This window comes from Hirundo rustica, chromosome W (genome assembly GCF_015227805.2).
Source record: "Hirundo rustica isolate bHirRus1 chromosome W, bHirRus1.pri.v3, whole genome shotgun sequence".
Classification (NCBI taxonomy): Eukaryota; Metazoa; Chordata; class Aves; order Passeriformes; family Hirundinidae; genus Hirundo; species Hirundo rustica.
The window spans coordinates 30,274,951-30,418,660 of NC_053487.1; the positions used below are offsets into that span (position 1 = coordinate 30,274,951).

The window sequence follows — 143,710 nt, forward strand, 5'->3', positions numbered from 1 at the left end:
ACTTCTTCCATCAGCACAGCTTTGCATTTTCTTTAGTTCCTGCAGCCTCGGTGCTTGCATGTGGCCTTTTGCAAGCCCAAGTGAATTTAACCCTTTACTAGCAACATGGAACTTTTAAAGCACAACTCTTCCTTGAGAGAAAGAAGAAAGAAAACAAAGAATACTAGAACAGACACTGCATGAAGTCAGTTAGATGAGAAGTGAAAGACCTAATAATATTGGAATAGGATTGAAGAAGTGGATATTTTTAACTAGACTTCTCTAAGGTAAATTATGGAGAAATGGACTGTTCTTTGCAGCATCATAGTATTGTTGAGTAGAATGCTAATTCTAATCAAAATTAAGGACTGATGTAATTGAGATTTATTTGGGAACTTTGAAACCCCCGCTCCTGGGTTAAAAGGAGGTCTCAGCCTTTGAGACAAAGATGATTTTAGACTAGAAGAAGTATTCGTAAATAGTACCCCAGATACACTGAGAAGCTTTGCTGATAGAACATCACAGTCTGCAAAAACTCCGTGCGGCAGCAGACGTGTGACATTGAGAGCACTGGACTATTTTGTCTTGTGGCAAATGTCTTCATAAAAGATCTTAAAGAGACTCTTCTCCTAAAAGTAATGAGTAGTTATGCCTAAATAGTGAAACTGACTGAAAATCACAAGTTGTGTCTTTCTATGTTGTTCAATAAGAAAGTTAATAGTTTGTAAGAGGAAAGAAGCGTGTTTTAAAGTATCATTCTGTTTTAGTTTTAATTTTCTTTTTCTCAACTTTTTTTTTCTCGTTCTTTTAATATATGCTAATAAAACTATTTTTGTTCATTTTTAAGCTTAAGCCTGCTTTGTTTTTTTCTCCTAATCTCTCCCTCCCACAAAACAAAATTAATATTAGAACCCCTACAGCCTATAGGGATGAACTTAACTTTGGTTGCACAATTATTGAAACATCATTGTCACTAGATGAACACAAAAAGAATGACACTCACGCAGTCAGGTTGTCAGAGAAAAAAAAGCGCGTTTATTTCTCGACCTCGATTTATATAGATTCTGGACAATGACCAGGGATTGGAGAACAAGGTTACCACCTCTCCGACCCCACTGGTCAAACTAGAAGTCCATCAATTGTTCCTCCTTCAGAAGGGAATCCAAAAACAATCACTTTGTTTATGTTACAATCGTGAGAAATGCCACTACAAAAATGCAAAACATCAGAAGGCTGAAAAGATTAGGGCAGCATCTCACCCTTTTTCCACTAAAGAAAAAGAAAACTAAAAAGAAAAATGAACAATGTTCAGTATCTGCTTGTGGAGGGAGCATCGGAGTGATCACTTGTGTCATCTGCATCTGTCATCACTCGATGGTTCATCCACTTGATGACTTTCATTTTGGTCACGGTCTCCAGCTTGCCTATCGGCCGGATTTTCCCTTTGCAGTCGCAGGTCAGGACAAACACACTTTGCAGGTTCCCAGCGTACACCAATATCTGTGGATGCACATGCATACCCACGCCCTGAAGCCATAAGGTCATAGGAACCTTCCCACTGTTTGGTGACTAAATTCCGCACCTGAACCTTTGCTCGAGGCCGATGCGTCTTGTCCAAAGCCTGCAAAGAGAGATGATGGTACAAAATGACAGGATTAATGGAATTCTGTGGCACCGTAAGGTGATTGATGGTATACAAAGCTTTTGCCAACTGACTCTGCGGGGTTTCTCCCTGCATTCCCCGTTTTTGTTTTTGAAGAACCCACTTTAGAGAACCATGAGCGCATTCTACGATAGCTTGACCAGTCAAAGAATGAGAGATACCAAACTTGTGTGACACGCCCCACAACTGCAGGAACTGCTGCACCTTCTGTGAGGCGTAAGCAGGACCATTGTCAGTCTTCACAGCAGAAGGAATGCCTAGAACGGCAAAGGCCTGCCTCCAGTGGGCAATGACATCACAGGTCTTTTCTCCAGTGTGAGCAGAAGCTCACATCGCAGAGGAGAACATGTCCACTGTGACATGCACATACTTGAGCCAGCCAAACTCGGCAACTTGGGTGACATCAGTCTGCCAAATCTCCAAGGCCCTAAGACCTCTGGGGTTTACCCCTGCCAGCAAAGGCTCAGCAAGTGCGTGACAGTCATTACACGACTCGACAATGTCACGGGCCTCAGTTGACGCCAACTGAAACTGCTTCTGCAAGGTATGTGTGTTCTGATGGAAAAACTCATGCTATGCCTTGGCCTGCACGAGTGTGTCAGGCTGAGGTGCTACCCACACTGGGTTAGCCAACTTGTCAGCCCTCACATTACCTTCCACTACAAATCCTGGCAAATTGGTATGACTCCTTACATGCAGAATGCAGTATGGATGAACTCTGGCCTGAATAGCACACCACATGGTCTTGAGCAAATGAAACAAAGCAGCATTGCTGACTTCCTTCAAAACTGAATGACCCAATCGCTGTGCCATGTCAGCCACATAGGCGGAATCCGTGACCAAATTGAAAGGTTCCTGGGAAAATTTTTGAAATGCCATGACAGCAGCCCTCAATTCAACTAATTGGGCTGACTTATCCTCATGACCTTCCAGAACCTGCCACTCAGATCCATCCCTCCAAGTAACAATGGCCTTCCCTGTCCTTCCCAAACCATCAGTAGAGACGGTGGGTCTTTGCACAGGCACCTGACTAGTTTTGGGCCGCAAGGAAATTTCTGTAAATTTTGCCACTTGTAATAGCTTGTGGCTGGGCAGATGATAAGTGAACTGCCCAGAAAACTTTTCCAGAGCACTTTGCAGATAAATACTGTTTGCAAAGCTCCAGTCAAAGTCCTCCCGCTGTACTGGGAGTATGATCTTTGTGGGATCCACACCCATTAATTGCAAACACTGTTGCTGGTATTTGATTATCAAATGAGCAATCAGCTCAAACAATGCGGTTGCTGTCTTCTGCGGCTGATGGGGCAGGAAGACCCATTCCAAGACGTGCAAGGAATCAGACCATTTGTCACTCCATTGGACAATGATGCCTGTGGGATGCAAATCTAGAGTGGTGATGAAAACAGTGACATCAATGGAGGGGTCAATGGAATAAACTCGGCTAGCAGAAACAGCTCGCTGAACCTCCTCCAGCACCTGACGTGCCTCAGGGGTCAATGTGCGAGGCGACTACAAATCAGAATCTCCCTTTAACAAATCAAAGGAGACAGTTGTGCCGTGGTCAGTCCCAGATATGGATGCAACCAATTGATAACACCCACCAATTTCTGGGCATCATTCAGTGTCTTCACCGAATGCACAAATTGTGCCTCTTGGTGTTGGACCGTTCATTCCAAAATTTTGACCCCCAAATATTTCCAAGGAGGTTGTTGCTGAACCTTTTCTGGAGCCACCTGCAGCCCATGAGAATGCAAAGCATTGATCACCTGAGGCTGTACCCTCAGCAATTATCTTGGGTAGACGCAGCCACCAATATGTCATCCATGTAGTGATAAAAATGAGCATCAGGAAACTGATTGCGATCTCCAGACAAGGCTCTGGCCACATACCATTGGCATATGGCTGGCGAGTTGCCACAACCCTGGGGTAAAACCCTCCATTGATATCGCTGTGTGGGCTCAGCATTGTTGATAGCTGGCACTGAGAAGGCAAATTTCGGTCTGTCATTGGGATGCAAAGGAATTGTAAAGAAGCAATCCTTCAGATCCACAATGAGGTCTGGCCAATCTGCGGGAAGCATGGTGGGCGACGGCATACCAGCCTGCAATGTCCCCATGCTTTCCAGCACAGCACTGACCTTCTGGAGGTCTTGTAACAACCTCCATTTCCCAGATTTCTTTTTGATGCAGAAGACAGGAGTGTTCCAGGGACTGGTAGAAGGCTCCAGATGACCCTGGTCCAACTGCTCCTGAACCAAGTCACGAAGGGCGACTAGTTTGTCTTGAGGGAGGGGCCACTGGTTCTCCCAGACTGGTTTGTCCACCAGCCACCGTATAGGAGACGCAGGACACTCTGCGCCCTTCATCGCAGTGGCCCCCATCAAAAATCTGTCCCAATGCACACCCCCCACGCAGCCAGAACATCCCTCCCCCAGAGATTGGTACGAATTTCAGTTGTGACATGAGGCCAAACCATGGCTGTCTATCCCTCTGGGTTCGTGATCATCACAGGCTGCTGGCTCACGTAGCATTGCCCCATTCCTGCCAACCCTGTGACAGATGTCTGCATCAGATCCAAGGGCCACTCCGGGGGCCAAACGGCAAGGGAAAGAATCATTATGTCTGTGCCGGTGTCAAGGAGCCCGCAGAGGCGGATCTCTGGCGGTGTCACACCAGGGATGGACAGGGTACACACCTTCTCAGGATGGTCTTTGGTCAGGACAGCGGTCCGAAGCTGCCATCTCTGCTCTGAGAACAGAAGACTTAAAAGTCACAAGTTGAGCAAGTCTGGTCCCTTCGGGGATAGTGACAGGAGGGGTGGGTGTGGAAACCATGGCATAAATTTGTCCCATGAAGTCTGCATCAATGAGTTCCAGATGCACAATGATACCCTGAGAGGTGGCACTAGATCTCCCCATGAGGAAAGCACTCATGCTCTCACCCACAGGACCAAAGGCATCCAGGGGAACTTTGTGCACTTCGCAAGAGTCTAAGACGACCGTTGCTGCTGTGCAGACATCAAGACCTGCTGAGCCGCAGGTGCTGGCTGTAAGATGGCCAAGCAGACCTCCATCGGCTCTGGGGCTTGGAGACAAGCTTGTGTCTGAGCGCGTCTCTCCTTCGCGCTCCTCTTCCCGTTTCCCCAGCTCGACGAAAGCTGACCATTAGCATGAACTGTCACCTTACAGACATTCGTGGTATGATTCGGCCTTCCACAAAAAAACAAGGGAGTTGTCACCCTCTGTACTTTCTTTCCCTGTTTCTTGCTGGCCTGAGCATTCCCCTACTTTTGCTGCCCACCCTGCGGCCCTGTCCAGGCCAGTCACAGAGCAGTAGCCATGGCAGCCACCTTAGAACCTGTGGTGCCTTCCTTTGCACAGGCCTCTACCATTTGCGATACAGAAGGATCACCTAGAAGGGCCTCAATGATCCTCCTACAATCGGCATTACAGTTACTTCTCACAAGGTGTTTGAGCAAAAGCGGCCTCGCAGTCAGATCCTCCACCTGCCTCTCCACAGAGGCAGTCAGCCTCTCTGCAAATCACAGAAAGGGTTCCTCAGCCCCCTGGAAAACAGTCACAAAGGACTCGGTCAGAGCAGCCATTTCTACGGTTTGAGCCACCACTGTCATGACCATTTTTTGGCACTGGTTGAGCACAGGAGGGTCAAGGGGCAACCTGCCTTTGAAGATCAGCAAAATTGCCCGTACCCAGCAGCTCATCAGTTCCAGTCACACGCCTGAGATCCTGCTGACCCAACGTAGTATTCTGCGCTACGACTCTGCCTGCCAACTGAGTCCATTTGGATTCAAAGATGTCATATTCAACAGACTGAAAAAGAACACGAGCCAGACACTGGATATCATAGGGTGGCAGTACATCAGCATTAAAAACTCAAAGCACCTGCATGACTTCAGCAGACCCCAGCCCATATTTTCCAACCTTATCCTGGAGATCCATCAAGGCTTTCCAGGATAAAGCTTGATGGGTGCTATGAGTAAGCACCCCGAATCACAGGGAACGCCTGGTAACCTCCTGGGAAGGCGGCCGCACCTGCTAAGTCCTCTCCTGTGGACTCCACAGGAACAGGGGCAGATGCCTGACTGGGAGGCACCTCAACACCACCCGATATCACGGTCTCTGCAGCACCAGCAGGGCTAGAAAATCCATCTCCACCCTCCAGGGGGGTGATGTGCCGAGTCATAATCACCCATCTCCTCGATTTTGGCTTTCACATGCCCCCAAAATTGCATATGATCTCTCAGATGTACAGTCACCTGACACGGGGGTAAAATCCACAAACCATCTGAAGAAGACCCACCAGCCCAGGACCCTCTGCCCCAGGGAGGTACAGGCCTCATGACGGCAGTGTCTCCACCTGCGCCAAAGGTGAACACTGCAGGGCCTGCACTTGCCGCAGCCCTGGCGTTCGTGGGAGGCGACAGCGGCCAGGCCAGACCAGCCGCGGGTCCAGGCAGGGCATGCGAACCCGACGCGGGACGGAGCGGGGCCAGCCCAGGGCTCCCCTCCCCCAGCGCGGGGAGGGAACGGGACGCAAGGAGGGGCGTAGCCTGAGAAGCCACGGCACTGCCCCGCACCGCCACCAAAGGCTTGTCCAGTGGCGGAGGGGTGGCGTAGGCGGTGCGGGAGGGGAAGAAACCGCGTGGGGAGAAGGACGCAGCACAGGGCCGCTCGAGCCCAGGCCAGCCCCTGCGCCATGAGCAGCTCCACCCGCCACGCCCGGTGGGGGCGGTGCAGGGAGGGAAGCAGCCAGCACCGCCCCCAGCAGAGTCCCACCGGTGACACGGAAACCCATGCGGGCTGGGATGGACGCCCCGCCCATTGGGACCGAGTCTGACAAAAAATCAATCAGATTCCCACCCTCCGGGGCTTCTGCCGCCCCAAGGGGGTATTTCCTGGCAGTGCCACAATGCGGACAGTGAGTCATCACAGAATTAGACTCCAGCAGAGGCGCGGGTGGGGCCAGCGACTCCCCACCTCCCCCCCACCCCAGCGCCAGGAAGGCTCAGAGGGAGGGCGGCTCCCCCCCCACTCTTCCGCCTCCTGGGCGCCGGGAGGGGGGGAGTTGGCACAGTCGGCTCCACAGGACCCCCAGAAACCTGCAGGTCCCCGCCCATCTGCCGGTCAGCTAGGACCAACTGGCTGGGGGCCCCATCCACCCCTGGGGAACCGAACCCGTGACCCGGGATGGAAACGTCCCCCAGCGCAGCGACCTAGGGGGGAAGGGAGGGCTCCGCCACGCACTCAAACCTGAAATCTGCCTCAGCTTCCGAGAGAGGGTGTTCCTCCCCCTCAGCCTCACCATCCAAGCTGGAGGGGTCCCCCGCCGAACTGCAACTAGAAGATCCATAGCTTGCTAACACCATGTCACACCGTTTCCAGAATATCACCAACTCCACCACGTCTGCATCGTAGCCTGCAGACAAAATCTGGAACAAATGATCACCCAACTGGCTCCAAGTCTCCTTAGAGAATGCTTTCTCAGCACTAGGAAAGAAACCTTGGTCCTTTCCATAAAAATACAACTGCTGAAAATCGTCCCCTGAAACGGAAGCCTGCTTCCTCTCCAGGAAGTTTAGCCAAAGGTCCAAGACCAATATATCGTCTGCGGAGGACGCAAGAACTATCATCTTTACAAAGGCTACACGGGGGCTCACCTCGGGGGGGGGGGGGGGAGGGCGCTTACCGCACCTACCACGATCCACAGACTGCAGTTCCACATCGGGGTCATCAGATGTCGCTAGATGAGCACGAAAAGAACAAAAGAACGGCACTCACGCAGTCAGGTTGTCAAAGCAAAAAAAGCGCATTTATTTCCCGACCTCGATTTATATAGATTCTGGACAATGACCAGGGATTAGAGAATGAGGTTGCCACCTCACCGACCCCACTGGTCAAACTAGAAGTCCATCAATTGTCCCGCCTCCAGAGAGGAATGCAAAAACAATCACTTTGTTTATATTACAATCTGTGAGAAATTCCACTACAAAAATGCAAAACATCAAAAGGCTGAAAAGATTAGGGCAACATATCATGAATTAAAAGAATTCTTAAAGAAATTAAAGATGAAGGAAAGAGAACTTTGATTACAATGCATCATGACATAGAGACCATACGGAGAGTATTTAAAAGGTTAGAAGGCCCATCCCATCATTGGTGGGATGTGCTTTTTGGGTGGTCTCCAACTGCAACTGGTGTGCTCAATACCTTGGTTCATCCGATTATTGTTTTGCTTATTTAAGGTGGTATAAGTTTGTTTTTGTCTGTTATAATACTGTCTTGAATTATGTAACCAAAAATAAATGTGTATTCTATTTTATCTGTTGAGAGCTTATCTCTTGTGACTCCAGGGGGGAAGGAGGAGGATGCCTTCTGATAATGGCCCAGACATTAAAACCAGGTGGAGCAGTGTTTCTTATCTCTTTCACCACCCCTCCATCCTCCAGGGGGACATCTTCTGATAATGGGCCATTAGGACCCACCTATGACATGACACATTCCATCATCCCATTGTGAGATGCTCCACCCAGTGGGGGAGGAGCCAACTGTTCCTAGCTAGATAAAAACTGGGACTGGAGACCACTAAGTATTCGGTTTTTCCACTGGACCCCTGGAGGAAGACTGGACCCATGTCATCACCACTGGACTTTCTACAGGACCATCTCTACTCCACAGAACCACATCTGTTACTCCAGGAGGATTTATTTGGACTGCTTCCAACACCCTGAGCAACAGGGTGCCAGGTCGTTTCCCTGACTGTCAGGGTTTTTCCGGGATTTTTGTTTGCTTGCTTGCTTTTTTTTTTGTGCTACTACATTTGTATTTTCCTTTATTAATATTCCTAGTAAAGAACTGTTACTCCTATTCCCATATCTTTGCCTGAAAGCCCTGAATTGCAAAACTATAATAATTTGGAGGGAAGGGGGTTTACATTCTCCATTCCAAGTGTGATAGATATTTTGTGATTAATTTGTGTTCTAAATGTTATAAACTATAAACTGTATTACAAGCAGAGGGTGTCCACCAAGATGTGAAAACCCTCCTGTTTGCCAAGACTGATTTGCAATTGTAGAGACTCCAGAAAACAGCAGGGCAAAGCCCAGATTAGCAACCAAAAGAAGTGGCCAAGCTGGAGATGTCCCATCCATCAAGGAAGAACCACCTGCCTCCTCCGGTGATTAACACATGATACCAATCTAGAAGAGGAGGACTCAGAAATGTCACCATCAGCATCCGAATACCAATTTCTCCAAACCCCATTCAGGCGTCCAACTCTGCCGGGAAGAAGCATTCAGGACCAAGTGGCCAGAGAAAGAAAACACATGAATATGTACTTCAAATACAAACTAACAATAAAACTGCCTCAGGTGAGAAAATCCCTATAAAACCTGACCACTGGATCTAGGCAATCATGAATAGGGGAAGACTGGTTCATTTGTGACCAGACTGGTTCATTTGTGACCGTCTCTACGTTCACCCAACTTCGATAATCCGGGATTGAAGTTGTTTCTTTTATTGTGGCTATTTCAGACTGTTATTATTTTTAAAATGGCAAAATAAAATTACTTTATATTAAATTGGCTGCTGATTTGTCCATAACACAAGGGAGGCTCTAGCTTTCCTTGGCAGACAACTGTCTTTCAAAACCAAGACACTTGGTCACTCCCCTGGCTCTCACAAGGCTGGAGGCTGTTAGACCTAGATCCATGGATTCCAGGTGAGTCAGGGAATCGAAGAACAGCATGGCAGCACATGGAGGGTGTTGCTGTGGTGGTCCAGCAAGCGCATGGACAGGTCTGTGCCATTGGGGACTGTAGCAATGTATCTGAACAACTTAGACCATTCTGTGTACCAGCCAAAACATTTGTAGATAACAAATCACCTGCAGTCTTGTTTTCAGAGCTCTCAAGAATTCATCAAGGCTACTGAGACAACAACAGGACTAAAAATAAGAACCAAGAGCCTGAGAAACTGCCTACAAAAAATGCAAAACCTAGATAGAGGACACACAACGTGATGATGGATGCTTGGCCAATTAGGTGTCCTGAAGGATGTGTGCCTGCCTCGTGAACAAGTGGCTTAGCCAATCGAGAGACACCTGTACACATGGACAGTAGTGCTAGAATCTATAACTGGAGTTTAATGTAAACAATAAACGGCTTCTGCTGAAATCATATTGATTCTGCTATTCAGTTGCCCATATGTTTCCCCTGCTGGAGACAGACTCCCGGGTCATGTCCTGGAGACAGTTCCTAGCCAGGCTGAGGCTGTGCAGGGAGCCCAGGCTGTGGAAGAAGGAAAATGGGAACAGCTCCAGGCGGTTATTGCTGAGATCCAGGTCAGCCATGTGTGTCAGAGCAGCCACGGGACGCACAGTCCTGTTGAACCTCTGCATCTTCTTGTGGAGCAGGATGAACTCCCTGGGATGAGGTGAGCCTGGGAGTAGGGAAGCAATGAGGTTGTTGGAGAGGTTTAAGTGTGTGAGATTATGGGCTCTGGGGAGCTCTGGAAAAGAGAGGAGTCTGTTATGGCTCAAGTCAAACACTTGGAGCAGGTAGGGCTCCACTCCCTCCTCCTCGGAGAACAGCTCCAGGGCGTTGTGGCTGAGGTTTAAAACTCACAGCTGTGTGAGGCTGAAGCCAGAGATACAGTGGAGGGAATTCAAAGCCAAGTTCAGCACCTCCAGCTCTTCCAGAGGCTCAAAAGCTCCCTCTTGGATCGCCATGATGTAGTTGTTGCTGAGGTTGAGCTGGCGCAACCGCGGCGAGTTTTGGAAGGGCCCTGCCAGCAGCTTGGTCATTGTGTTCCTGGAGAGATCCAGCACCCTCAGGCTGGTGAGGCTGCTGATGTGCCAGCTGGCCATGTGGCTCTCCAGGTTATTCACAGACAGGTCCAGGACCTCTATATTCCTGAGCAGATGGAAAGCTTCACCATTAACCAAGTAATTCCGGTCTAGGTGGTTCGATCCCAGGAGGAGTGAGCGCAGCCGAGGCAGCTAAGACAGGGCAGCTGTCCTAGGTTACAATGTAAAATGTGCCCAAAGTATGTATTCTATCACCATCTACATGAAATGTTGTTGTGCACCACTGTTTCCTGTGCCCCCTCCCTCCAGACTATCTTCTGTTAATGGCCCATCAATACCGTCCTGCATGACTCATAGATAACTCTCCCCAGGAGCTATCTCTGTTTAATAGGCAATCAAGGACCCATTGCAAAACTGATAAAATGATATCAGTCCATTGTGAGATGCTCCGCCCAGGGGGAGGAGCCAAGCATTCCCACCTAGATATAATCGGGGCCTTGGGACAGCACAGGCAGCCTTACCCACTGGATTCCCAGAGGACAAGAGCTACCAGACCTTTCTGCAAGAACACTGCTTCAACAAGACCACTTCATCTGGACTGCCACCACCACGGTTTCAGGTTGTATTCTGACTCTGTCAGTGATCTTTTGTACCATTGCATGTGTTTTATTTTATTTTACTTTTTTTTTTCCCTCTCCTATTAAATTGTTTTTTCTGACTTGGAGTCTCTCGCTGGTTTTGCCTTCAAGCCAGCACAGCAGCGGCTGACACGGATTCCAGCTGGTTGAAGCACACATCCAGGTACTCCAGCTGCCCAAATCCTGGTATGTTGCTGCCTGACAGGTTTTGGATGAAGTTGTTGGAGAGTTCAAGGTACTTGATTCCTTGGCCAAGCTCCTTGGGAAATTTCCACAGGCCAACTCCTTTGCAAGACACCTTTGTGGGGCTCTGTGGAGAGACAGGAGAGGTGTGAATGAGGGGGGCTACAAACCACAGCTCCAGGCAAGCCAGCTGCTGTCCAAGATGGGCATGAGAAGTAGGAATGAGCACTGCTCCCTCTTCCCAAGCCCAGCTGGTCCAGAGCATCCTTGTTCAGGCAGAGGAAGGCCTCTGTGTAGGGTCCACCTTTCCCCTCGCTCTGGTTTCCTCTGGAGTTGGGAACCTAGATGGGGAGCAGCTGATTTCTTTCTGGGGCGACAGAAACCTGCTGTTTTGCATCCAGGCTCCCAACTGCTTCATTGGAAACCCTGCACTCCATCCTCTGAGCACCTCAGGCAAGGCAGGAATGTGAGAGCAGCTGGATGCCAGGGACCACCTCACAGGAGACCAGCTCCAAGGCAGGAAAAGAGGAAAAGCTGGGAAAGTTAGAGATGGAGGCTAGAGGGAGGTGAGAGCCATAGGGAGGAGATCCAGAGGGATGCTGGCAGCCCCAGCCATGCTGCTGGAGCAATCCCAGCCCAGGTGCTCCTTGAAAACAGCCTTACTTGTTGGCACAGCGGGGAGCTGGGCCTCATCTCTGGGCTAGCCTGGGCTCTGAGCACGGACGGGAGTAGCCAGAGCAGGAAACATCCCCATGCAGCCCAGAGCATGTTGGGCTGTGGGCACTCCCAGCCCTGTCCCGCTCCTGCGGTGTCGCTGGCGGGCTGGGCAGGACCCAGGCTCTGTATAAATAGGCTTCAGGATGGGATGGGGGAAGGAGATAAGGCATGTGGGTGTTCGTAGCTACGGAAGTGGGAAAAGAAAGACATCAGCTCGCAGAGGGGGAAAAACGGCACGAAGCCACAGGGAAGGGAAGCGGCAGGATGGGGAGGAGGGAGCTCAGGTGACCGGCTGGACCCACTGTGACATCAGATGCCAGCAGGCAGGGGTGGCACGTAGGAGAGCTGAGAGGGTTTGGGGGAGTTTCCCTGTGCCAGGGACAGGATGCGCCAGGTCCCGGGACACCAGGGGCAGCTGGCGAGGGTTCTGCAGCCATCCTGAGCCAGGGACAGCTCCTGGCTGTGGGATAACCTGACTGTCACACCCAGGCAGTGGCATTCCCTCCCCATCCCAGCACAGCCCAGCTGAGGGGACTCTGCCCCTCTCGGGAAACAACAGCTTCCCAGGGCTCACTGCCCCATCCCAGCGGGATGTGCAGAGCTGGAATCCCTCTCCTCCTCCTCTCCCTCTCCAGGGGTCTGCGGCGTGCAAGCTCTGGGCTCCTCGCCGTCACACCCCGTGTCCCCACCTGGGCTGCCAGGTCACCTCCTCACCCAGGGCAGGAACTAGAAGGGAGCTGTCCCTGTGGTAGCTCCAGGTGGGATCTGTGCACCCGGAGCTGTGCCCCACCCACAGGGACTTTTGTGGTGGCATCTCTGTGTCCTTGTGCCACCTAGTGCTGGCACACTCCTTGAGGACACGCCCCACATGCTTCACCGGGCACTCTCCAAAATGCACAGTTTTGGGGTTTTTGGCTCAGTGTGGCCAATTCCATGTGAAGGAGCAACTCAGGCTGCTGAGGGACTGTCCAAGGATGTGAAGTTTCAGCCGTGGAACTCATGCTCTAATCCTGGAGGTGTCTGGCAGGAAAAAAATAATATATAGACATAAAATACATAAATAAATAAATGTAATTATTTATATATCTATATACACACAGTTACACATCTGAGTTACCCCTCACCCTCTGATAGCTGGCGTGGTAGGGCACACTTTGTCACCTCATGTGACTCAGCCTTGAGCTGGCCTGGTGTCCCCAGCATCCAGGGCAGGCAGGACGGTGGTGACAGGCCAGGGACAGCGTTTTGGGCTGATGCCCCATGGTGCCAGGGCTGGGCGGGACTGGAGGCAACTGTGAGCACACAGCACATCTGTGCAGATGTGAGCTCCTGCCAGGGAAACACTGCCCTCTGGATGACCCCCTGGCCCTCCCAAAAGCAGAACCAGCCCCAGCACATCTGGCACTGCCATGCCCAGGGAAGCCTGGCCTGTCCCCCTGCACCTCGACTGCTGGGCATGGGTCTGCATGGTGACACAGCCCCTGTCAGCCGCCGAAAAGTCCCTGATTTGGATCAGGGACTTCCACAGAGAATCCCTGGGCATTTGCATCCCAAGGCTGTGAACTCCTTTCATGGGAGCAGTGGCTGTGGATCAGACCCAGCAAACACTGAGAGGCTTTTCTTGGATCATGATAAAGACAGAATGAACCACATGGCCTGAACAGGGAGAGATCTGCTCTGAAACCAGCTATCTTGTGCTTCTTGGCCTTCCTGCCCTCCATGCTGGCTCTAGGGCTCCAGCAGGATCAGTTGGAGAGATTTCCTGTTCCTCCCAAGGCTTTTGTGGGAGAAGTCTCCAAAGGATGTGAGGAATGAGCAGCAGGACTGAGGTGTGAAGGAAGTGGAGACAGAACCACCTGCCCAGGTCACATCCATACTGTGGATGATGGGCTCCAGCCTGGGTGTTTGGGAGCAGGATACCTGGTTATCCATCGGATCTGCCCTTCCTTCTGTGCATTCCCAGGGCATTGGGAAGGTGACTCCTGAGCAACTCTGATTCCAACGAGGGGATGGTGCCTCTCCCATCCCTGAAGGATGGAGCTGTCCCCTTGCAAAGCACAGCCAACACTCTGCTGTGGCCGTACAGACCTTCTGTGGAGTCCTGTTTTGAGGAGGCTGAAATTTGATCTCCCCCCTTGACCTAAACCCTAAGACTCCTCCCCTAGAACACCCGATAAAGCCCACGACCCTGCCCCTTCTTGGGCTCTTTGTTTTCACCTCTCTTTGTCTTCACCCTCTCCCCAGCCCAGGGTAGGGGGGAATAAATGGATTCTTGAGCTTATCAACAAAGATTTGTCTCATCTGTTTCCCTGCCGGTGGTTGTAACCTCCTTGGACGCAATGGTTACTGTTGCCAAACGACACAACAACCTTCCATGGGAGCTCCTGGTGTGGCTGGGGACAGACATCCCATCTGGAACACTGAGACCAGGAAAAAGCTGTATTTGCCAAGGCCACCTGCAGCCAGCTCCAATTCCATGTCTCCAACTCACACTTTGGCTAGTATGAGCACCAGAAAAAGCCTGTTAATACATTCCATGAAGGAATTGCTCCCTCCTGCCCTCCTCCAACATCCCGAGCACACACCAGAGGGGACAACACTCCAGCCTTTTACAGAGCAAAGGGATTCTCCCTCTGCCTCCCCCTGCCTGCAGCCATGGAGCACATCCCAGATCCTGCCAGCGGGGGACAAGGAATGCAAACTCCATCCCCGGCTCTCCCAACCCCGTTATTTATGGCTGCCCCCAGCCTTGCTGCTCAGGCCTGTTCTAAAGCAATCCTGTCAATGATTTGCTTCATGTTCTCACTGTACAGTTGTCCCACTTCATTCGTGTCACAGGAACATGTCCCTCTAAATCCATTTGAAAGGAAAGAAAACCACAAAGCCCAGTGAAGAGCCCCCAAGGCTCCTGCCTGTCCCACATGTCAAAGCTGAAGGGAGGAGAAGCCACTAAAAAGCAAGAGCAGCCCATTTGTCACACAGTTGTCTCCCAAAGTGCATGGCTCCTGCGAATACAGACTGCGGCCAACACTGCCGCCCCGAGGAATTTTTGTTTCCCAATAACTGCAACACTTGGCAGGGGACATCACCCACCAGGGATGGAGCCAAGAATGCTCCAGGCAGGGCAGGCCTTCTGTGGCCACAGCACAGCACTGGGACACGCCCCTCCCACACCCTGCAGGTGACCATGAGCCACCTCTGCATGGAGCCAGCACCAAGATCATGGAATCACAGGACTGGGCTGGCAGGGATCTTTTGGATCAAACAGTTCCACCCCCTGCCATGGGCATGGACACCTTCCACTAGTCTAGGTTGCTCCAAGCCCCGTCCAACCTGGCCTTGGACACTTCCAGGGATCCAGGGGCAGCCACAGCTTCTCTGGGCAGCCTGTGCCAGGGCCTCCCTCCCCCTCACAGGGAAGGATTCCTTCCCAATATCCTATCTAACCCTGCCCTCTGGGAGTAGGGAACCAATTCCCCTTGTCCTGTCACTCCAGGCCCTTGCCCCAAGTCCCTCTCTAGCCCCTCTCTAGCTCTCCTGCAGCCCCTTTAGGCACGGAGGTCCCCAAACCTTCCCTACTCCAGGCTGAAGATGTCGCTTCGGGATTTGTCCTGTTTCTACACAGGCTGCAACTTCACTCCCCTCTTGAAAGCAAACAGGCTCTGGAAAGAAATACAGAGAAACAAAACCCCAACCAAGCCGAGCAAGTGTGAGCCAAGGGCTGAGACAACAGAGCAATTTGTGCCTGTGCCTCAGCTCCAGAGCATCTTATGGCTTTAGGTCTCCCCAGCTGAGGGGAGGTAACAGGACAGAGTTGCTCAAGAAGCCAAAAGAAACAATAGTGTCCCAGCTCCTCTATTAGTCACCAGAAATGGAGTTATGACTAGACTCAGCAGGGCTCAGAGAAAAGTGGTGACTTCATGCTGGACCAGATTTTAAAATCCCATTTTTTTCTTTGCAAAAGTCTCCATCACCACTTATTTTAAGTAGGAGGGTGCCAAAAGGAAAGGGGTGGGGGGAGGAAGGCTAAAAACCACATCTAAAAGCAGGACAGTTGCTATTACAACAGAAAAAAAAAATCCTGTTTGAATATTTTATTCTTAAACATAACAAACTTCCTCCGAGTGTTGTCACAAGTACTTGTGGCTGCTGTACGTGGCTCAGTGAAGCCTGTAGAAATGTGTTCTGGTTTGCAAAATATTAATTAAAAAGAACAAAACAACCCCCTCCCAAAACAAAACCAAAACAAAACCAAAACAAAACCAAAACAAAACCAAAATACCCCCAACCCAACTCAACTTGCTGTAACAGCAGCAGTACTTGAAGGCAGCCCCCGCTGGAGCAAGGTTACCTCTGGGGTAAGAGCAGGAGCTGAAAGGAGCAGAGTCCTGGACCTGGGAATCGGCATTTTCTTTGGGATTTGGTGGTTTCTGGAATGTGGAGGCAGTTTCCTATCTGCTAAGCCTGCTCTAGTTATTCTTCTTCCTCTCGCACTTTCTACTTTTGCTTCCAAGCTCTAGGTTGAGGCACTTTTCCTCCTCCTGAGGATGAATGTAAACACCACTGTCCCTGTCTTACCCACCTCCCCTCTTCCCCCGGCCCTTCCAGCTTTCCAGCTCCCCTTGGGAAGGCAGGAAGCCAGAATCCCCTTCTTGGCTGTCATTAGTATGCACAAGCAGGAGCCTTGGCTGGGATTTTGAGACAGGAGTCTGTGCCTCCCACTCCTGCCTGGGATGCTCTTGCCAGTGCAACATCTGAGCAGAGCCCCCAGCTCTCCCACCAAGCCTCGTGTGAAGCTCACAGAGCATCAGTGCAGTAATACTTGAAATACTGAGACAAGGCACACCCAACAGTCTTTCCTCCTCACAACGCTCTCCTCACCAGCTTTTTGGTTTGATCCAAGTCTCCCTGCGAGTCACAGAGGACAATTGTGCTTCCTGCATTCACATATAGGAATAAATAGCTCTGGATCAGTTTCCTTTATGGCCGGATTACAGAACCCCTGAAATACTGATACGCTTTATGAACAGCAGCACTGTGCAGTTCCGTGGGTGTCCTTGGCCATGCCAAGTTCCTCTCTAGGATGCGGGTGCATCTCCCAGGCGGATGGCCCCAAAGAAAGTCGTGTGCTTGCTCATGTTGATGGAGATGTCAGCGTGGACCATCTTCACGGCGATCTTCTGCCTGGCCTTGAGCAGGCACACCCCGGCTGTGTAGCAGGTGTTGAAGTTGGTCTTGCCAGTCTCGATACTCCGAGTGCATTGCAGAAAGGGCTTATCGTCCACTACCACCTCGTAGCTGGCAAAGTCGGTGAAGTTGATGTAGTAGACCTGATGTGAGGCGGGGAGAAGAGAGGGTTGTCAGGGAAAGGGGGCTCGGGGTGTGGGGAGCAAGCGCAGTGTCCCGGGGGTGTGCGCAGCCCCTGCTGGCCCCAACACCTGCACTCACAGGTGACTTGCGAGGCAGGGAGAGCCCCAAACCAACCAGGAACCTCTTTTATTCTGCTTCAGACTGACCCAAGCATGCAAAAACCCCAGAATCCATGTGCTTAAGGCTGAGCTACCATCCTGCTTATTCCAGGGAAGTGACACACCTGCACAGAGCCATGCAGGACCCCCTGTATGCTACAACTTCTCATCCCACACACAGACACACACATTTGACTGACGGCCTCTTGCACTTACCTGGCCTGTCCTGCTTCCTGCTGCCAGGAGCCTCCTTTAGTGGTGACATCAGAACTGCTCTAAGGTGGACTGGGAGCTGCCTCCTGGGTAACTGGACTCAGTGCTTACACAGGCATGAGCTATTACAATGAAAAGGCTCTCCCAACCTCCACAGCTTGGAAGGAAATCACCTCACAGCATTTCTACTGATTGAACTCCCTGATTTCCAAGGCCCTGTGACTCTACTTGTCCTCACTTAACCCTCTCCCACACTCTGATTCCAAAGAACTGCAGGAGGAAGACCTGTCCAAGGAGCAGTCAGTCTCAGGGAGCTGCTTCTTCCTGAGAAAGGAAATCCAGCCTTTTTGGAGGCAGGAGCTGCCTGAACACTGAATCCATTTTTTTTTTTTCTTGATGGACCACAAATGATGAGGCTTCAGTGACCTAATATTGTGGCCAGCAATCAGCATCAAGCACTTGGGAAACAATTATACTTTGGCCCATATGGAGTTATATTTTCTGTCCCCATCCAAACTGGACATGTGTCACCAATTCCATGGAAGAGCACCTGACATCTGTGGGCCACTTCATCCCAGAGCCAGTGCTGGGGTGGAGCTACATGGAGCAGGGGGAGGCAAACGGAGTCACCTGGGCTGGAATCTGGCCAAACCACCTGGGCTGGGAGTCCTATGCTTCCAGAGTGACACAGCTCCAAAATAACCACAAATGACCAGTGTTTGTCTTTTAAAGCACTGAGCTCAGCGTCCTGCCTGCAGGGAGGTTTGGAAGGGTGGGGGAATGACTGCATGGATAACTGGAGGGATAGGCCCGGGATTAGTGGGTGTGGGGTGTGCTTTCAGTGACTAATCCCTGGTGGGTGGTGTCCTGGTGGTGACAGGGGTGTGACACTCCTCCCCACACCCATCCTGAGCCGAAGCGGTTACAACTCCACGCAAGTTGTTCGCATTTGGTTGTTGTCTGGAGCCCTCTCGTGGTTCATGCAAGGCTTCCACCGGAACACAAGAATAGGAGGAGTTAGCCTAGGACCGTACTCACTTCTACCTGACTATAGATGAAGTATGTGCCGTCCACCAGTACCTCCAGCTCCCCATTGCGGGCATGCAGTTTAAACATCTTCGGGTTCAGAGTGATGCGAGACCAGTCATTGAGGACTCCACCTGAAAGATCTCAGTATGAGAAGACAGCGGTCACTCAGTACCTGTCAGGAGGAAAAGCGCAGGAGCAACACAAACACAGTCACAGCATGACAGAGAGCAGGGAATTTGGAGGGGGAATCCCAGGATTACACGCTAGGGAGTGGGAGCAGGGACTCCTCTCTAGCTCTGAGGACACCATGGCTTGTGGGGTCGCCTGTCCCTCCAACCCTCTGTGTTCTCAACCTCAAAACCCAGCACAGGGCCTGTTGTGCTCTGCTCATCCCAGGGCTGGACACGGACCTGCCTCCTCCTGACCCTGCAGCTGAGTTTGTTTGATCCCTATTCCCTATTGTGTCCATGGAAACTGTCATCCTGGAACCATCATGGAATGGTTTGGGTGGGAAGGGACCTTAAAACTCATCCTTTTCCACCCCCTGCCATGGGCAGGGACACCTTCCCCTATCCCAGGTTGCTCCAAGCCCTGTCCAACCTGGCCTTGGATACTTCCAGGGATCCAGAGGCAGCCACAGCTTCTTTGAGCACCCTGTGCCAGGGCCTCTCCACCCTCACAGGGAAGAATTTCTTCCCAATCTCCCATCTAAATTTACCCTCTTTCAGCCTAAAGCCATTCCTTTTTGTCCTGTCGCTCCAGGCCCTTGTCCAAAATCCCTTTCCAGCTCTCTTGGAGTCCCTTTAGGCACTGGAAGGGGCTCCCTGGAGCTTTCTCTTCTCCAGTCAAACAGAAGCCAGCTTTGGGTCACACAATTGATTTTAATTCTGATGTTCCTTGACTTCACCATTCCTGACTTTGTAATTGGGATAATTTTAACAAAATCTTTGCCTTTACAACTCCTAAGGTTTTTAAAAGCCAGAATAACAACAAAGTAGGAAATTGCATCATGTCACAACACAGTAACCCCTAACTGGGGTCCCTCAACACAGTCAGGGATTTATGGATCCACCACCCAGTCCTCTGGCACTGGGATTACTGGGATAACCTAGGGACAGACTTTGCTGTAAGCCCCAAACTGAGCCAATTTCTGTAGGTACCTCAGTTTATCAAATCCCACTCTTTTCCTCCTAGTCTCCATCTGCCTCTCCTCTCCCTGCTCCCAGTTGGAGTTTGCCAGGCTGGCAGCTGGACAGCATTCCTGGCTCCCAGTTCTGGATTGTTCCCGAGCAGCAGGGAAGGATGCTCACAGGGCATTCCTGCTCTTAGAGAGCAGTGTTCCCTCTGGAAACCCTCAGCATTCCCAGTAATGAAGGGATAATTGCTTTCTGAACATAAGCAAACAGCATCTTTTCCCTCACATTGTTCCTGGGAATGGGTGGTTTCTTTTTAATTTTGGGGAGCTGCGAGCACAAGTCCCTATCCATGAGAAATTCCAGCTGCCACTGCTCACAGGGAAAGCTGCCTTCCCACAGCAGCAGTGGCCAGCCCTCCCCGTCCCACGTGTGAGGCAGGAATTAGTGGACAGGGATCCTGCAGCCCCTTCCTGCTGCCCCCACCCTCAGGAGCCACGTCCCTCCCAGTCTGGGATTGGGGTAAGGATGGATGGATGTGGTCCCTGGGGAGCTGCACGTGGGGACTCAGAGGGGACAAGCCAGCTCCTCTCCAGCACAACCAGAGCAAGAAGGCAGGAGGTGATGAATGAGCCCCAGCTGTTGGCAAGGAGAGCAGGAACTTGAAGAGAATTTGGATGGGGATCTGGGAAGGAGGAGAGCAAGGAGCTGCCTGTGGATGGGAAGTGGCTTGGCAGGATCTGGGATTAAAGGCTGTTGGTGGGGGCAGAGATGCTCAGGGGATCCCAGGAAGAGCTGGTGGCTGGACACCTCTTTGTCCTCTCACCACTGGGTCTTCCCTGCCTTAAATTCCTGGGAAATTGGAGGAAAATGGGAAAATGGGAAAGAGACAGGACAAGGATCCACTGAGGGCTTAAAATAGAATGGGAGGAAAAAAGGCCTGGTCATGGAGGGGCTGGGGAGGCACAGGATGTACCTGGAGGTCAGGGAGAAGGGAGATTTAGTGGGACAGAACATACCAGGATGTATAGAACAGGGATAATCTGGGAGATAAACAGGAGCTCAGGGGAAATGGGGGTGGAGACTCCACACAGGACTCTTCTTGGGGGGTCTGGGCAGGGGTATTGGAGGGCAGGGATGATCTTGGAGCTGTGTCATGGGATGGACTGGGATCCAGGAACTCTATGGGTGCAGGAGGGGCTCTTCCTAGTACCCAAAATTATCAAGAGATTCTTACCATTCTTCACTTGGATTGCTGAGCCTTGGCCTTGGAGATGGACCACAGCTGGCTGCAAGGGAGAGCACAGGGATTGAGGATTAACAGGAAGCACTGCGCCAGTCCATAAAAATACCCCCCAAATCTGGGTTTTTCCATGGAAAGATCAACCCACCTGGATGTCTCTGGAGCTGGCCTTGTCTGTGGCACCTGCAAAAGGCAATTCCACATCATTGAAAAGGAAGGTTGAATGAAAAATCCCATTTAAAAACCTTCTTTTATCCCAAAATAACCCTTAAACCCCCTTATAAATAACTTTTTTTACCCCAAAATAACCCTGAAGCCCCATATAAATCACTTTTCTTATTCCATAATAACCATTAAACCTCTGTTTTAACAGGAGGAGGGATATGGGGTGCAGGTAATATTTAAATATATAAACCAGAAATATTAAATATTAAAAAATATTTTTAAAAAAAGGAAGAAAAATACTCATCCTACATTTCCCTAGTTTATTCCTGGCATTTCTGTCCAACCATCAAAATTCTTCGTTATTCAACAGGTTTCCACTAGAAGGAAAAATTGCACAACCCATTCCCTGATCCACAGTGGGAATAAAACCTCTTGGCTGCCAAGATGCTAAGCTTCCCTCTGCAGGTCATTCATTGTATCTCCCTTCTCTGGGAGCCAAATCCTAATAAAGGGGGTGTGCTGGTTTAGCACGGTTTTTTCAAGAAAGTTATAGCAAAAACCAATTAGTGACTTGCTTTGAAGTTGACAGCTCAATTGATCAGTTAGAAAGATGACACATCTCTGGGAACACACAGGTTAAAAATCAGAGAATCTCAGGAATTGCTTTCTTTGCTGTCCAGCCTGCCAATGGGTAACAGCCTGCTCCGTGCAGCGGGTGAGGCTGGGCCAGGCCCCCGCTGCTCCGCCATGCTAGTGGGGCCGGGCCTGGTCTGGACCCCCGGGCCCCATCAGCTGCTGGTGAGGGAAGGGGAGGCTGCAGCTACTAACATCTAGCTGACTTTAAGGCCTACCCCACTGCCAGCCAGGCCAAGGGAGATGTCCCCCGGGCCGCCTGGAGCAGCTCCGAGCCCAGGCTGGGCTGGGCCCACCCCATGAGACTGAGGGGTGGGGGGAGGCATCCACCAGCCACAGGAGAGATCCTGGCTCCAGCCCTGGCACAGCCTGAGTCTACCACCTTTGGCCATCTCCTGGGGAAGAACCAGCATGCCCTCTGCAGACCTGGGAAAATGTTAACTCTTTCCTTACACAGATGAAACTTACAAAGCACTAACCCTTCTCTGAGTGAGAGAAAAGTCCGAGTGGGAGACATGTAAAGAGACAGTATGAAGATACCAGGATCGGTGAAAGGGAAGTTACATCCTAAGTGATGAAGAGATGGAGAAGATGCCTTGGTATTTGGGCTGAAAGTCTTTTGTGAGCCGTGGTAACAGACTGTCATATGCTAGAATATTCCTTTAAACCATGGAACAAATATGCATTTTGGGGGGATGATGAGAGTATTTAAATTGTAGATAAGCAAAGGCATTTGTGATGGACTAAATAAATATTGAAATAGCTGTGATTTAATGGAGAATTTTGAACAGAGGAAGATAAAGAGAAAGATAGAAGCCCTCTGCCCCCAGGGAAAAAGACCTGTTTCTTGAGATGAAGATGATTTTCGAGATAGTGAAGAAACACCCTTTGCTTTCGGAGCCGTTCTTTAAAATTAATACCCCATGAGTATGCATGAGTCCATGGCCCATACATAGCTGCGGGAAAGGCTGCGTGATATGGGAGGTTCACAACTGCAGATTTCCTCTGGGTAGCTGCTTTTGTGAGAGTTAAAAGCCACAAGCAGACTGTTCTTTCTTGTGGAAAGTTGCCATAACAGACCAAAAGAGACTTCTTTCTCTAAATGGACTGATGAAAGACTATTTTATAAGTGGTACTGACCTAGAGTTCCGAGTTTTGTCTTTATATGTTGTCTGTGAGAAAGAAAAGAAGCTGTTGGGGGAGAGGGAAATGTTTTGAAAGTATTTTTCTGATTCTTATTAATTTTTTTCCCTCTATTGTAATTGTGTTAATGAATCTGTTTTTATACCTTTCAAGTTTGTGCCTGCTTTGCTTTTCTCCTAATCCTATCTTACAGCAGAGAGTAAATGATTCTAGTTGACACTCAAACCACTACACTAATTTTAGGAAATAGAAATTGGCGAACATGAAACCACTACAGGAGGAGATGCCTGTGGCAGCACAGCACAGAGTTAAGGTCTTCTGCTGCTCCTGGCCATTTAGAGCCATGGAATCCCAGAAATTCAGCATGGTTTGGGTTAGAAGGGACCTTAAAACCCATTGAGTTCCACCCCTGCCATGGGCAGGGATACCTTCCATAGGTTGCTCCAAGCTCTGTCCCTCACGGCCCAGGACACCCAAGTCCCGCTCCAGGCCGTTCTGCCATTGCATCCGGACATTCCCGTGACATCTCCAGCATTCCCACCTGTCCAGCTCCGAGCAGAGGGCATGGATGGATCCTCACCTGAGGGGCCCTGCACTCCAGGTGGTCCCTGAGGGCCCGGTGGGCCAGGGGGGCCAGGCGGTCCCATGACGGTTGTGCCTGGAATCCCGGGGATGCCAGGAATGCCGGGGGGACCCTGTGGCCCGGGAGGACCTGGTGGCCCTTGGGGACCATTGGGCCCTGGAGGACCAGCCTTTTTACCTGGAAAACACAAGGACAGGCATTACCTGGGGCTGTGGGGTGGGCTTGGAGCTGCAGTAAATGGAAGGTTGGGGATGGATCACTCCTGGCTGCAGGCAGGGATGAGGAGGAACCTCAGGACAGCTGAGGTGGGTGTTCTACGGCTCCACACCATGAGGACAATGCTGCCAACAGAGCAGGACCAGGTCACCACCCTGCAGGCTCCTTCCTGTTGGGAATTACATTAAACAAGGCACGGGGACTCTCCGGGGCCTCTCAAGGGATGGAGGCTCAGGGGGTCTCTTCCCACAGCTCCAGTCACCCTGCTCTTGGTATGGGGTCAGTCCTCAAGTCCCATGCCCTGGGGCTGGTCACACCCCTACAGAGCCAGGATGATCTCTGGATACAGTCAGGATGCTCCCACAAGATGTTCCAACACACCCAGCCAAGGCTGGGGTGTTCTGGTCCAGATGAACCACTCCACAGTTACTCAGTTTGCTGGGTTTCGATGGAAAACAGGGATAATCTTTCCTACCTGTTGTACATTAGGATTGAGAGATGATCCCCATGGCTTGGTCTCCTCCAGAGGGCAGTTCAGAGCTGAGCTCCAGCTCTTCCCCAGAATTGCTGGAGGAGCCCCTGTGCTGCTTGTGCCTCAAAATAATTCAATATTTTGGATTTTGAATGAAGGGAGGGGCTCGGGAAGGACTAACCCCATCCAGGAGATGGAAACACTGGCGAATTGTTACAATCACAGAATCCCAGACTGGTTTGGGTTGGAAAGGACCTTAAAGCCCATTCAGTCCCATGGGCAGGGACACCTTCCACTAGCCCAGGTTGCTCCAAGCCCTGTTCAACCTGGCCTTGGACACTTTCCAGGGATGGGGCAGCCAGTTTCCAATTTCCCTGGACAACCTGTCCCAGTATTTTACCAGCCTCATGGTAAAAACCTTCTTCCCTACCATGATCCTCAAACACCTCACACATCCCAAGGAAGAGAAATTGCATAACCACATCAGGAATGACTCCTAAATACACAGAGTGGGATGAAACAAGCTCTGCAGGGAAAGCCTGGTCCCTAGTCTCCTGATTTTCCACGTTCCTGAAAAAATGTTATTTTGATGTAGTTTTTAAAATGCCACTTTGAAACATCTTTTCTGCTGAAGAACATAAATGGATAAACGGAGCAAAATTGCTTCAATTGCTGCCACAAGGTCCCCAGTAGGACAGAATTAAACTTGTATTTAGATGACAGCAGCAGTTGGGATATGAAATTATAGTTCTTGGAATAGTTTCTGAGTACATTTATGTACTTGCTCCTCTACTAATATCCATCTTTGTAATGGACAGAAGCGTAAGGAAAAATCCATCTGTTTTAGCACAGGAGTGGGAATCTCTGGATGGCTACTAGCCAGGAGAAAAGGCACAAGGGCATCAGGGTGAGACAACTGTGGGCATAATTTAAATGTGCAGAAAATGAAGCTAAAGTAAGCAGGGGTGAGTAAAGCCACACTTGTGTTCTACAAAAAGTGGGAAAAGGCTTCAGGGGACAAATCTCCACAGCAATATTTCTCTCCAAATCAGGAGCCATGACTTCCAACCTGAGCTGGCCCCAATCCAGCCTTCCTCTAATCCAGTACTTCTCCTCCTCGGGATGATGCCATGCTTTGGAAATGATCACTTTGAACCACACCAGTTTTCCCTAAACCACTTTCACTGACATCCCCTCAATCCAGGCCATCCCAAGAGAGGACTGCAGACAGGGAGTTGGGAATGCTGCTGCTGTCACCCCAGGCTTCTCTTCCCAAGAGAGATGCACATCACAGCTGGTTTAACTTATCTGCCTCCGAAATCTGCTCTGCTGCTCAGGGAGCTGCTGCTTGAGCAGTGACACAGTCGCTCATCCCAGTGACACATTTCCGTGCCTTTCCCTCCTTCAAGGCATTTCAAACACTTCTCTGCATTAACAAACTTCACAAGACAAAAGATATTCCATTTATTATCTGTTAGCTCCCTTATCAGGTCTCCAAGGGGGGGGTCCCAGCACCCAAATCCCAGCCTGCCAAGTCTCCCATGTCTGTACCCACGGGCTCCGAAACTTGGAGCAGGCAGAAGCAGGGAGTTCTCCATAATCCTCACTCATCAAACAATGAACTGGAACTCTAAAAATAATTAAATGTGACAATACCATAAAATTAAGCTACTTTATACAGCTGTATGCAATCCAGCTCCACGAGATGCCCCTGCCCCTCTGGAATTGCTCTGGAGGCTGCAGCCATCAGTTGTTATTTGTTGGGCTGATTGAACGCGGGTTGAACTTTGTTAGGACAAACTTCTCCAACATAAAATTTTACGCTGCTTCTCAGAGTAAATACAAATGAAGTTGCTAAGTGTGGCCTGTTCCCACCTTCCAGCTGTGGCTCTGGAGTTTGCATCCAAGGATTAAAGTCATTTGATGTGCTACTACAGTAGTACAGACATGGAAATCTCGACTGCTCGGATCCTTGGACTCGCTCAAACTCCTGGAAGTAAATGTGGGACCCTAAGTGTGGGACCCTGTGTTCCCAGCAGTCCTACAGAAAAAAGGATGGCATCAGGAACCCCCCAAACAGGGCTGCCTGAATAACCCAAATCCCAACAATTCACTGCAAAATGCTTGAGGCACATCACCAAATCCACAGAACCCTGAGGGCTGAGCAACACTCAGAAGGGGCTCATAAAATGATAATCTGGAGGTTAACTCAAGGAAAAAGTGGGATGCAAAGTGTGTACACGCTGAGTTTGGTGGGTCTGAAGGAGAATCCAAGCTGCAGGTTGGCAGGATGGGGATGAAAACCAAGGCTGGCAAACAGCAACAGCTCCTGGTATTTGGTACTGACTCAACTCAACTTTTCATTTGGAGAATCTTCAGGATTACTTCTGTACAACATAATTAACTTCTTTCAGTGTTTAAGGAAGTTTTAAAGGGTGCTTGTGGGTGTTATTCCTGCCTTTCCTGGAGAGGGAAGCTGCCATTGGTTTCTCCTTGATGTTGGCCAAAGAGAATTCACAAAGCACAGAAAGGAAAATTCAGTTAAAACTCACTTACCCTTTTTCTTGGTTTTCACTGAGCTTGGATCTACAAAGGAAAAAAAAAAAAAAAAAAGAAAATTAGTGAAATTCAGGGATCATTTCATCAGAGAAAATCGCCATTGCTATTTTATTTTCCAAGTGGACAATGGATGTATTTGTGGCCCATGCAGCAGCCCAGGAATGGTCTCAGCTGAGAGCAGTAACCCAAATTTCAGAGCATCACAGAGTGGTTGGGATTGGAAGGGACCTTTAAAAATCATCTGGCCCAACCCCCTGCTGACTCCTTGCAAGCCAAGTTGTTTATAAACAAGAATAAAACACTAAAAACCCACAAAAGCAAAGAATTATTCTGAACTGGCTGTTTGAAACAATGGGAACCCAAACCTCCTGAGCACAGAGAGAAAATATTTACAGTGAAGCTGAGAAATGACAGGACTTTGTGAGCAGAGGCTGAAGTGTGAAACATGTTCCACTGCTTCCCCAAGAATTCATCACAGATGGGAATGAACTGCAAAAATCCCCAAATAGTCCCTCACTATTCATCAGGGAAATCCCTCTAAAACCTGGGGTTTAGCACAGCAATGACTGAAATCACCTTTAACTGAGATAAAATTATAACCAACTGAAGGTAATGAGGTTGCTTTGAGTCTGAGGGGATGGGGAAAGGTAAATTCCCAACAGAAGAGCCTTTTTCCTATGGCTAGTTAGGAAAAAGACAGGAAAAGGACCAGAGAAATTACCCATCAACCTTACTGATGCCTTTCCAACAGGAATATTGGTTTTCCTACATTGTGCTGTTGAGTCATGGGAAAATTATGGTATTATCTATAAAAGACATTATCTCTAAATGGTGGTATCTATAATTTTAGGGAGAAATTTCTTCCTGTGAGGGCCTTGCACAGGTTGCCCAGGGAAGCTGTGGCTGCCCCAACCCTTGAAGTGTCCAAGGCCTGGCTGGACAGGGCTTGGAGCAACCTGGAATAGTGGAAGGTATCCCTGTCCATGGGGATGAATGGGCTTTAAGGTCCCTCCAACTCAACCCATTTTATGATTCTATTATCTAAATTATAATTTCTGCTAATTTATTATTTTTAATAATATTTTCATACTATTTTTTTTGTAATATTCACAGGTTGGACAACACATGGATTCCTAACAATGCCATCCCAGTATCCCACTAGGAAGCCACACCAGACTGCAAAACATTTTAGGCTGGGCAACCAGGCTCCTGATTCTGCACTTCTGAGCCCCACCAGTCCTCACTGTAGCCACCAGCCACTGAACAACATTAGAAGAGGAAAAAAAAACAATTAAAGATCTCAGCCCATTCCAACCCAGTGAGACACGAGCGGCTGTGACTCGACAGCCCTCAGAGTCACGAGAGTTTATTTCATGTTCCATAGATCCCACCATTAGCACCAGAACCAGAGTGAAAGTACAAATAGCTGTGGCCAGCCAGACACATTTGGGTTGGCTGGATCCAATTAGCTTCAAAGATGACTGGGAGGAATGAGAACCACATGGAATGTCAATGTTCGCAGTCTATATTACAACACATGCATCTGTTCCAGGCACGGCAGAGAAAGATGTTATGGATCTGCAAGTGGAGCTTTCAACAGACACAAAAGTATTCCTGACATGAGGGGAAAAAACCCCAGGATTATTAAGCTTGGGAGCTTCTGAGTCTCCCTGGTGTTTGCATCTGTTTGCCTCCCGAGAGCAAGAAGGGATCGTTTAATTGGAGCACCGAGCTGAAGCTTCTGATACAGCAGAATTTCCCTCGGTTCTGCTCAAAATGGGAAGTTCATGAGCTACTGCTCCATTTAGGCTAAAATGGTAATAAATCACTGAGCTTAAGCTGAGGGCCACCAAAATTTCAGATCAATATTCCTCTCAGGTGCTGAGGTGTTGAGGCATAAGGCTTGAAAACTTGGCTTGATGTCCCAACATCAATGTGCAGAGAAGAAAAATGGTAATTAAAAAAATCCTTTCTGCCAGGGTTTTCAGAGGCCACAACCCAATATTTAAACATTAAACTTGTTAAAATATTTTAAAATACTTTTCAAAATATTTAAATTTGTTAAATGCAGTGGTTGAACACACAGATAATATCATTATAATATAATGGATGCTGCATCTCTGGAAGTGTCCAAAGCCAGGTTGGATGGGGGTTGGAGCAACCTGGGATAGGGGAAGGTATCCCTGTCAGTGTCAGAGGTATGAGATGAACTTTAAGATCCTTCCCACCCAAACGAGTCTGAGATTCCATTATTTATCTGACCCACTGGTTACCTCTTAATTGACAGTTAAATACCTATGTCTTGGTTTGAAAAGACAGGTATCTGCTAGGGAGAGGAGGGGCCTCTCTAGGAATGGGGAATTCCAATCCCTTCCCTCCAAGTTATTATAATTTAGAAGATTAAAAAGTCTTTTCAGTCAGAGCTATGAGGAAAGGAATAACAGTCCTTTACTAGTAAATATAACAGGACAAACAAACAACAACAACTACAGCAATAACAATAATAATAAACAGAACCAAGAATCCCGAGGGGCTTTGTCTCACAAGCCCCAGGCGGTCTGATCTCTTGGGACCCTGAGAACACCAAGCCGAAACGGTGGAAACTCGGGGCTGATGGCTGTAAACAGTGGGTTGTCCCGGCAGGCAGGGGGGTGTCCCGGCAGGCAAAGTGAGCAGTGCTGAAGAAGCCGCGACGGCTGGACGAGGCTGACCCAGCTCCAGCAGAACAGGCGAGGAGCTCCGAATTCCTGGGCGCTCCAGCAGATGATAGAATTCCCAGGACTGGACCCTCTGTTAACAGTGGACCCTCACGCAGCCAGCAGTCACCCGCCCGTCCTCTCCGAAACTGAGAGCAGAAGAAAACACCCTCAGCTCCCGGAGCCCCCGAGCCTTTCCCTCCCCCCCAAACTAAGTGATCTACTTCTTTTGTGTGGGTCAAGTACTCTTTAAGCATCAGTATTTAGTCTCTTAGCAACTTATGGGGGGGCAAAATTCTATAGGAAAACTTAACCCCCAATATTACCCACCCCAATTTTTTTCCCCATACCAACATATGATATTGAATTTAAACCTTTAAATAATTTACATATATACATGCAAATATGGATACAGACACAGTCAGTGTTCACCGAAAAACAAGGTCCCCTTGAGGTATGCATCGGGTCTCTCCATCCTTTTGCATCACCCACCATGTGCAGCCAGGTCCCTGAGCAAAAACAACCCCACAAGTGGGATTGTCTTTGCTGGAGGCAGAATTAATCCAAACAGTTTTTCCCAGCATTCCTCTCATGTGTACCACTGGAACCTTATCTCCATCTCTTGTTCTCAGGGGCTCATATTGGGTGGGGCCTGCCCGGTTGGTGGAACCTCGAGTGTTCACTAGCCAGGTGGCCTTTGCTAAATTAATCTCCCAGTTCTTGAAAGTCCCCCCACCCAGTGCCTTCAAGGTGGTTTTAAGCAGGCCATTTGTCCTAGGGTGACTGTGTATCCCCCAATCGTCTATTGGGTGCAGGGGGGAGGGGAAGCGCTGTTTGTTTTTCCCCAGGAAAACTCTGCTCCTCGGAGTGACCTTGAAGCGGGGGAGTTGGAACACTGCAAGACGAAAGAAGCTCTGTTGTTTTTTTTCCCCGGCAGTTAGTTAGTTAGTTTAGTGCTAGCGTAGTTAGACGCTGTAGAATAGCTGAAGCTTTTTTGCTTTTTTTTTTTTTTTTCCTCTTTTTTTTTTTCCCTTCCTTTTTTTCTTTTTTGCCCTCTCCTCGGAACTGTTCCAACCTCTCCAGACTAAGGACCTGGGGGAAGCAGCGGGGGCTGTCGCGGTGCTGTTCCTCGCGCTGATGAGCGCGGCCACGGGCTAGCTCAGTCTCGTGCACCGCGGCAACGTATGAGGTCGGGGTGGCAAGCTGGGCGAGCCACCTCCTCCCTGTGGGGTCTTGGTTCCCCTCTCAGCGACGGCCAGCAGATGGCAAATGCAACCCACGGCAGCCAATCAAAAGGCGAACTCCTCTGGGCTCAGTTAAACAGGATTTTATTCAGGGGGAGAGGCAGCACGGGGCTCAGCACTCTCTGACCCACCGCCCAGAAGAGACCCCGGGGGCAGGCGTGCACGAGCTTTTAAAGTGGGGTGGAAACAGGGGTGGCGACAACCGGTCAGCCAGTCACAGGGATCGGGGGGGTTAACCGGGGGTGTGAACCATGGAACTGGGGACCAACCACAAAATGAGGGGAGGGGGTCTCCCGGGCCCCAGCCTATCACTCGGCACTCTTCCCGGAGTTTTCTAGAAGCCAGGGAAGGGTCTCCGAGTGGCAGGCAGGCGACCACGAGGAGGGGGGGGGGGATTGACAGCGACAGGTGCAGGGAAGGAATGAATGACAGAAAACGTCGGGTTTTACAATAGACAAAACAACCGATGCAGAAGGGAAAACCAATGCAGAACACAGGGGTATACAGTGAACTAAACCATTATAAAATAACTTAAAAATCTTACAAAAATAACTTAATAACTGTGATAAACGCCGATCACTTGTTTTAAAATTTTAAAAGTTTAATAATAAATAAGATGGTTATAAAAATAGAATTAGAGTAAAAAAATGGAACAATTTTAGAGTTAGGACAATACAAGACAATAAAAACAAAGTTACAGACGTCTGGGTGCCTCTCCCGAGCTACAAGCTCTGGAAGAAGGACCCCCGTTAACAAAAAATTATCTCTTAAAAGCAATAGCCTGTTGAATATTCATACAATTTATACATAATGCATAAATTCCATTCTAACTAAGAATTGTCTCTGGTTAGTATCACTTTTTTCCTTTAATCTCTATGGCGTCCACCAGGCTGAGAGAAGCAGGAGGAGCTGGTCTCTTCTGATAAGAAAGTAGTAAATGCTTTCTTCTTTGAAAGATTTATATTTTCCTGTGGTTGGTACATAAAAACTACATTTTAACTACAAAACTACATTTACCATACTATTAAAATATTAATACCACATTAACAATTAGCACAACATAACACATATAGTAAATATCTTGTGTAGAGCCATATAATATGCACTTTTCACAATCCTCCCTCTTTCTTTTTATAATTAATTTGGCTCAAGCAATATTCATTGTTTTTTAGCTTTCATTATTCGCTCATTTTTTTCACAAATCAATCTCGCTTCTTTGAAGGGGTCTTCTATATTATTTTGTTCTTTTCACAATAACTTAATAAAAACAATTCTCACACCACCACAGGGGGCCTCCACAGGGGACCCACCCCACCAAGACCAGCCCTGCACATCTCCTTTTCTCCCAGCGCCAGTGGAGACAGAGCGGCGGAGCACAGTGACTATCTTATAGAGGAGACTTTCTTTAAGTTTGTTATCCCTCCGTAAGCGGCACAAAGCTCTTGTCATCGGGTATTGTGCTGGGAGTGCTTTGCCTGTTTAATAAACAGGTTTTTTCCACTTCTCTCGGAGGAAGTCTTTTCCCGAACCGGTTGGGGGAGGGGAGGGGGGCCCCGTGGGAGGGTTTCTCCCAAAATCTGCCTGAAACCACAACACCATTGCACCGTTCAACTTTCCCAGCTGTTGGCACATGATAAGGAATATGGTACACCCACTCAATGCCATGTTCTCTAGCCCAGGTGTTTATAAGGCTGTTCTTGAAATGAGTCCCATTGTCAGACTCAATCCTCTCAGGGGTACCATGTTTCCACAGGATTTGCTTTTCAAGGCCCAGGATGGTGTTCCGGGCAGTAGCATGAGGCACAGGGTAGGTCTCCAACCATCCAGTGGTGGCTTCCACCATGGTCAGCACATAGCGCTTGCCTTGGCGGGTTTGGGGAAGGGTGATGTAGTCAATCTGCCAGGCTTCCCTATACATGGACTATCGCCCGCCATACCATAGGGGCTTCACCCACTTGGCCTGCTGGATTGCAGCGCATGTCTCACAGTCATGGATAACCTGAGAAATACTGTCCATGGTTAGATCCACCCCTCGGTCTCGTGCTCACTTATAGGTGGCATCTCTGCCCTGATGACCTGAGGCATCATGGGCCCATCGAGCTAGGAACAACTCTCCCTTGTGTTGCCAATCTAAGTCTATCTTTGACACCTCTATCTTTGCAGCTTGATCTACCTGCTCATTGTTTTGGTGCTCCTCATTAGCCCAACTCTTGGGGACATGGGCATCTACATGGCAGACTTTTACAGGTAGCTTCTCTACCCGAGTGGCAATGTCCTTCCACTCATCTGCAGCCCAGATTGGCTTTCCCCTACGCTGCCAGTTGGCCTTTTTCCACCTGTCCAGCCAACCCCACAGAGCATTGGCTACCATCCACGAATCAGTGTAGAGGTAGAGCTTTGGCCACTTCTCTCTCTCAGCAATGTCCAGGGCCAGTTGAACAGCTTTGAGTTCAGCAAGTTGGCTTGACCCACCTTCTCCTTCAGTGGCTTGTGCAACCTGTTGTGTGGGGCTCCATACAGCTGCTTTCCACTTCCGGTTAATCCCTACGATGCGACAGGAACCGTCAGTGAAAAGAGCATAGCATGTTTCTTCTGCTGGCAGTTGGTTGTATGGTGGAGCTTCTTCAGCACGTCACTTGTTCCTGCTCCTCTTCATCCATGAGACCAAAGTTTTCACCTTCCAGCCAGTTTGTAATTATCTCCAAAATCCCAGGGCAATTTGGGTTTCCAATATGGGCGCACTGTGTAATGAGGGCAATCCATTTGCTCCATGTGGCATCAGTGGCATGATGGGTGGAGGGAACCTTTCCTTTAAACATCCACCCCAGCACTGGTAGTCAGGGTGACAGCAGGAGTTGTGCTTCTGTGCCAATCACCTCTGAGGCAGCTTGAACTCCTTCATAGGCGGCCAAGATTTCCTCCTCTGTTGGAGTGTAGTTGGCTTCGGACCCTCTGTAGCTTCAGCTCCAGAATCCCAGTGGTCGTCCCCGAGTCTCCCCAGGCACCTTCTGCCAAGGCTCCAGGACAGGCCATTGTTCCCGGCTGCTGAGTAAAGCATGTTCTTCACATCTGGTCCCGTCCTCACTGGGCCAAGGGCTACTGCATGAGCGATCTCTTGCTTGATCAGGGCAAAGGCTTGTTGCTGTTCAGGGCCCCAGTGGAAATCGTTCTTCTTGCGGGTGACCAGGTAGAGAGGGCTCACAATCTGGCTGTACTCAGGAATGTGCATCCTCCAGAAACCTATGGCGTCTAGAAAAGCTTGTGTCTCCTTTTTGCTGGTTGGTGGGGACATTGCAGTGATCTTATTGATGACCTCAGTGGGAATCTGCCGCCGTCCATCTTGCCACTTTACTCCCAGGAACTGGATCTCTCGGGCAGGTCCCTTGACCTTGCTCTGCTTGATGGCAAAACCGGCTTTCAGGAGAATTTGGATGATCTCTTCTTTCTCAAACACTTCCATTGCTGTGTTCCCCCACACAATGATGTCATCAATGTAGTGTAGGTGCTCTGGAGCCTCACCCTTTTCCAGTGCAGCCTGGATCAGTCCATGGCAGATGGTGGGGCTGTGTTTCCACCCTTGGGGCAGTCGGTTCCAGGTGTACTGCACGCCCCTCCAGGTGAAAGCAAACTGAGGCCTGCATTCTGCAGCCAGAGGAATGGAGAAAAATGCATTAGCAATGTCAATTGTGGCGTACCACTTTGCTGCCTTGGACTCCAGCTCGTACTGGAGTTCCAGCATGTCCGGCACAGCAGCGCTCAATGGTGGAGTCACTTCGTTCAAGGCACGGTAGTCTACAGTCAATCTCCATTCTCCGTCAGACTTGCGCACAGGCCAGATGGGGCTGTTGAAGGGTGAGTGGGTTTTGCTGACCACCCCTTGGCTCTCCAGCTCACGGATCATCTTGTGGATGGGGATCACGGCATCTCGATTTGTCCGATACTGTCGGTGGTGCACTGTCGAGGTGGCAACTGGAACTCGTTGCTCTTCCACCTTTAGAAGTCCTACTGCAGATGGGTTCTCCGACAGTCCAGGTAAGCTATTAAATTACTTAATGCCCTCTACCTCCACAGCAGCTATTCCAAAAGCCCACCTGAGTCCCTTGGGGTCTTTCGAATAGCCATTCCGGAGAAAGTCTATGCCTAAAATACACGGGGCCCCTGAGCCAGTCACAATTGGATGTTTCTGCCACTCCTTCCCAGTCAGGCTCACCTTGGCTTCCAATAGTCAATTCCTGTGATCCCCCTGTCACCCCGGCAATGGAAATAGGTTCTGCCCCCACATGTTCCCATGGCAACAGGGTACACTGCAAACCAGTATCAACCAAAGCTTCATATTCCTGTGGCTCTGATGTGCCAGGCCATCGGATCCACACAGTCCAAAAGACTCGGTTTTCCCGTGCCTCTCCCTGGCTAGAGGCAGGGCCCCTCTAGCACTGGTCATTATTCCCCTCCTGGCCACACATGGTAGAGGTTCCTTCATAGGGATCTGACATATCATCCTCACTTCTATAATACCTGGCAGCTTGGTCATGGGATGCTGAGGCTACTTTCATCTTAGTGGGACACCCTCGGTTAATGTTTCTCTCCTTGAGCTCATGCACCCGTGCTGCCAGGGCAGAAGTGGGTTTCCCATCCCACCTTCCCATGTCTTCCCCATGGTCACGCAGAAAGAACCACAGGTCAGCTCGTGGGGTGTACCTTCTCTCTCTAGCTGGGGGCCGTTGAGCTCTGACTCTGGGGCCTGTAACTCGCACCGGTGCCACATGGGAACTGTTCCTCCTCATCTCCTCCCTCATCTCCCTCATCTCCTCTCTGAGTTCCGTAACCACGGCAGAAACCTGAGTCAGCATTAGGCCACTGATCATTGTCACCCTGGTTTTTCTGAGGTTTTTAAAGCCTTCTGACTGTTCTTAAGATGGAGTCAGTCTCTTTACCTTCTGTACAATATTAGGAGCAGTTTTTTACTTTTCTCACACATGTAACATAAACAAATCCTTTGTTTTTCATTCTCTGTCCTTTGCATATTTCTAACATGAAAACAATTGTAACTGACAGTTAGTCTGGCCATTCGGCTGGGAGGTGATAACTCCAGAAGCCAATCCACAACCAGACCCACAAATGTATAAAAAGTAAGAAATAAACAGGCAGAGGGGCTCTTGGCCTTGGTTCAGCCTTAGGCTCTCGCTGAGGAACATCTCTGTCCTGCAAATCTCTTGTCTCCGTGTGGTTGCTTTGCGTGTTGCGATCACAGATCATACTCTCGTAATTTCTGAGCTTGTTGGCTACAGAACCCACTGTCTCTTGGTTTTATCGGCATTAATGGTTGCAATGAATGTGGCATATTGAGATGGTCCTAGAGTTGCCAGATTCCACAGCATTTGCCCTGTGCACCTGACTTTATCGGGGTCATTATGCTGTCCACCCCTCCCAAAGAGTACCTCCAATACTGCCACTTCTCTCAGCTGTTGGATCCCCTCCTCAAGGGTCTTCCAGCACATTCTATGATGGTGCTCCTGATATTCTGTCTCTGTGGACAAACCTCTCCCGTACACTCATTAAAAACCGCTCCCAGAGGGAAAGGGGCCCTGGCTCCCTTACAAATACCTGATTCACACCTGAGTCCTGGGTCAAGGGTCCCAAATTCCTTGCCTCACCACTTTCTAGTTGCACGCCTGTACCTATAAGGTCCCAGACCTGAAGTAACCAGGCTGTATAAGCCTCATGTCCCCGTCGTGCAAGATCTTTCTGCAGATTACATAGACTTTCATACGACAGGGACTCCGTGATGATCTCAACCTCCGGCTCCCCTGCGGGTTGTGAGGGCCTTCCTTTCTTATCCTTGTTGCCTGGGTGCTCTGATTTCACCTTATACTTCTTTGTTTCCACAGGGGCAACTGCTGCTGGCTGTGGCTGCTCCTGTGGTTCAGCTGGAACCTGGACGGCTGTAACGTCTGTGGGTTCCACTGCTGCACCATCAGACTCTCCTTTGTCGGGACAGGGGGAGGGTTTCCCACCAGCTGGGGCTAATGAGGCTAATTTCCCCCGGTGTCATTTCTTCACAGTAGGTACCGTTGTTAAAGTAACTCCAGAAACACACTGTTAGTGTATGATAGCCCTGAATCCATGTGCCTGCCTTCCAGAGGAAATTAAAAATCCACGATTTCCTCACTTCGTTAACCCATATAGCAAAATGGATGACAGCCACAGTAGCCTTAGTTACAGGGCCCATGTTTAGGTAAGGGCCTGCAAATGGGAGAAATATGGTCACCACCACATGCCACCCGAACCACGTTAAGCCAGACCACATGATATCCAGTACACAACAATGCAGGCACTTAAGAACTGTTATTCCTTTTTCTCTCAATGCCCTCGTGCCCCACTATTGGGCACCAAATTCTGTCTTGGTTTGAAAAGACAGGTATCTGCTAGAGAGAGGTGGGGCCTCTCTAGGAATTGGGGAATTCCAATCCTTTCCCTCTAAGTTATTATAATTTAGAAGATTAAAAAGGCTTTTTAGTCAGAGCTATGGGGAAAGGAATAACAGTCCTTTACTAGTAAATATAACAGAACAAAACAAACAACAGCAATAATAATAATAATAAACAGAACCAAGAACCCCGAGGGGCTTTGTCTCACAAGCCCCAGGCAGTCTGATCTCTTGGGACCCCAAGAGCACCAAGCTGAAATGGTGGAAACTCCCGGGCTGATGGCTGTAAACAGTGGGTTGTCCCGGCAGGCAGGGGGGTGTCCCGGCAGGCAAAGTGAGCAGTGCTGAAGAAGCCGCGACGGCTGGACGAGGCTGACCCAGCTCCAGCAGAACAGGCGAGGAGCTCCGAATTCCTGGGCGCTCCAGCAGATGATAGAATTCCCAGGACTGGACCCTCTGTTAACAGTGGACCCTCACGCAGCCAGCAGTCACCCGCCCGTCCTCTCCGAAACTGAGAGCAGAAGAAAACACCCTCAGCTCCCGGAGCCCCCGAGCCTTTCCCTCCCCCCCAAACTAAGTGATCTACTTCTTTTGTGTGGGTCAAGTACTCTTTAAGCATCAGTATTTAGTCTCTTAGCAACTTATGGGGGGGCAAAATTCTATAGGAAAACTTAACCCCCAACAACCTACAAGTTATGCAAACCTAAGTCTTTCTTATACTCTCTCCCACACTACCAATCCCACCTCCCCATCCCATTCCTCCCATGAAGAAGCTACAGGACTCAAAGCCTGTTACCCAACCCACATTTATTTACTGTAGTTTCATGCAGGCCTTAATTTCAAGAATGGCCTAAGATAAAACACTTTTTTTCCACTCCAAGATGTGGATCATAGATGTATCCACTGTGTTCCTCTACTGTACAGGAGTATAAAAAACCAAATTACAGGATATCTGCTGCTCCAGAGTCTACAGACCTGCCACCTTCATGGAGAAGGAAACTCGTTTGACTTGAAGAACTTCTGACTGATCAACATCTCCTATACCTGATGTCAGGGCTTTGCCATGCTGAAGTTGAGGATTTATTCCAGTCTCAATGGGATCTAAGAGCAACCCAACCTCTCAGCTGTTCCTTGGCACCTATTTTCCCTTCTTTATAAGTGTGCACCTTTATGAGTACACCTTTCTGCTCCTCATGAATCCCTTTCCATATCCATCAGGAATGTCCTAGAGATCCAGGTGGTCCCAGCTGCCAGGATTGAATGTGACAGCCACCCAAGCACAGTTATTCTTCCCGACTTCTGTCCTTCTTCCCGCTAATCCCATCTCTCCCTTTCCACATGCTGTCTGTTCTCTTTTGAGGTCAAACCAGGCCCAGACCTCGGGAAGTCCATCCCCTTCTACTTTCCCCATCTTTCAACTGGAATTAAATATGTTTAAACTCTGATCCCTCCTTGAAGGAGTTGTCAGCTCTGTTCACTCCCTTGTTTAGGGGGAGGAAAGTTGGCCAGGACTGTTAATACAGAAAAGGATTGGGAGAGCAGGACAGGATAGATGGCTTTGAAGGATAATAAGCATGGAATGAGATTCAGTCATACAAAATATACAGTCCTATAAAATATATATACATGGGAAATAATGAAGTTTTCTGGTGGATGCTGAGGGACACCTGCATGTGGTTAGCTGATGCTGCTCAGCCAGGCAAGGCAGAAACACAACCCTAAAATGGAAATAACTCTGAAAAACATGAGGTAATCCTGGGAACAATGAAGTCAATCCTGATCATCTGATACACAAAGATTAATTGAAATGAGAAGAATTCCACAGAAAGGCTTCTGGGAAGGGCAAGAAGTGGGCAAGTGAGCTCACCTTGGTGGCCACCAGCACAGGGAAAGGGGTGAGATCACCCCTGGGAAAGGCTAAAGAAGGAGAAGACCTGGAGGGCTTCAAGAACAGTGCTGGCACATCCAAATTGCTCCCCAAGACCATTGAGTTGGGAATGAGAAAGCTTCCAAGGAGAAGCACAGGTCTGGAGGGGATCTTCTGGCTCAGAGTGAGCCCTCCTGTGTCACAGGTCATGGCTGGAAAGTCTCTCTAAAGTCTACCTGTCCCTTTGGAATGTTACTTTTGGGATTATTTTTGCCTAACTACCAAAGCCATTGCTACTGAAGCTGCTGCTGAAAATATTGTAGCTACCTGATCTACTCCTATCACTGATATTCCCTTTCCCTGGATTTCCTGTAGGAAAAGACCATGACTGCTGCAGTAACTTGGGCCAGTTGAATTTCTCATCACAAGATGGGATTCCCCCAGGAAAGATGGGAGCAGGAATGCTGCACTCTGGGCTCTGGACACCCTGGCTGTGAGCAGCACTCCAGAGCTAGACCCCTCCAAAAGCTGATTTTCCACAACTGCTGGGAAAATATAAGGGGAGGACATCAGAAAAGGATGGAATGTCAAGCCTGCAGGAAGGGTAAACTTAGAGAGAAGGGCACAAGCAGGAAAGACATCTCTATATGATGACAAAACATCTCAACCCAAACAGACCCACCACAAGTGGAAGGCTCCAAACCATTCCAAGTCCCTTCTAGCAGAAGCACTTTGTGTTCAGATGCAAACATCTCACTTGAAGCTGAAGAAAACACTTGCAAGAGACGAGCTTTTGGTGTGCAAACCCCCAGCTGTGGCCCAGCCAGCAGCAGAAGACATCTCCCTATGCTTCAGGGAGCAGGTTCCAGCCCCAGTTCCTGCAGCCCTACCATCTGCTGGATCAATTCCAAGGCCTTCAGAAAAATCTCAGATGGTGATGCAACTCAAGGATATTACATTGACATGTTTGTTCTTAGCAAGATTAATAGAGTTGACTTTGCCCCCCCCCCCTCTTTCTGCATGCTACACACTGCTATGATTTACTATAAATACAGAAATATCCAAAACTTCTTTAGGACATCTGTTGATATAAATAGGATATTAAAAAAAAAAAAAAAAACAAACCTGCCTTCCCTTATTAGCTGTGTGTAGATTAACAAGAAATAGTTTAAATTCCTGCTGAACATTTCCAACTGTTTTTATGGATGGGAACAGATCTTTGTAATTACGCTGATTTTATATCAAACCTATACAAGGTTGACCATTATAGGAATCAGCCAAACAAAGGATACACCTAACATGCTGAACATGCTGGAATTCCCAGTTGCCAAGAGCAGGAAAAAGCCATGGAATGCCACAACCATGTTTTAGCAGTATCATTTGATTCAGGACATGACACCAAGTGATGTCTTTAAGGTGGTCATCCAGTTTGGGAAACGTACATGGCAGCAGCCACCAGTTTTGGATATCCATCCATCCTTCCATCCATCCATCTATCCATCCATCCATCCTTTGGAGACTATGCCAACCTGTTTTCAGCATTCATTGGGAATTATTGATCCTTCTCCTATTTCTTAGCACTGAGTTACTATGAAACATCCTCAATCTTCTTCCCTAAGTGTGACATTGGTTTGGGGACATTTAAGACCAGATAATTCAACTAAGGTACCTCCATGTTTCCATCTCCCCTCCACCCTGGGAGATGAGAGGATGGAGGTACTGAGAAATTATCCTCATCCCAGGTTACAGATTAGAGACAAAATCCTGGTAATTAAAGAGAGGTCAGCATCAGCCAAACACACCACATCATTTTGCACTCTTTCATAAAATAAACATTAAATCATTAAGTCACAGAATCATGGAGTGGTTTGAGTTGGAAGGGACCTTAATGCTCATGCAGTCCTACCCCCTGGCATGGGCAGGGACTCCTCCCACTAGCCCAAGTTGCTCCAAGCCCTGTTCAACCTGGCCTTGGACACTTCCAGGGATCCAGGGGCAGCCACAGTTTCACTGAGAAATCCATTCCAGCCCCTCACTAAACCTCACTGAGAAGAATTCCTTCCCAATATCCAACCTAAATTGCCCCTCTTAGTTTGCACCCATTTCTCCTTCTCCTGTCACTACAGTTTCTGATGAGGAGTTCCCTCTAGCTTCCTTGTAGGTTCTTTCAAACACTGGAAGTGGAGGAGTCCCCAGCCCTGAAGATGTCCAAGGAAGGACTGGATGAGGCACTCAGTGCTCTGGGTTGGTGACAAGGTGGGGATCAGTCACAGCTTGGACTGGATGATCTTGGAGGGTTTTTCCAACCTCAAGGGCTCTGGGGTAAGTCTTACTCATCAACCAAGCCCTCTATCCCTATTTGTCCAATACCAAAGGTGGAAAGAGCAGCTTGGGTGTTCCTTGAGATTCTAGGTGATGATGAACCTCCTGCCATCTGGGATGTCAGTTTTCCCAATGAACAAGAAACCTCCAGAACTTGGCAGTTGCCTTTCCAGCACAGGTGCAGTGACATTCACTTCATTCCCATGGGCAGAAGAAATGTAAAGCTTTTCAAATATTTTTAAGTGTAGATTTATTAATGCCAGATTCCAGTAGATTGGGGGAAGAGGGATGTTAGTTCCCAACACATGCCTAATCTAGAACACGTGGTTTCGGAGGAGGTTTGGAACCAATATGTTTTCCACATTTTCAGGAAATTTGGTCTATCCAGATAAAAGCTTCTTGGACCCTACTGAACTATCAGTCAGTGATACAAACACTAAAACAAGAGGAATATTTTCCCTTTTCCCTGAAAAAGAAAGTGCTTATATACCAACTCCAGAGAGAAAGCAATGGGTCTGCTGAAGAGCAGCTTTGGGATTATTACTCCAGAATATTTAGATAATATGACAAATGATAAATTTAGGAAAACATCCCAGAAGCAAATCACATCCTGTGCTACTCCAGAATTCTGGCACATCTTCCCAGAGTGGCTTTTTGATGAGGAAGGGGGATCTTCTGCTGAGAGTGGAGGAAAACTACTGCCCACACATACAGGAACCCAAGCCAGGGGTGTGAACTAGAACTAATTTCAACACATCTGAATACAGAGAGAATATGTTTTGTAAAGAAATGGGAAGGGAATTCATGACACAAAGAAGGGGAAGGATGAAACAGCACTGTGGGATGTGTGAGCCCATAGGACAGAGCCCAGGGCATTCCAGCTTTCCTCAGCCACCACTTTTTCTTCTCTCCCTGTTTTTGTTTCAACCTTGTTTTAAAACTCCTTAAAATTCATGTGTGAACACAGCTACCCTTAATGGTCTTTGCCTGGTTACACCTTAAATCAAGATGCTCCACAACAGCACCCCACAAACCAGCGTTCCTTCCCTGTCCTTCATCCAGTGGGATCTTGGTCCCGTGCCATTCCCAGAGTCACCAGAGGGCCATCCCAGCCTGCTCCACCTGCACAACACAAGCCCTGAATTTCAGGAATCTTTGCTTTGTGTTGCCCTGACTCATTGTGGAGTGAGAGGCTGCTGAGTCCCCAGAAATGGCTTGGGGACAGTGACACTCATGACCCCCCCAACCCTGTGCTGGACTGCCCCAGCCCAAAGCCAGTCTCCTCCAGCCTGGGAGATCAAGGACAGTTTGCAACTCATTTTGGACTCTTCTGAGGCACTCCCTTGGCTCCATCCAATTTTTGAAGCAATTCTTCATCCCTTTGATGGACTTTTCATGTATCTCCAGGGGAAGTGTCCTGCACTGAGGTTACTCCTGGGGCTGCTTGGCCACAGGATGTGAGAAGAGCTCGTGCCCCAGCACCAAGGGTTGGGAATCATCTCTCATGTGGTGGCTTAGGGATGAGAGTGACCTTTGCTGCCTCCCTGCTCCTCTCCTCACATTCCACCAAAGGACAAACCTCCATCCATGTGTCATCCAGATGGGCAGATGCTGCTCCCAGAGCTCCATGGATCAATAGCCTGCTCCGTCCCCATTCCTCTGATTCCAAACACCAGTCCCCAGCTCAAGCTCATTGAGCTGAAAACAAATGGAGAGAAGTCACAGCTCATCCCTGGAATCCCTGGAGAGACACGAGATGCCAGAGAGCCACAATCTCTCTTCTCAAACAGCTTCAGACTACATAAGATCTCATCAGGAACAGGGTTTTTTTTTGCTGTTGAGAATTTTTTTTTTCTCCTGCCAGTACTCAGAGATTTTGCTTGGCTTGACAAAACCCAGGACTCCTTGGGAAATCATTTGGTGAAGCTCCTAAAAACAGTTAAATTCAAATTTACAGATAATGCTAATAGTGGCAGTAGGTTGTGATGTAGTTTATCCTGACCTTTAATCATATTCAAGGGAAAAAAAAATCTGATTACTGCAGATGATCAGAACCAAAGTGTAAACAGGAGATAGACCTAGAGGAACAACCACTCATCAACCTGATTTTTGTTCCAGGTAAAGGTGCTGGGGGGAGCAACCCCCCAGCTGGAAAAGACAAAAGGAGAAGGTTGAATTAGTTGTGCTCATGCATTCCACAGGTTTTTCCACCTTCAAAAGGATAATGGGACTCAAAGGGCACCAGGTGCTGTCTGAAGGGAGGTGCTGGAGCAGGTAGAGCCCCACCAGCCCTGTGTATCTCCTTCCTAAGGGCTTTTTGGCATGAGGAAAAATACAGCTGCAGGATTGTAGGAGAAGCAGGATGGAACAGCACCTGTCCTTTAGAGGTCTGTCACCTCTGCTGTTGTCACCTCTGTCACAGTGCTGGTCCTGTTCAGGAGGAGAGGCTGGATCCAGTCACCTCCTGGGGTTCTCCCCACCCTACAGCCTCGACTCTGCTCTCCAAGAGCCAGAGCTCTGCTGAAAATCCCTCCTCACTTCCTTGAGCAAGGCAGATGTGTCCCTGCTCACTGCAATGGGGATTTCCAAGGCTTTACAGGACACAAGGAACAACCAAGGTGATTTATCTCCTCCATCCCATCCAGATCCACTGTAGGATCAATGGCAAGGCACCAGGACAGGCTGCTGGTACCAGAAGGCTCTAAAAAAACAGCTCCAGTCTGAGTAGGTCCAAGAACACCACAGAACAAATGTGGTCATGAGCAAAGACAAAATCCTGCTCCAAATTAACTCCAGAGCCACTGTTGCTGGAAAAATTCTCTTGCACTGCCTTCTCAGGAACACAAAAAGCCAATCAAACAGAAATCACCCTCTTCAGCTCTGCTCCCCCATCACCAGTCCCAGTCAAGTTCCTGGGGTTCCTTGTTTCCCTTCAGGCATTTCGGTTGGATTCCAAGCACAGAGCTGACAAACAACATTCCCAGTTCTAATTCGAGTATCCCAAGGCTTTTTTTGGCTGCTGGCTGGAGTCACCAGGCTGATTTTCTATCCACCACTGCATCCTCTTGCTTCCCTTATCAATCCCACATATTTAAATCTAACAATTTGAAGCATAGCATTACAGCTGTGGTTTTATTTTGTTTGTTTTATTTGGTTGTTGCTTAACACAAAACACTGACATTTTCAGTCACATCCCACTAAGATAAGCAACAAACATGTCATGAATTCCAGCAGAAATGATTCCCAAGTGGGGCAGCAGCAAAGTTTGAAGTGGGAGTACGAGAGGCTCTTCTGAATTGTTTGCTGGATGTTTGAAATGAGCTCTTCCTGTGGCTATCCATAAGGAATTGAGGGCAGGTGGGAGGAAACCTCTCTGACTGTCTCATCCCTGCAGAACTTGATGTGTTTTTCCTCCTCCCATCCATAATCCTGCCTAATTGGATGGAAAACCTCCATGGCATTGAGCAGCTGCCTGAGAACTGATGGATTAATAACACGGAAAAACGCAAGGTCTATATCCAAGGATCTACCTGTGTGCATCCACACGTACTTACAGCTGGATGAATCTAAAAACAGGGGAAAAGGAGGAAAAAAAAGGGGAAGAAGGGGGAAAAAGAAGGAAACCCAAGAGAGACCCCATTGCTCATGTGAGGATTGGATGAATTTGATAAGGGGGAAAAAGAAAGGAAAAAAGTGGGGAAAAAGGAAACCCAGGAGAGACTCCACCACTCTTGGGAAGATCAAGTGAAGTCCCTGCAACAGCTGGGACACAGGGAATGCTGCCTGGCTCAGCCAACTCGTGCATTTATCCACTGAAAGCAGTTAAGGCACTTCCCCAAATCCTGATGGAATTTGTGGGATCAGATATGACTCCAACAATGTCTCCATACATCACGGCCAACAAGGCCCTCATGAAAACATTCAACCCCAGCCGCATTCACAGCTTTTTCCCCAAGGAATTCCTCACTGGAGCTCTGTAGCTCTGGGCTGGTGCAGCTGTTCTGTGATAGCTGAGAGGGTTCCAGTGAGTGCCCAGAGAGGGCACAGTGAGGACAATCACAACTGCCACCACCAGTGCAGCAGCTCCTGGTTTGGCTCTTCACAGAATCCCAGAATAGTTGGAAGGAACCTCTGGAGATCATCCAGTCCTAGGCAGGGTTACCCTTTGGAGCAGGTGACACAGGAACATGTCCATGTGGGTTTGAGATGTCTCCAGAGTGGGAGATTCGACACCCTTCCTGGGAAGCTGCTCCAGGGCTCTGCCCCCTCCATGGAAAGAAGTTCTTCCTCGTGTTGAGGTGGGACTCCTTCTGTTGTAGTTTATGGGCATTGCCCCTTGTTCTGGAGCCTGGCACCATCTTCTGACACCCTTTGAAGATATTTGTATGGATTATGAGATCCCCTCAGCCCTGCCATGACCCCCCAGACCAAAAAACAAGCTTATTCATCCCAAAAACTGCAGGGAGGATCCCTGTGGTGGCAGGGGCAGGACCTGAAGGGGTCTCAGGTGGGGAAGGTGGATCTGATCCAGTTCCACAACAACTCCTCCACTTGGAGCGACCAGACAGGCCTGGAGCATGTGCTGAGCCTGCAGAACCTCCCTGGCTGAGGGTTTATTCACCAAAATCAAAGCTCAGCTGCAAATCTGCCAGCAGGGAGACAATGGAGCCTCTCATGCTGCGGGAAGGGAGCAGCAGCTTCCAGAAGAGCCTGGCATTTCCAGCACTCAGTGCAGCTCAGCTGCACTCACAGCTCAGCTGCAGCCACATTCCTGCCCCTCTGGAACATCTGTTCTCTAATAAGTGTTGGCCTTGTTTTGTAACACAAGGAACTCTGTGATATTCCTGAAGCTCAGTGTTTGACCCGGGGCATTCTGAAAAGCCTCAGGTCGCAGGAGTGGCATTCAGACGGAATCACCAATCACTTCCAATAATGTCGCTCGCTGCTTAAAGTGCAGCTGGAAAAGGAGCTGAGCTCTGGTCAAGTTTGAGCACAGGCTCCCGGGAGCTCAGAATCCACCCACAAGTGCAGTCAGGGCAAGTGTCTGAAAATGTATCATGGGTTGGCACAGTTTTCTTTTCTGGTTATAGAGAAATGTGAAATGTTTTTCCCTGCCATGACTGTGGAGTGGGTTTGGGGGGGAGGACAGGGACCTAACAAAAAGCTAGCCAAGATATTGGCAGCTAGGTTGACTAATAAGGAATATCAATGCGACTTTGGAAAGGACATTTAAAACTAATCTGCAGCAGATCGGGTGCTCTCTCGTTTTAGAATCAGCCATGAAGTAACATTGTAGGCGGCGGGCTGGCCCGGGTTGGGACCTGCTGCCCCTCTAGGCAGCCAGGCCGGGCCCACATGGGCCTCTGGGGGCCGTTGTCCACACAGGGAGGGCCTGGGCCGGCTGAGCCCCTTTCCCCTGCTTGCTGGCAGGGAAGAAAAGCGGCTGCAGTTCAGCAGTGCTGGCCATGTGCTCGGACCGCGGCAGAAAGGGCCAAAACATGGCCCAGCTTAATTGCCGCTGGCAGCAGAGAAAGAAAGCCTGCAGCTCCATAACAACTTTAAGCTAAGCTGCCCTGGATAAGACTGAGGGGTAGAAAAAAGGACATTTACCAGCTTCTTCTATCAGCACAGCTTTGCAGTTTCTTCAGCCTCATGCAGCCTGGGGCCTGCATGTGGCTCTTGCAGGCCCAGGCAGATTTAACCCTTTACTAGCAACACAGAACTTTTAAAGCACAATTCTTCCTTGAGAGAAAGAAGAAAGAAAAACAGAAGGTACATGGAACAGACACTGCATGAAGTCAGTTAGATGAGAAGTGAAAGAACTAATAATATTGGAATAGGATTGAAGAAGTAGACATTTTTAACCGGACTTCTCTAAGGTAAACTATGGAAAAATGGACTGTCCTTTGTAGCATCTTAGTGTTAGTAGGGAGAATGCTAATTCTAATCAAAATTGAGGACTAATGTAATTGAGATTTAATTGAGAACTTTAAAGCCCCCGCTCCTGGGTTAAAAGGAGGTCTCAGCCTTTGAGATAAAGATGATTTTAGACTAGAAGAAGTATTCGTAAATAATACCCCAGATACACTGAGAAGCTCTGCTGATAGAACATCACAGTCTGCGAAAACTCCGAGCGGCAGCAGATGTGTGACATTGAGAGCACTGGACTATTTTGTCTTGTGGCAAACGTCTTCATGAAAAGACCTTAGAGAGACTCTTCTCCTAAAGTAATGAGTGATTATGTCTAAATAGTGAAACTGACTGAAAATCACAAGTTGTGTCTTTCTATGTTGTTTAATCAGAAAGTTAATAGTTTGTAAGAAGAGAAAAGAGTGTTTTAAAGTGTCATTCTGTTTTAATTTAAGTTTTCTTTTTCTCAACTTGTTTTTCATTCTTTTAGTGTGTGTTAATAAAACTATTTTTGTTCATTTGTAAGCTTAGGCCTGCTTTGTTTTTTCTCCTAATCTCTCCCTCCCACAGAAAAAGAATAAATACTAAAACCCTTACAAAGTGCCACTGAGGTAACAATGACCAGAGAATTCCTTCTCATCCTCAGCAACTCCAAATCTCCCAGTGGCCACCCCATGGCCTCATCCCAACCAGGGAAGGACAAACTACCCCAGAGCAGCTCCAGGGATGGACCAGATCAGCAGCACCTCATCACAGCTTTGTAAACTTCCAAATAATGAAGCCAAGTTCCTTCTGAAACAATCCAGATCCCAACTGGAAGGGCTGCTGAAGAAGCCAGGGGGCAAAGGCAGGTTGTGGATGAGTCAGGACACACTAACCATCATTCCACTGTGATCCCTGTGAGATGGGACAATTCCTCATCCTGGACACCACACAACTGGGCTTGGGCCTCTCCCAGATTTTCCTATTTAACATCCAGCTGGGACAGAAACATAGCAGAGCTCAGTGAGGAATTCTGGACTTCAGCTGTTAGAGAATCATGAAATCATAAACTGCTTTGGTTGAAAGGGACCTTGGAGCTCTTCCCATTCCACCCCCTGCCACGCGCAGGGACAACTTCCACTATCCCAGGTTGTTCCAAGCTCTGTCCACCCTGGCCTTGGACACTTCCAGGAACATCCACAGTTTCTTTGCGCAACCAGCGGCAGGGCTGGAACAGAGCCGGAACCAGCACCTAAACACCACTCTGTTTTTTTAGGGACAAGACCTTAAACAGATACCTGTTATCATAAGCCTGGGAATAACATGGAGATAGAGATATGTAAATAAGCAGAAGCATTAATTTTATCACAGTAATAACAAATACTGACAGCAACATCCCAGGAAAGGGATGAGTTTATCCCCAAAGATTAAAACATCATATTATTCCAAATTTCTTCCATTTAGGGGGAAATCACAGAGAAATTCTGGGGGAAATCTGTAAGAACAAGTACTTTGTGGTGAGTCTTTCCTTCTAGGAGCATCTCCCATGCACCTGGATACAAGAGATGTCCAGTATTTACTGCATGCTCATCACCATGGTTTCGGAGCACAATAAGGCTTTATCACCTTGCATCCATCGGTGTTTCTGGAAATGCCAGGGCTTTGGGAATTGCATAGGGCCAACACAAAGGCACCCATTGTTCTGGAGGCAATGGGACAAACCTGCCCTTTTCACAGAAGAAGCCAGCAGGAAAAGTTGCTATTGTGAGCTGGATATTAAAAAAAACATGGAAAAAGAGTCCTATTGCATCATCAGTGCTGACAGGTCGGGAAAGGGGGATGGCTAGGACAGAGCACCTGTGGGACTAGGGGCTGCCCAGGGGGAGCCAGGCATCCCCAGCCAGGCTGGCATCAGCTACCTGCTAAACCATCCCAAAAACATCCGAAATCCATCCTAAACCCACCCTAAGAGCCAGGCTGGCATCAACTACCTGCTAAACTATCCAAACCCCATCCTAAATCCACCTTAAAAGTCAGGCTCTGGCACCAGCTACCTGCTAAACCATCCAGAAAATATCCAAATTCCACCCTAAACCCACTGTAAAGCCATCCTAAAATTACCCTAAAACCACTCTAAAAGCCAGGCTTCTGGCATCAGCTACCTGCTAAACCATCCAAAACCCACCCTTAAACCACTGTAAGACCATTCTAAACCTATTCAAAACCCACTCTAAAATCATCTTAAAACCACACTGAAATCACCCTAAAACCACCAAGCAATCCTAAGAGGGTGAAACTGGACCCACGTAGCTGGAGCACCACTTCCAAAGCTCCAGGTAGGAGCAGAGATGAGGAAGAGCTTTAAATCCCCCAGAATTTCATTTTCCTTTCAACCCAAAGCCATTTGCAGCACCGGAGTTCTCCTCCAGGACTTTCCTTGGCAGGAAGAACTGCCAAAGTAGTAGGAACCAAATTGTTGTCAGCTTAAGGCCAGACATCTGCTCAGTCTCTTCCCAGCTTCCATGCTCCCAATCAAAGCCTGGAGAACAATCTCTGATGTTTCTCACCAAGCTCAATATGAAAAAAATCTAGGAAGGAAAAAAAAAACCCAAAAACCAAACCAACAGCCCCAAACCTAAAATGCAAAAAACCCAGAAACCAGGAAAGCAGCCCGGCAGGGATCTAACTGGGAACAGAGATAAAAGTAGGAGAAAAAGAAACTATTTTATATGTTCAAAACAATGTTTTTTAAAGAGTACTACTGACATCTGCTTTGTAAATGCTCTGTCATTATTTATAACCTCCAGAGCATGGAATTGTCTCTGGAGTTACAACCACACTACTCCCAGATTTTGGCTTTGTTAGCAAAGAGCCAGCAGCATTTTTACTGGCACTCTGGGAATAGAGATCTAACATTTCATACCCAGTTTATTTAAAAGTGGACTAATTTAATATCCTTGATGGTTCCTTTTAGCACAACTGTTGCTAATTAGCAGCTCCAGAATGATTTGTTCATCTGTGAGCAGCGGTGGTTCCATGGCAGCATAAATACACCAGGGCAAAAGGGAAGGAGGAGGAAAGGAGAAAATAGGGAATAGGCATTGGAGGGGGGCAGGTTTTAGAGAATTAAAGGAAATGAAGCGACAGATGAAGATGGGAACACTGAGGAGAAAAGAGGCAGGAAAAATAGAGTGGAAAGGGATAATCCTGGGCCTTGAGAAGCTGGAAAAACTGGTGGCAGTTTTTAAAGCTGTGCAAAAGTTGGGTCTGGTAGCATGGACTGGAAAGTGGCTTCAAGATGATGATCCCAGGACTGGGACAGGCACCAGCCCCCAGTGAACCCGTGGGATGCCCCAGGGCTGGAGGGATGCAGGGACAAGGAGAGGGACCTTGGCCAGGACACAACCTCGGCTACTTTAAGTGGCCCCAGGGCACTGTGGCTGCAGGGCCAAGGCCTGCAACCCAAAATTAAGCAAACCCAACCATAAAACATGTCAGGGGTCAGAGGGCTGAAACCAGAGTCCTCCAAGGAGGAGCCCCTGAAATTCCAGAGTCCTGCTGGGGACTGACAGGATCCAACTGATGGCTTTTCACACAATTTTCCCTGGATTTTTTAACAAAGAGGCACCAAAGCAGCTTTGTTGCTCCCATGTCCCATCCCTGTGGCTCTGTGCTCTGGGCACAGCCAGGGCCATCACCCTCCCCTGGCTGCACAGAACCAGCTCTGCCATGTCCCAAAATCACCTCTTTCATAGCAAAAGGCTTGAAAGCAAATCCTCCAAAAAGAAAAAACTTTGGGGAAAGGAACCATGTTCTCCCTGATGTTTATAAATCATCAAAGCCAGCCCGTTGTTGATACCAGGATGAGCAGGACTGGAAGAGCCGGGAAGGATCAGAGCAGCCTCCCTCCAGCCCCAGCCTCCACACTCGTATCACTTTGGTCTCTCCCTGCATGTGTAAAAGCACTTGAAAGTTCATAAAATTAATTCCAGACAAATATTACCGAGGCCTCAAGTGGAAAGCACATTTCCCTCCTTCTGGAAATTTATAGTTCAGCCACTTTTATCTTTGTGAGGCTCTTTGGAGATCAAAGATTTGATCAACTTTTCCTCTGTGAAACTCCTGAAGAAAATGGTGTTATCAGGACAATGACATGATTTTATTTATTAGTTTAATGATTCATTGTCCTGCTCTGACAGCAAGGTTCCTTCACAAAGGTCTAAAACAAACAGCCTGAGTTCACCAAGGCTGTGGCTCTGTTTGTTTCTTGATTTTATGGTTGTTACAAGGTCAAGCCCTGCCCTGACGGCTCCCACTTGTTAAATGCAGTTCTAAAACCACCACAGCCAAACACAAGGCAACCACTTGCCAAAGCCAGAGGGACACAACCTGTCACTCTGTCAGCTTTTCCCATCTCCACCTGTGGGGTCAAAGTCCCTAATTTTCAAAAAGACACAGGTAAAAATCACAGAATCAGTGAGGTTGGAAAAGGCCTGTGACCACAGAGTCCAACCTGTGACTGATCCCCACCAGAGCACTGAGTGCCATACCTGCGTGTTCCTTGGACACCTCCAGGGATGGGCACTCCAAACCTTCCTGGGCAGCCCCTTCCAATGCCTGACCACCCTTTCCATTAAGAAATTCCTCCTGATGCTCAACATGGCCCTCCCCTACCACAGCTTGACACCATTCCCTCTTGTCCTGCCCTTGTTCCCTGGGAGCAGAGCCTGACACCCTCCAGCTGCCCTCTCCTGTCAGGAAGTTGTGCAGAGCCAGAAGGTCCCTCCTGAGCCTCCTTTTCTCCAGGCTGAGCCCCCTTCCCAGCTTCCTCAGCTGCTCCTGGTGCTCCAGACGCTTCCCCAGCTCCATTCCCCTCCCCAGACTGGATAAGTGGTGGAAGTGCTCTGCATTTCTGGAGTGACTCAACTCTGAGCATCCAGGGAACATCAGGGAAATCCGGGAAAGGAATGCCAGTCATGAAAGGACAACACTGGGCACAAGGTTGATGGGCAAAACCCTCATTAGACACCAACCTTCAGCCTCTCTATCTCTCCTCAGCAGCTCTCTGCACATCTGGCAAGGCAGAGGCAGCCTGAGGGATGAAGTTAATCCCTCCCAACATCTGCCAGCAGCGCTCCATCAACACCACTTGCCTCCAGTGGGAACTTGCTACCACACAAGCAACTGGTGAAGACACTGGGATAGATTCCAAGGAGACTGGGAAAAGAACTGGGATGCTACCTGAGCCATCTGAGCACCAGAGCAACACCAGCTCCAAAATTGATGGCCCACACTGGGCTGGAATCACTCAGGGAGTCTACCAAATGCATCAGACTTGTCAGCATTCTGGGCAAGAGGAATCCAGGGAGTTTCACCAAGCTCTTTCTTGGGGCAGAGTCACAGGGAAATGCTTCTCCACTGTGAAACTGCAAAGGTTTCAGGGGAGATGGGAAACTCACAGAACTGGACTGGAAAATTAACAATGATAACGAAGTTAGGACTCAGGCTTAACCAGGCACAGAACCACGACTCCATCAGTTCTGTCCCTGCTTTCCCTGGCATCCAGTCCTTTCTCCTCTCCTATAAAAGGGGATCTGTGCTTTCCTGCAGTAGGGAAGCACAGAAACTCTTCCAGGAGTTCATGCTCCTGTCTTTGTGTCATGACAATCATGGAAAGCCAGGACTGGAAATCAAATTCCTCACAAAGAAATCAGGTACCTTTCTGCTCTTTTAATCCAAGCTTTGTACAACTTTGCCTTCCATTCACACAGGCTTTGACCTCACCTCAGACTTGACAGCAACTCAAAAGTCCCTTAGAGCAGTCACCAGTTTGGGATGCAGATGTTCCCAGCTGTTTGTTGGATTGTGAAAAGCTCCTTGATGATTTTAAGCAAAGCCAGGTGTGCAGGACAACAAATAAAGACAAGCAAGTACAAATTAAAGCCTTAAACGAGCACAGTTTGAGGAGTCAAGGATGGAATTCCTAAGCAGCATTAATTCACACAAGACCTACAGTTGCAGAAATCAGAACTCCTGGAATTCCTCATCTGAGAGGGAACCAAAATCAGGGAGAAACTGAGCAGGACTCACTGTCAGGCCCTTCGCTGCCTTTACTCCTTTTATTCCGATGGATGCGTCTCCCTTCTTCTCCAACGTGCAGCTTCTCCTCAGGGTGAAAGAAGTTCAGCAAGGCCAGCTGTAAGAAGAGGGACAAATTTAAGCATCTTTGCAAGGCTGGTTGAGCCAAGCTGAGAGATTGGAGCCTAAATGCCAAATCCTTTCCATCAGGGATGAGTGGGAGAGACGAGGAGGATGCCAGATAGCTGCTCACGGATCTCAGCTCATCCCAAGGAGATATGTCCCCTTGGAAGCAGTCTAGGACTTGGGAAAATTGCACCTGAGGGGTTTTGGCATGGAGAATCCTTCCCCCAGGGTTGGGGGACTGCAGGCCAGGGCTGCAGGGAGATCTATGGCTGGAAATAATCAAACACCTCAAAGGTCGATGCGATAATTCCCAATTTTTCTCTGCAAAGCTTGCTCAATCCTGGAGTTCTTTCTCCAGCATTACTCACTGCCAGTAAGCTTTTTCTCTCTCAAGCTCTTCTCTGAAAGCCTCATTAGCTACTGAGATTCAAAGGTCTTCAGGGACCTTTAAATCCAACCCCATATACCACATAAATTATCACTTTAAACCTACAGCAACATTTGTAACACGAGATTTGCCAAGAGGCAAGAATTTTATGTAACGACCTCTTATTCAGGAAAAAATTGCTGCTGCCTTAAAAACTGTTTAACAGATCAACATCCCGACCCAGAAATTGGAATTTGGGGTTAGAAACCAGAATCCCAGCAACTCCCGGGTGTGGCAGCTCATCACCAGCAGCATTTTCCTGTTATTTCCACTTCATAAGAAAGAGAAGTCAAAGATCAACCAGGAACCCAACACCTTCTGTGTGTTACTGCATCCAACAGCCAGGGCTGCAGTGACCAGGATGGGGTTTTCTTGCTGAAGAAACCAGATCATGGTTATTTAAGCTGTAAATAGAGAGCAAAACAAAAACACAGCACAAGACAAGAACCAGGAGACTTCAAAAAGCAGCCCCAAAGGTTATCGAGCTCACCATTGTTCTGAGAACAAAACCTGGGGCATCAAAAGCATCTTTGAAAGAGCAGAGAAGAACAAACACCTCCCCTGAATTGCCGGGCTCGTTAAGCTCCAGCCCATAAAAGTCCCAATCAAGAGCAATAATTGCAAAAGGCCCTTGGCTTTTCACAAGCCCCAGAGCGCTCACCTCCCCTCTCCCTCACATTCCCAAGGTATTTTCCAAAGAACAGCTCCCCTCCCAACCTCAGCATCCCAGTCCTTCACTCAGATTTTAAATCTGCATTTTGCTTTACTCCAACAAGCTCTGGTGCAGTCTCACAAATGGAAATGTTTAGAAACCCTTTAGTTTCCAAAGAACCCCCAAAGCGTTTCTCAAATTCCCAAACTGTTGCTATTTCCTTCTGTCCCTGTGCAGGCAGGTCTGCAAAATTCCTGGGTGTTTGTCATTGCAATGATGTTGTGGCTGAAAGGACCCTGAAACGCTGTGGGGTGACCTGGGATCAGCTAAGTCTCACTACTGGGCTTTTAAACGTCCCTAGAAAGCAAAGATGAGTAAAACTTACCTGCCTGAGGAAGGCCAGTTACAGGGTTAGATGGACAACTGAAGGCTCTTGTTTACAACAAGGAGTAAAGGGCGAGAACAATTCCCAAAGCACCACATTCCCAAAGCTCCCACACCCCACTGCACTGCCCCAGATGTGGAACACTGGAGCAGGATGCTCCTGCAGGCACCCACCAGCACCTTTCCTGACACACCAGAGCAGGGTGAGGGATGAGATTGTGATATATATTTTGAGATAAATTCGTGTTTTAAGTGTGTTATACGTTATAACCTATAAACTGTATTACAGGCAGAGGTTTCCAAAAACTGTGGGTACATTTCTGGCTGCCGAAACTAATTTGCAATTGTAGAGATTCCAGACAATTGCAGGGCTGAAGTCCAAATTAACAACCAAAAGGAATGGCCAAACAGGAGATGTCCTATTGTCCTGGTTTGGGGACAAATTTGGGAGAAAACCCCTGTATAGGATCCCTCTGGGAAGCAAACCCAAGTGGCCCCTCCCTCCAACCAGTCCGGTAAAAAACCTCTTTGGAGAAAAGTGGAAAAAACTATTTTACTAAACAAATGAAGTACATACAAGTATAAAGAATGAATAATATGAAACAATAAAACCTCTCGTTCTGGAGTGAGATGGCAAATTGAGAAAGTTCTTGCCATGGGTGTAATTCGGCTCTCTCTCTCAGTGCCTCTCCTCAGTCCCAGTCCCTCCGGCGCTGCTGGAAAATGCCGAGGTCCAGGCCCCGGTGGGCCGCAGGTGCAGCCCCCAGTGCTCCCCTGGGTTTTCAGTCCAGAGCAGGTTTAAACAGTTCCAAGAAAAAGGAAAAAAAACAGTCCAGGGAACTTCTCTGCCCTAGCTAGCTGAAACTAACTAAAAGCAAAAAAAAATCTCTGTCCTGCAGTCTCTCCAAGCCTCCGCCGAACACCCCGTCCGCAGAAGAATGTGGAGGAGTCAGGCAGTTTTCTCAAAACAAACTCTGCACTTCTCCTTGGTCTTAGAACCAGTCTTAAAGGCACAGGACTCAATATACAGCACAAACAAAACAGACGATTGGGGATACAAGCATCATAAAGTCACCCTAGGACACCCATCCATCAAGGGAGGGTCCACTGCCTTCTCCAGTGATTAACACATGATACCAATCTAGAAGTGGAAAACCCTGAGATGTCGCTATCAGCATCCCAATGCCGATTTCTCGGAATGGAACCCCATTCAAGTGCTTGATTCTGCCAGGAAGAAGCATTCGGAGCCAAGCGGCCAGAGAAAGAAAATACATGAATATGCGTGGCAGATACGAACTAACAATAAAACTGCCTCAGGGAAGAAAAAACTGTATAAAACCTGCTCACTGAATCTAAGGGATCCTGAACAAGGAAGACTGGTTCAGTTGTGGCCGTCTCTGCGTTCACCTGACTTCAATAACCCGGGATCGAGGTTGTCTCTTTTATTGTGGTGGCTTCAGATTGTTATTTTTAAAATGGCAAAATAACGTTACTTTATATTAAATTGGCTATTGATTGTCCATAACAAGACCAAAGATGGGGAGAGGAAGAATGGCCAGCAGAGAGAATTATAGAATATTATGGTCCTGCAATCTGGGCAAATGATAGAAGTTGGGGTTACAGAACTCCTATCTATCTATTAAGTAGACTAATAAGACTCCAAGCTGTAGTAGCGATTGTTTCGAATCATACCTCAGATGTCCTAGAGCTGCTGGCCAGACAACACTCCCAGATAAGGGCTTTTGTATATCAAAATCAAATAGCTTTAGATTACTTGTTGGCAGAGGAGGGGGGAGTTTGTGGTAAGTTCAATGAATCTGAATGCTGTATAGAAATAGATGACTATGGGGAGACCATTAGGGGCCTAGCAGCTGAAGTTAAAAAGGTAGCCCATGTACCTGTGCAGAAATGGAATTCTATCCTCCAGGCCTCTTGGTGGGACCAGTTGTTTGGACAAGGAGCCTAGTAGAAAAAAGTAGCATTCTTTATATTTTGTTACATTACAGGAATAATATTTCTGCCTTGCTTGATACCTTGTCTCATTCGACTGATTCACTCTGTGGTACAAGGCATGCAGATTGCAGCCCTGCCCACAGATCCCGAACTTGCTGTTGGAAAAACTGGCCAGATCCCTAAGGTAACCAGGATAATGAAATCGGAGGGAAGGAAAGAGACTAATAAAGCGGCAGAAGCTTTAGAAAAATTTGAGGAAAAAATAAAGGAGGAAAATGTTGTCTACCAGAAATACTGTGAGATATCACAAGAAGAATGGGATGACTATAGCAAATTTGAGGATAACTTATCACCACTCTGAGGTATAAAAAGTTCTGTTAGTAATGTAATAGAATATAAAAAAAATAGAAGAGTTTGTTAAGAATATTGAAAGAAACACGAATTTAATGTTTATGAAAAGAGGTGGGGGACTGTGATATATGTTTTGAGATAAATTCATGTTTTATATGTTATAACCTATAAACTGTATTAGAAGCAGAAGGTTTCCACAAAACTGTGGAAACTTTCTGCTTGCCAAGACTAATTTGCAAGTTTAGAGATTCCAGACAATGGCAGGGCTGAAGCCCAAATTAACAACCAAAAGGAATGGCCAAACAGGAGATGTCCCATCCATCAAGGGAGGGTCCACTGCCTTCTCTGGTGATTAGCACGATACCAGTCTAGAAGTGGAAGACTCAGAGATGTCACTATCAGCATCCCTATGATTTCTCGGAACCCCATTCAAGCGCTCAATTCTGCCAGGAAGAAGCATTCCGGGAGAAGCATTCGGAGCCAAGTGGAGCCAAGAGGCAAGAGAAAGAAAATACATGAATATGCGTGGCAGATAGGAACTAACAATAAAACTGCCTCAGGGAAGAAAAACTGTATAAAACCTGCCCACTGAGTCTAGGTGAATGTGAACGGGGGAAGACTGGTTCAGTTGTGACCGTCTCTACGTTTACCCAATTTCAATAACTCGGGATCGAGGTTGTCTCTTTTATTGTGGTTGTTTCAGATTTTTATTTTTAAAATGGCAAAATAAAATTACTTTATATTAAATTGGCTATTGATTGTCCATAACACAGCCATCCAAGCTCCCGAAGGCCAAGTCCCTCTCCAGGGACTCAAGGGCTCTGTTGTTCAAGGGCTGCAGCTGCCGGAGGTTGGGGGATGCTCAGCCATGAAGGACCCATCTGTGTCCATCTGGGAATCGTGGCCAGCACCACTCAGATGCTTTTTCCATTCACCACCTCTGAGATATCAGTAATATATTGGGAAGAAATTCCCTCCTGTGAGGCCCTGGCACAGCGTGCCCAGAGAAGCTGTGGCTGCCACTGGATCCCTGGAAGTGTCCAAGGCAAGGCTGGATGGGGCTTGGAGCAACCTGGAATTGTGGAAGGTGTCCCTGCCCACAGGCAAGAGGTGGAACAAAATCATCTTTAAGGCTCCTTCCTTCCTCTGCATCAACCCTGGGCTCATGGGGCACCCCAACTGTGCCACCTTCTGGGGAATTCTAAAAGGAACTCTTACCTAGTCCATGATTTCACTGAAACTCCTCATCCTCAAAGTCACGGAGAGCTGATTCTCTCAGCCTGTGCATTGTTAGAGCCAGAGAATTTTTCAGGAGTCAAGCACATACAGCTTCTTTTTTGGGAGCAGGTATTTTCGCTGCACAGTCTAAACAATCCCCATTTCCCTCTTCCTCCAACCTAAAGCCCTCAAATCACCTTTAATTTTAGAAACACCGTGGGTTTCATGAAGAGAATCACTATAGGATGCAAAAAGGTCAAAAAGCCAACACAGGAAAAATCCCAGGGGATGGCATTCCTCAAAATAACCTGGGAAACAATAGCACAGCCACAGCTCCGTGGAGGGAATCAGGTCTGCCTCAGTTTCTCTGGGCAAAATAAAGCAAAACAAAGGCACACAGAGCTGGTTTTCCCTGCAAAACCTGCCTGGGAACATTGGACAAAGCTTCTGGAGGATGGATGTCAAGGGAGCACAGTGGGAACTCCCAAAATAACTCCTCTGAAACTCATTTGTAGGATGGACATTCCACCCTCCATGTAAGTAAGGATAAAGAAAGGTATTATCATTTTTCATAAAATAAAATATTATTTAGCTTATCATTCCAGGCCCTTGTCAAAATTCTCTTGAAGAGCCACTGGACACCAAGGGAATGTATTTCCAATAGTCAAACAGCTTCAAAGGAAGAAAAGTGGAAAAATATAACCCAACCCATACAATTATGCACAAAGGGTGGATTTTTCCTTAGGCTAAATTGATAGGAAGAATGAGTGTCTTCTTCCTTCATAAGGGAAAAAACACTCAAGTCTTCAGGTATACAAGGCCTTTTGGGTGAACAGTGAAAAAAACCCCAAAGATTTTCTGCCTCCAACAGCCCCCAGATCTTCCTGACAAAGCAAGTCCAGCCAAAGATCTCATCCAGAAACCCACAGCTCAATGTCTTAAAGCATAAAGCACCTGAGAAAAAAAGCATGAACTCACCCTCTTGCACAAGTGTTTAACAGGATTGTTAAAGTCAAATTCCCTCTTCCTTTGCAGTTTGGGAGATCAGCAGTGTGAAGAGCCTAAGAACCAGCCCAGGTTCTGCAGCAGCATTCTCTGCAAGCAATACTGTTGTTTTTCTGGTGCTCTCAAGTTCAGCCTGTGGTTCAGAGGAACAGCTACTTGAATATCAGCCCCATTGTCCTCCAGAACTTTGCCTCTGGTCCCACATGAGGCAAAAAAAAAAAAAAATCAAGTAGATAATTTATATTCCACCAGCCCAGAAAGAAGCTTGGGGAGAAGCTTTGCTTTATTGAAAAGAAACCCTAATAAACATTTTTTAAGAATTATTTTTGTCATAATTTCTTGCTCCTCATAAAAATGCAAGGACCAAATGTGGGAACAATTTCCATTTCAACGTGACAGAACTTTGACACCATGTCTTGTCTGCAGGACAAGCCACGGCCCTGCAAAACTCTTGGAATGTGATCAATACCATGAGGGGGAGGACCAGAGATGGAGAGCAGAGATGGTACAACCTCCACTACCCACCTTCCTCCCCAAACCTGCTACTCCCAGCTGGCTGTGGAATCCTTGCCAGGGCTCTGGAACAGGTTCCACACCATAACAAACCCCTTACCTCAGCTTTTCCTGTGGGAAGCTCCAGTTTGGTCCTCACCTTCAAGATGTCCAGAACTCCTCTGGTCCCTGTTGCTTCATCTCTGTCATCCTTCCCGCCCAACTCCAGCCACATTCCTGCTCTTTCCAGCTGTTCATGTTGAAGCCCAAGATCCCAGAGGCACAGTCCTTCACCGTGGAGTTGATACAAAATCCCAACTCCCCCTCATTCCAATCTGCACTCCAGGATCCTCACGAGGGTTTTCAGACACAACAGGGAACTTCAAAAGCATTTTCCACCCAAAGCTGTTCTATTATCCTGAAACACCAGCGATGCTAAGGAGCTTATCCAGGTGGGAAGTTTGGCTGGGAGGAGGGATTGAGCTCTGGTCCAGGCAGGAGCTATAACAGCAGAGCCACCTCCCTCCCAACACTCATGAGGAGCTTCACAAAAATGACAGCCAAGGAGTCAAAGGAGTATTTGACCACTAGAAAACAGAAATTACCTTGGACTTGGAGATGGACCATGGAATGCCATGGACTGGGGACACAGCACTTGCTAGCAGGCAGGAACTCCCATCTCAGCACATCTACACCCTGAACATGCCACCAGTGATTTTGGGAGCAGGATTTGAGATGCTGCCAATGTGCTGAGCAGCCCTGTCCTTGGGTCAAAAGTCTCTCCCAAGGACTGTGCAATCCCAGTTTGCAGAAGGCCAGGGAATGACACTGGGTCTTCCAAGCACTCCAGTAACAGACACCGACTAGGGACCAATGAAAGAGGAAGGAGCAGGTTTTCCCAAGCTTTTATTGGTGTTTTACCTTCATTACCCAGGAAAGCCACTGTGTTTTGCAGGACAGAACCCCAAATCCAACTGCCAGTTCTCTGTCCAAGCCAAAGCGATAGACACAGGGAATTAATTGCCATCAGATCAGTTAACATACCTTATAAACTTCCCTTCAAAACCAAATCCTTCCCAAAACCTTCCCTCTCCCTTCCTCCTTTCCACGTGGAACTGGGCTTTAAGCAGACTTGACAGAAGCGATCACATCCTGCAACTCCAAATCCAAACAGGAATTTCCTCCTTTCCTCTAATCCAAACCTTCCCTAGCTCAGACTCAGCTTAGTTCAATAAGCAATATCCCAAATATTTACATTTCCACCACTGATCCATCTGAACACACTGCTTGATTTTTACTTTCAATCAGCTCAGGGAACCTGGAGCAAATGCAGGTAAACCTGGCAGGTAAGGACATGGCAGAGGCAGCAGGCAGGTGGATTTGCTCCTCATGGGAGGAGTGAAGAGTAGCTTTGGAAAAGGAAGGTTCCAGCATTCCTTCAGCACAGGGAGAATAACCTATGGAACCCCCAGAAACACTTTCTGTCCTAAACCTCCATAGAAAATTGGTATCGGCACAAAATAGAACCAGGTCTGCAGTCCAAACCCCTGGATTCCACACACCCCACAACTTTCCCTGACTGTAGGAGCACCTCAATCACTAAATTTGACCCCAAACCAGCACCACCTTAAACCTGTGTCCTAGGGTGACTTTATGATGCTTGTATCCCCAATTATCTGTTTATGTTGGATATTGTGTTCTGTACCTTTAAGACTGGTTCTGAGAGCGAAGGGGGGGGAAGAAGAAGTGTGCAGTTTGTTTGCAGAAACTTCACTCCCTCCTCTGCATTCTGCTCCTCCACTGTGTCATCTTCAGCACAGACAGACAGTGGTACAGAGATCTCCTTTGCTTTTAGTTAGTTTTAGCTAGCTGAGGCAGAGAAGCTCCCTGGACTGTTTTTATTTTCATTTTTCTTGGAACTGTTCAAACCTGCTCTGGACTGAAAACCCAGAAGAGCACCGGGAGCTCACACCTGTGGCCCTCTGGGTCCCAGGATGGCATTTTCCAGTGCCAGAGGGACTGATGAGAGACTGAGCGAGCCAAGCTACACCCGCAAGGACTTTCTGAGTTTATCATCTCACCTCAGAGCAACGAGAGGTTTTATTGTTTCATATTATTAATTTTTTTTGTGCTTGTGGGCACTTTGTTTGTTAAAGAAATCATTGTTTTTTCCACTTTAAGAAGATTTTTTTCCTGGAGCAACTGGGGGAGGGGCCATATGGGTTTGCTTTCCAGAGGGACCCCATTTGGAGGTTTTCTCCCAAATTTGCCCTAAACCAGGACAGCCTGGAAGACCACAATTTGTTTAACGAGGCTGTTTGTCCACGCACTTGTCTAAGACACCTTTCCCTGGAGCTGCCTTCTGCTGGAGGGGAGCTGGTGGCTCACACAAGGACTTTGACACGTTACAGTGACTTTGACAATGTCACAGAGGTCAACATGGCTCCAGCTGAGCGACGGCTAGGGCTTCCCATTCCTTACACCTGCTGGCACTGAAGGGAAAGTTCAAACACAACCCAGATGTGAGGAGAACAAGGTCAAAGCTGAGTTTAACACTGCACATGAAATTCATCTGCAGTGAATTTTTTACTGGTAGCAGGAGTAAGAGATTCCTGCTGCAGGCTCCAGGTCCAGCACAGCAGAGCCATGGGAAGTTCCTTGCTGGGAACAGGCTGGTTAAATGCTGAGAGGGATCAATGTCAGCAAGGTAAGGAACTTAAATCAGTTAATTTTGCCTCTCAAGGAAATCAAATTTAGCTGTGAAGCAGTTCCAGGCAGGGATCTGCTGTCTATTAGCAGGAATTCTCAGTTTTTCACATTTTAATTAGCTTTTGTAGCCCTTTTCAGGTCCATTTTCAGCCAGCTGGGCTATGTCCCCCTCCAGATGGAGGTCATGGGTTCTTCTCCTGCATTCCAACAGCAATTCCTTCCTTATTTGAGCAGTTATATTCCAAAAATATCCATGCATTTTATAAAATACAGCACACACTTGATTTGGGGGAACCCAACCCTTGGCAATTCCATATCAGCCATAGTTCCTCTTCCTTTCTCCCACTGCACCATTGCTCTTGCTCCTCATGACCTGGAGCTTCTCCAGCACATCCAGGACAACATGAGGTCAACAGGACAATCCTCCTCAAGCCAGAATCCCTCTTAAAAATATTCCCCAAATCAGGAGCTGCTCCAGCAAAGAGCTTCAGGGCCCTGCTGCTTCCCTTGGAGCACCTCTGTTCCCTGCAAAATGAAGCACTGGGCTCTCTCCAGCCTGAAACAACCCTTGGGGCTCCTCCTTATGAGAAAAACTCCTTTTGCCAAGTTTGAAAACACTTTTAGGAATACCTGGAAGGTCCTGCTAGTCATGGCAGGAACAATGACCTCAACTGCTTCCATAACCAACATAACATGGACCATAACACGCACAGGGACCATTCCCAGAGGATGCTTTGGATCACCTCCACTGAAGGTGCTTCTCTGCCACCCAACTCCTTCAACTCTCACCAATTCCAGATGTTTCTCAAGAGACAGGAGCACTGAAATCCTGACATCTGGGAAGAGCAGCTGATTCAATGAACAGTCCCCTTTTTGAACCCATCTCCAAGGCAGACAAACATTCCAGGTGATCAAGGCACCTCTTCCTGCAGGAGGCGACCAACCAGATCCTGCTCTGGAGCTTTCGGTTGGGAATGTGGCTGCAGGATCCAAATTTATGGCATTTTTCAGTTCTCTGGTATTTGGCCTTTTATCTCCATTCTACATAACCCCATTGCCTGGAGTGGGACCAGCTGCAGCAAAGAATTGGTTTGGATTCACTCATGGAGATGGATCCATAAGAGAGAAAATTACAGGAGAACATCTGTCAGACACTGGAACTGATGAACTTCATTCTGTCCTTGCTCTCAGACAACCTCTCCTAATGTTTTTTTTTTTTGGGAGGAAATCTTCAAAAATCTTAATAATTTTTAAATCTTTCTGCTGTTCAGATAATTGAGCTGTTTAAGGAAGTGTCCAAGGTCAGGTTGGATGGGGCTTGGAGCATTTTGGTCTAGTGGAAGGTGTCCCTGCCCATGGAAAATGAGTGTAATGAGATGAGCTTTGAGGTCCCTTCCAGGCCAAACCATCCTGGGATTTCATAATTCTATGATAAAGTTTTAAAAACATTTTTCCTTGCTCCATAACAAACCCAAGGCTTCCTGTCTGAGTGCATTTTTCCCTTTTCAGCACAAGGGCTTTTAAATCCTCTTTTCTCAATCTGAATGTTAAATTTGGCCTTTAGTGGGGAATTAATTTTTATGATGTTTTATTGGAAGAAGAATAATGGAAGGGAAGGAAACAGGATGAGGGAATCAAGTAGTCCAAATTGAATAGAATTAAAATTAAAACAAGTGTGCTGAAAATATATCACCCACAAAATAATGCATCCATGAAATAGTGTGGATAAACAGTCCACTGCAGCAACTGGGAAACATATCCAATTATTACCCAGCCATCCACTTCAAGGGTGAAGGTTTTAATGGCAATTCCCACACCTGCAGGGATGCATGGATTTGTGGTGGGAGACAGTGACTGCCTGGTTAATTCTATGCAATAATCTGCTCAAATAAATTATGCTCTGTTGCCTAATTAATCAGATCCCCTACAATTAACGTCAAGGAGCCAATGACCTCATGCAGACAGGATTAAGAGCTCTGCAAGGCTCTGTTCAAGGCACAGCCATGGGAACAAGTCCCCGCAAGGCAGGGCCAGGTGCAGTGCCAGAGATGCTCCTTCATGCAGGAATTGCATAACTCCAGATTCTACAGGGACACAGCATGCGAATGGGGGGAAGAGGGAATGTCCCCTCAAGCCCTGGATCCAGGGAGAACCAAGGGGCTTCTCAGCACATGGCACTGGAGAAGCTGCCTCCAGATAAAATCCTGCTTCCCAAAAATTGGATTATAGAAACATGGAATAGTTTGGGCTGGAAGGGACCTTCAAGACCATTTGGCCCACCCCTCTGCCATGGGCAGGGACACCTTCCACTAGTCCAGGTTGTTCCAAGTCTCATCCAGCCAGGCTTTGAATATTTCTAGGGTTGGGGTGTCCACCTCCTCTCCAGGCACCCTGTGTTAGTGGTGGTAAAAACTACCCTCATTGTAAAAAACGTCAAATTCTGCTGTTGTTTAGTTCTCTCCTGGCTTCCCTTGCCTGTGTGAGCTCAGCAGCAATTGTCTCCTCTGAATGTGAGGACACCTGGAGCAGCTCCCACAGCCGTGGCACCCACCGAAACCACTGGCATGAGGGGAAAACAACATCCCAGCACTTCTGAGACGGATCCTTCCAGAAGCAAACCTGTGGCAGCCTGACCCACCTGCCAGTTGTGCCATCTCCTTGCCCTTGGAATGTGCTCTGGGATATGTGGGCAGCTGAGGGAGTCAGAGGAGGCACATGGGATTGAAACATGATTTTAAAGAGTTAAGATTTTAGCTAAAGGTTAGAAGCAATTCATATTGCTCAAGATGTAAGTTAGATTAGTAAAGGGTAGGTTAATGATTATTAGATGCCCAAGCTAGAGCTAACTGTTGTATTATGAGTTTGTTTATAGAAAAACTGGAGTAAGTGAACCGTCATAAGAACAGATTGAAACCAGTAAGAACAATGGCCAGCACCTGGACTTGGTATCAATCAATCACGAAGCAGGGGGCCTTGGATTGTGCCAGAGGGTCACAGACCTGATGAAGACTCTCCTGACTTCATCCCTTAAGACCACTGACCCAATTCGAGACCACCGACCCAATTCAAGAGATGAACTGCGCACGTGTGAAGGACTAATAGCCTCATTTTAATACAGAGCAGGGATGGGAGGTGCTGGGGTTATGCATATGTATTGTATGTAAGATCTTGGAAAATAAATAGAGAGCAAAGAGTCTTGTTCAGGGCGGCCACGCCTTTTGGAGATGACTCCCATGACACCCGCCGGTGAATAAACATACCACTTTCTAACCTTAATTGGTTAGAGGGTCTTTGTCTGTGATTATATTGGTTTTCAATGACTCAGGATCCCTGATGGCTCCATGGAGTGCCTGGAGTGGTGCCATGGGATCGACTGTGAGCACCGGGCTGGCTCTGCCCCACCATTGCCTGTGCACTGGAACAGCACAACCCTGAGCTATGAGGGATGAGCTGAATCAGAAATGCCACAATGTGCTGTAAAACTCCAGGAAAAGGAGCTGGGAGTTCAGGAATGTGAGCGTTCCACAAGCCGCTATCTCACAGCCAGTCCCAGCGCCGTACACATCTCCGGCTGCCTCTAAGCTCAGCTTTGGGGCCACCAAACCCAGCTCCATTTGCTGCTGCAAGCACCAGACAGTTCCTAATCAGAACAACATTCCTCACTCCCTCTTCACGTGGTAACAGCTCCATTTTCCATCCAAACAACCCATCCCCAAGCCCCCACGGCCTGGCCAGCGAGGACGAGCAGCTGGCACAGCACGAGCAAGTGGATCTTGAAGCTGCACATAGGAATTCCATTATCTTCCCAGCAAACAAACCTCAACTATGGCATTCCTGGGTCTCTGGCTGTGGGTGGGAGCCACGACAGCCCCAGAGCAGAGGCAGAGGTGTGAGTTTGTGCAAGCCAAGCCGTTCTGAGCTGGGCTTTGAAGTGCAGGGCCTGATGCAGGTCTTCAAACAGCGCCTGAGGCTGCACAGCAGCATTGGCTCAGTGGCTCCCACCATGTGCCACAGCCCATCCAGATGTTTCCAGCCAGGCAGCCAGGCCAGCTGCTGCACAGCTGCCTTGCATCGGGCTGGGGCAGCTCTTGGGAGGGAGCAGCACTAGCTCAACACCCCCTATGACATGTTCTGACTTTGTGAGGTTGAAAGATAAAGGTTTTGTGCTGTCTGAGTTGTTTGTTGAGAAGAGTTTAAGTAAAGAAAGTAGTAAAGGATTTAATATTTCAGCTCCTGGATGCTGCTCGTGCCTCTGCAGCAGCTGCTTCTCCGTTGTATGGTAAAACTGAGGCACTAGGAGGTTAAAAAAACCAGAAGGTTGAAAAAACTGGAAGGTTAAAAAAAAAAAAAAAAGGAGGCAGAAAAATAATTTAATGAATTTAATGGACTGTTCTGTCCATATCCAGTGGCTAAAATGAGGCTCAAAGGGCTTGGACTATTTGGAGCTGGCCAGCAGCTTTTGACCCTGGAAAAGAGACAATTCCAGCAGCAGAGGGTGGGGAATTCAAGACCATAGGATCCCAGATTGGTTTGGGTTGGAGGGACCTCAAAGCTCATCATGTTCTACCCCTTGCCGTGGGGACACCAGACCAGGTTGCTTCAAGCCCCATCCAGCCTGGCCTTGGACACTTCCAGGGATCCAGGGGCAGCCACAGCTTCTTTGGGTAATCTTGTCAGGGCCTCACCATCCTCACAGCCAGAAATTCCTTCCCAATATCCCATTTAACCCTGCCCTCTGGCAGTGGGAAGCCATTCCTTGTCCTGGCACTCCAGGTCCCATTCCAAAGTCGCTCTCTAGTGTCCCACAAAACTCCAACACACAACTTGGGGTGAGACATGAGCTGGGGGGAGGCTCATCCAGACACTCCACACACTCACCAGTAACAGGAATTGCTGCTGTGGTGAAGGAAAATTAGGAAAACAACCCCCTCCTGCAGCCAGGGACTATTTTCCTACTTCTCTGTGCAAGACAAGCAGTGACATCGCTTGGGGCTCAGCATAAGAAAAAAAAAAAAAACAAAAACTGTTTACAGAGATGATTTTGCAACCTCTCCAAATGTCATCCTGGGTCATATTTTGCCCATGATGGAGACACAAAACCTGAGGGAAACTGCAAAGGCTGTGGAGCCTCGGGGTGCTCCCTGAGGCTCCTGCCTGGACATGGAGAGGCATCACCATGCGCTGGAGAAGGACCCACAAACCTTCTGAAGGCTTGAAACTGAAGAAGGATGGAAAATGTTTAACTTTTGCCAGGAAAAAGTATCAAATATATCCTCCTAGGATTTTTCAGACAGCTTGGTTTGGGTTTGTTTGTTGTATTATTTGGGGTTTTTTTTCCTAAAGTTGAAAGTGGTTTCCTAAATCATCCTGGACAGACAAACAACCAGGGATATCACACAATTCAATACCCAAACAAAGATGAGTCCACTGGTCAACTTTTGCTACAAATTGAGTGGATTAAACCCTTGATTTTTCAATAATGACCAGCCACACTGCCTGCAGAGCCCCGGAAGGTCAAGGGCAGGGTCTGGCTAAAATCCCATTCCCGAGGAGCAACAACACCAGGGACCAGCTGGAACCACCACTGTGGGATTCCCCTGGGAGATCAGGTCATGATATTTTATTCCCCTGACCCCTGGGATCAGCCAAGCTGGGAAAGGCTCCCACAAAACAGCTCCAAATGAGAGGGATATTTTACCATAACCTTAAATAAACAAAAGCAGAGGAGAGAGAGGAGATGCTGCTGGGAACTACAAAGGGGAACTGTAAACATAACAGCAAATAAAGCAGATGGATGTTTGAAACAACCATCTGCACTGAACAAAACATATGGGGTCCATCCCCAAGTCCACAGGGAATGAATTTACTGCAGCCAGAAACCACATGCTGCAGTCAAATTTCCATTTATAATCATTACCTGCTAAGCCTGAAAAACCCACAAATAAAATCCAAGGCAGCAGAAAATTGTAACATTGCAACAGGAAAAACCAAATGACTGAGGATCCCATATGGAAAGAAGAATACTGAGAATGCTGCTGCAAGGAGCTTGGGGTGACCAAGAGCAGAAATGCATCTAGTGGTTTTTATTCCCAGAGAACTCGGACATCCAGCACCCAAAGGAGAGGGAAATGCTTGGTCTGGATCACATCAGCCTCAGTTCTGACTCTCCTTTTTTTCTCCAGCAGAGAAAACAATTAGATTTTTATTATTAGCCTGGAGAGGTGCAGGGTGGAGGTGGGAAGTGAGTGAGCAGAGCAGGAACCAGCCTCTGGTGAGAGATCTTCTGGAAGCAGCAAAGCACAGAAACTACCAATAAAACAGCCTTATAAAGTGGATTATTTGGGAATGACACCACCATTTAATGATGGTATTTTGGAAGCAGTTCCCACTCCCCAGGCAGCATCTTCACCTACAGCCTGTGGCTGAATTTTTAAATTTAATTAATTAAACCATGGTGTCCTAGGTTACAATGTAAGATGTGCCCAAAGTATGTATTCTATCATCATCTACATGAGATGTTGAAACTAGGTTGGGCAGTGTTTCCCTTGCCCCCTGCCTCCAGACTATCTTCTGTTAATGGCCCATCAATGCCCTGCTGCATGACTCATAGATAACTCCCTCCAGGAGCTATCTCTGTTTAATGGGCAATCAAGGACTGATAAAATGATATCAGCCCATTGTGAGATGCTCCGCCCAGGGGGAGGAGCCAAGCATTCCCACCTGGATATAATCTGGGATTTGGGACAGCACAGGCAGCCTTATCCACTAGATTCCCAGAGGACAAGAGCTACCAGACCTTTCTGCAAGAACACTGCTTCAACAAGACCACTTCATCTGGACTGCTACCACCACGGTTTCAGGTTGTATTCTGACTCTGTCAGTGATCTTTTGTACTATTGCATGTGTTTTATTTTATTTTACCTTTTTTCTCTCCTATTAAATTGTTTTTTCTGACTTGGAGTCTCTCGCTGGTTTTGCCTTCAAGCCAGCACACATGGCCAGGGAAGCAGGAGGAGAATGTATTGCTTTGGACCACAGTCAAATAACTGATGCACACACTGGACTAATTGAGACACACTTGGCACTACTGGAATATGCCAAACTCCCAAAAAAGCCCATTCCCCGCTTCTCTTTGCCCTGCCTACACATGGCAGCTCCTCACACAGGGCTGGAATTAAAGGAGGAACATCTCACCATGCTGGGAAGGTATCCTGAGGTACATGAGTGATCCTAGAGAAATTCAGGGAATTTATGAGCAGCCTCCCCTCATTCCCAGATGCTCCCATATATCACTGGGCACGGACAGTACAGACAACTTTATGCAGCAAGGTCATCTTTCAAAAGGAGAAGCCACCCAAGGACTCTTTCAACTTTTAGAGTTGAAGAAAAAAAGAGAAAAGGAGAAAGAACATCTGAAAGGGATGAAACCCCAAAAGCACAAGATGTAACCCCCCCAAAATTCACCTCACTGCTAAAAAAACAACTCCCTGTGGCCTGAGTATGCAGAGCCGCCTGCACCTCCTGAACCTGCTTTCTTATGGGATACCAAAAGAAGTGTCATTTTTGCATTCCCAGAGGAGAGGAGGGATTTCTGAACCAGATGTCTGTGTGCAGACACAGTTCCAGCAGCAAGTCCCAACACCTTCCCCTCCAGCCCTGCTTTTTGGCCTCACCCACAGCTGTCAGGGGATCTTTGTCAGGCCCTGAGTGTTGACAAATCCTGTCCTGCACAACTCCCCACAATGAGAAGCAACAAAAGGCTAGGCTGTGTTCCTGTGGATTAGCTGCTCTCATCCCTCATCCTGCCAGGAACTGTGCCTGTTCCATATATTCATCAGGATAATTCCCTACCCAGGCATTAGGCAGAAAACCCAGGGAAAGGCAACAACAGCTACAACAAACAGCAGTTGCTTGTCGCTACCCTGTGCTCCACGAGAGGCACAAGGAGAACAAAAGTGGTCTTCACTTCAAGTACAGCCTCAAGCTGCACCAGAGGAGGTGCAGGTTGGACAGCAGGAGGAATTTCTGCATGGAAAGGGTGGTCACACATTGGAAGGGGCTGCCCAGGGAGGTTTGGAGTGTCCATCCCTGGAGGTGTCCAAGGAATGCCTGGATGTGGCATTCAGTGCTTTGGGCTGGGTGACAATGTGGTCCCAGGTTGGATTGGATGATCTTGGAGGGCTTTTCCAACTTCAGTGATTCTGTGTGATGTTGTGAAGTGAGAAAGCAGCATTTAGTGTAAGCAGAACACTCCGGGCAGGGAATGTGTGAGCAGGCAGCAGTAGAAGCTGGTCCTCCACCTTTTTCCTTGCTTAGCACCTCCAGCACCCTTCCTGAACCCTCTGCTCTGCTGCAGCTAAAGCTCCATCCATGTTCCAGTGTCTCCTCTTGACACCAATGCCAGCTATCTTTTTAGCAGCAGTTATTCACTGACAAGCAGATTTTGAGACACATCTCATGTAGCACTGGAGTCTTTCCACCAACAGTCAGGGCAGTCAGCTCTTCCTGTCACAACCAGACCCAGTAAACTCTCAACCAGGGAAAAGGAAAATGTACTGGCATGTGATGGTTTCAGTGTTTACTCTGCTGTGAGAAAGGATTAGAAGCAAAGCAGGCCTAAACTTAAAGGCTACAAAGATAGTTTTATTAACACACACCAAAAGAAGAAAATAAGAATCAAAAAATGAATCTTCCAAAACACTTTTCCTCCCCCACTACTTTCATTTTCCCACAAACAACGTAAAGAGACAAAACCTGTAATTTTCAGTCAGTTTCACCATTTAAAAATAATTTCTCATCACTTCCTTGGAAGAGGAATCTCTCTTAGAACCTCCATGGAGATTCCCCACCGACTATAGAACAGTTCTCTTGTGGGTCTCAACTCTCACAAAGACAGCTGCCCAGGAACCTGCTTTTGTGAAGTCCTTCCCATTAGCAGCTTTCTCAACACTGCATATGGGCCATGTCTGCTTATTTAGGGTACCATTTAAGGATGCCTCTTTAGTATAAAACAAAGATTCGCTTCTTCTATTTCCAAAATCACCTCAAGAACTGGAGATCTCCTTTTTCCTTAGGAGCAAATGGCTTCATATCACTTTTCTTCCTCTGTTCTAACTAGAGCCATGCATCCCCCCAAACAGCATTCATATATTACAGGGCAAGTTAGTCCATTCTCCATGATTTCACAAGAGAAATCCAGCCAAATGAATCAACTCTTCAATCCTTTCTCCCACTTAGGACCTTTACTCTCTCTCTCCACTGACTTTAGTTTCATGCTATGTCTCTTTACAGTTCAATCACTTTGTTCTCACTCAGAGAAGGGCCGGTGCTTTTGTAAGTCTCATCCATCAAAGAAAGAGTTAACTTCTCCCAGGTCTGCAGGAGGCACAATGGTTCTTCTCTTCGGTGACCGAAGGTGATAGGGTCAGGCCTCACTGGGCTGGGCCAGAGTCTTTGGGTTCTGGCTGCTGCAGGGCGACTTGCCCAGCTGCAAAGCTTCCTTTGATCTTATCTGCATAGTCTCTCCAGCAGGCTGGGCTTTCCTCCTCCCCACTTTCTTCCTCTGCCCGGGAGTCAGCAGAGGTGGGGGGGGGGGGGGGGGGGGGGGGGGGGGGGGTGGTGCTCAGCCCCCGCAGCTCAGCAGCAGGGTGCCTTACAGCTGCTGGAAATCCGATCCAGGCCAGGAAGGGGCATATTCTCCTCCCCCGGCCCGGGAGTCACTGGTCCCGGCACCTTCCCGGGAAAAGCCTGGCCCGGGCAGGGGCCAGCCGGGCTGTGCGCAGGCCCAGGGGGGACCCGCGGTGGAGCAGGACCAGACCAGCCATGCCCAAAGCTGCTCTCAGGGGCTCGGCAGACATAAGCGGCAGCCTCCCCTCCTCCTCGCTGGCAGCTGGGGAGAGAGTGGGGGGGGGGCCCCGAGGGGCCACGCAGCAGAGTGGGACCGGCCCTGTTACCTCTTCCAAGGTAGGGAGGAAAAGAGACCAGCTGAAGCACAGTCTCAGCTTTATATGTGTGAAATGTGCATATTATATGGCTCTATGCAAGATATTTACTATATGTATTATGTTGTATTGATTGTTAATGTTGTATTAATATTTTGATAGCATGGTAAATGTAGTTTTGTAGTTAAAATGTAGGTTTTATATACCAGCCACAAGAAAACATAAATCTTTCAGAGAAAAAGAATTTATTACTTCCTTATCAGAAGAGACCAACTTCTGCCTTGCTCAGACTCAAAAAGACGCCACAGAGATTAAGGAAAAAGAAAAAAAAAAAGTGGCACTAACCAGAGAGAATTCTTTGTTTGAATGGAATTTATGCATCATGTATGAAATGTATGAATATTCAACAGGCTATTGCTCAGTCCTTCTTCAGAGCTTTTCACTCAGGAAGGCACCCAGACATCTGTTTCTTTGTTTTTATTGTCTCGTATTGTCCTAACCCTAATTGTTCAATTTTTTTTATTACTCTAATTCTATTTTTATAACAATTTTATTTACTATTAAACTTTCAAAATTTTAAAACAAGTGATTGGCGTTTTTCACATATGGGTATTACCAAAAGTTGCATTCAGCTTCCTCAGTGGTCAAACCCTATGCCAATAGCTAAGAATTGGCTTCTGATAGGTCCCTGGCCTTTCCAAAACAATTCTAAGGTCCTGACAGGGCAATATTCCATATTCCGTTTTAACTAAAAACCAAACTGTGTTAACCCATAACATGGCACAACCTGGGTCACAAACACTCAAAGCCCAGAGGACAAGATCATGTCCCCAGTAGGGCTATGAAGATTCCCAGAATCCCAGACTGGTTTGGGTTGGGAGGGAAATTAAAGTTCATCCAGTTCCACCCCCTGCCATGGGCAGGGACACCTTCCACTAGCCCAGGTTGCTCCAAGCCTCATCCAATGTGGCCTTGGACACTTCCAGGGATGGGGCAGCCACAGCCTCTGTGGTTCTGTGTCCATGGAGATGTCCATGGGCTAAGGATGGACAGTTCCCCTACCCAAAAAACCCCAATGCATGTATATAAATATAGATGTAAATATAAATGGCAATATAAACAGCAGCCTGTTTACTAACACTTCCCCAAAATTGGTATGAAACCAGTATAAAACCAGTTCCTCCCCAGAGCAAGGCTCCACTTTCCCATCAGCAACACACACAACCCCCCAACATAAACACAACCATATCTGAGGCTATCACTCAACCCTGGCTGATGAATAATGTTGAGAATAATCCATTTAATAGCAGCTCTGCTCCCCGTTTCCCTCCTGTCCCTGCCCAGACATGCTCCCAGGCTAGCTGCTCCCCTGGGCTTTGATGTGGAGACACAGAATCCCACACTCACAGGATGGTTTGGGGTGAAAGGGACCTATTTGGGGTCACCTTTGTCATCGCACATCACCTGACCAGGGATAGCAAGCCAAAAAATGTCTCCATTGCCTGAGCCAAAAACCCTCACTCTAAACCCCCAAATTCCAACAACATCATTCCCAGTGTGTCATTTACAAAGAAAAAGAGAAGCCAGAGGAACTGACAGTAAATACAAGGAGAATCTGTTCTTAACAAACAGTGCTAGAAAAATCAAATTTCAAATTCAAGTCCTGTGCCTCTGACGTATAACAGCAGCTTATCATGTTACCAAAACCCTCTAATTTGAAGTGAAAAAACCCTAAACTACACAATTATAAAACTGCAGGCATTAAATTCTGTGTCTTCCCTAATTTCACAACTTTCCTTTTGTTAATCACTGATTAACACTGCAAACCCCAGCAGAGGGCCCTACTTGGCCCTTTACACTACAAAGCAACTGAGAAAAGAGGGTAAAAAGCTTTATTTCTGCTTCAGAATCTCCAGTTTGGGCATGACAAATCCCTCATAAACCAGCAAAGTGTGCTCTTAGCAGGTGTTGGCACAGCAAGATGCTCCTTCTTCCCAGTTTATCCCAAAGTCAAACAACTCATGCTAAATTAATTCTTATTTTCTGTAGAGCCAATGCACAGAACCTGCCGCACCCAGTGGGTGAAGGGCTGGATTTCTCCTGGTAAACCAATCCAAATAATCATATAGAGAAAAAAAATAGACCTAAACAAGACACAAATCTCATGGATCCTTGAACTCTTAGAGGTTTAGTTGGGAAAGAGTGAGAAGCAACCAGTGGAGCAATAGGAACCAAAGGTAAAAATAGTCAAAAAGAGAATAAATCAACATGGAGAATTCCCCGCTGCAGCAACAGAAATTAATTAATTAATCTTAGTTTGTGCATGACCTGGCCAAGAAAATGTAGTTTCCAGCACTGCCCCTTGAGGTGTTTATGTATGACAGCTTTATTTCTTTTAAAAAGTTGCTTTTAGTTCACTTATCTCCGATTTTCCATGTCCTCTACAGACACAGGTGGTGGTTTTCACCCTGATCCAGGAAGGATTTCAGGAGGAAATCAAGGTGCAAAAGCCACTATAAGTTTAGTAAACTGCCCAGGAGCTGGCAAAGACCTGAAGCTTTCAATGTGCTTCATCATTACCCCAATTTTCATTACCTCAATTTACAAACCTTTGGGACAGAGCTTTTTAAGCTTCAAAACCCATCCTGTTGGGGAATATCCTCTACAGCCACATCTCACTGAGGAAATTTTGGACAAATCCCTTGGGATTCAGAGCATGAACCTGCGGATGACCCTCCAAACCCCAACTCGGCACCTCAAAGATCCAGGGAGAGGCACAGGTGTGCTAAACTTTCCCTGTTTATCTTCTGACTACCAGAATTCTTTCTGGATCAGCTCCCGAGAACCCACAGGCCATAAATCCTGGCAGCCCCGACCCCAGAGAACACGTGCTCCCCCCACTAATGTCTCCAGCAGCTCAATCCCAATTCCTGCACCACTCCAAGCCTCGGTCCTAGATGCTACAAATTAGTTCTGACTATACAAATCCCAGCCATAACACTAAACCCAAAATTCCAAACAATAAAAGGGAATCTAAACCTCACCCAGAGACCATTTGCTCACAATATATTTTTTTATAATGTTTGCCGCAGAAATCAGAGCAGAAGTGGCCGGGGGTTTGATGACTTCTTTTGGGGGTGGACATGGTGACACCCCTTTTAGTGCCATAAAATCTTTTCCAGAGCCACCTTGCATGCTCTGCAGCAGGAGGGGATGAACTGCCACAGGAGCCCCTGGAAAATGCCTCCAGTCCTTCAGGAATGGCTGGGACACAGCGCAGTTCCCAACTCCTTCACCCAAGGATCAACTTCAGGTTGATTTTCCAAACTATCATAGAATAATCCTGGAATAGCTTGGGTTGGAAGGGACCTTAAAGCTCATCTTCCTCCACTCCTTTCCCACCTTCCACTATCCCAGGTTGCTCCAAAACCTTGTCCAACCCAGCCTTGGACAATTCCAGGGAACACTCCCACCAATCTGCTTCCATCCCAACCCCTCAGTGCCTCCAAAATAGTTGCCAGAGCATGAAAAAATGGAACAGATGGACAGCGAAGGCACCATCCTGCCTGCACGAGTGCTGCCAGCAGCAGCTGATGCAGGATTTTGGGACACCTGTCCCACCCAAAACAGTTGAATTTCTGTCCTAGGTTGCAATGTAAGATGTGCCCAAAGTATGTATTCTATCACCATCTACATGAGCTGTTGAAACTAGGTTGGGCAGTGTTTCCCTTGCCCCCTGCCTCCAGACTATCTTCTGTTAATGGCCCATCAATGCCCTGCTGCATGACTCATAGATAACTCCCTCCAGGAATTATCTCTGTTTAATAGGCAATCAAGGACCCATTACAAAACTGATAAAATGATATCAGCCCACTGTGAGATGCTCCGCCCAGGGGGAGGAGCCAAACATTCCCACCTGGATATAATCTGGGATTTGGGACAGCACAGGCAGCCTTATCCACTAGATTCCCAGAGGACAAGAGCTACCAGACCTTTCTACGGGATCACTGCTTCAACAAGGCCACTTCATCTGGACTGCTACCACCATGGTTTCAGGTTGTATTCTGACTCTGTCAGTGATCTTTTGTACTACTGCATGTGTTTTATTTTATTTTACCTTTTTTCTCTCCTATTAAATTGTTTTTTCTGACTTGGAGTCTCTCGCTGGTTTTGCCTTCAAGCCAGCACAATTTCCCTTCAGCAGCCTTGTCCAAGTGAAATCCCAGCTTTCCCCCGGGCTGCTCCAGCAGTTTGAGATGCCTCTTTTTTTCATTAAATTCCTCCTTCCAAGTTGAGAGCTTTTCCTAAATTTAATTTGAGTGAATCACTTTCTTGCCAAAGGAAAAAAACAAATCAGAGGTTTATTCTGATGCTATTGAATTCAATGCCTGTAAATTTAATTTCTAGCTGTACTTTTGTTTAAACATTTTATGGTGTCAATTACAACAAACCATGCAAATTAGGCTGCCAGTGGAATAAAAGGCCTATTCTAACAGATAATAAATAGTTCTTGTAATATATGTCCTAAAGTTAATTCATGTTAAATGTTATAATATGTAATTCATTCTCTGTAAGATGTAAGTTCATTTCTAATCATGTATACCACGGGTTAACTGGGACTGAGACAGCACGAAGGGGGACACGAGGAATTCCTTTGCTAGAGATTGCAAGGGAGGGACATGAGAAAAGTATGCCAAGAATTACATGAAAAGGGACACGAGAAAACTTCTGCCGGGAATCGTTAGAGGAGAACAAAACGACGGAAGAGGGAGATGGAGAACCCGGAGAACCAAATGATTACATCAGATCGATATCTTATCTGTCCCCGCCCGACATTAACATCTCTACACCGTCCCCAGACACAGCAATCAAGACATTGTTCTCCTGAGAAGATCCTTTCAACCCCACCAGAACCCGACCATGAATATCTAATGAGGCTGCCTCGGAAGGGGGAGTCTTGGAGTCCCGATTTTTCCTCAGCGAACCAGTGTATAAAAATGGACCGCCTCAGACCGAAAATGTGAACTTGGGGGGTGACATACTGTCAGAGTGTGTTACCGTGTTCACCCAGTGCCGAAACCCCGGGGTTTGACGCTGACCTTTTAATTGTGGCTATCAGAGACTGTTATTTTGTCTCAAAATAAATTCTAAAATTTGATTTATTGAATTTGGTCTATTGTATTTATTACAGTTCTCATCCATAACCTCATTAAGATGCTGTTCAAGTGTGTGCTCTGACTCCCAGATTGAGATCAAAATCTGCATCCTAAAAACAGGAGGATCTTTGGGGCAGCACAAGCTGCTAGCACAGAATATTGCATTTTTTCCAAAGGAAGATCCTGGAGCAAGAGGATGGTCTGAAATCCAAACCCTCCATGTCTGGTTTGGGACTCCAACAGAGCTATTTTAAACAGGTACCACAAATCCTATGCATTATTCCTGCTTATCCATGAGCATTTAAATGCCAAACTTGATGCAAATAAATTACTTCTTTGGTTGAATTATTGATATCCTCCAAGCCCTGCTGCCCTGACCCCCCCCCTTCCTTAAATCCATAGGGAAAACCAGCTGAAGTGTCACATTCCTTGCAGTCCCTGCAGGAGAAGCTCAGCACCTTTCTAGTCTTCCACAAGGTTCCATTTTGACCACCCCAAAAGAGGTTGGAGCCCAGCACAGACCACAGAGAGGCAGGAGGGATGGAGAGATCTGAAGGGGTTCTGTTTTTACAAAACCCGGAAGAGATTCCATGGACAGGGACTGATGTTTTCCCTGCCAGCTGCATGTCAGACTCAGGATATGCAGGATTTTGAGGACATCTGGTTGATCCTCCTCTTGTGATCCAGGAGCCTGGGAGAGAAGGCGGCTTCCTGCCAACACACTTGTGGGCCTGACAGACTGCTGACATGGAGACAGAGAGGACTTATCACTTCCAACCGGGAGCAGGTGATCCACTGACAGGAATTCCAGCAGCCAAGGCTTCGCGGGATCCTGGTCTATCCCAGGGAAAAAAGTTTGGCAGCTGTGGCACACAGACACCTGCACATCCCACAGGGATGTGGAAATGTCCTCCCACCCAAGGGGCAGCTCTGAGCCCTCATCCTGCAGGGGGATGGCTGAAGCCACAACCGGGGAGGGATGGGGAGATCTGGAAAGGAATGGAAGTGTGGGCAGCGAGCGCAATGGAAAGCTTTTCCTCACAGAGAATGTGAACAAATTGGTCTGTGCTCTGGACCTCACCATCCTTAACTGGGGTCTATCACCAAACTGGCCAAGCACCAAGATCCTGCCAGTGCTCCTTCCCTCCTGCATTTTAGAAAGATACCAGTACCAATGCCAGATGCAATTGTCCCCCTGATCCTCATGGGATGCAGCCTCAGCCTGAGGAATGTCCCTTTCCTCTGGGCTCATCCAGAGATGAGGATGTGGATCATCTCCATACTGACAGCTCCCAACACTACAGTCCCCATCCCACTTTCTGCTGGAGACTAGGAGTGTCTGGAGCCCAGCTCAGCAAGGACAAACAGCTTTGATGCTCAATTTGCTCCTACAGGGAATTATCCTCTCTCACCTCACTAACTGGGAATTGAAGTAGTTAAAAATGCCAATCATGAATCCAACAAGTTTATCCTTAACACCACCCCTGGATGCTCTATGGATTTGAGCCATGTCCTACCTAAGGAAAAAGATGGATTTACCACGGAGAGGAAACCACCACTTGCAGCCCCTTCAGGCACCACCTCCCTGCTTTCCTCAGCAGAGAAATCCTGGCCAGAGCACCTCCAACCACAGATGTTCCAACCACACATCTGGCACATCAATGGCTTTCCTCCATCCCTCTGCATAGACAGCAACTCCTTGATCTTCTGATTTAATATGGATTTCAAAACAAAGCACAGGCAAGTGTTTCCCTCCACTGTTGGGCATTTGTCTCTGAAAGGCCAGAAGAGCTCAGAGAGCTTTAGGCAGAGCTCTGGCTGGAGGTAGGGGCTCAGGGCCATGCTTGGGAGATGGAACAGAAAAATGTTGGCTCAGCCAACTCTGCCACTTTGGCCATGGAGGCTCCTCAGCAGCAACACCTTCCCATTTATGAATGGGGTGAAACTCCCCAACCCAACAATCTCCTGCTGCTCTTCAGGGCTTTTCCTGTGTCCAGAGGAGGGAACAGAGCTGAAAAAGAGTCTGGAACAACAGAAGCAGCTGAGGGAGCTCAGCCTGGAAAAAAGGAGGCTCAGGGGGGACCTTCTGGCTCTGCACAACTCCCTGAAAGGGGGGGGGTGTCAGGCTCTGCTCCCAGGGAACAGGGACAGGATGAGAGGGAACAGTCTCAAGTTGTGCCAAGACAGGTTTAGTTGGATATCAGGGAAAATTTCTTATGGAAAAGGTTGTCCAGCCCTGGCACAGGGGTGGAGTCTCCATCCCTGGAGGGGTTTAAAAGCCATGTGGATGTGGCACTTGGGGATGTGGGCTAGTGGTGGCCTTGGCAGTGCTGGGGAAGGGTTGGACTCAATGATTTCAGAGGGCTTCTCCAATCTGAATGATCCTGTGATTGTCTGAAACAGAAAATGAGGCCAAATCCAAGGAAAAAGGGGGTCTTTGAAGTCGAGGTGGGTGCACAGAGCAGCACTGGGCCCTTCTAGGATCACTCAAAGGTCTGGAGAATGTTGGGTCAAATCAAGCCAAGGGTGCATGGAGGGGTGAGATGCCTCCATCTCCCATTCTGGAAACATAAGCTTCATTTATCCTTCCTGGAAAAGTATGGGCAGCCCTAGAGAGGTCTGGTAGGTTGGTGCTATAAAAGAGAATGGCAAAACATAGCTGAGAAGGAATTTTCCATTCAGCATTAATTAGTTTCCATTAACACCCAATTCCACAGCTCACTTTTAGAAGAAAAGCTCTTTTGTTCCAGTTCCAGGGGCTGAAAAGGGCAATGAAGGGCTAAAAATGCTCTTCCCAGAGAAAGAAGAAATATCAGGGTTCATATTCCTGTAATTCCTGGGATTTGAAGATGTAGGGAAGTCACTTAAATGCAGAGCTTGATCTCTTCCTGCCAAGTAATTTTGTCATCAATATAGGAAGTTTCAGGGAAAAGCAGCAGCTGTATGAGCATCTTCAGTAGTAAACTCCTTCCATAGTTTAGGATAATTATTTGCAAAGAATCCTGGAGTGGTTTGGGTTGGAAGGGACCTTAAAGCCCATCTAGTTCCACCCGTTGTCATGGGCAGGGACACCTTCCACCAGACCAGGTTGCTCCAAGCCCTGTCCAACCTGGCCTTGGACACTTCCAGGGATATAAAAGAAATGTTCCATATTTGGAACAAGGAAGGAAATCCAGTAGGATCAGATTAATAAGGAAATAAAGAGAAAGGTGACTCTGCCCATCTTCCCTAAAGACCAAAACCCCAAAAAGTGGAATGAAACAAATGTTGAGGGTTTCCTTTCCTCATTTCAAACCCTTTCATGCTGGATTTGAGAGTTTTTCAGGGATTTCCAGCTACATGCAGTGCAGGGGATGGGAATCTCCATTTGCAGCCGAAGTGGCAGCAGGCAAGAATAAAGAGGAGCAGGGAATGCTCATCCCATTTCCCAGGGATCTCACACAAGACACTACAGCAACACAGAGCTCAGAGCCCCTTGGGTGCCCTCTAAGAGCCTGAAGACAACGTGGAGCTGGAAGAAGCAAATCTTAAACCCCTGGGTGCCCCCCATCCCTCCTTGGAGCTGGCAATGCCCCACTGGGAAGGCAGCTCAGGAAGGACTGGGATGTACAAAGATCCCACATCTGCTCCCACAGCCCAGGTACATCCAGTAGCTCCCACTCCCTCCAAACCCCGGCATGGGGGGCACCCCAATCCCTGGGCACCCCTGGAAAGCCACCAGGAGCCACATTCCCTGCTCTGCTCCCTCCATCTTGGCAGGTCCCACATAACCATGCTCCTCTACACAGCCCAAAATCTGCTTTGTTAGGGGTTTTGTGTTTTTTTGTTTTGGGTTTTTTTTTTTAATACTATGTTTAAAGTTCTATATTGCTCCAAAGTTTCCTTGTTTCATGTCATTGTTTGTTACTGTGTTTGAAAGTTGGCACATATTTGTTCAATTAAAGATTTATTTGCACTATTTGTTGAATAAAGATTATTCTTGCTAAAAGCTAAATAAAGTTTCATAAAAACTCACACATCCCATAAACAAAATACAATGTCCTTTCCAAAAAAGCACTGCACAAAAAATTTCAAAATCACTCAATTCATTAGACAATAAATCCACACACAAAATAACCAGGCCTTGCCAGAATACATCATAAAATCTCATTACAACATTTTCAGGCTGGGGCTTCAAAGCAGGAACACAAAGGCTCCACCAACCCCTCAGCCTTAAAAAATTGCTGGCAGCATGGCTGAAGTGAGTCACTGGCACCTCCCAAAAGCTTTAGCAGCTCCAGCAGCACCCATGGGTGCCAAATCCCTGCCGCCTGGCCACTCCGGATGGCTCTCGGCCAGAGGGGCCATCGTGGTCAGAGTGGGGATCCCGGGCATCACATTCCAGCTCTCACAAACCACGGAAGCAAATGGAGAGCAGGGCTTCCCAAATCAGCACCACATGCGCCCCTCTAAGCACTAAAGCAACAGGAGGAGTTTCCAAACCCATGGATCCATCCAGATCCCAGCACAATGACCAGGCTGGGGATGGTGACAGTTGCAAGGTGAAAAATAAGTCCTTGAAGTCTGAGCTGAGGTTTGAGGCAGAAAGTGATGGTACAATGCACTTAGGGAATCCCAGCCATGGAAAAGCATCCCTGGACTCATAAATGCTTCCAAAGGAAAATGGCAGCCCCAATGGTTTGGTTGGACCCAGCCAAACACTGACCATGGTAAAGGCACCAGCAGCACTGGCCTTTGTCACCCTGAGGGCATCTGTGCTGGCTTGAAGGCAAAACCAGCAAGAGACTCCAAGTCAGAAAAAAACCCAATTTAATAGGAGAGAAAATAAAAAGGTAAAATAAAATAAAACACATGCAATGGTACAAAAGATCACTGACAGAGTCAGAATACAACCTGAAACCGTGGTGGTAGCAGTCCAGATGAAGTGGTCTTGTTGAAGCAGTGTTCCCGCAGAAAGGTCTGGTAGCTCTTGTCCTCTGGGAATCCAGTGGGTAAGGCTGCCTGTGCTGTCCCAAGGCCCCGATTATATCTAGGTGGGAATGCTTGGCTCCTCCCCCTGGGCAGAGCATCTCACAATGGACTGATATCATTTTATCAGTCTTGCAATGGGTCCTTGATTGCCTATTAAACAGAGATAGCTCCTGGAGGGAGTTATCTATGAGTCATGCAGCAGGGCATTGATGGACCATTAACAGATGATAGTCTGGAGGCAGGGGGCAAGGGAAACAGTGCACAACTTAGTTTCAACATTTCATGTAGATGGTGATAGAATACATACTTTGGGCACATCTTACATTGTAACCCAGGACAGCATCTCAGCCTGGTACAGAAGAGGACAGTGGCACTACCACTGCAACCTGCCCATCACCAAAATCAGCATCATGGAATATCCTGAGTTGAAAGGAACACACAGAACCATCAATCCAGTTCCTGGTCCTGCACAGACACCCCAACAATCCCACCCTGTGCCTGGGAGCGTTGTCCAAATGCTCCTGGAGCTCTGGCAGCCTTGAAGCCGTGACCATTCCCTAGGGAGCCTGCCCAGTGCCAAAACACCCTCTGGGGAAATAACTTTTTCCTAAAATCCAGCCTAAAGCAGTTTCAGGTAAACCTTCTCTGCACCCAAAACAAAGCTGTGCCATCACACACAATCCCTGACCCTGAGCAAACCCGGTGCTAGTGCATGGGAACACCCAGCTGCGAAAAACTGGCATTTTCATTTACAACTCCACAACACCTAGATTCTTCCCTCAACCGGAATCTGGAAGTTGGAGAGGTTTTGGGGTTTGTTCCCCTGGGTTTATGTGCCGAGGGCTCCCAGAGAGCGATGGCCATGCACTGGCTGCACTCTCTCTGGCACAAATCCCAAACTTTATGGATGCACTTACCCACTCCCCTCTAAGCAACAGCTGTCCATGTGGATTTGGTTAGTTGGGAGCAGCTACTCCACAGCAGCACTGGAAGAAGCCCCCTGTGCCCAGGAACCCTCAGTAAGTCCCAAAAGAAAGGGACAATGGAGCATAAAAGGTGATGGCAGTGCCCCAGCCTGGCCTGGCTGGGTGTGACAGAACACCCCGGCTCTGCTGAGCAAGGGAAACTCTGGAATGATGCTAGGAAGAACCTGCTGAGAGAGGGATGAGGCTGTGGAATCATTTTCCAAGAAAAATGGAAGTGGACCTGGCTCTGCTGCCTGAACAGCACAGGGGAAATTAAGGAAAGGAGCAGAAAAGGGGGTGGAACGAGATGATCACTAAGGCCCCTTTTGACACAAACTATTCCGTGGTTCCATGATAACAGAGACAACAGTACAGATGACTCATCTCCTGAAAACCCAGGACACGTTTTCCACCTGGAAAAGTTCCTTGACTTTATTAAAATCAGCTGCTAAAGCTCATGCCACAGGAGGAAGCACAGGGCAAAGGTAGCCAAAGGACAAAGACCCTTGAGATGGGTCTTGATGAGAAGATCTGAGGTACATAAAGGTTCAGAGGGTTAAAACTCTGCTTTTTCCTGCCTCTTCAAGCACATAATCACTTGCTTCAGTTGATAGACACCTCCCTCCCCCAGTTCTTGGGGAATATATTGTCTCAGCAGGCAGAGGGGATGAACTCATCATGGTTTCCCAATCCTGACCAGGGACTCTGTGAGCTACTGGCAATACATATAAGTTATTATACAAATAAAAACTAGACCTGGCCAAGGGAGATATGCTGGCTCTTTAAGTCCCATCTGCATCCCAGCAAGGATCTCAATGAACTTTAAAAACCTTATTGTAACCACAATATTATATTCTAGTTTGGATCTGTTCCTTTGGAGCATTAGCTCTCATTTGGAGATATTTTTAGATTTTTCTATCCCACTCCTCATTATGAAACACTGAGCTGCAGATTGATTTATTTCTTAAAAGCAAGTTGCTGTTTTCCCAATAAGAGATTTAACAAATTTGTTCCACCTGTTCAGCTATGCTTCCAATGTCTTTTTTGTGGTTTCATTGGTTTGTTTTTTGTTTTTTTTTTATCCAAACCTCAAAGCCTCTAAACTCAGCATTAAAAGACAAGCACAGAATCATCACTACCACTCACAATTCAAATGCTGCTCCAAATTACTGCAAGCTTTCATTTGTAAGTCGATACAGACACCAAGATTATGGAGCTTAATGGCTATGGGCACAAGCACACTCTTCCAAGGGTATTCTCCTACTGGAAATCCTGCCTTGCTGGAGCACGGGCTGGCTGCCTCATCCCCTCTATCCTCCTCCCTCACCCCAGCTGACCCCAGCCCCCGATGGCAAACAGAGCTACTGAAACAGAAATTAAATCATCCTATATATTAAAAAATCCTATATTCACCAGAGCCCCTCCAGCCCAGTGTTTTCCATCATTTTATGGAAGAAACTGTGGTTGCCCCATCTCTGGAAAGGTCCAAGGCCAGGCTGGAGCAACCTGGGATAGTGGAAGGGGTTTCTGCCCATGGGAACAGGGTGGTCCCATCTTGACTCACCTCACTGCTTCTAAGAACAGTTAATTTGCTTCAAGAACCTCTTTTTGTGCAGCCTAAATTCACAACTGACCATGTGAGAAATCTCAAAAGAATAATTTTTAGCTTTCCCAAAGCATTTTTTGGCAAATATTTTAAGAGCAGCATTTCAGGGCAGCAATTTCCTGGTGGGTAATGGGAGTGCACAGGTGTGCACAAGAGCTGGCCAAAAATTCTGCTTCATTTATGTGCAAATGGTTCTGTTGTGGAGATTTCAGAGGGAAAGAAAGAAACAAGGATCCTGTATAAAATAACCCAAGTTCTTCCAATCTGAGCATGTCAGCACTGAGCAATAATAGTAGAAGCCTGAGAAAAATCATGAAATTATTGAGGTTGGAAAAGCCCTCTGAGATCAGAGTCCAACCATTCCCCCAGCACTGCCAAGGCCACCATTGACCGTGTCCCCAAGTGCCACACCCAGCTACGGGGCTGGGGACTCCACTACTCCTGTGCCAGGGCTGAACAACCCTTTCCATGCAAGGTGTCCCTTAAAGCCTCTTGGCCAACAAAGCCCAACACTGCTGATCTTCTGCAGATGCAGCAATCGGCACCTCCTGAGCAGCCTGACAGGTTGTCTTGGGTTGCAATATGTAACCAAAAAAGTGTATTCTATTTGCCATCTGTTGAAACCAGTTGGGGAGGTGTTTTTCTTTATCTCTTGTATAACCCATTCCTCACAACTCCAGGGGAAAGTGGGCAGGAGCCTTCAGTTAATGGGCCAGCTGTTAAAACCAGGTGGAGCAATGTTCCTTATCTCTTCCACAACCCATCCTCCCTCCAGGGGATATCTTCTGTTCCTGGGCCATTAAGGCTCACCACATGACTGATAAAATTACATCATCCCATTGTGAGATGCTCTACCCAGTGGGAGGAGCCAGGCATTCCTACCTGGATAAAAGCTGAGATTTCAGAACAGCAGGGCAGCCAGTTTTCCACTGGATTCCAGAGGAAGACTGGACCTGTTGCCATATTCTGTTAGCTTTCTGATTGTTTACAATTCTGTAGTGGGGTTTTCTCACACTTGTAACATAAAAAAGAGTTGTTTTTCACATTCCTTTCTGATGAGGGTCAACTGATGGACTTCTAGCCTGGCCAGTGGGATGGAGAGGTGGTAACCTTATTCTCCAATCCCTGGTCATTGTCCAGAATCTATATATGTGAGGTCATCATAATAAAGCTTCTTCTTCTTGGAGTCAGAGAGTGTGTGAGTATCATTTTCTCTTTGTGTCCTCTAGCAACACAGACCCATCTCACCAACACTGGACCCTTTCTACAGGATCATCTCTACTGCAACAGAACGACATCTGTCACTCCAGGAGGACTTATTTTGGACTGCTCCCAACACCCTTGAGGTGGTGTATTTTCCTTTATGTATATTTTTGAAAACCCTTTTGAATGGTTTGTTCCTATTTCTCCCCTGAAGTGGATGGTTTTACCCAAAGTTTTCTCCTTCCTCACCTGGTTGTCATTCACTCCCTAGACCTGCCTTTTACTCCATCTACATAAATGTCAATCCTCCCTAATCCCTGCCCTTTGTTCTAGAAAGTTCCCTGTCAGTCCTTGTTGTCCCAACCCCCTGCCTAAACTCCTCCCAGGAACTCCCCTATTCCACAAGGCCCCATTGGCCCATGTGAGCCTTTCCATTGCCATTGTCTTTCCTATTGATTATCATATTGTGAGTACCTCCTTAATCTCCTCCCTGTTGTATCCCTGATTGGTTGAAGAATTGTACCCTCCTCCTGTACCTCCCCTGTTTTAAAAACTGTGTCCAATGCCTTTTGGGTGTCTTTTCGTCCCTGACCATCTCAGGGAATAAACTCCTTTGAGAAACACACAGAAGGCTCCTCCCTGTTCTTCGCCCTGATCCTAGACGCTGTACCACTGGCTGCTGTTGAGAGCAGAAGCAGCCCTGCTCTGTACTGCTACTCAGGTCAAAGCCAGACCTGGAGGTGGCCACTCCTGGAGTTGACCAGGTAGTGAGGGCTACCTTGGGGGATTTCTCTGGCAATTGCATCACACCCTGACTAACAAGGTGTCAGGTCGTATTCTGTCAGTGTTTCTAGGAATTTTTGTTTATTTGCTTGGTTTTTGTACTACTACATTTGTATTTTTAATATTCCTAGTAAAGAACTGTTATTCCTATTCCCATATCTTTGCCTGAAAGCTCCCTTAATTGCAAAATTATAATAATTTGGAGGGTGGAGGTTTACATTCTCCATTCCAAGGAAAGCTCCAGCTTTCCCTGGCAGACACCTGTCTTTCTAAACCAAGACACAGGTTCCTTTTCCCAATGGACACCAACCCTGGCAGATCTTGGTGGAAAAACCCACGAGGGGCCCAAACTCAGCCCAGCCCAACAAGCAATTCTTGATCTCCAAAACAAGCAGCACAATTCACTGGATGTAAAGATAAATTGATTCCTCATCCTCCTGCAGTTCCAGCTGCCACACACATCTCCATTGGCCCCCAGTCAACAGAGCTCCCTAAACCACTCACCCTGTGGGGTGAAGCCCTGGCTACACCAAGCCCAGCTGAACCAACCAATCTAAAAGCCACCACAACAGAAGCTGCCGGGGACACGGAACCAAGCGGGCATCACAAAGAACATGGCCAATCTCTTCCATTTCTAAACCGCCATAAATTTTCCCCACAGGAGTTCAAGATCTTCAAACCCAGAGAAGTGGCCTTAAAAAACCCCAAACATCCAAGCAATTACCCTAGATTTTGTTCCATCTCAGGCGCCCGTCAAGCTGACACATCCTGACATGAGAGCCATGGGGACATTCAGCTCAGCCACAGCTCCTCCTGCTCTCAGACCTCTCCCCAGAGCACAATTCCCTCCACAATCAACCTCTTTATCAGCAGGAACATTTCAGTCAGATCCATTTCGGGGTACGACCAAAAATAAAATCCAGGGAAGGTGGATTTCTGGAGCAGCAATAATTCCAGCTCTGTTCTGGAGACATCAGGCATATTTCATGGGAAGATGTCAGCTCCTCACATTTAATGCTGACACTGTCATTTGCCCTTCAGCGAGGAGAAAGGCACGTAAGCAACACAAACCAAACTGAAATTTCCCCATTGCAAAGCATTCCTGCCAGGAATCACAATCCCAGTGTCACGTTTCTTATGTCCTTCCTTCCACAGTAGCCTTCGAAGGCTGCACTTCCAAAGTTTTATTGCTCAGAATTCCTCATGCCAGAGTTCACAGAGGATCCTGGACACCCCTCTACACCAGTTTCAGGCCAGTGCCTTTCTATATCAAAGTGAAATCAAAGGGAACAGCTGGATCAGGACCAACATTACAACTTTATTCCCGATTTTTTGTGTCAAAGTCCCCCTGTTTCTCACAAATGCAGTTTTGCTTCATTCTCCAAACACACACAACAACCAGGACAGAGGGACTGGTGGATGAACATGTGACACAACACCCTCACAGAAAACATTTATTCCCATTTAATTCCCATTTATTACTGTTTAATAATACTTCAGACCAATCCGGCCCCAGCACAAGGGGAAGCCCAGGTAGGGTGAGGGCTAAGATGACTTTTGGGGTCTCAGGAAGGGCTGCCCCTTCCAAAGTCAATTTGTATTGCCCAACCCAAATGTTTTCCTTTAGTTGTTTCTAACCCACCTCTTTACCAGCTTCTAAGAGCCTCACAGAAGTTAAAAGTTAAAACCCTTCCAATCCCAGTGTTTTTAAAACTCTGATTCAGGCACTATCTCACCACACTTGGCCTTGCTCCAATTAACCCCTAAATGCCAAGGGGTCAAACAAAAAGCAAAAATTATTTATTATCTCCAAGCTGCATCTGCTGACAAACCCTGCAGTGGGTTTTTTGTTGCTATTGTTCTCCAGGTTTCGGCTTTTTGAGCGCTTCATGATAAGAAAATTGTTCAGTAAATATGTCAGGAGCCCTTCCCTGTCAGCCGCCATCGCCTCAGGATGTGATTGCTGTTCACAGACATCAAAATTTTTGCTATTTGCCAGATTTCAGAATGCAAACTTGGATCCTGAGAGATACCTGGCTCTGCTCCTGTGCACCAGCAGCAGGAATTTTTAACTCCTTCAGTACCTGATCCACCTTGAAGCCACATGGGATCTTCACAGGGATCTGACTAAAGGGTAGGTGCCCCAAACACCCTATGAACCCTCATTAGCAGAATTATCATTTATAAATTGGGGTTTCAGCATCTTCAGAGATGGGGGAAAAAAAGAGTTTTGAGTCAGAAGGACCCAATAGAGAAGCTCATGGTCAGTGAGTGGGGGTACTACAGTACAGGGGTCCCTGGGGGTCTTCTCCTGAACCCATCTGCACAAAACTGGACTCAGAAAGACTTTTTTAGGAACAAGTTCTTTAATATTCCAGCCAAAATCCCCCTGATCCAACATTTAGGTACCAGAGGAGAAGAACTTGAGTTACTCTCAGCTTAACATGACCCTCAGCCCCCATCTCAGCAATGGGATTGCAGAGGGACCCCACAGCCTTCATGTGAGGTGCTGCTGTCTGGAATGGGGTGAGGATGGAGGGAAGGGGTTGAAAGCATCACTGAGAACCCCAAATTCCATATCACTTCCAAACAGCCCAGTTATTCCGGAAAGCAGGAGAAAAGCTGCCCAGCAGCATAGGGAGGAAAGAGTTGACAGCTCTTTGCTGCATCCAGCGTCATTGTTCTTGGCAAATTCAGGCTGTTGTTGGAAACATGCGCCAGACGCTGGGATTGGAGCTGAGCCTGCAGGAGCAGCACTTGGGATTTAACACTTGAAGACCTCAACTTCCCTGAGCTCCTTCTGCAGCTCCGACCAGGACACTGACAGAGCACATCTGGAATTGTCCAAGCCCTGCAACCACACAGAGGAGTGTGAATGACCTGCCGAGCACCTGTGTTTGAGGTCAAATCCTGCTTTTATTAGGAATGTGCTGGCTCCCAGCATCCCTGGCAGTGGCACAGAGATTCTCCTGCCCCTCTGCTGCTGCTGAACCTGAAATAAGAACCAACCCCTGGACACAGGGGAGATGCACTGGACTGAGCCCGGAGTGTTGGATTCCATACAGGGGATCCAGGGATTACACCAGACAGCATTCCTGCAGGTGTTGAGCATGGAGACTCTCCCATCTCCTAAGCAAAATCCACCCTACCAGCAGAAGGTTGAGTTTTTCTCTTGGTTTCAGCATCTCACCAGACACGGAGGCCAAGCTCAGCTGAGCCAGGATTAGTGCTGAGCTCCCAAGGCTCAGCTAAAGCCTTCAGTTCAAGGACTTTTCCTGCACACATTCCCTTTCCAGAGAATGAAGAAGAAGATGGTTTGGGTGGGAAAGGACCTTAAAGCCCATCCCATTCCACCCCCTGCCATGGGCAGGGACACCTTCCAGTATCCCAGGTTGTTCCAAGCCCCATTCAGCCTAGCATTGGACACTTCTAGGGGTGGAACAGCCATAGAATCTGTGCTAGGGCCTCACCATCCTCACAGGGAAGAATTCCTTCCCAATATCCAATCTAAATCAACCCTCTTCTTTTAAACCCATCACCCCTTGTCCTTTCACCATTAAGTCCTGCACAGTCCAGGAATCTCTGGAGGAGCTCTGTTCTGAGACAAAACAACTCTTGTCAACAACAGGAGAAAACCCCAAGTTGACAATAAAGATAATGCTCAAAAGAAGATTTAATATTCCTTTAAAATGGAATTACCAACTTTAAATTTTGCCTTCCTGCCCTCCCCTAGAAAAAAGAACTCCCCTTTTGACCTTAGAAATCTGCCAGAATTTACTCCAACAGCATGTGGAGGTAATTCCTGATGGGCTTCCCTCAACTTTGGATGGGATCTCCCCCCTTCCCAGCAAGAGTTAACACCCTGGACAGACAGAGCAAGCACCAACAAACCCATCCACAGCCCCAAGGCAGCCAACTACTCATTGAGTTCATTATCACTCAAAAGATACAAACAGCTGCAGTAGAAAACCCAACTCTTTTCTTCATCCTGCTCTTGAAATGCACCTCATCAGCTGCACATCCAGCGATTCCTTGTCTGATCCCATTTTTCTGCCATAGGTTATGTTTTATGGGAAAAAAATGAGAATTCAAGTTTTCCAGGCAGAGCCTTCCTGCAGCTCCAGGAACAGCAGCAACTGCAGTAAAAAAAAATTAAAATAAACCCCTCATTTTTGAGTCTGAACTGTTCCATCCTCTTGGGTTGGCAACAGTTCCAGCTGCCAGCTTTAAATGCCTTATCCTATTTTCCTATTCCATGGGAAAATTAGAATAAAGTGCTGGTTAAGGGAACCAGTAGCTTAGCAACTTGTTTGCAAAGTTGAAGGAAATGATTGCTCTGAAATGACTTCCTGGATTAATTTCACTGAGGCCAGCACATGGGGAAGACTGGAAGGATCACAAAGGTCTGTTTAGGCCATTAGTGCCTGCCCCACATCCCTGGGAAACCTGGGGAAAGCTACTGCCGCCTCGTGGATCAGAAAATATAAGGAAGAATTCAAATATTTTGTTATTTTGAGCAAATATAAATATTATTATTATTATCAAATTAGAATGAGATTCAAAGACTTGTATTTAATTTTTTTTTTTCTGGACAGGGCACTCCAATCTTTTCAACTCTCTGGGAAGGAATGCCAGCATTATCCAGTTAAAACAAGAAATGGAAAAGGGAGAAGATACAACTGGGAAGATGCCCTGAGAAGCTGGGGCTGTCCCATCCCTGGAAGTGTCCAAGACCATGCTGGAGCAATTTGAGATAGTGGAAGGAGTCCCTGCCCATGGCAGGGAATGGAATGGGATGAGCTTTAAAGTCCCTTCCCACCCAAACCATGCTGGGATTCTGGGATTAAGCAGCACAATGGGTCTGTCAGACACAGCATCCCCCCAACCCTGCTACCTACAGATAATTTACAACTACACAGCCTGTACCTGCTCCCAGGTGGATTTGACTTCCAGCACCAGCTCAGGGAACACCTTCCTCTCCCCCTCTGAGTGCTTTGTGTCTCAGGAGAGGCTGAAAGCCCAGAGGTGACAGCAATTGCAAAGAGGGATTAAAGGATAAAGGCAGCACTCAGGGACAGCACCCCGCTGGCCTGGCACGGGATTTAACCCCTGGGGCACCAGCACTGTCCAGGAGGGGAGCCAGGAGGGGTCTGAGCTCCCAAGGGCCATGCGAGAGGCAGCTCTGGCAGGAGACAACTCTTCCCCAGTCCTCTCCTCCTCCCTCCTGGAAGCATCCAGCAGCTTCCAGCCATTGTGGCCACTGTCCTGCCACACCATGCAGTGACCACAGCCCTGTGCAGCACAAACAACCCTTGTCCCATCCACCACAGCAAAGCCACATGACACAACAGTCACTGCCATGAAGTCACCGAGCCAGTGGTTCCAACCACAGCAAAGCCACATAACATGGACCCTTCTCCATGGACATAAACCTGCACACGATGGACAAGGACTCTCACACCATGGAACACAGATCATCCCCATGGACATGGACCCTCACACCATGGAACACAAACCCTCCCCATGGACATAAATCCACACACGATGGACGTGGACCCTCACACCATGGAACCCAGACCATCCCCACACCATACAAACCCTCCCCATGGACACAAATCCTCCACCACACGATGCCACCTCATGTCACACAATGCCGGCAGCTGCAAAGCCACACAACCCTGTGCCATGCAGTGAACACCAATCCTGATGGGATCCTTCCAATTCAGTAGATTCTGGGATTCTACTGCAAGAACCATCCCCAAGGACTGCATCTCAGCTCCAGCCCCAAAGCTGAGGTGCAGCCAGGCAGGAGGATGCTGGCAATTCCATTTGGAAGATGTTACAGGACTGGTACCCCATCAATGGGGTCCTGCATCATAAGGACTTTGCACTTATAACAGCATTTCATTTGGGATTAGGGAAAGAGTTCATTTCCATCCATACCCATGTGGGAGTGATTATTCCTGCTGTAGTAGCATCCAGGCCCAACTGGCACCATTAGCACATAGAGTTTAAGGAGAGAGCACTTACTAATGCAACCTTCCCATAAAGGCACTTAACCACGGTAAAATTGCATCCAAATCTCCCACTTAACCACGGTAAAAATCACATCAAACCTCCCTGTGATTCCATGCTTGTGCACAATGGATCCTGACAGATTATACCTCTTCAGGGACACACTTCCCACTTACTGCATGGTTTACTCAGTGCTTCACATCCCCCAAACCCTTCACAGACCAGTACCTTCTGCAGCCAGACACCTCTAAAAATAACATCCTCCCCAAGTGTTGAAAGATATTAAAATATAAAGCCATTAACATAAAATAAGACTGGAATGAGAGCTCCACATGCTCTGAAGCTCTCATGGTTTGGCTTCCAGTCAAGAAAAATATATTGGATTAGTCTGAGAGCAAAATTAGGCTAGTGTGCAGTTTAATTAGCATTACAAGACACTACATGTGTATGGGAGAGCAGGGAAGATTTATGTTATTATGTGGTAAGAAAAATAATGTTAAAACATTAATATGAGGTTGATACAGCACCATTTACTCTGGGGTTAAGGGGACGATAACTTTGGAATGCTGTTAAAAACCCAAGTTCAAGGATTTGCCATGGAACTCATCAAAAAATTGTGGGAAAACCCTGCAATTTGGTCATGGGTCAGTCAAACACTTACTTTGGCAGCAACATTCTCCATCAAGGAACTCAGTAAATGCTGATAAAATGTCCTAGTCCTCACACAAAATCACAATTTTTCTCCTTCATGGAATGAGCAGAAAACAGAAATGAAACCCCAGCTCAGCTGTGGAGGAGGCTGGGGGGGGGGGGGGGCAGAAGGAAAGGCACCCTTGCAGCACCATAAATCTGGGAATAAGGACTTTGGGAAGGTCCTGATTGAGTTGAAGGTGTCCCTGCCTGTGGCAGAGATTAGACTTGATGGCCTTTGAGAGGTCCCTTCCACCCCAAACCCTTCTGTGATTCCACAATTCCCAAGGGCCAGCTGGGCTGCTCCCACACAGCCAAAGGTTTCTCCTCACACCAGAAATTCACCCCACAGGAAACGCAGGATGCACCTCCAGCCCTCGGGAAGAGCTCACACTGTATTTAATTTCCCAAAGGATGCAACACATCCTGCAGCCACTGCCATGCTCCTGTCACTCTGCAGCATCTCAACAGGAGGAGTTTTGGATTCAGGCCAGATTTTGCATGGAATATTCATAGGCAAAGCAGCAGGAATAAGAGAATTTGAGTTGTGAATGAAGGTAACCAGAGCCTGACATTTGCCTCAGAGCTCTGCAGGCTCCCTTTCTTGCTCTCTGAGAGCTTCTTTCAGCTACAACCAGGACCATAAAGTGGAATTTGAGGGAAAACCCACTGTGGGGGCACATCCCTAATCACCATCTTCCCTCTGCACACACACAGCCTTTCCTTAAACTGGGATCAGAGCCATGAATGAAATCCCAACACACAGGCCCTGAGCAGGGATTTAAAGGTCTGAGCCCACAGGACCCATACTGAGGTTGCTTCCAGAGGAGGCTGGAGAAGCACGTCCAACAGGAGCTCTGCTCAAAGCTTTCAGCACGTTGGGCAGGTTTCAGCCAGGATGCAGGAACTAGACACAGGGATGAAGATGCATGGATGAGCTACAGGTATGCTCAGGGTGGAAGGAGCCTCTGGAGCAGCTTTGACACCTTTAGAGCCTTTGTGCCAATCACACCAAGAGCTGTCTCTTACTCTGGAGTCAGAATTGACAAAAAAAAAGGGAAAAATAACTGCAATTTTACACTGTTGAGGGAAAAGAAAGGAAGAAATTCCTCCCTGTGAGGGTGCTGAGGCCCTGGAACAGGTTGCCCAGAGAAGCTGTGACTGCCCCTGGCTCCCCTGGAAGTGTCTAAGGCCAGGTTGGACAGGGCTTGGAGCAACCTGGGATAGTGGAAGGTGTCCCTGCCTGTGGCAGGAAGTGGGACTGGATGAGCTTTAAGGTCCCTTCCAGCCCAAACTATTGCATGATTCTGTGAAAGCAACACCAAGGTTGGGAATGCTGATGTGGGCACTGCTCCAAAGTGGGAACATCCCTCGTTAAAAAGGTGAAAAATGGACACTGAGATCAGACACCTTGGCACCGGGAAGGTGAAATGCCAGTAAGCAAATTCCTGCTCAGCACTTTTTTTTTGATGACTCAGCACCTCCCTTCCCTCCCCCCACCAGCTGCAAGCACCTCCACAATTAGTTTGACAAAACTGATGGCATTTGATCCCATTACCAGGTTTTGGCAGTTTTTATTCCCATCTCGGGACACTCTCAGGGCACACACTCTACCCAGCATTGGCCAAAAAACAAGTTTTGGCAGAAACGTGGCATGACAGATTTGGTTGGAGAAAAAGCCCAGGAATGATGCTCTGCACAGCTCAAATATTGCAAGGATGATTTTTTGACAGCAAAATATGATTTAATTTAGGCATAAAATCCTCTAAAGGGACACAGTGCCCTGATGTGGATCTCCGCAAGCAGAGCCTGCCTGACAGAATAGAATCCCTATGCTATCTCACAGCACACCCATCCAGAGGGATTATTTGGATTTTATACCACCAGCCAAGGCCCCACCACTCCCCAAACCCTCTCTCACACCTCCAAGCTACTGAAGAGTCAATGAATTAAAGCAGCTCTAACAAACTCCTCATCTCAAAGCCAATGCAGTGATGCAACACCTGGCAGGTTCTGGGACAAAGATGTGGAACTACAATGCCTCAACCTCTGCCATGAAAATCTGCCCTTCTATCCCAAATGAGTTACATATTTGGATACCCTGCGAGATAGGGAAGTGGGGCGTTATCGAGCTGCCAAATCTCACTTCTGTCATGAGGTCATTTCTGGCACGTAGCCACATGAGGTTTCAGCCAAAATCTCAGCACTGACCATCACTCCCCATCCTTCCCCCTGTGCTCCTCTTCCTCATGCCTCAGGTCGAGGGGGGGAGAATAAAATAATTAAAAAGTAAAGAAAAAAGGGTCAGGAAGGGGAGCATCTTTTGTGTTTAAGTTAGCTTGTACAATCACTACACACACAGCACTCGGCCTCTTCACTGAGGACACCAGCAGCTGAAGGGAATTTAAGGGCTCACAGCACTGCGGTCATTAGTCCCCTCCAAATGAACCCTGACTCTGACCATGGTTCTCAGGAGAGAAATGTCATTGATCACATCTCTTGAATGAATTATTTAGTAATTTCAACCCAATTTATGCAAGCATCACATGTATGGGATCACACTTTGGGTTTATCAGCAGTGCAGGTTGGAAGAGCTACCGGGTACCCCACACGTACCCCAAAGCTGGACAGGAACTTTCTAAATAAAGCTGTTTGCAAACCTCTCATTTTACTGCTTTAATCACTGAAGGGTTGCACTCACAGCACCCCAGGACACCCAAAGTGCTTGTTTTTAGCTGCACATCGACTGAAGGCAGAGAAATCAGCAAGAAACGGGTGAGCAGCACCACTACAAATCTCATTAATCACACATCATGGCAGCCCTTCCCAACCTGAGCGGCTCGAGACACTCAGCCTTCCTTTCCCATGTCCCTACTACCAGCAACCTTTCTCTCCAACCCAACTGCTTCAATGTGCCCCAAAGAATATTTCATCTCAAGCCTGACAGGCCAGATGTAGAATAAAGAAATAAATAAATAGTGTTACCTTATCTGGAGTCCATCAGCTGCAGCAAGTGACGCTCAGAGCTCCGTCTGCATCCAGAGACAAATTATCTAACACTGTAACTTATGAATGCCTCAAGTATTTGCCCTGGTATTTCATTATACACTCGCTGGAGAGAAGAGCTCGAAAGACTAAATAGATCCATCAGGATAACACGAAAGGCACTCCGGCCGTGCGCTATTCCAAGGCAACCCAGGAATCCCAGCACGACACCAAACCGCTCCGGCTCACTCTGAGTTGACACCGCTCGAGGGGCAGCGAGGGGAGAGCGCAGAGCGGTGACCCGGGAGCTCGGCTTCCCTCCGGTTCTGCGCTGGACTTGGATTTATTACGGGAAGCTGCGGGATCCAGGCAGCGAAGGAAGCGCAAGCCCGGCTTTCCCAGGGGCAGCCGAGGCCGGCGCGGCGGAACGGCTCTCGCTGCCAAGTGGGAGGAAGAGTTCCAAACTCGCCGCTTTATCAAAGCTATTTTTGTCCTTCCCCACACACACTGATAACCAGCAAGGCGAGAACCGCCGGGGTGCCGAGGCAGGGCTTGGCATCTCCCCGGAAACCCCGCTGCGACTCCGCGGCAAAGCCACCCGGCACCTTGAGGGAGCGGACCATCCGCTCGGGAGGCTCGGAGGGGAGGAAACTCCTTCCTCCAGTTTATCCTGCTCGCAGCGAGGTTTCGTGCCTGGAGCTAAGTTTGCGAGCGGAGGCCCCAGCTCTGCTCCGTCTCTCCCAGAGACTCTCGGGACAGGCGACACCCCCAGGAGCTAGGGACACCGACGGGGACAACCAGGAGGCTACTACCCACCTGGCCTGCACAGGCTGAGGAGCTGCTGCGGGGGGGACACCGAGGCATCACCCAAAAAATGACGCACCTGGGCTGGGGGAGAAGTGGAATCACGAACCCAGCGCAGGAGGAGGGAGGGGAACGAGCGGAGGCCGTGCGGGACCGGGACCCAGCGTGCACGGCGGGTGCGGGGCTCCCCGGCAGCAGCACCCCGCGCTCGGGGGTACACCGCAAGGGCCAGGGCGGAGCCGCTGCCCCCGGCCAAAGCCGGACTGTCGGGACACACAGCGGGTCTGTCGCGACAGGGAGACGGCGAGCAGCAGGTGGAACACAGCCGGCCCTGCAGCCCGTCACCCCCAACCCAGACAAGCTCCCCCCGCACTTCCCCCCCACACCGCGAGTTCGGGACTTCCCCTCTTTTTCCACCAAACTCCCCCGAGGGGCCGTTCTGAAGCGCCCCGGGGCGCGGCATCCGAGCGCGGGGATGGAGACGGGGGATGGCCCCGAGCAGCGCGGAGGCCCCGCGGTCTCCCCGCCCCCGGCCGGACCCACCTGCTGGCGCCGCTCCGCGCCCTCGGCCGCACGCTGCGGGCGGCCCCCGGCCGGAGCTCTGGGCGCTGCCGCCGTCCCGTCCCGGCGCGGCGGGGCCGCGGGCTGCGGGCCGCGGTCTCGGCGGAGCTCAGAGCGCAGCTCCAGGTAACAACCCAGCGTCAGGACGTGCAGCGCCAGCGACAGCGCGAAGAAGCCGAGGAAGAGCCGCCAGCTGCCGCCGCAGGCGCAGCCGCGGGGAACCGCCGCCCTGCGCTCCGCGCCCATGGTACGCTCAGGCGGGGCGGCGCGGAACGGCCCCAGCGCTACTGCTCCTGGGGCGCGCCGGGCACCGCGGGCTGCGCGGCCGGGCCGCCAGCGCCCCGCCAGGGGGCGGGGCCGAGCCGCCAGCGGGGCCTGGCACGGAGGGGCGGGGCTCAGCCGGGGCGGCAGAGCCTGGGCAGTAGCGGGGACCGGGCGGGGTCTAGACAGCGGGGCCTGGCACTGTGGGCGGGGACATACAAATTAGAGGGGAGGAGTCAGACAGGGCTGGAACCACGCCCCGCTGCGGGCCCGATCCCGATCCCTGTCCCGGTATGGGCAGGCGCGGTGATGGGTGGGCTCGTGCCCATTGCGGTGCAGGAGGGCCCGTTCCTGCCTCCGATCCCCGTCCCAGTCCTGGTCCTGATCCCAGTCCCAGTCGACATGCCCATCCCGATCCCAATCCCGGTATGGACAGACCCGATCCCGGTCCCGGTGACCGCAGTCCCGCCAGTCGCTGTCTCCGCAGCCGGCGGGGGCTTCCTGGGAGCAGATATCAAACGCCACTGATCCCCCGTCATAGGCAACGTTGTCACCGCTCTGCCGGGGAACACGGCCGAGCACGGGGTGCCCAGGGATGTGTGAGTATTTTGGGGCAGCTGTCGCTGCCTTCTCCAGCTTTCTAAAGGTTGATTGTCACTGCTGGAAATTAATGGAAGCTGGAAAACAGCCTGGGAAAGAGTGAACCAGGGAGAGGAGTGGATTTGGAGAGGGAACCCTGGAATGGAATCACACCTGGTTTGGAAGGACCTTAAAGCTCGTGGAACGGAGTTGGCAAAGCCTGTGCTGGTTCTATTCCCAATCAGGGGGTTTAATTGATAACAAAGGGGATAACGAGATGAATAAGGTGCTGTGTGATGCTCACAGGCTGACAGGAAATTTGAATTGAGAAATTAGAAATGTTCTGAACAAACTGGAGAGGTGGCCTGAAGAGAATGTGATTTGGAAAAATAAAAGGAAAAAAGGAATTAAATACGAGGTGTTAATGGCAGCAGAGGAGGTGGTACTGCAAAGGAGGATTCCAGCTGGTTTTGGAGGATCACATGATGCAGAGCTGATCAGCGGTGCTGGGAGATGTCAGAGTCATCCCCAGATCTCCAGGAAGGGCCAGCACCAAGGACTGTCACCAGCACATCCCTAGGATGGGTCCTGGTGAACTCCCCTGGGTGGGCTCTGAGAGCTGGATGGTCCAGTGCCAGGTCTGTGCTCCCAGATCCTGTGGGCAGGGTGAGTTTCCCACGAAGCTGTCCCTTCCAGGAGAAACCCTTCCAAGTCCTGGAACACATCATCTGAGAATTAGTGGGGTCTTCATCCCACAGATCACAGCCATAAAGAATCCCATGGTGGCCTTGTCCTGCCTTTGGGGAGGAGGACATCCTTTTCCAGCCCTTCCTGGCCTTGTTTTCCTGCAGTAGGATTTTTTTCCTATAAGTCCAGCATCATAGACATGAAATTCCATGAGAGTCTCTGTTTTCATTTAAGAAAGAAATGTTTCCCTAATATTTGGGAAGAGCAAAACTGGAAGCATCAAGCTCTGCCAACCCCAACAACTGAGGAGCAAAAAGCAAATAAACACAAATGAACCCTCTGTTCAAAACCCTACAATTATTTTAGGAACATTTATAATTATTTGAGTGCTTAGTGTTGTTACTGGTTTTCATAGGATCACAGAATATCCTGAGTTGGAAGGGACCTGCAAGGATCATCAAGACCAACTCCTGCACCACCAAAATCCTGTTTTTCAAAAATCCCAACCCAAATCGTACATGGACCTACCCACACTTGCAGCAGCCTCATCCCATTTTCCAGAATCATTTAGGTTACTCTGAAGGTGAATTTTAGCGGTCAGGTCAGCCTGGGGCTGGGTCAGGGGGAAGATGTGATCTCTCCATTCCTGCCTAGATCTCATCAGGGATTTAGGCCAAATCCTCAGACTGAGGTATTTCTGCCTCCTAGAGCTGACCAGCATCCCTCTAATTAAAAAGGAATCCCATGTGATGATGGAATTAAAACGTAATTAATAAGTGGGATCCTCACACCCAGACCAGTCGAGCCTCACAGCCCATGGTTGCAGTTTCTCCAGGATTTTATTTTAATTCCTCTTGTTCTGAGCATTCCCTCCCCTTCCTCTGCCATCCCTGAAAAACTTTGTTATATGGATGAAGAACCTCACAGATTTAAGTTGTTTTTTGTATCCCACCTGTGCTCCAAGAGCCCTGGTCTAGGAGAAGCAGGAGCCAGAGTGTGGGGAAGATACAGAAGGGACGGGAATCCCTGATGCTCTGGATGGGAAAATAAAGAGCAGTTGAGAGGGTCCTGGGAAGGGTGGGCAGAAGCTGCAGAGGAGGAGAACACAGAGAGAACATGTCTGGAATGACTTTTTCTCTTTATTCTCAAACTTGCTGGGTTTTTTCCAGCATCACCTTCCCATCCCAGCAGGATTTAACCACAGGTGGGAGGAAGGTGCTGTAGCTTAGATCTCCCTTCCCTTTGGAATGGATACAACTGCATAGCACAGGGCACTCTGTGGCAGGTCTGAGTGCCCCTCTCCAGGTGAATTCCACAGATCAGGGAATCTTCGAGTGATATAAAGGAGCTTTGAGCCCATTTCCTATTTACATTTTGGCAGCAGCTGCAATTCCTGCAGCGGCTGCAGAGTCAAGTTTAACATGTGACCTTAAAGCTTTGGAATTCCTGACTTTCTTTTGAGGAAAGCCATCCCTTGCACTCTCAGTGATGTTCTCAACAACATGAGTAAAATAAAGTCTCCTAAAACTTGAAATCCCAGCACTCCAACAGCACATCCACAGGCATTTACAAGGCCTTAGGAAGAAAATCCTGATTTTATGGAGCCTCCATCCAGCATTGCAATCTCAATTCCTCTTCCTCAGTGAGATCTAAGATGTTCCATACAATCAGCTTTGCTTAAGACTGTTTTTTCAGTAACTGAGAACTCTGTCTGAGCAGGAAAGGTAATTATTTGTGTCTAACTGCTTCCATAGGGGCAGGGATTGAGCAATATGTTCATCTTAGAAGAGCAAGATGTACTAAGGAATCACTTTCATGGCTTTTTTCCTAGCTCTACCAGGTACTCTTCCAAGATTTTCCCTCTTAGGACATCGCAGTGTCTCTGATCATTCATCTCTCCCTCTCACCTTACTTCATGAATTCGCACAATAAACACTAAGTTGCTCAGAGAACCTGTGGCTGCCTCATCCCTGGAAGTGTCCAAGGCCAGGATGGATGGTGCTTGGAGCAACTTGGGATAGTGGAAAAAAAAAAGCTGTGTTGACTCTTGCTGGGCTTATTTTCACATTTCCCCCTGCACTGCTGACTTTTAAGGACCAGCAGCACATTGACACCTAGTTTCCCTGCATGGATCAGGCTTTTCTCTGTTTTGAAGGAAGATGAGGCCTGGCAGCCCCACGATTCCATCCCGGAGCACGTGGGCGAAGGTTTGGCCAAGGAGGCCAAGTTCAGCCTAAACACAACTTGCAGAGGGGGTGAGGAAGATGTTGCTCTTGGTTCTGTTGCATGTTTATTTATATGTTATTTGGTGATAATGAGAACCAAATGTTCAGTATCTATTCAGTTCTTAAACTTTTATAGACTCATTGTCTTGATTTTCAGCTGTGCAGCCATCTCCGAGCCTCTGCCTCCCCCGGAATCGTGGAAGTGCCGTCGGTGACCAGGCTCAGCTGTGCTCTTACTCATCCAGGCTGGAACAATGATATTCCACACATTATTCAACCTCCCCAGTGCCTCCTGGCCCCTTCATCCTGACCCCTCGACTCCCACATCCTGGGTCAGTGCCGGAGCTGGCCAAGGCATTGTCCTGGGGGTGCTAGGGAAAGAGGACATAACCTGTGCCTCGAGCAGCAGACATGATACATGAAAGATGCTAGAGAGCCCAGGGCCTGCTCTGCCCCTCAGCTTGCTCTTCAAAAGGGGGAAAGGAGGAGAAGGGAGAGGAGGGAGCTGCACCTTAACACCAAGCCTGACCAGGAGCCACAGGGAGGGGGCTCCTCTCCCTGCCCCTTGGCAAGGATTTCTCCAGCCTTCCTGGTGCCATGGTCTTGTTGGGTCCTAGGTTGGATTCAATGATTTCTGAGGTATTTTCCAACTTAATAGATTCTGTGCTTTTCCAGGCCTGTTTACCAGGGAGCACAGCTCTAGATTTGGGGTCCTTGGGGAAAAGGTGCCACTCCACAGAGCCACATCCTGTCAAGGTGGGACCCCCCCCCCCAAGCAGACCACCTAAACCATGACTGCTCTCACAGCACAAGGGTTTGCAGCAGCTTTGCCAAAACCTGAGAGCCCCTTCCAGTGCCTAAAGGAGCTCTGGGAGAGCTGGAAAGGGACTTTGGACAAAGGATGGAGTGATAAGATACAGGGAATGGCTTCCCACTGCCAGAAGTACATGGGATTAGCACCACATTGTGGGCATAGGAAATTGGAACCTCAGTGTCACCACTTGTGTCTTCTCTGGGCAGGGGGAATTCTGACAGGAGAGCTCCTAGAAATCCCCTGCCCCAGGTTTGTGGCCCATGTGCCCATTTCAGCCTCTTTGGCTTTTGCTTCTCTCTCCTTAGAGATGTAAATTGTGGATAATGATTTGAGCCTAAAGATGCAATTTCTGCATTAAGAGAGAAAAATATAAAGTGACTAAAATCCTTTGCAGATGGAGCAGGGCCACAGTTCCAGCCCCAGTATAGAATCCCAGGATGATTTGGGTGGGAAGGGACCTTCAAACTCACCCCATCTCACCCCCTGCCATAGGCAGGGACATCTTCCACTAGCCCAGGTTGCTCCCAGCCCTGTCCAACCTGGCCTTGGGCTCTTCCAGGGGTGGGGCAGCCACAGCTTCTCTGGGCACCCTGTGCCAGGGATGAATTTTTTCCCAAAATTACATCTAACTCTGCCCTCTGTCAGGTTGAAGACATTCCCCCTTTTCTTGTCACTGCAGGCCCTTTTCCAAAGTTCAGTTCTGGCCTAAACTCAAACTTTTAAGCATTTTGGGTATGGCGGAGTGAGTCCAGCATTAAGAACTGAAGCCCTGGCTTTAAAAAAGGTAAATCCAAGGAATTCATATCAAAGCAGGAACAGTCATAAGGAGAACATATGGAAGTGTCTTTTTCTGCTCACAGTGATTGGAAACTGCATGCCCAGGCCCTGATCCAGCTACAGGACTCCACATCCGAGGCTTAGTTTCCAGGTGACCCAGGATTTCAGTGATTTCCAGCCTTGGGATTGTTAATGTGAGATGACAGCAATAACCAGGGAAGGAAAACCCCATGTGTTTGTTCTTCCCAGTGTGCCAGCACTTGTGGATTTAAGTGAGGAGAAAGATCACAAGGCTCAGACAGAATATCCTCCAGAACACAACCCTAAAGCAGCAATTTTCTCTGTGGAGCCCATGTGAGATCAAGGCAGGATAAAGCACTCCATGTGAGCCTGGCTGAGGGGATTTGGGAAAGGGGCAGGAGCCATTTGTTGGAGATGGAATAATAAAGATTAAATTGGGTGTTACAGAGGGACCTTTCCAGAGGGAACAACTCTGAGTGCCATTTGCCTTGACCTCTCCTCCATGAGAAGACTCCTGGCTTTGGGAATGCAGCATTCCTAAGCTAAATCTGCTGACAGGAACATGTGCATTTCATCTCAGAATGAATTAAAAAATGATTGAAAAATAGCAAACCTTGTAATTTTGGTGAGGAATAATTCCCATGCGATTGGAGGCAATGCACTCTCAGATCGAAGGGCCGATTCCTCTGGATCACTGGGATGGAAACATCTGCTTTATCTCACCGAGATCTGAAGAGGTAAGAGCTGACAGTTCTTTGTGGGAATCTTTGCTATCTCATTGTATATCTAAATTACATTTATTGATGTCCAGTGTTGATGTTTCGGGTAATTCTTGTGGATCTCACAACCTTCTGTTTCAAATTCACAGTCTTCTACCACTCAAACTATTATTATTTTTACCAGTCTCAAGGGTGTGCTGGAGTCTCTTTGGTACAAATTAGAAAGGCTTTTATGAAAACCTCACAGTTTATGGAACAGAGGTTCTCGTTGGCTTCCTGACCCCAAGGTAGTGACAGCTCCCACCAGAGCCTCACCCACAGCAGGGGTTTTAGCACCGTTCTCAATGTGGCTCGGGAGCTGACACAGGGTGAGGAACAGCAGTAATTTCCCCCAAGAGGGACAAAAAAACCAAATGTTGACAAATTTATGAGTACAAACATGTCAGGGGATCTCCTGGCAGCGAGGCTTTGCTCCAAGCCTGTGCTGGATTTACTTGGGGCTGGTTCTTCACCTGGGATGGTCTCTGAGCTGTGGGAGAAGGGATTTGGGGGAGACAGAACCCATTCTGCAAGGAACAAGAGTGGGGTAGAAATGACCCAAAGATACCAGCTCAAATAATTCTATTTAAAAAACCCCAAACTCAATGAGTTTTGGAGAAAAGATCAAGCAACACAGCTGAGGGAGAGAAGAGGGTGGTAGGAAGATGCTGAGACTGGGGGAAGAAGAGTCAGATTCACAGGATTTCCTGAGCTGGAAGGGACCCACAGGATCATGCAGTCCAAGCCTTGGCCCTGCACAGACACCCCAACAATCCCAGCCTGTGCCTGGGAGCATTGTCCAAATGCTCCTGGAGCTCTGGCAGCCTTGGGGCCCCCTTTCAGTGCCAGACACCCTCTGGGGGAAGAACCTTTCCCTAAAATCCAACCTGAACCTTCCCTGACAGTTCCAGCCATTCTTTGGGTCCTGACCCTGGTCACAGAGAGCAGAGATCAGAGCTGAATGTGAGCCCTTGGAAAGGTGACTGTTTGCATGTGAAGGAAACCAGAGGGAGGTGGAGGCAGCAAACCCAATCCTCCCCAGCACTTTCCCATCAAGGGCTTCTCTTCACTGCAATTAAAGTTTAATTAATAAAGACAGATTTTTCAGTGGGGAAAACACATCAGTGAAACCTTTATCTTCCTCAGGTATCGAAACAGATCTGAGGCCATGATCCAAAGGAGAAACCAGGAAAAGCAGAAGAAGGGAGAAAGAAATCACCCAGTAAAACCCATCTGGCTCACAGCATCCATGGAAATCCATACAAACCCACCTTCCACAGCCCCTCCAGGCTCTGCTGGGGCAAAGGGAGCTGGAATGAAAAATTAATTGTAAGCTGTTACTTAACCCAGATTTTGAGACAAAAAGAAGAGAACAAAGGAGTCCTTCAGGCAAAAAATGTGGGAAATGATGACCATTAATAACGCCAATTCCAGGATTTTCATCAGTTGGCTGAGGTGGCATCACATTGTCAAGTCACAAAAGCCATAAACACACCCAAAAAAACAGATTGATCCCAGAAAAATAAATGCAGAACTCACCAACATCAGGAGCTCCAGTTGGAATATATCCAGAATGTCCAGACTTGGAAAGGCCTAAAATCATCCTGGAGTTTCCTGGTAGGTGGAAAACACCCTGAAACTGCACTCCTGAGAAGAGGAATCCTCTCTTCGGAATTCTTAATATCACCTTGTCAAGTGATGGTGTGAAAAACAAGGATCTGAAGCACAGTTTCAGAACCCTGTTTCTGGATTTTCATGAATCCCAAGTTCTCCTCTGCTCAGGGAGGATGGAGAAGCTGCAAGAGGTCTGAAATTGTTCAGAAATACACATTGAAAATGAACCTTTTCCTTTTTGATAACCCAGAAAGCAGGAGCTGGTGTGCCATCTATTAAACTATAAATAAAAACATAAAAGAGGAATTCCTATTCCACATCCAGAAGAGCTGAGGTTCAAAACCCAGACCCCACCCAGGACTTCAGCATCTGGCGAGTTCCATCTTGCACCTCAAAACATTCCCAGGCCTGGACTTTGATTTGGGTCTGCAGCCCTTCGTGTTGTTTTCTCGGGGCTGCAACATTTTCCAGGCTCTTTCCAGCAGAATTCTTTCCATGCTGCCCATTGCAGTTTTTATGGAGTCATGAAGCAAATTTACAGATGAGAAACTTCTCTCTGGCCCCACGCTACCTCCCAGCTTTGATGTGCACAGTCCTAGAGCCAAGAAAATTCACATCCGCTTATCTCAAATCCCTGCTAATTAAATCCTTGGGAATCAGCACATTCCAGGGTGGATTTGCAGCTGCTGCAGCAGTTTCAGCACCACATGGCCACCAAAACCCTTCCCTAGGAGCTCAGAAGTGGCATCAATGCTCCCCAGGCAACCAGGAGATTGGTGGGAATGAGAGATTGCACCAAGATTGCCAGGACACATCCTGCCAGCAGCATTCCCAAAAGAAAATATCCCAAACGCTCTCCTGAAAAGGCTGATGCTGCATCCCAGCACTGTTCACCAGTCCAGACCCTTGCAGGACCCTTTTATGTTGTTCCTAAATCCCTGCTGGGGCTCAGAGCTCTCAAATTGGATCAGTTTAGGCCACATCCAGGAGGAATCACTCTGGAATTGGGAATCACCTGAGCTGCTGTAATTGCTTGCAGTGGGACAACCTGGGGCACCTGAGGCTTCCTGGGGACAGGCTCCAGTGGGTGCTTTCCTATTTGAGGGGCCAAACACCACTTCCATTCTCTCTGGGCAACTTCTGCCAGGATCTCACCACCCTGACAGCCAGGAATTCCTTCCCAATATCCCACCTAACCCTGCCCTCTGGCAGTGGGAAGCCATTCCTCCTTGTCCTGTCCCTTCAGCCCTTGCCCCAAGTCCCTCTCCAGCTCTCCTGGAGCCCCTTTAGGCACTGGAAGGGGCTCTGAGGTCTCTCTGGAGCCTTCTCTTCTCCAGGTAAATACCCCCAGCTCTCCCAGCCTGGCCCCAGAAGGACTCTGGCCCTTGGAGCAGCTCTGTAGTATTCTCGGGACTCACTCCAGCAGCTCCAGGTTCTTCTGATTTTGGGGTTCCAGAGTTTGAGTCAGCTCTGCAGGTAGGGTCTCACCTGAGCAAGGCAGAGGAACAGAATCCCCCCTTCCTGCTGCCCATGCTGGGGAAGTGCAGCCCCCTCATTATCACCCCCAGCCCCTCTCACTGTGACCCAACAGTCCCTTAAATTCCCCCTACTGCACACCCTACTCTGTGCCTTGGTTCTCCAGCACAGTGAGTGCCTCCCCCATTTGCCTTCTGCACCAATCTGTTTTTTTAAAAAAATTATTTCCATCCCCATCCAATTTTTTTCCCTTTTCCTGGTTTTCTTTCCAAACAGAGGTTTCCAGCTTGGGATGGGGATAGCCACATGTCTTGGTTTTGAAAGACAGTTGTCTGCCAAGGAAAGCTAGAGCCTCCCTTAGAATAGAGAATGTAAAACCCCTTCCTTCCAAATTATTATAATTTTGCAATTAGGGGCTTTCAGGCAAAGACGTGGGAATAGGAGTTACAGTTCTTTACTAGGAATATTAAAAAAAAAAAAAAAAAAAAAAAAAAAAAAACAACAAAAAAAAAAAAAGCAAGGAGGAAAAAAAAAATCTTGGAAAAAAAACCCTGACAGAGTCAGGGATACAACCTGACACCTTGTTGCTCAGGGTGTTGTAAGCAGTCTAAATAAGTCCTCCTGGAGTAACAGATGTGGTTCTGTGGAATAGAGAGGGTCCTGTAGAAAGTCCAGAGGTGACAAGATGAGTCCAGCCTTTCTCCAGGAATCCAGTGGAAAAAACAGATACTTAGTGGTCTTCAGTCCCAGTTTTTACCTAGCTAGGAACAGTTGGCTCCTCCCCCACTGGGTGGAGCATCTCACAATGGGATGATGGAATGTGTCATGTCATAGGTGGGTCCTAATGGCCCATTATCAGAAGATGTCCCCCTGGAGGATGGAGGGGTGGTGAAAGAGATAAGAAACACTGCCCCACCTGGTTTTAATGGCTGGGCCATTATCAGAAGGCATCCGCCCCCCTCCCCCCTGGAGTTACAAGAGAAGGATAAAACATCTCCCAAAAAACAGCTTTCAACAGATGAAATAAAATACACATTTTTAGGTTACATAATCCAATATGCCACAGTGTAACTCCAGAGCTTTATCCCGTGGCCTTTCCCAGCCTGGCATGCAGCGCTCAGTTTGGAGTGCGGTGTCCTTGCTCTGTTCCATGCCGAGCTCTGTTGTCCTGAGGAATTAATTCCAGATTATGTGTGGGTGTGGACTTTAGCTGGGCAAAATTTGGATACCCTGGTTGAGTCATTATTGTCTGATGAATCTCTTTGTGACAGCCTTCGCCCCTATTGTTCTGAGGTGAGCCCCGTGGCAAGAAATGTGAAAGCAAGAAACAAAAGAATATAAAGAAAGGTTACGAAATCAAATTCAGTTAAGGCGGGTTATTGTCCCTCCATCCCGCCTCTCTGGCCTCCAGTTGGGATTGGATTTGGCAGAAAAACAACCCCCATGGGACAGTGGCTGGGGTTTAGAGCAGGTTCTGAGGGGAGCCTGTACCTGTGGGACCCTGGTGGCCCCAATGACACAGCAGAGACAGGGAGGAGGGGTTATCATCAATTCTTAACATTTTATTTCTTTATTGGGTTAAACAAGGAGCAGAGAAAACCTCGGCCCCAAAATACAACAGAACTGAAAGCATTACAGGTACAGAGACTATTCAACACAGAGAGTAGTAGGATAATATTTTAATACAACTGAATTATAGCATGGGATTGTGTTTTTGTTGGGTTTTTTGTTTTTGTTTTTGTTTTTTTTTGTCAAACCAGTTTGGAAAATAAATGTAATAGGAACTAGTGCAAAAAAGTTCTAAACATGAAGCACAGTGTATAAAATGGCATAAGAAAACTGTCCCTTCAAGGACACAGTCACTTTCTTATGACAGAAGGGAGAAAGAGAAACAGAAGGGGGGTGGGAACAGAGGGAGGGTCCAGGAGGCGGAGGAGGAAAAGCTGGAAAGAAAGAGAAACTGGGCCAGGGGATTAGAAAGGATACTTTGACTTCAGCAATGTTGGTTTGTGTTTCACCACCACACACTGTTAAAGGACCTCGTTGGGGTCAGCTGAGCTGTCACCACCCACATGGCACAAGCACTTAAGGGTTTGGGCACCAGCAGCCTGGGCACTACAGGGGTCAGGTCCCACAAGTCCCCCTGAGGTCCCCACAGGACCCCCAAGGCCCTGGGACACCCAGCGCAAGGCAGGGAGCCCCAGCTTGGACACGCTCTGGAGGGAGAAGAGCACGAGGGGCTGGGCTCTCCCTTCCCACATCCCTCCTGAGCACGGCATTGGCTCTCTCAAGGACCAGCACACAGAATTTGTTCCAAATTTCCACCCCCATGCTCAGACGGGAGCATCTCCCTTTTGAAGGCATCCTGAGGCTGTGTCCGAACAGGAGGCTTGGAGGAGCTGGATTCAGTTTGGGTTGAAACAGAAAACCAAACCAAACCTCCATCAGAGGGATGGCTGGGGATCCCCAGGAATTCCTCCCAGGCATCAGCATCTGATTCCCATAGGGAAGATGTCCCTGCATTCTCAAGGCGTTATACCAGCCTGCTCAGCCAGGATTCGCTCCAGCCTATTCCTACCATGGAGCAACTCAGCCTCCTGCCCTGGAGAAACTGGCTGGATGCTATTTTAAGGAGAGCTGGTTGGAATTCCTTACAAATTGCTATTCTCTCTCAATCTTCTGCTGCCCGTTCCAACTGTGTGAGCAGAAAAAGTGTGATTGATTTTTTATTTTTTTTTTGCCTCGTTTTCTTTTTGGAAAATGAAAGGTTTTTTGGGAAAGGACTGTTTTGGATGCATTTCTCAATTTGCAAAAAAAAAAAAAAAAAACAAAAAACAAAAACAAAACCAAAACAAAAACAACAAAAAAAAAGCAAACAAAAAAAAACAAAAGAAAAAAATTGGTAAATTGGTCATAATGATCAATCTGCCTTGTTTTGACAAGTTTCAAAATTTAAAAAAAAAAAAAAATCACTGTCTGGCTCTTTTTGTCTTTTTGTTTTGCAACTCAGGCATATCCAGTTCCCAAATACATTTAAAAATGGTAAAACCAACCCCAAATTTCATAAACCAAACCTAATTCTTGGGGGGGGGGTTGCTGAGTTTCAGTTTACAACAAGCAGAGTTGTTGACTTTCTGGGCTGAAAAAGTGCTAAAAAGGCTGGAAACTGCTCCTGACCTGCCTGGGACACAAGTCCTGGAGATGTGGAGCAGGAAAGGATGGAGGGACTGGGCTCAGGAACTCACCCATATCCTGCCCAGGTCTTTGAGAGGGGCTGAGAGCTTTGATAAAACCCCAACAACTTTTAAAATTTATTATTCCTTGTGATATGTGACCTAAAGTTAATTCATGTTAGGTAATGTGATATGTAATTAATTCGCATTGAAATGTAGTGATATGCAATATCAAATTGATCTGCGTTCGGTCGGATTTAAGATCTGTAAACCTAAAGTGTGTTTAGGGTTAACAAAGACTAAAAACTGCAAGAAGGGGACACGGGGGTTGGGGAGGGAAAGAATTTCTGCCAGGAAAAGCCTCAGGACAACCAACAAAACTAAAAGAATAGAAAGATGGGGAGATTGGCTGTGCCTTCCCCAGAGATGGGCGTGCTAACGATCAAACGATTTGGAGAAGATTGGTATCTTATCTGTTCTGGCCCGATTTAACATTTCCAAACCTTCTCCGGACCCGGCAATCATGGCATTGTTCTACTCCGAGAACCTATTCAACTGACCCAGGACCTGAACATGAATACCTAATGAAGCTACCACGAAGCAAGAGCGCTACGGTCGCCGTCCACTCTCAGCGAAAGGCTGTATAAAAATCAGCGGCTCTGGGCACACTTTGTGAACAGAGTGGATACGGAGCGATAGAGTCCGTTTCTGCGTTCACCCAGTGCCGAAACCCTGGGGTTCGATGCTGTTCCTTTTAATTGTGGCTGTTGGAGACTGAATTTAAGTCTCTAAATAAAATTCTAAAATTTTGATTTACGGAATTTGGCTTGTCAATTTATTACATTCCTTATTTTTTTTATGATCCTCAATTAAAAATGGTTCATCCCCCACCACAGCATTCCCTCTGCTCCCTTCCTCCTTCCTCACAGAGACATGCAGGGCTAGGAGGTCACCCAAAGAGCTACCTGGACCAAGAACACCCAAAAAGAGCTGCTAAAATCCTTCCATTCCTGGAATAAAATGGACTCATGGTGGGAGCTGTGCAGCTCCAGGGCTGTTATAATCCAGGAGCTGTGAGCAGGCTCCTTCTGTGGGAGAAGAGATGGTTTTGGGGTTGTGTGATGGTGGTACCTCCAGCTGGGATGCCCATGAGCTAACTTTTGGGCTGAAGGAGATCCTTAACATCCAACCTGAACACCATGACCCTTTCCAACTTTTCCAGCATAGTTTGAGAGAGATTTAACCCCTAGGGATGGGAAGCCCCAGGGATGCACAAAAAAGCTGATACACAGAATTTCCTGCCTGTCTTGGGTTACAATGTAAGATGTAACCAAAAGATAGGTGGGGTAGTGTTCTTTATCTTCTCCATGACTCAGTCCTGATAACTCCCTCCAGGGAAGCAGCAGCCACTCTGTGGGGAGCCATCTCCACTAATGGGCCATCAAAGTCTCCCAGAATGACTCATAGAATTACATCATCCCATTGTGAGATGCTCCACCCAGGGGGAGGAACTGAACATTTCTACCTGGATGTAGTCTGGGGCTTGGAACACCACCAGGAGCACTACCACTGGATTCCCAGAAGACAAGCACTCCAAAACCATCACTGGACCTCCAGAGAAGGACCAGATCTTTCTACAGGATCACCGCTTTGACAGAACCACATCCATCATGCCAACAGGACTGCAGCCACCATTTAATTGGACTGCTACCACCACCCTGACCCACAAAGTGTCAGGTTGTATCCTGACTCTGTCATTCTAAGCCAGTGTTTCTGTTCTACTGCCTTTATCTTAATTTTCCTATTAAATTGTAGTTCTGACTTGGAATCTCCTGCTGGTTTGCTTTCAAACTTGTATAGTGCCCCATCACTTTCTGGCAGAATCCAGGAATGTTTCTGTCCTGATTTTGTCTCCACCAAGTCCTACAGGCATTCCTTTCCCAGATGGCAGCAGGAATGGGATTAGGATGAATCACAAACTGAGGGTAACCTGGGCTATGGGACCTCACTCCCTTTGGCTCTGTGGAAATCATGGAATCCCAGAGTGGTTTGGGTTGGGAGGGAAATTAAAGTTCATCCAGACACCTTCCACTAGCCCACGTTGCTCCAAGCCCCATCCAACCTGGCCTTGGACACTCCCAGGGATGGGGCAGCCACAGTATTTCCAGGTAACCTCAACAACCCATCCCAAACCACCACACTCAGTGCCACCAGAGACCAGGAGGCACCTGCAGAGCTCAGCACAGGGACACTCCATGGCCTGGCCTCACAGGATCCTGCCCAGGAGCAGCAGATATCCGGGATCTTCCCTTTATTCCCTTCCTCCAGGCAGCAGCCAAGCATCTGGCCCCGCCTGTGGCCCTGAGTGGCAGTGAATGAGTTGCCCTGACATCTCCTCTTGAAGCAAAGCAAAATGTGTTGAAGAAAAAACAGTTCCAGATGTTTTCCCAGTGTTGCCAAGCTACTCAACATGTTCTGCTTTAGTTGTCAGATACTTTCAAAGCAATTTCCCTAACTCTGAGCATGAATGGTGAGGGCTCTCCCTGGGAATCTTCTGCCTGGGGCTACTATGGATCTGTATTTTCATAAGAAAAAGACTCAGCTAATGATTAATGTTCCCCAGAGGAAGCAGGGCCTTTCTTTGGGATTTTTCTTCAGGTATTTTTAATTAATTTGTATAACTGTCAGCTACATGAAAGTGCAAAACCTGGGAATAATGCTGGACCCAGCTTCCTTTGCTCCTTCTCTCTGCCCACACCTGGAATTTGTGGAGACATCATCATCCCTCACTTCTCTGGGGATGAGAAACCCCCTCACCAGGGAGGAATCACTGCTTCCCACTGGGAATTTTCTCTGAGCAAAGAGAAGTTTGTCCACTGAAGGAAAAGTTGAGTTTTATATATTAATCCCAATACGGGGCATCTTCTTTAGGGAGAAGAGATAAGATCATTGGATGAAAAGGACAAAGCCCCTTGGGTTTAAGTTCCTGATAGGATAAATCATTTAGAGCTCATGTTCTCCAAGGTGGCTTTGGGAATGTGGTAAGCATTTGGGATTGCAAAGGGCCCCTGCCCTGGTGGACACAGGGCTTGGGGTAAAACATCCCTGAACACACAGGGTAAGGAAGCCCTTCCCTTCCTTTTCCAGGCACATTCCCTCCACTTTGTAATAAAAATAATGCCATTTGTGTTGAGACAATGTCACCATCTGCTTCCTGGACTGTTCTCTCAGAGAACAAAGCCAGAGCGCTCAAGGATGAAGGATTAGGAGGTTGTAATGTCAGACCAAAGGCAGGAATTTTATCCAACGGGCTTCTGATAATGGACTGCTCCATACAGCACTTCCAGCTGCTCCTGCTCTGGGAACAGCCTTGTCTGGATCTGTTTAAGGAGATTGGCAAAGTGCTGAATGCAGCATATGGTGCCCTAAAACCACAGAACTTATTGACAGCAGCCCAGACTTGCTAAAGAAAAGATCTCCTTCCAAAGCCTTGCTCTGGGAAGACTCAGCACTTTCCTCCCACTTGCAGCAGGTAAAGCCCATACCATGCCCCCAGAGTGGATCTGCATCCCATGTGCTCTCTCTGACATCTCATCCTCTGGGAACACCCCCTGGGAGCCGTGGCCTGGAAAACGCATAGATCTCCTGCCCCGGGGGCCTCCTCACTCCAGGTGGATGGGGCTCCAACCTCCCTAGTAGCCACCCAGACCAGCCCAGTTCTGAAAAGGCTCCACTTCCTGATTCACGGGGACGCAACACGCGCTCCTGACCTCTCGAAGGAAGCCTCCAGCTGGTGTTAGGGAAGGTGAAACTGTTTCTCACAGCTCCCAGGTTATCCCAGCAAATCCCTGCCAGCACCCCCTGAAGATGATGGGTTGTTGGATCTCACTCCTGTAGCTCTGTGGGAATCATGGAATCATGGAATGGTTTAGGTTGAAGGGATCCTAAAGGCCATTCTGTTCCACTCTCTGCCATGGGCAGGGACACCTCCTACTGGACCAGGTTGCTCTAAGCCCTGTCTGACCTGGCCTTGGACACTTCCACAACTTCTCTGGGAATCCCACAGCACCCATCACCACCCCCAAGCCTGGCCTGACACTCCATCACCAGTAGGACACAAGGGCTTTGGGGCAGGGAGAAGGAAACACATCCCTCAAGATGGTGCCAGATCCAGATGTGGTACAGGGACTGAAGCTGGGCCACCCCGTGCCTGCCAACGCTGCTCAGTGTCACACATGACACAGTGAACAGGGCCAGTGACTCAGGGCCACTTGCTGATGCACCACACTGGGCTATTCTTCTCTCTCCTGATGAATTGCTCCAAGATTGGATACAGTCTATGTCTGAGAGAGGCGCCTAGAATTAGCTTAACTCCTGGCAGTACAGGGTAAATCTAATTTCCTTTGGAATCGGGCTGTCTGGAGGCAGGGATGGGGTTGTGCTCCCTCCCCTGGCCTGCCTGGGAGCTTTTGCTCTTTGTCAGAGCAGCTCCAGAACCCCACTGCTCACAGAAAACCTAGGGATTGGATCCCAGTTTGCAGAACTGCTCCATATCCAACTGTTCTGATTTGTGTAAACTAGGCTGAAATTATATGGATGTCATGAGGAATAGTCAAATGAGAGACATCCTACTTTTTGGGTGGCAATAGCAAGGGAATCTGCTTGGGAAACACTTCATCTTCCATGAGCACCATCTCTCCCACCCCAAAAACCATGGGACAATGGGATCACAGGCCTCGTCTCTGCAGGACTTTGGGAACAGGCAACTGGTGTTGTGTAAACATCACCCCAAAGCTCTGAGATTCAAGTCAAATCAGGAATCAAACATTCAGCTGCTTCTCAGAGCCTCTTTGGGCTGGAAATGGGCTGGAAATGTCAGGAAACCTGTGCTTCCCACGAGATGCCTGGTACTTCCTTCTTCCAGCTGGGCAGGAAGTAGCTTTGCTCATGGGGCTCTGCTCACAGGGCTCTGCTTAGTGTTGCTCCACCTTAAGAGACCAGAAACTACAAAACTCCTATAGAACATCAACTCTGGGACTTCCTGCACCCTCATAGGGATCTGGGATCAATTTGGGATGCAGCAGGACATTCCTCCTGGTCCATCCCTGTCTCCTGCAGTGACCCACGCAGGGCTCTGCTGTAGGTTCCTGTCAAGAGCCAGCCTGGAAACAGAGGGACCATCCCAGCCCCTCTGGGAGCAGGGAGTGGGTTCACACCCAACTCATGACCTTGTGCTAAAACACCCTCTCTTCCTTACCTGCCCACACTCAGGACAAATTACAGCCCCTGGTGCCCAGCCCAGAGGCACTACCACCTCGCAGTGTCCATGCTGGGAACAGTTCTGGTGGGTGGGTGGAGAATTGGGAGTTTCCTAGGAAATGACCTGGAGATCAGACTCTAGGGAATCTGATGTTTGTTTGGGGCTGAATCCCTGGATATGCTGAGCTCAGGTTAAAAAACCACCCCAAGTGAGCTGAATGAGGCTGCACCAGCCAGCACCTTGCCTGGCCAAGTCCAGCTGAGCTCCTGGAAATTTCCGGAACTGGGGGCATCCATGGATTGAAACTATTCACAAAAATGCTCCTCCCTAGCTGGGCTTTATTAGTGCCTCTTTGTGTGGAAGACTCTCCCTCCAAGCCAGATTTCTTCAGCCCGTTTGCCCAGTCCTCCTGCCATCCAGTCAATGATTTGTAGCTGGGAAGCATGGAAGGATGCCTTCGGGATTCCCTGCATCCAGTTGTTGCCACATGGGATCCCTCTCCCTCATAGCCTATGTGCTGCTGGAGTTACATCTCCCCAACTCCTCACTGAGACCAGTCCCACCAGCCAGGGAGGACAACAAAAGGTCACACTAAATCATCAGGACACTTGGCAAAGAGGGATGTGGGAATGCTGGGGACATCCCTCCTGCTCCATGCCTCCACCCTCTCCTCCTCCTCGCATAGAAGAGCAGGAAAGGCCAGGCTGGAGGAGCAGGCTGGGATGCAGTGAGACCAAGCCCGAGCGGTACCACAGTGCAGTGTCACAGCATCCCATTCCTGTCCCCAAACGCCATCAGCGAGGCAGGGCCACACTGAGGACACTGCACCCCACCAGTGTGGTCCTGCCCCGAGCTGGTGGCTTTTCCCTGGGACAGGAGTGGGCCAGGCTGTGCTGGGAGGTGCTGCCCCTCTGCCTTCTCCCTCGGGATTCACAGATCCAGAAGAAAAGGAACGAGGGCTGGGCCGACTGTCAAACCTCGTCACGGCGCGGGCGAGGGAGGCGCGGGCGCCCAAGGCACTCGCGGTAGCGGCCGGGGGGACACTCGGCAGTCCCATGGGGACACCCTTAGATTCCAAGGGATCCCTCCCCTCGGTCCCCCCGCCCCCGTGACATTCCTGCCCGCTCGGCGCCTGCGGGCCTGGGAATGCTGCCCCTGCCCGAAGCCTTCTGGCGCCGGGTCCTGCAGCCCTGTGCGCATTAGAGACTCTTCACCACGGGGATGCCCCGAGAGCAGCTCTTGGGGGATGTGCAGGGGTGCGTGCGCCACCCCCAATCCCGTGCCTCCCATTGGAGGAATAGCATGTGCCCCCCTTATGAAAAAGATCTGGCATTCTCCTTGGAGGTTGGCTCTGCCCTCTGTGTCACTCGTCCCGTGCCACGCTCTCCTCCAGAGCAGGCGGGGCCTCCAGGCCGAGTCCCCCAGCGCCGCTGTGCACACTCGAGAAGGACACCATGGTGTGGAGGAGCATCAGGACCAGTACGCACAGTCTGATCCTGCTGCTGCCTAGGCGAGACCCCGCGGAGACCGGCAGCAAGGACGGGGAGCGGGGCTGGTGGTACTGGTGGTGGTGGTAGAGGTGGTTGTGGTTCTGCCTCTGGTGATGGAGGTGGGGGTCGTGGCGGTGGAAATGAAGCGACTCTGATGCTGTGGATTTGGGAGATGTGCCCTCGTTGCTGTCTGGGGGGTGCTCGCAGGAGTCCCATTGCACCTCACAGCACTTGGCCTCCTCATCAGGCAGCTGGTTCTCCAGCAGCCCTGCGGGAAGGAAGGAAGCAGGAGGAGGGGTCAGCGGGCACAGAGGATGAGGCTATGGAGGAAGTGAGCCTTGGTGCCCACCGGCTGTTGGATGGGCACACCTGAGAATCAGGACACCCAGACCCCCCTGGGACTGGCCCCAGCCCGTCTGTGAGCCTGCACACACCAACAAGGCGAGCTCAGGGCTCCCCAAATCCTGCTCACAGCGGTTCAGTATCCCCACCCTGCTTTAATCTGATCACCTGCAGCTCCTTCCATGCTTTAGCTTTCAGTCAGAGGTAGGACTCACCTCCCGGGCTGAGATGTTGCTGTGTTCCCATTAACCCCTTATCCCGTACCCTTGGGATGGCCACGTTTTGGCATCAGGCAATGTTTCCACACTGCCCCTCCTCCCACTCCACCCCGACAAGCCTTCCAAACCTGGGAAGTGGCTTGGAAATTCCCCAGGGCTCACCATCACCCTCTGTTCCCACCGGTGTGAGCCCGGCCCTCCTTACCCGTACAGATGAAGCCAGGCAAACCTCCATAGATCAGCTCGTCATTGTCCGGTAACACGAAGGGGCATCTGGTCTGCACCTCCAGGCAGTATTGCTTGCATGGGATCCGCTGCTGGCACTGCTGCTGGGTCACATTGAAGTACTCAGAGCACAGCCATGCCTTGTAGACAGCCTGGGGGAAATCATAGAGAGGGACACGTCACTTTCCAAGCACTGGGAAAGGAGATGGGGAGAGTTCCCAGCTCTTGTGAGAAATGTGTGTTGGGGTAATTTGTTGAACAGCAATGGATTCAAACAACCCAGTGGAGTGTAACAATGGTGGAACTCATCTATCCAGCTAAATTCACCACAAAAATAATGCTAATTATCACATGGAATAATGTCCCCTACATACAGGCACCGTGACAGATTCTGCCAACATCTGTGACCCAAGAGCTCAGTCCGTCATACAAAAATTCAAATGCTGCTTATCACCCGTCCCAGAGCATCCTCCTCATCCCCAAGACATCCTAATGCTCTTCTGGGAAGGGGAGAGATTCTCACCTCCTCTAAAGTGCCTTGGCCCCCATCAGCTCTGGACATGGGACAGCAAAACACATCATGGGATGGTCTTTACTGGAAATTTCCTGCTGGAAAAGCTGCTGGTCAGAAGCAGCTGGGATGCAGCACACACAGCCACTGCACCTCAGGCTTGTCCCTCTCTGCCACCAAATAACACCTTCCTCACCTTCCCCACCAGGTCCTGGGAGAGATTCCCAGTTCCCTGACATCTGGAACTTCTGCTGTGCCATTTCTTTTGGCTCAAGGGGAAAACTTGTTCATTTCCCATGGATGTTCTGGCACTGGGATGTACCAGTGTTACAGGTGTCTCCATGTGCTCTGTTCACCTTCCTGATACTTCAAGCTGTGCTTGGCAATATTTCCAGAAGGAAGAGCACCCTGGGGGTTCAGCTGTGACTGCACAAAGCTGCGCCACATTCCCTGCCTCTCCAGCCTGTCCAGTCCTGGGTTTCCCTCTTCCCTTCCAGCCTCTGTGTGCTTGTGCCCATGGCAGACAGCTGGGCATAGCCCAGATGGCCTCAGTTACAACCATATTTCCAAATTTCCCTTATCTCCCCAGCATCAGGCATGATGGAAGTTGTTTGTCTCCACTGGCTGTAGCAGAGAGGGAGGGAGAGCTCCCATTTCTCCTGGCATGCATCATTCCTCAGGCTGCAAGAAACCTGTGGCACTTCCAGCTCATCCATGAACTCATGTGGGCACGAGTGACAGCACCATAGTCATTCCATGACCACAACCAACTTCCTTTGAAACCAGCTAGAAAGGGCTCCCTGTGATTCAAAGGGAATGAGTTTCCCTCCTCGACATGCTTAGAGAAACCCCGAGCTCCTCCTTCCAGCTGCATTTTCATTTTTCTGGAGGCTTTAAACCCATCACTTCTTTGCTTCCCCATGTTTTCCATAGATCCTTATCATCGTTTGTTTAGACCACGGTGGTGTCTCAGGATTAAAGCTGGTTGGGAAATTCTTGGCAAGTTATTTCAGTTTGCTTTTTTTTTTTTCCCCTGGAAAATGCTAAATCATGAAACCCAGAATTTTCACAGAATTGTGTTAGCTTTGGTGAAACTTTCATCCCAAAAAGTTTAATGGGCACCAGGACACAATTTATGGAGTGAACATTTTGGAGCAGTCCCCAGTATTGTGGCCAGGGCTTTCCCCTGGGATGTGGGAATGCAGGTGCTTGTTCTTGTCCTGTTGGATGTAAATTACTGGGACACAGTGGAACGGCTCCAGAGGAGGGAATGACTGCAGAGTGTGAGGACACAAGCAGGAGAGTTTCGAGGTTCAGATCTGCATCCCTGAACATGTAATCTCTGGAAGTGTCCAGGGCCAGGATGGATGGGGCTTAGAGTACCCTGGGATAGTGGAAGGTATCACAGCCTGTGGCAGAAGGTGGGACAGGATGGGTTTAAGGTCCCTTCCAACCCAAACCATTCCACAACTCCACGATCTACCCGAGCTGATTCCCTAGAGCCAAGGAGGAAGAAGCCATGCTCCGCAGGGGCCACAACCCCCATTGCAACACGTGCCCTCCCTGATGGCCTCTGCTCCCTTGGGGACAGTGTTGGGAGCAAGGAGACATGGGGACAGCAAGGAGGACACAGCAGGACCCCTCAGTGGGTGGAATGTGGCCCTCCACAAGCACCATGAGTTTTTCTCTGTTGGGAAAGCAGGACCTGTCACTGCTGCTATGGAACCTCAACAGGATGTAAAGGAGGGTTAGAGAGCTCAGGGGACAATGACACCTTACACTGATGGGACACAGCACCAGGGGATGTAAAATGGGCTCCAAAGCACCCACTGACTGCTCAGGATTTATTCAGACAGGCCATATCCTTATTCCAATCTGAGGACTCAACAAGTCCCTGCCTGGACATGATGCTGTTGTTTCCACATGCTCCAGACACACTCCAGTGTAATCTGGAGCAAAACAGAGAAAGGCCTTATTAATTACCTTAATTATTTGGGCTGCCTTTAGAGCAACAAGGAGAGGGTGTCCTGAGAATACCCCGACCCTCAGAGCATCCGGCAGCGAGGGGCTTGACAAGCTTCTCCTTCCCCTGGTGACCATCCAGGATTTTGAACAGCTGGTGTGGATGACTTGCTTGAATTTGAACTGGCTGAAGTCAGGCGGGTGAATTCCCCCCAAAGCCATGAAGTTTTTATGATTAAAATCCAGATGGATTAACTAAACCACAACCAGCCTGTAGTTTAAAGGGGAACTATGAACACACAAGAAGCTGGATGGACATCACTGGTGTGCTCAGCCCCATCTGGGATGGACACCTTGAATCCATCCCTCCAGCTCAGCCTCTTTTCCAGCCCTCATCTGTCTTAGGATAAACATCTCCATCAGTGGGACTTCCTCGTGTTTCCCAAGGAGGTGGTTTTACAGCACTTATCTTGCTGCCTACAAGTTTTCCTTCATACTTGACCTACATTTTTCCATCCAAAAGTTCACTCCCTTCAATCATTCCCTCCATCATTCCCTCTCCCTGCTCCATGTTTACACATCTCTAATATTTGCAGATGTCTCACGCTCCCACTTTAGTCACAACTCAGGTGAGCTCAGCTGATTTACTCACTCCCATTTCCTGCCAGTCTTCTTCCCAGCTCCAACTCTCTCCCATGCTGCTTTCCAGATCCCTGTCACATCCCAGATCCCACCTGAGCTCATATGCAGCCCAGCATGGAGGGTACACTGAGTGCTCCAGCAGAGGATTGTGGGTGTCACCTGAGCTGTCCCAGCTCCAGATTTGGGTGGAAAAGGCAGCCAGAACAGGAGATTTCCCAGAGCTTTGTAGGAAGCTGCTTGGGTTCACCCTGCTCTCATGTGGAAACAGAGCTGGCACAAGCAGGCTCTGCATGGATCCACACATATTTCCCCTAAAATGTTTGTGATGATTCCCATCAGGGAAGTCTGGCAGAGGGTTGGGGTCACACACAGGGACATTCCATGAATTTAATGAAAATATGGAAGGAGAGACTGCAAGGAGCTGGTGATACCACCGGGGAGGGGAGAGCTGGAGCACTCATCCTGAACCTGAACCAGGATTGCCTGGCTGCCTTCCATTCTTCCTTCCCTTTCCAGAGCACCTGCCTTCACTGAGGGAAGCACTGACCCCAGCCAGCCCTTGCCATTCCCTTGTGGCAGATCCTCCAGGTGCTGCAGCAGGAATCCCTGCAGCTCTGCAGGATGGAAACTGCCTGTGTGTACTTCAAATCAGAGATATCCAAGACCTGCTGGTCCAACAGGGCTCTCCCACTCCACTGGGATCAGGCTGAGACACAGGTGGATCTCCAGGAGATCCCAGAGTCCTCCTGTCACTCACCCACAGAGATCCATGTCACAGACAAGGAGCAAATTCCCTGGGATGCTCAAGGTTTTGGTATCTCCAAGCTTACCCCACACAACCTCCTTAGTTCTGCTGTTAAAAAGGACATGTGAGAATTTAGGACAGGAAGAAATTTATTCCTTGCTTAGATCAACTGGGAAAGCTCCCTGGTTTCCATCCTTGCCCTCTCTGGATTCTTCAGGAAGTGGGTTGGGTTGCAGTCAGTGTTCCTGCCATTCTGGTTTGGCTTTTGGCAGATCTCCAGCCTGGCCAATTAAATATAAGTGACCTCAACTCCAAAATAACTCCAGTTTGGTGCCCTCTTCCTGCATTTGTAGCTCTGGAGGACTGGCTGCATGACTCCGAGGAAGCACACAGAATTTGGCTGCCAAGGAAAGGAGCCAACTTCAGACACCAAATTTATATGGAAGGAGGACAGGCTATCTGTCCACATGGGAATTTTGCAGGTGGGATGAAAAACCTCATCATAAAATACATTTAAAAAAACCCCAAAATTAAATGGATTTCCAATAGTGAATTCAGCTCCCTGTCTGCTCACACTTCCAGTGGGATCTGGAAGCAGCAGTCAGAGGGATGGTGCTTTCACAGGGAATTCTGTGCCAAATGGGAGTTCTTCCCTGCCTGCATTATTCCCTCTGTCTCCTGTCAGTACCAGGACAGTATCCCCCACCAAACAGGTTTTCCAAAGTCTTTCTGTGCCCTCAGAATTTCTGCACAAATTTGGCCACTTCAAGGCCAGTCCAGTTGCTGCCAGTATGTTGGAAACACTGCCACTGCCTGTGGAACCATCCCAGCTACATTTTGGGAGAACTGAGGAGCAGGAATGGAGCAGCACTCTCAGGATACACCACCACTGCAGAGGATGCAGTGCTTGGGACAGTTTGGATGCCCACTGGGAATGCCAGCTGTAATTAACACAACAAACTGTTGTTTTCCCATCTGAACAGGAATCAATGCTCGGAAAGTTTCCCCAAGGAAAATCCTGCTAATGGCACAAATGTAACAAACCCTTTTCCTTAATTAGAGGGAGGGGTTGGGGCAGCACCTCCAGCCCAAAATCCAATTCTCTGGAAGGGGGAGATGCAGACTGGAAAGCAGAGAGGGAAATAGGGAGTTTTCCCCTACAAAATAACCCCGGAAGGAGACCTGGGAGTGTGCTTGGACCAGAGGTGAGGATCACTCTGGAAGTTGGACTGCCATCATGACTCTTCTCCTTTCCCTCTTCTCACTGGGTGCACCCAGCTCCCAGCAGGGATGGGAATAAAAATCCCTGCCTGTCCCTGCCAGATCCCCAGCCTGGAGCAGCCCCCTCCCCTCCCAGAGCAGTTCCTGGGACTCACATTTCCATCCTGTCCTGAGAGGAGCATCTGGAGTGGCTGTGCCTCATTAATCTTGGACACAGGGAAATGAGCACTGCTAATGAGCCACTCAGGCAGCTCTCCAAGCTCTGGCACATCAGGATGCAGCGTGGGAAGCAGGACAGGCTGGGGGGGAGAGAAGAGCCCCCTTGGATGGCAAAGGATTAAGGGAATGCTGAGGTCCAGGGCCAGCCAGGAGGAGTTACAAACACGTCTGCAATGTCCAATTACCACTGTATTCAATTAACTCGACAATAATGATGTGGAGCTTTAAACCAGCTTTTTAAAAAATTCTCATTGCTATGGGCTGTTCCAACATCATCTCTGGAACAGCTGATTTTTTTGTTTCTTTGATAGTTCTGGAGTTGTTATCCCTGCCTTGACACATTCACATGCTCTGGGCTAGGAGAGGGGAAAAAAACCCCACCAACCCAACCCTAAACCCCAACAACTGGGCAGGATTATGGGACTTGTATTGTTTTTCCTTCATTTTTAATATAAAGTTGCCTTTTGCTTGGTGATGACAGCACTGGAGCCATAGCTCCTCCGTTTCCCAACCAGGGGAGCCTCTGCCCATTGTACCCAGCTCCAGAGGGCACGGAGTGGTGGCTGCAGTGGGCACTAGCATGGGGCTGCCAGCAGGAATGCCTGGGACATGGATGGGGATGGGGGAATGGGGATTGGATGCATGCAGGCTGCAGGGAACGGCACTGGTGGGAATCCCAACTGGAGTGGGTGTTCCTCAAACACCACTGGAAACTCCACACGGAGCTGCTGGGCTGGCTGGCACATGCCCATTCCAGGCTCTCCATTACCATGCAGCCCACCCCTCTCCAGGGTTGATTTTCCCAGAAGTTCTCCCCCAGCCATCCCATCCATGACACCAGTTTGAATCCTGCTTGTTGTGTGTTGTTATGGGCACAGGGGGGTCTGGGTCTGGCACCAACCAGGCTCATCCTCAGGGAAGGTCCTGGGCATTGGAACATCCCCTGTGCTCCCAAACTGTGGGTTCCCACCTACATCCCACAGGACCAGACCATATCCCTTGACCTGAGTGATGAAGTCACTCCCAAATTACCTGGAAGCAACCCGCTAGAGCTACTCACTCACCACTCAATCACCTCATGAAGCAGTTGATAGTTTTAAAGTTTAAAAGTTTTAGTTTTCATTTTAAAAATAAAGCATTTTAGCTTTAATTCCCAGTTCTTGGATTAAAGAGATTGTCTGAACACTCCTTCTTTTAGAGGGAAAAGCCCCAAATTTCCCCCTCCAAGCCACTCAAACCCAGTCTGACACACAATGCCCCAAGTGCTCATTGGTCAAAACTAAAAGAAAATAGCTTTAAAGTGTGAACCCCACACACCTGACACACTCAAGGCCCAGGTAACAACTGCCACACTATGTCACAGTATCAGGCAGCTCAACACATGCCTTGGGAAGGACTGGAGTGGGAAAGGGTGGGAGAACCAGCACCTCAACCTGTCTCTGCAACCACACACATAACCCCAGCACCCACAGTTGATGGGCCGGGGGGTGGCAGTGCCAGCTCCCAGCCCCAGGCAGTGTCAGCTCCCAGCTCTGGGAATGCTCTCAGGGGACAGACACCAGTCACAGCCTCCTGGCTTTGCTCATCTACTCATGGCACCGAGGGCTGCTGTGTGCAGAGCCCAGGAAAAAGCCTGGTCTCATCCCAGCAGATGCCACAATCCCCTTGGAACAAATCCAGGAGGAAGAGCTTGTGCTCGTGGTTGTACTGAAGCAGGAAGCATTCCGTGGAAGAGCAGAGCTTGTGGACTCACTTTGGACAACTCTGGCAGCTCCTGTGCTGAGGGGACAGAACACATGGCATCCCAACATGGCCATGTGCCTGTGCCTATTGATTAATCACAGTAATTAATGGCACACAGCTGGATGAACAGGAAGGCAGTGACCACTGCCAGGCCCTCCTGCTTCCCAAAGCCAGTGCCTGTCTCCATGCATGTCACAGGTTGCTCCATGTCCCTGCCCAGCAGTGTCTGCAGCCCTTTCCCTCTCACCAGAGCTCCCACTTTTCCCAGTGCAGGCTGGGATCTGGCTGGAGGTTATCTCCTGTCCAGCCACCCAGCCCTGCCTGACCACTCCTACAGCCCCCAGATCATTGCAGGAGGCTCTTGATCCCAGATCACTGCTACAAAACATCCCAATTCCCATGGGATATTTCCATTTCATTAGCAAACTCCACCTCGGGGTAGATGCATCCTCTCTGCAAGGGGGGTGAGTACGGGGTGACAGTGCTCTGCTCACCAATGTGAGCTCTTATCCCAGCGTTCCTGATATCAGTCTCCTGTTCAGTCCCCCCTCCTCACATCCTGGGTGTGTCCTCTCTACTCATCCTGGGAATTCCCTGGCAGTGTCTGGGACACGGTGGCCCAGCCATGGTGGGCTGCCCATGGGCACTGCTGCTAGACCCCAGGCACAGCCTGTCCCTGTCCCAAGATCCCAGCCTGGGAGCACAGTGAGGCCAGAGGGACCAGCATTCCCAGGCTGCAGTTAATCCAGGCTGCTGCTCTGTGCTTCCCTTTCAAAAAGGGTCTTGGCTGGGCTGAAGAGAAGAGCAGCTTGACAGAAAGGCAAGGCCAGATGGAGTGTGGAGGTTTGTGTGGGAAATGGGTGGACACCAGTAGACAGGGACAAACAGCTGGTGACCAGGGAGACAGCAGCTCTCATTGACATCTGGAGGGCTCTGTCCTTGTGACACCACATGGCCATGCCCCAAGGTGGAAGAGGGGAGACCAGGCCTCCAGTTCCAAGGCCTCACTACATTGAGGAACGTTCTTCCCAATATCCCATCTAACCCTTCCCTCTGGTAGTGGGAAGCCATTCCCTATATCCTGTCCCTCCAGGCCCTTGTCACAAGTCCCTCTCCATCTCTCCTGGAGCCCCTTTAGGCACTGGAAGGGGCTCTGAGGTCTCTCTGGAACCTCCTCTTCTCCAGGTGAATACCCCCAGCTCTCCCAGAGGGGCTCCAGCCCTCAGAGCAGCTCTGTGGCCTCCTCGGGACTCACTCCAGCAGCTCCATCCTGTACAATCCCTCACCTGCCAGCCCCCAGTGGGTCAGATACCAGCCCATCCTACCAGCCCAATGACTTAAAAAGTAATTAAAGACCTATGCAAAACTGAAGCTAGACACGATGGAGTTGGGGACAGAGGGAAAGTGAGGTCCCTACAATCCATTAGGATGGCTTGAGGAATTCACTCCCATTAGACCCTGCTGCAGCCAGGGGCTTAGCAGGATTCAAAAGTGGATTAAACATTTATACAGCTAATGAGAACATTCTGTTACATTAGATAGGATTTAAAAAAAATAAAGGCAAGACACTTCAGTGCCATGAGCCATAAATTACCCACCAGTGATGGGGACAAGGGAGAAGTTTCTCTGCTCATCCCCCTTCCAAGGAAGTGGTGAGGTTGGAAAATTGTTCTCAGGATGGTGTGAGTGTCCAGCCCAGCAAGGGCTTGTCACAGCAGGGCTGTCTTGCATCCAATGCCTAGGGAAGGGCCAAATCCCGTACTTTGCCAGGATCCCCTTGCACAGCATCCTGTGAGGTCGCACTTGGCTCGAGTGGGAATGGGACAGGGTATAAGGCAGCAGGAGGAACCTGGTCCCTCATGTTATCCTTGTGCACCCCACAGAGATGGGCAAGCAGGCAAACAGCAGGGAGACAGGAGCATCCCGGTTCCTGAGCACCTTTCATGGTCACAGGGAAGTGCAGTTTTCCATGCTCATGCTGGGCCTTGCAGCCACCTCAACTTGTGCCCACAGGTCCCTTAAATGCAAGTAAAGATGATTTTGAGATGATTATCTGTTGCATTGTGCTCTGTGTTATTTATTTTCATATTGTATTTTAAGTTATTTATTTTCGTTGTAATGGTTTGTTCTGTACTCCCCTGTTCTCCTAAGAAATGTTATGTTCTAAGGTTTGTCCCTGCCCCCTTCCCTGTCAATCCTCCCATATTCCTCCCAGTCCCCTCCTACGGGCCCTGCCTGTCATTCGATTGTTCCTCCCGGCTTCTAGAGAGTTCAGGTAAGGACATCGAGTGATAGGGCAGGAGCCAAGGAGGTTCCTCCCTTTATGTTCTCATTGGTTTCTTTGAATGTCCCTCCAACCCTGATCCACTCCCACCTTTTCCCTCATTGGATGTTAGTTTGTCTCCGCCCTTAGTCCCTTCCCTGTATTTAAGCCTGGAGCTCAGCACCCCAGGTGGCTTGGCTGGAGAGGCTCCCCTAAGGTTTGGATGTCCCCATGTGGGACTGAATAAACACAGACTTTGCCCTCTAATTGAGTTTGACTCCTCCCTCCGCCATCGCTGTGGTCTCTCCTGTGATAAGGGGAAAGCCCCTTAGCTGCTCCTCTGGTTCCCAAAATCCAGAGGAGTGTTCCCTGTCTGATCGCAGTGTCAGAGCTAGCTTGGGTGGATGGAGCTGCTGCTCCGAGAAGGACACTGTGACACTTATCAGCACTCCTGGCAGCTCCTATTGCTGGAGACACATAATGGGCCATTGCTCATGTCAGACCTGAAAACTGCAACCTCTGGTTTTCTCTCCCTGGCTGAACACCCCTTGCAGAAATCTCCCACTCCCTTCCAGGGGAGGAAAGCCCCAGGATAACTCTCAGTCTCCGTGGTAAGCAGCAGGCAGGCGCTTCCAGCTGGCATCGCTCCTCAGGCAGTGAATCAATCCCAAGGGATGTGCTACTGTGAGGAAGCCCCATTCCTGCTGCTCTCCTCTGGAGCAAGCCCAGGATAGGCTGTGGCTATCCCTGTCCCTGTCCCTGTCCCTCATTATGCTCCACAGAGTGGAAGTGCTTCCCCTGCATTCCCATGAGCAAGGCGTGTCTGGAGAACGGTCCCAGGACCACACTCTGAGCCAGGCTGCCACCCCACAGCTCCTGGTGCTTCCTGACAGTCTCACTGGGATGAGGGAGCAAGGAATGATGACAAAAAAGAAACACAGCATGGCAGAAAAACACTGCTCCCTGCACACACAGCCAGAGACCCCTGTGGATTTCTAATCTCCAGATTCAGTTCCATGGAAAATGACACGGAAGACAACCAGCTACAAGGAATATGACACTGAAGAGCAAGAGCAGTTCAGAACGATGACCAGGTCTGAAGGGAGTTGAACTCATTACATTAAAGACAGAAACACAGCTCCTGCTCTGCCAGCACTAATCAGACCTTCCCAACCTGCGGCTGTTCAGAAAATTCCAAGAAAATTCCACTTGCCTCCTCTTCCTCTGTAACTACCAGCAGTGGGGAATACTTGGGACTGGTGCCTGCAGGCACAGGGTGTTCCAGGCTCCCTGATCCCTTCTGGCACACCCCTCACCAGGAAAACCACCATCCCAGCCACCTCTAGGCACCCTCTCCAGCTCTACCTTCACTCTCCTGTCCATCTGCAGCCTCCACCCACCAGCAGTGCTGCAGAACTGCTGTGCAGGGATAAGATTCCAGCCAAGATGCCAAACACATGTATCTGTTACTCCCAAGAGGATGAGCAGAGCAGGTGGCATTTCCTTCTTCAGCTAGGACCAGGAACACCAGGATGCTGGCACAGGCAGGGCTCTGGAAAACCAAATCCTTGCCAGGTGAGGCCATTTCATGCTGCTTTTTTAACAGAGTGGCCAAGTTGGCAGCATCTGGGAGAGCCAATGCTGCCAGCACTGCTCTTCCTGTGACACCCCAGGAGCATGGCTGGGAGAGAGGCTCCAGGGAAAAGCCAGGAGCTGGGAAGAGGAGTGAGGCTGAAGCAGGTGTGTTATTATGTGAGCTTTTGTGAGATGTTTACAGCTCTGTAACTGAATTTTTTACAGTCTGTACTGTAAACATCATGTTTTCAATTTTTTTTTTATGATAGTCAACTGATGGACTTCTAGCTTAGCCAGTGGGATGGAGAGGTAGTAACCTTGTTCTCCAATCCCTGGTCATTCTTTAAAACTTATAAAGGTGAGGTCTTTGTAAATAATAAAGTTCTTCAGCCTTCATCTTGTGGAGTCAGATCTGTGAGTATTTATTCGTGTCCTCTAGCGACACAGGTGAGCCATTCTAGGCTGGCAGCTGCTGGCTCTGCCCACAGGAATGGGGCTGGAGCAGCGTGGACAGATGGCTACTTCTTGCCCAGGCAGCCTCCGTGTCTCATTCACAGATTTGCTGTCCCTGAGTCATTGCCCTTCAAAGGACAGTGGAGCTGAGCTCCTGCGTGGAGCCAGGCATGAGTCACATCCTAATGGCATACCGGTGACAGCGGGAATAGCCCCCAGCTGCCAAGTACATCCTGCCTCTGCCACCTGCCTGCCTCCCACCCTGGAGGGCAGCTCTGGAGCCCGCAGCAGAGGAAAAGCCTGTGGGGCATCTCTTGGGACAGGCCTGGGGCTGTGGGATGTTTTGACTAACCCTCTCTGTGTGCGATCCTTGGCACTGCCCAGCACTGGGGTCAGGCCAGGCCATATGTGATCCATGCTGGGCATGAATGGCTCCTTTCCTGATGGAAAAGAATCCTGTCCTCATGCAGGGACCAGGTGAAGCCCACTGTGAGGGCAGGTCCAGCTGGGTTCAAGGAGACACCCTGTGCATCCCCTCCCACCTCCCAGTGCTGGTGTGGGAGGTACTGCCTCCTCTCCCTGGGATGCATGTGGGGCTGGAAGTCAGCATGGCACCAGCAGATCCCTTTGTCCATGGGGAGCATGGATCACTGCCTGGTAGGAAAAGCAGCATGGCAAGACAGCCCTGATCTGGACGACCACAGGCAGCCTGTGACAATGGATGTGCAGAGCAAGGGGGCTGGGGGTCGTGTTGTTTTCCCAGATCTCACATTTTGCCGATATCACCGCACATGCTGCTGAGCTCCTGACTCCCAGAGCCTTCCTGCACCACACAGAGCAGGTGGATACTTTCCATCTCCAGCTGCTGAGGTGGCATCTCTGAGGAGTTCATCCCACCCTGCTGGTGAAGCCCCTGTGCCCACCACGCTCCCAGGAATGGGCACACATGGAGAAGAACCTGGGCTTGCACCCGGCACTGATGGCAGCAGGCACAGCCAGGAGCACATAGAGCAGGAACTGGCGCCAGAGCCTATGGCACTTGGAGATACTGGTGACAGTTTGATGGAGACAGATGTTACCCTCCCTCGCTGTCCCTGCACTATTTGCCAACCTGCCTGTTGCTCCATGGAGACCTGCTGCTGCCTTGGGAAACTTGTGGGTTGTCCCCACAGCATCACTGACAGACACAGGTGAGGACAGGCAGACAACAAGGACTGACAGACAACCAGCACAAAGGAGGCAGCTAAACACCACCCAATCCCCCCATAAATCACTCCCATTCACACCTTGACCCCACCCCAGGTTGATTCACCCCACAGCACCTGTGTAGGCTCAGCCTCCAGCCCACCACACACTCCCAGGCAGCTTGAGATGTCTCAACCCCAAGCAAAGCTCAGGACTGTCTGAGCACCCTCTGAGCATCCCCACTCTCGCCTTGGCTTGCAGCCCTGCCAAGTCCCAGTTACCACTGGCACATTCCTGACACCTCTACATCTTTTATTCCATGAGGCAAACTCCTTCCATCAGTTCAGTTTCTGTTTCTCTTGTTTTCCAAGCCTTGATCTTGGTTTTCAACCACTGAGGATGTACCAGACACAAGGCACTGGAATTGGGCTGTGCCAGAGGCTGCAGCCACACCACCTGCAGACCAAACCCACCATGGTCCTTTGGCCCAAATTCTTTATACAACTAAATCACATCTTTGTGCAGGGCTACAAAAAACTCCCTTTGCTTCCATGGAATGGGTGGGGAACATGCAGCCACGCACTTGGCTAAGCCCATGCATGTGCTCCTGCTCAAGCTGCCAAATGACTGCGCTGATCTGCTGGAATCACTTTGGAATTCACTCTGGAACCTTTTTTCACCTCATGAAAAGGCCTCACGGGCCAGGCTGGCTCTGGAGGAGAAGCTCTGGGGCTGACACAGGTGTGTGGGAGCGGCCTCTCCCCTCCCAGGTGCTGCTGCTCCTGGTGCACCAAATGCTCCACGGGAGACCGGGTCCAAGGTGCAACTCTGCCACCACCTATCCACAGATTCTCTCGAAATCTCACTGCTAAAGTAACTCCCTTAAAAAAGCACAAAGCTTTGGTGAAACCACTTTTGCTGTGGTTCTCAAGGAACCTTCCCTCCATGCAAGGAGCCATCCAGGCTCAGAGCAGGAGTGCACCAGGCTGAGCAGCATTTTGGATAAGCCCAGCCCAAAAAACCTCAACCTGAGCTACTTTTGTGAAGGTAAAATGTTGCTTTGGTTCCCCCGAGAGGTGTCCCTGGCACTGGGATAACCCCAAGACATGGTGTTCCCAAAGCTCCCGGCGCCAGCGGGTTTGGATTTCCAGACGATGTTCCACAGGGAAGGATGCTCCGTAGGGATGCCGACTGCTGATGCTATTCCTGGTTAAATGAGAACCAGAAAACAGGACCTCAACGGGTGCTGAACCTGGGCACTGGGGATTTGCTCTCTGCTCCACATGGGCTGTGCCAGGGGTGATGCCAGAGCAGGAACAGACTCCATTTCTCACCACATCACCGCGCACCTGCAGCACAGAAACACCGGCAAAGCCTCGGGAGTGAAATCCTGCTCTGCCAGGGGTACTGGGGAAACCAGAGGTGCAGAACCAGATCCCACAGCCACGGGCCCATGTGCAGAGAAACCTGATAATCTAATCACATCTGAGATGCTACAGGTCCTGTCCAGCCCAGCCTGCCCAGCTCTGCTGCCAGCCCCCTCCTGCCTGTCAGCCCTTCTCTTGCCACAGCTTTGTTTCTTGCAGCCTAATGACTCCTTAATTCTGCAGGCTTTGTCCCATAGATCTTGATTTGCCCCAAGACTGGTGGGAGGGGGCATTTTGGGAGATGTTGGGGAGGGAGCCAGCATGCAGAGCTCAGCCTTGGCACAAGCAAAGCTCTCATCTGATGTCTGAGCTGGAGCAACACTGCTCTTTTCCTGTTTGGAAAGATGGGAAAACGGCACAAACTAGCCCCAAGCATCCTTCAGGGCATTGCTTTGGAGGGACAGCAATTTCCTCCTGCACTAAGTCCTGCAAAGTCTGGGCTGACAGTTTGAGTTCTGCTGCTGCCCCACATTTCCCGATGGATATTCGAGTCCAACATCCACATCCCCAGGCCGTGACCTCCTCAAGCCCCTTTGGAGGATGCTCCAAAGTGTCCCCACAACTGCTCAGTGCACCAAGTTCATTGTGTCTTGCAGTGACAAAGGGTACAAGTCACATAGTAACAGGTGAGATGGAGGCAGACAGCAGCTGATCCTGACTCAATTAATGACTTTTCCCTCTTATGTTCAGAAAAACATAGGCATTTTCCACCTTTTATCCACATCATCCCTACCTAGCACCATGACCCAGCATCTGGCAGGCAGATCCTCGCAGCACGAGGTGAAATGTATTTCAGAAGATGGATGAACCTATAGACCCACTTCCCTCTTTTTCTCCTGTCTGCAGGATGCCGGTGCCCCTGTCCATGAGTGTTCCTGTGAGAGCCAGACCCCCAAAATCACACCAAATGGGAAATGCAAACAATAAACCCCAGAAGTGCATCTTCGTGGTTTACTCTCTCAGCCACAGGGATTTCTGAGGTTAGTTGTAAGAGTAACAAATAAAACATTTCCAGGGAGCGATTTGGAAGTTGACGGTGCTGCACAGGAATAACAACATATGCAGAAAGTGGGATCTGCCCAGGAATGATCCCCAAGCAGAAAACAAAAAGTGAGAGCACTGCAGCCTTGAGTAATCTCAGCAGCTGAATTACACACAGACCTCACCATTTCATGGGATTCCTATCTCCCAGGGAGGCTTTGATCCAGTCTTCCCCAGTCCCTGATCACAGATGGGTCCAGGGTTGGGATGCCTAGGATGGTGCCTAAGATCCCCTAGGGATCCAGGGTTGGGATACCTAGGATTCCTAGGTGCTGTTTACTCTCCCAGCAGCACCTGCTATTCCCCTCAAACCTGAGGGCAGCTCTCAGGATGATCTATCAAGAGGGAATTATGTGTCTCCCGAAACCAACCCACAACACTCACACACTTCCAAACTTTTAGCTCCAGGTCAAACCTGCTGCCATAGGAAGGAACTGGCAGTTCCAGTCGGGATTTGGTGTTGCTGTTGTTTGATATCAGCTGGAATGAAGAGCCAAAATCACCGGAGTGGTTTGGCTGCCACAGAGCTCCCTGTGAGCTGCCTATGGAGCCACACTTCTTAGGCACCAAATTCCAGAGGAATCCGTGGCTCTGCAGAGGGAGGCTGTGTGCAGGTGAGCTGGACCTGTTGTGCTTCCTCATCTTCAATTTTCCAGCTGCTGTTACAGAATGGCAGGGATGCAAATGGGAAGCAGCACTAACCTTCCATGCACAGCCCTGCTCCCATGTTCCAGAATTATAATTTAAATCCTGTTTCTCCAGCTCCAGAGGTCCTGCAGCCAGAATCCTGCTGTGAGGGCTCTGCAGGAGCTCTCACACTGGCCGAGCTGCACATTCCACTCTGTTTTTCTCCACTCTTCTCCTGTTTTCCTCTTATTTGCTCTCAGATTACATCACCATCAAGCAATAGCTCTGCCATCCTTCACAAACAGGTATTATCCAGCAGCTGGATGGGAATTACAAATTCAAACTGCTTCAAAAATCCCACCAGCCACATTTTTCCAAGGCTATGAGTAACTACAGTCCCTGCTCAAGTCCAGAGGACTCGAAATCAGGCCAAAACTCACTTATCATCACAATGCTGGAGGAGTCTGGCAGTAGCCTCAATTCATAGATGGGGAACAGCCACTGAGAGGGAAAAGCTGAGTCTCATGGATGTGAAAGGCTGGAGTAAGATATAAATATGGAGTGAATGGCCTTAAACAAAGCAGCCTGATTTTCAGGAGCAACCAAAAGGATGGGAGCTGTGAGGGCTCCAGTGGGAGCATGTAGACTCGGGCACTCCCATGGGAATTTCCCAGTGGGTGGCCCAGGGAAGTGTTAACAGGTTGTCCCTGCTGCTCCTGTCTCCTGTTGCTTCCCAAGTGCTGCCTGTGGAATGCAAGGCCAGAGCTCACAGATGCTCTAAGGATGCATGGACACAACACAGAACCAGTTCAAAGGGATGAGTCCTGCCACTACCTCCAGCTCTGCATCTCCCCAGCACATTTCCTGCTCTCCCATCATGGATGTTAAACCCAGGGACACTTAATGGAGACTCATCAAAGTATGGCTCTGTTTCTACATACTTTGGAGTACCTACATAATGATTATTTTCTCACCTCTTTCGCTTCTCTCTCTGGGTCGCCCAGCAGAGGTGGAAGCTAAGGCTGAAGTTGGAATGTTTATGCTCCGCTAGACATGGCACAGGGAGATCATGATCCTCCTGGGCCCTTGGAAGCAGGAGCAGCACAATGGACAGCACCAAATTCCCTGTGGAAGTGGAGCAGCAGGACCAAACTACTCACAGCAGGCTGAATACTACATCCCTTGGAAAGGGGGAATTTGGGAAGCAGACTGTGATTACCTGCCTTGGTTCAGGCCCAGAACGCAAGCACAAGCTCCTGCTCAAACCCAGCTCCCTACAAAAGCGACCCTTGGAGTAGTGGCCAGGATCTCACCAGCGTGCCCTTGGTGAAAGACACCACCTCGGTGCCCCAGCGCTGCTCTTGGTGCTGCTCCTGCACTTCCCCAGGGCACAAACATCACTTCAAGAGCTGCCCTGCAACTCCAAGTGTCCCTCAAAACTCCTGTCCCAGAAGAAGAGCAGCCAACCCCATCATACTGCCAGGGAGGAAGCTCTGCCACCATCCCTGAGCCCTGTGCGGACAATACTGTCACACACCCCAAGACACAGCTCTGAGAAAGGGAAGCATGTTTAATTATGGAGACCATTGCACTTCCCAGAGGTGACATCTGGAGGGAACATGCACAGGTGAGCCAGGCAGCTTGGAGCAGGTGGAAGCTGGAGGCACCACAGGTTTGTAAGAACAGAGCATCCAGCAGAACCACACTGGGGATCTGGTGGAGATCCGGTGGAGATCCAACCACAACTCTCATCTGGGAGAGGAGATGGCTCCATACTGAGCCTCGATCCCATTGATGCTGGGAGATGCAACCAACCCATCAGCTTTCAGAACAGGGACCGTGCCCTGGGGCTGGGGACAGTCAGTGACACTGGGGGGAACACCAAGGCAAGAGGCACATCCTAGCACCCCTGGACCAACTCCCTGGGCAGAAAGGGTGTAAGAGCTGGAAAACAGCTGCTGCATACAGGGAAGGGGCCCTGGCACCATGGTTCATCTCAGGTCACCGCTGGTCTAATGACATCCAGGCAGAACCCTGGGCTGTCCCAGGAGCAGCAGAAGGTCAGAGGCAAAGATGAGGGGCCCAACACCTGCCCCAGCTCAGTCCCCTTGTGCACAGGGGTGCACATGGAAAGGGGTGTGGGTGAGGCTGGTAGGGATTGGGGTGTCAGGAGTGAGGTGTTTGGACTGAGGTGGCATGTCAGGATTGGGGTGTCAGGAGAGGGGTGTTGGGGGTGAGATGTCAGGATTGGGATGCTGGGAGTGGGGTGTCATGAGTTGGGTGCTCAGACTGAGGTGTTGGGAGTAGGGTGTTGGGAATGGAGTGTTGGGAGCTGCCTGTGTGTGCACAGGTGTGAAGGGATGTGCGAGTGCTCATTCAGGCCGTCCTGCTTTGCCTTCTCTGTCCCATCACCCTGTCCCACCACCACTGCCAGGAGAGGTTTAGGGAGCAAAGGGAGACTCCAGCCAGCAGGTAGGTGTGAGAGCAGGGGGAACCACGATTCCCCCACACCACCGAGCCCCCTGTGGCCCAGCTCACCTGGGATGCCTCCTCATACCTTGCAGTCAGTCAGGCAGGATCTGACCGAGTACTCTTCTGATTGCAAGTACTTCTCCAGCAAGAGGTCAAACTCCTCGTATTTTTCCTGAGCGTGTTGGTCCAGCCGCTGGTACGCCTGGACGCAGCTGCTACAGGCCTCCCCGCCCAGCGCCCCGGCTGCCGCCACCACCAGGTCCACCATCAGGTTGTCCAGGCTGCAGTCCAGGCCGTCGGGGCCGGCCATCTCCCGCAGCAGGTCCCAGATCGTGTAAGTATCACAAAAGGAGAGGTTGAAGTTCCTGAAGTAAGCCTGCAGGAAGGTCCTTTTGGAGGAGGGCGAGGCGAAGAAGGGCGCGGCGGCGGCGGCGGCAGCGGCGGGGGGCGAGCGCAGGGGCGCGCCGGGGGCCCGCGGGCGCTGCGGGGCGAGCAGCCGGGCGCACGCCGAGTCCAGGTTCCCGCGGGCGGCGGGGCAGGGCCCGCCGGGGCCGCGGCTCAGGTTGCCCAGCAGGGCCTCGCAGCTGCCGCCGCCGCCGCCGCCGCCGCCCGCCGGCTCGGCCGCCTAGCAGCGCCCGCGGCCCGCGGCCCCGCGGCCGCTCCCGCGCCCGCAGCTTGGCCCCGGCGCAGAGCCACAGATGGTCGGAGAGGAGCACGGTGAAGAAGAGGAGCGAGGCGAGCGACAGGCGCCATTTCTGCGCCCGCTCGGGGTCGGCCACCGGCTTGTCGCTGCGGCGCGGCGCGCAGCACACGGCCCCGCCGGCGGCGCCCCCGCGGGGGGACATCCAGGCGCCGCGGATCATGCCGGGGGAGCGCGGGCGGCGGGCGGGCAGCGCCGCGCTGCCGCCGCTGTCACCTGCCCCGCGCCGCCGCCATGCCCGCGCCGCCCCCCGCCGCCGCCCCGGCCCCCGGGCATGCCCCGGCCGCCCCTCACTCGGCTTTCCGCTTGCCGCGGCGCAGTGCCGGGGCCGCGCCGCGCCCGCCGCCGCCGCCGCCCGGCCCCATCGTCCTCAGCCTGTCGCCATCTTCGGCCGCGCCGCCAACACCTTGAGGAGTCGCGAGCGCTGCGCCTGCGCGCTGCCTCCGCTCCGCCGGCACCGGCACGGCCACGTCCCGGCCGGCTCTGCCGAGGTGCTGAAGGACAGCTCCGCTCGGCCGGGCCGGGGCACCTCCTCACCCGCACACCCGCCGCAGCCCCGGCGGCAGCTCCGCGCTCAGCCTCGTCCTCGTCCTCACCCCCGTCCTGAGCGTCGCCTGCACCCTCATCTGCACCTCATCTACACTCTCAACCTCACCCTCTTCCTCATCCCTTCCGTCATCCTCGCCACCACTTCACCCCCACGGTCATCCTCATCCTCACCTTTGCCATCGTCTTCACACTTATCCTCATCTTAACCCTCATCTTCACTTGAATCCTCATTCTCACCTCACCTCCATCGTCACCCTCACAGACTGGTCCCATCCCTGGTGTCAACAGGTCCCAGTGGAGAGGGACCATGGGGGCTCCAGCAGCAGCCACACATACGGCAATGTCCCGAGAGCAGAGCCTGGCGTCCCCTTATTGTGGTTTCCAATACCTCCGAGGGTCCAGCCCTGTTCAGAGAAATGGCTTAAATCACGTAGCGAGACAACTTCTCTGGACATGCTTTGTAAAATAAAAGGTTTTAATAAATGATGAAAATAATAAGCATAGACAGAATAATGTAAGTTGAACACAGTGTAGAGAGCATTCTGACACTGGTAAGGCAGTCCAAAAAAGCCCCTGAGTTCTTTTGTGTAGTCCCTTTTATTACTTAATGGTCTAGGTGGGTTATTTGGCATGGAGCCAAATGAGATTGGCAGCAGACTTTGAGGTGCACTTACAAAGCCCTATCACTGCTCCTGTGCTGGCACTGGGCCAATACTGATGAAAAGGGCACAGAACTTTCTAGTTTTGTTTCCTTATATGTTTAAGGTAAGCTGAAACCCTTTTCCCTATACAGAAATGCTCACTCGGGGGTGGGGGGTACATTACAACATCCCCTCACTGCCCACACACCCTCAGCCCCACAAAGAGCCCCCAATGATTCCATTTCTGGGGGACTGGGAGAGAGTTATCACTGGACAGCAAAAGCAGCTTCCAGGGACATCCCTTATTCATGTCCCTAAATCCCTGTTGGGGGGTTCTTGGCATGGCTAAACCCTGAGAGACCATCAGCTCACTGGGAGTGGAAAATAAAGAGCAGCTGAGGGAGCTGGAGGGGCGCTCAGCCTGGAGAAAAGGAGGCTCAGGGGGAACCTTCTAGCTCTGAACAACTCCCTGACAGGAGGGGGCAGCTGGGGGAGGGGGAGGGGGGGGTCAGGCTCTGCTCCCAGGGAACAAGGACAGGACAAGAGGAAATAGCCACAGTGGAGGTTTAGATGGGATATTAGGGAAAATTTCTTCACTGAAAAGGTGGTCAGGCATTGAAACAGATACCAAGGGAAGCAGTGAAGTCACTGTCCCTGGAAGTGGTCAAAATCATGTGTGTGTGGCACTTGGGAATATGGATTAATGGTGGCCTTGGCAGTGCTGGGGGTGATAGTTGGACTCAGTGGTCTCTGAGAGCCACTCCAACTTAAATGATTCCATAATTTTATGGACATGAAACCCCAGTGTAAATGAAACAGAGGGCAGAGCCTGCTTGGAAGCTCCTTCTCCATCCACAAAGCCATCCTCAGCCTTGGGCACTACCCCAGATGTGGGAATTGGTTCAGGTGTTCCTATTCCTGGGGTTTTCCTCAAGCTCTGTCCTAAAGTGAACCAGTTCTTTCAAGGCCATGGGGTGCTGGAGCTGGTTACCAAAGCTCCCTCAGGAGAGTGGGATCCTGCAGGCACAGGGAAAGACACTGGAGGCTTTATCCTTCTGTTTATCATGCTAACCTGTGAGGACAGCAAGCCCCATGGGAAAGGGGCTCTCATGGAGGGGCTGTCACCTCAGCTGGTGCCATTAGTCACAAAGGCCACGGTATGTGAGCTGCTCATGCTCCAACAGCTCAGCCCTGGCTGAGGCACTGAGGAAGGGAAATACCTGGTGCAGAGCCAGGAGAGGTTTTACAGCCAGAATGAACAAATGTTGAACATCACTGGGAGTGATATAAGGATCTGCAACCTGGGCTGGAGGCTCAGCTCTTCTGAGCCATGGCACAGACACCTGTGACTTCCTCAGGGGCTGCTTCCCTCTGGCTCTTCCACCCTATTTCTTCCGACTCCTCCAGCATGTCCATGGTCCTGCTGGGAGATGCTGGAATAGTTGAAAGTGCTGTTCCTGCAGGTCTGCGGTTCCTGTGGTGGGTTTCTTTCCTATTACTGTCTGTGCCTGCTATGTGCACACAGGATCAGACACGGATTTGAGGAATCACTGGATGGTTTGGGTTGGAGGGGGCTTTTAAACATCACCTTGTCCATCCCCCTGCCATGGACAGGGACACTTTCCACTCTCCCAGGTTGCTCCAAGCCCTGTCCAACCTGGCCTTGGACACTTCCAGGAATCCAGGGGCAGCCCCAGCTCCTCTGAGCAACCTGCGCCAGGGCCTCCCCACCCTCACAGGGAAGAATTTCTTCCCAATATCCCATATAAACTTCCCTTCTCTTTAGTTTAAGGCCATTCCCCCTTGCCCCATCACTCCATGTCTCAGGGGGAGCGCTGCAGGCAGGAGATCAGCATTGTCCTGTCCTGTCCAGATCTAGGAAGAGCTGAGACAGTAACAGAGCCCCTCCAAGCCTTGTGCACCCTGTTAGTTATGGGACACTGAGCCCTGCTGTCCTTTCTCTCTTATTTCCTGTCTATCCCCACAAAGCCCCACTCATTCCCATCCTTTTTCAACTTTCTCCCCAGCCCGAGGACTCAGCTTTCTTCCTGCCCCAGTGTAATGGTTTTAATTTAATAATCCCGGGCAGAAACACCAATTAATGTAGGGGTTTTAGTGTTAATATTTTTGTGGGAGGGAGAGATTAGGAGAAAAATAAACAAAGCAGGCTTAAGCTTAAAAATGAACAAAAAAGATAGTTTTATTAACACACACTAAAAGAATAGAAAAAAAGAAAGTTGGAAAAAAAAAACTAAAACAGAACAAAACTTCAAAAACACGCTTCTTTCCTCTTACAAATGATTAACTTTCTTATTGAACAACATAGAAAGACACAACTTAGGATTTTCAGTCAGTTTCACTACTTAGACATAACTACTCATTACTCTAGGAGAAGAGTCCTTCTAAGATCTTTTATGAAGATGTTTGCTACAAGACAAAATAGTCCAGTGCTCCCAATGTCACACATCTGCTGCCGCATGGAGTTTTTGCAGACTGTGATGTTCTATCTGCAGAGCTTCTCAGTGTATCTGGGGTATTATTTATGGATACTTCTTCTGATCTAAAATTATCTTTGTCTCAAAAGGCTGAGACCTCCTTTTTGACCCAGGAGTGGGGGTTTCAAAGTTCCCAAATAAATCTCTATTACACCAGTCCTTAATTTTGATTAGAATAGCATTCTACCCAAATAATACTAAGATGCTGCAAAGAACAGTTCATTTCTTCATAATTTACCTTAGAAAAGTCCGGTCAAAAATGTCCACTTCTTCAATCCTATTCCAATATTATTAGTTCTTTCACTTCTCATCTAACTGACTTCATGCAGTGTCTGTTCTATGTACCTTCTGTTTTCTTCTTTCTTCTTTCTTCTTTCTTCTTTCTTCTTTCTTCTTTCTCTCGAGGATGAATTGTGCTTTAAAAGTTCTGTGTTGCTAAGAAAGGGTTAAGTTTACTCGTGCTTGCAAAAGCCACATGCACGCGTCGAGCTGCAGGGCTGAAGAAAAAAATGCAAGGCTGTGCTGATAAAGGAAGCTGGTAAAGGTCCTTTTTTCCACCCCTCGGTCTCATCTAGGGCAGTCCAGTTCAAAGTTGCTATGGAGCTGCAGGCTTGCTTTCTCCACTGCCAGCGGTGATTAAGCTGGGCCATGTTTTGGCCCCTTCTGCCGTGGTCTGAGCACATGGCCCCACACCGCCAAGCTGCAGCTGCCCCTCTCCCCTGCCAGCAAGCAAGGGAAAGGGGCTCAGCCAGCCTAAGCCTTCCCAGTGCAGGCAGCGGCCCCCAGACCCCCGGCCAGGCCCGGCCTGGCCGCCCAAAAGGGCAGCAAGGCCCGACCAGAGGCCGCCCGCCACCTCCGATTTTACCTCATTGCTGATTCTAAAGCGAGAGAGCGGGCGGTCAGCAGCAGATTAGTTTTAAATGTTCCTTCCAAAGTCGCACCGATACCTCTCACTGGTCAACTCAGCTGCCAATATCCCAGCCCGCCCCCTGATAGGTCCCTGTCCTCCCCCCCTCAACCCACACTACGGTTAGGGCAGGGGAAAACAGTTTACATTTCTCTATATCCAGAAAACAAAATTGTGCCAACCCATGATACCCAGCACTCCTGGTCCATTTGTGTACCTGGGGCTGAATGAAACTGGGAGGGAGGGCATGGAGAGTGTGTCCCAGGGAGCCACTGTGCAGGAACACTCTGCCCGTCCCTGACCTCGGCTCCCCTGTGCTCCCACAGGGCCGTGACGGGAGCTCATTGCTCCCATTCCTATTGGGAGTAGTTCATCCACCAGAGTCCGTGCCCAGCTCAGCATCACCTGCTGAGATGAGGCTGCACCAGCCCTGTTTGCTGACAGCTCAGTTTCCAGGGCACAGTGCTATTTCCACCCAGGAGTTTCCTCTGCCTGGGGAAACATTATTTGCTTCTCCCACTCCCTGCAAAACCAGTGGCTCACACATGACCCTTCAGGAGGGAACAGCTTTGCTCAGCCCTCCTCTGGCTTCTCTCCCTCTACTGCTGCTGCTGGTGTACTAAGGGCAGTGTTGTATGGATATTTTACTGCCAGTATTCCAAGGGAAATGTGGTTTATGGATGTTTTTCTTACTCCAAGCAGATATGGACAGGCTGGCGCTCAAGTCCTGGTTCCTCAGGTGGGAGAAGCAGCTCCGGCAGCCTCTGCCTCGATGCTCGGGAGGATTCCCTGGGGAATTTGGAGTTTCCATGATTACCTGTGAGGCAGATCCTTGGTGGGGATAACTAGGGAGGAAGTCACCATCAGCACAAGGTGTTTTCTCACTGCTCACTGCGCCAGCCAAGGCTTGGCTTGGCCTGGCCTTGGCAAAGGGCTTCAATGATGTGTTTTTATGGGATTGTGATCACACCCCTTGTTTGTCATGGGATGGCAGTCCTGGCAAGCCCTGCTGCCCCCCCAGCTCCCAGGCAGGAGTTGAGGGACACCCCCAACTGAGGAGGGCACTGGGATTTTGGAGAATCTCCCAAGGGATGTCCTCAGGGTGGGATGTTTTGCTGCAGACAGAATGCAGCTGAGGTTGCTTTGTACAGAGGGAGAGGCCCTGAGTGCTCCCCAGACAGCGAGTAAATCAAGGATAATCAGATCTAATGGCCAAAATGTGGGGAAGTAGTGGACATACTGGACATTCTTGGAATGAGGCTGAGAAAGGTGGGGAAGCACTTGGTGCCCAGTGTCAGACATCAGTAGTGCCTTGCCAGTGCTGCCCATGGGACTCCCTTCTCCCCTCCTGGCACCAGGCTGTGAGGGGATGGCTGCCTCCAAGTGGGGGCTCAGAGACCCCCTCTCCAGGGAGTACCACATGGTCTCACCCTATCAGCACTGCCCATCCCTCTCCCATTCACAAATCCCATTCCCGGCTCGCTCCATGCCCTCCCGACCTTGGTGGCCTCGTGTGCCGCCACTTGGCCGTGTTTGGAGGCATCCATGGAATCATGACAGCAGTGTTCAGCCCTGCTGCTATACAGCCCTTCTGGGACAGCCTGGCCTGGCCCGCCAGGCTCCTCAGGAAAGGGCTCTGATTGCTTCAGCTCCTGGCAGGGCCTCTCAGCCAGCCTGCAGGGCATGGGCTGGTTTTCATAGAATCATGGGATCACTGAGGTTGGACAAGGCTTCCAAGGTCATCAAGTCCAACCTTTGACTGATCCCCATCTGGTCAACAAGCTCAGAGCACTGAGTGCCACATCCAGTCCTTCCTTAGACACTTCCAGGGATGAGGAATCCATCACCTCCCTAGGCAGCCCCTTCCAAGGCCTGACCACCCTTTCCATGAAAAAATTCCTCCTGATGTCCAACCTGAACCTCTCCTGGCACAGCTTGAGGCCGTTTCCTCTCATTCTGTCCCTGTTTCCTGGGAGCAGAGCTCGACCCCCCTGGCTGTCCCCTCCTGTCAGGCAGTTGTGGAGAAGGTC

At 49.2% G+C, this 143,710-nt stretch overlaps 2 protein-coding genes and 1 pseudogene across 3 annotated transcripts; all 3 read right to left on the minus strand.

Moving 5' to 3' along the window:
- Positions 1-9,301: 9,301 nt before the first annotated feature.
- LOC120764815 (transforming growth factor beta activator LRRC32-like) lies at positions 9,302-12,053 on the minus strand (annotated as a pseudogene).
- Positions 12,054-16,081: 4,028 nt separating this feature from the next.
- EDA (ectodysplasin A) lies at positions 16,082-98,689 on the minus strand. 2 transcript variants are annotated; one of them, XM_040089138.1, is made up of 8 exons: positions 98,365-98,689; positions 53,398-53,503; positions 26,857-26,886; positions 23,610-23,789; positions 21,237-21,271; positions 21,083-21,134; positions 18,728-18,852; positions 16,082-17,332 (listed from the first exon to the last, which is right to left on the minus strand). In XM_040089138.1, the coding sequence occupies exons 1-8, from the start codon at positions 98,626-98,628 to the stop codon at positions 17,081-17,083; spliced, it is 1,044 nt and encodes a 347-aa protein (XP_039945072.1). In that variant the 5' UTR covers positions 98,629-98,689; the 3' UTR covers positions 16,082-17,080. The 2 variants fall into 2 exon arrangements, with proteins under 2 accessions (XP_039945072.1, XP_039945070.1); XM_040089136.1 differs by having other exon boundaries at positions 18,722-18,852.
- A 10,446-nt stretch (positions 98,690-109,135) lies between these two features.
- NALF2 (NALCN channel auxiliary factor 2) lies at positions 109,136-137,251 on the minus strand. The gene is given in 4 exon segments (XM_040089085.1): positions 109,136-117,785; positions 118,283-118,454; positions 136,474-137,010; positions 137,012-137,251. Coding segments are annotated over 4 exon segments (1,344 nt in total). The 3' UTR covers positions 109,136-117,390.
- Between the last annotated feature and the right edge of the window lie 6,459 nt (positions 137,252-143,710).

Excerpts from the sequence above, each read along its gene's own strand:
- EDA (XM_040089136.1), bottom strand. The coding sequence starts at position 98,628 with ATGGGCGCGGAGCGCAGGGCGGCGGTTCCCCGCGGCTGCGCCTGCGGC. Across the intron at positions 53,504-98,364 it reads GCGCGGAGCGGCGCCAGCAG|CTGGCCTTGCTGAACTTCTT; the intron begins GTGGGTCCGGCC and ends CTCTTCTTACAG. Across the intron at positions 26,887-53,397 it reads AGGCAGCGAAGGGCCTGACA|ATCCAAGCTCAGTGAAAACC; the intron begins GTGAGTCCTGCT and ends TTTCCTTTGTAG.